Genomic DNA, 132,028 nt, shown 5'->3' with positions numbered 1-132,028 from the left:
GCTCAGTTGTGTCTGATCTTTGTGACTCCATGAACTGTAGGCCCGCCAGGTTCCTCTGTCCATGGAATTTCCCAGGCAAGAACAATGGAATAGATTGCCATTTCCTCCTCCGAAATCTTCCCAACCCAGGGATCGAACCCAAGTCTCCTGCACTGGCAGCCAAATTGTTTACCACTGCACCACCTGGGAATTTTTATTCCTAGCTAATCCCAAAACGGGATTCTCTGGTGGCTCAGACGATAAAGAGTCTGCCTGCAATGCGTGAAACTCGGTTCGATCCCTGGGTTGGGAAGATTCCCTGTACTCTTGCCTGGAAAATTCCATGGACAGAGGAACCTGGTAGGCTACAGTCCATGGGGTCGCAAAGAGTCGGACACGACTGAGCAACTTCGCTTTCGCTTTCGCTAATCCCAAAACATCTCTGACTTTTCAGCTTATTGCACCTGAACGGGTTTGGTGCTCCTGACACCTAGTGGGCAGGGACCAGAAACGCTGCTAAACTTCCAGAAGAGAGAATTATTGGGCCCCAAAATGTTGAGGCTGAGAGTCCCTCTACACCATCAGAGCACCACCATTACATTCAAGGAAATCAACAGCCATCCAGTCACTGGTCTTGAGTGTCCCTTCTAGCATTTTTATTTCACTTCAGGAGGCAAGGTTTACACATTTGGTGGTCAGGTCTCTTTAGTCTCTTTTATTACAGAAGAGTATTCTCTGCCCCACACTTGGCCTTTTTGTCTGATTACTTTTTGTAAGAGTCGTAGCCAGTTTTAGCACTGGATATAGTATTCTGGATTTACCTGATTGCTTCCTCAAGATCAGATTCGTGGTAAACCATGCTGGTAAGAATACTAGTTTGACGATTACTGCATCACATCAGGGGGCTCATAAGATGAGGCTGCTATGCCGTTTATGATACTGAAATTGGATGACGATGTAGCTCACAAGATAGAAGGTACTGCCCTCCACAGCCCACCAAGCACGGTGTCCAGGCAGCCACCCTAGTTGGCTCAACCTTTCTGAAGAGTAGTGATGGCCTGGGGAGGCTGACTCTCACCCAATAGGGAATCCTCAGGCCCTCCTCCCTTCTCCCCTTGACAAGGGGAAGGCCCCAAGAGCCAGCAGTTCCTCTTGCTGACCCCAGGGAGCAGGCCCCAGCTGAGTCACTGAGAGGCCTTAGTTCCCAGGAAGAAGAAAACTGAAGGGCAGGCATGAGCTGGGCCCCTTGAGGCTGGAGGCAGGAAGTTAGGGTATGGCTCAGAGGAGGCCAGGGGGTTGTGAAGCTGGAAACTCCAGGGCTCATTAGCATTCCTGTGATGAACAACTGTGCAAAGGCTATACTGAGGTTACTCTCTACCTTCTTCCTTTCAGGATGCAGAGTTCACATACTCCAACTAAAGATCCCACAACTGCAATGAAGTTCTGTATGCCAGAACTAAGACCTCATGAAGCCAAATAAATAAATAAAATGACCCATTTAAAAAAATAATCGAAAGGCACTGTGTCAACATTCAACTGAAACAAGCCCTATTTCTGGAGTATTCAATTACATAAGCCAATACATTATGTTTACAACTTGAGACAGTTTGAATCAAGCTTTCTGTTCATTACAACTGCTATCATCTCATCGACATCATTTTTTTTACACTGTTAAAAAAAATCCAATGACAACCAGAAAAATACTGCTTTTCTTCACATTCGTATGGAGTTTAGGAAATTATTTTCTTTTCCTCAGGAGAAATAAGCTACAGACAAAATTAGAAGTAGAACCACACTGTAAAATCTGCAAATCCCAGAAGTCTACAACTTGAAGATTTCCCCAGGGACAGGGAAGAAAACAAGTGTCATAAGAGATGAGACAAACACACATAAGGACTAGCCGGGGAAACAGTTTTCAGCACTGACCCAGACACTGCTGCTAAGTCACATCAGTCCAATTGTGTCCAACTCTGTGCAACCCCATAGACAGCAGCCCACCAGGCTCCGCCGTCGCTGGGATTCTCCAGGCAAGAACACTGGAGTGGGTTGCCATTTCCTTCTCCAATGCATGAAGGTAAAAAGTGAAAGTGAAGTCGCTCAGTCGTGTCCGACTCCTAGTGACCCCATGGACTGCAGCCTACCAGGCTCCTCTATCCATGGGATTTTCCAGGCAAGAGTACTGGAGTGGGGTGCCATTGCCTTCTCCAGACCCAGACACTAGGTACCCTTTTTCTCCTGGCACCCACTGCCCCCACCTCCAGGGGGTGATTTCTGGTCTAAGGTGTGAAGAACTCTTCAAACAACACAAGCTGCTTTGAGGAGAGGTGCAATGAGAGAGGTTCAAGTATGAGTAAGAATCATGCCAAAGTCCAAAGTGTGGGAAGAACCCACAGTGAAAAGGAAACCCGTGTGACTACCACCCAGACAGAAAACATTTCCAGCGCTGCAGAAGTCTTCCTAGTTTCCCTCGCTCAGTCCATAATGCCCCAAGTTAATCACTATGGAGCTGTATTACCATCTATTATAGTTTGAATGACTATAAGTAGAATCATACCATATTCACTCTTCTGTGGCTAACATTTTTCATTCAACCTTACGTATGTGAGATTCATCCATGTTGTTGTGTACAGCAGTTCATTCACTTTTATTGCTGTGTAGTTTTCAGATGTATGAATACACCATTATTTACCCATTTTCATGTTGATGGATATTTGGATTGTTCTTTGTTTTTAATCTATTGTGAATAAAGTTGCTAGGAACACTGTATATACGTGTCTTCTAGTAAACATTACACTCATCTCTCTCGGGCTTGTATCGAACAGTAAACTTGCTAGGTGGAAGGTCAGTTGTAGTAAACACCACAAAAAAGTAAACACACCACAGTTTTCTTTTTTCATGTTCTCTGCCCAGCATTAAGTGAAGATAACCTTACGGAGGTAAGGACAGAAATGGTACGGACCGAACAGAGGCAGAATATATTAAGAAGAGGTGGCAAGAATACACAGAAGAGCTATACAAAAAAGTTCTTCATGACCCAGATAACCACGATGGTGTATCACTCACCTAGAGTCACATCCTGGAACGCAAAGTCAAGTGAGCCTTAGGAAGCATCATTACAAACAAAGCTAGTGGAGGTGATGGAATTCCAGTTGAGCTATTTCAAATCCTAAAAGATGATGCTGTGAAAGTGCTGCACTCAATATGCCAGCAAATTTGGAGAACTCAGCAGTGGCCACAGGACTGGAAAAGGTCAGTTTTCATTCCAATCCCAAAGAAAGGCAATGCCAAAGACTGTTCAAACTACTGCACAATTGCACTCATCTCACATGCTAGCAAAGTAATGCTCAAAATTCTCAAAGCCAGGCATCAACAGTATGTGAACTGTGAAATTCCAGATGTTTAAGCTGGATTTAGAAAAGGCAGAGGAATCAGAGATCAAATTGCCAACATCTGTTGGATCTTGAGAAACCAAGAGAATTCCAGAAAAATATCTACTGCTTTATTGACTATACCAAAGCCTTTGACTATATGGATTACAACAAACTGGAAAATTCTTCAAGAGATGGGAATACAAGACCACCTGACCTGCCTCCTGAGAAATCTGTATGCAGGTCAAGAAGCAACTGGACGTGGTTCCAGTTTGGAACTGGACATGGAACAGACTGGTTCCAAATCGGGAAATGAGAACATCAAGGCTGTGTCACTTTGTTTATTTAACTTATATGCAGAGTACATCATGAGAAATGCCAGGCTGGATGAAGCACAAGCTGGAATCAATATTGCCAGGAGAAATATCAGCAACCTCAGATACACAGATGACACCACCCTTACAGCAGAAAGCAAAGAACTAAAGAGCCTCTTGATGAAAGTCAAAGAGGAGAGTGAAAAAGTTGGCTTAAAACTCAACATTCAAAAAACTAAGATCATGGCATCTGGTCCCATCATTTCATGGCAAATAGATGGGGAAACAATGGGCACAGTTCAGTTCAATTCTGTCGCTCAGTTGTGTCCGACTCTTTGCGACCCCATGAATCTCAGCACGCCAAGCCTCCCTGTCCATCACCAACTCCTGGAGTTTACTCAAACTCATGTCCATTGAGTCGGTGATGCCATTCAGCCATCTCATCTTCTGTCGTCCCCTTCTCCTCCTGCCCCCAATCCCTCCCAGCATCAGGGTCTTTTCAAATGAGTCAACTCTTCACATGAGCTGGCCAAAGTATTGGAGTTTCAGCTTCAGCGTCAGTCCTTCCAATGAACACCCAGGACTGATCTCCTTTAGGATGGACTAGTTGGATCTCCCTGCAGTCCAAGGGACTCTCAAGAGTCTCCTCCAACACCACAGTTCAAAAGTATCAGTTCTTCGGTGCTCAGCTTTCTTTATAGTCCAACTCTCACATCCATACATGACCACTGGAAAAACCATAGCCTTGACTAGATGGACCTTTGTTGGCAAAGTAATGCCTCTGCTTTTTTTTTTTTTTTTTTTTTTTTTAGTTGGAGGCTAATTACTTCACAACATTTCAGTGGGTTTTGTCATACATTGACATGAATCAGCCATAGAGTTACACGTATTCTCCATCCCAATCCCCCCTCCCACCTCCCTCTCCACCCGATTCCTCTGGGTCTTCCCAGTGCACCAGGCCCAAGCACTTGTCTCATGCATCCCACCTGGGCTGGTGATTGTTTTGCCCGTAGTCCGAGTCCCCGGTCGGGAAAGAAGACTCCTCGAAACAATGCGACTCGCAATAGGGGAATTTATTAGTGACTCGAGCCAGGGCCTCCCGCCCTCACCAGGTGTGTGAGGACGAAAGGCCCCGAGTCCCAGTTCTCTCGGCTATTTATTAGGTCAAAACAAGCAGCAGGTAGTTGGCGCAATCGGATTGGTTACACAGTGGGTAGTTGGCGTAACCAGATTGGTTACACAGCTGCAAGGTAATTTTTGTTGGCCCTACGTGGGGCTTTTAGCTTTCCCCTTATAGGTTCCCTTTCTTCTGGCTAGGCGTATGTTGATTGGCTGGCTCCAGGTAGCCTGATAATTATGTTACCCCGGGAAACCAGGCCTACTCCTAATCTAGGCTGCCTGCCATGGCGTTAGCCGTGACAGCCTCACATTTTCCCCCTGTCTTTATACTTTTGTAGAGAAATCTTTTTCTTTACCCTGTGAAATTGACTGATATTGCTGTCTCAATACCATAATTTGGATGGTATTTAGGCGCTCTCTAATAAATGAGACCAGACGGTTTAAAATGCATGGACCAAAGGTCAGTAACAATATTAATATTTTGAGTGGACCCAGGAGGGTGGAAATTAAAGTGGTCAACCAAGGGGAGCGCTGAAACCAAGATTTAAACTAGCCTTGTTGGACTTTTTGTTCTCTCTTTTGCTGCGCTAGTCCCTCTCTTACTTTCTGGAGAGACTTTTGTACCACCCCTGAATGGTCGATATAGAAACAGCAATTTTTTCTCAGTGCTGTACATAATCTTTTTTGTTGCAGAAACAACAAATCTAAACCTCTCTTATTTTGTAACACTACTTCAGCCAAGAAGCTCAAGGATTTTTGGAGGTGCGAAATGGACTGTTTTCGTGGTTTTGCAACCCCAAGCGGCGCAATAAAAAGAGTCAATTTTCCCACACTTTTTAATTCGGTTCTGATCCCTTTTTCCCCCGGGGGCAGACATAGACAGGCACCTGTTCGTATTACTGTGGGCCTTTTCGCTCACAGTTACGGGTGAACAGACCGAAAGAGCCGTGGGCAAAGAACTTGGTCAGTTGGTGGGGACCAAACCCATTACTGTCAGCCGCCAGCACGCACAAATCAAAGGTCAGTACTGGCCACCATGTCTCTTTGGGGGCCACGTTGGAGCTCGAATTAAGCACTTTTCCAGTCTCAGGATTGTAGATCACCCAAATCAGGTTAGCTGGCTGATGGGGGTTGTGGCTGGTTGCTCTTGGGCCGATGAAAGTTGTCATCAGCAGGAGAGTTAAGAGGGCTCCCGTCGTTCGAGTTTTAGTTTCAAAGGATTTGACGGGTGAGGTCTTGCCTCCCATTTTGCTTGCACCTTTTCCTGTTCTTCCAGGGTGGCTTGTCGCACGTGATTGCAGTGAACCCAGGGCCCGATCCCGTCGACCTTAACAGCAGTAGGAGTGGTAAGGAGAACAACATAAGGGCCTTTTCATCTAGGTTTTAATGCTTTAGATTGGTGTCGTTTTATTTAAACCCAATCACCCGGGCCAATATTATGTGAGGGGATGGTTTTCTTGCTTGTTCCCTCGTGTATCTCTCGAATTAATTTTTAAACATGGCTATGCACCTTACTTAATGCCATCAGTGTTTGCTGAAATTGTCCCAGGGTAGGGGGCGGTAGGCATTTTTTCTTGAATATAGGACACACAGGAGGGGGTCTTTCATACAGAATCTCAAAAGGGGTAAGCTTTAGCTTATAAGGGGTGTTAAGCGCTCAAAAGAGCTCGAAGGGAAGGAGGGTTACCCAGTCCCCGCCAGTCTCTATTGCCAACTTTGTAAAAGTTTTTTTAGGGTCCGATTTATTTTTTTTAACCTGTCCTGAGCTCTGGGGATTATATTCACAATGTAACTTTCATTTTGTCCCCAGAGCTTGGACCAGCCCTTGTACAATCTGGCTCACAAAGGCAGGTCCGTTATCAGAGCCCATAGTCACTGGCAGCCCGTACCTAGGCACTATCTCTTTTAAGATCTTTTTAGCAACCACTGTGGCTGTCTCTCTCTTAGTGGGGAAGGCTTTTACCCATCCCGAGAAAGTATCTACCAGAACCAACAGATAGCGATACCCGTACTTGCCTGGCCTTACCTCAGTGAAATCTATCTCCCAGTGTTGCCCTGGCTCTTCCCCTCGGTACCTCGTTTCAGTGTGCTGCCTTTTTTCTGTCAAGGGAACCTCAGGCAGGCTGTCTGGAGAAGAGTCAAGGTCTTTTTTTTTTTTTCTCAAGTGTGTAGTTGTGTGCAGGTGTTCACATAGGTGACGACCCAGGATGGCAGGCAATATCAGGTTGTTGTTTTGATCTCGGTACCATCTATCTTTGTCATCCTTCTGGAGGGTGGTATCTTCGATCTGACGACTGCTTTAAAACCCCTTCGATGGCGTTGGGGGTGTAAACCCAGTGTTGCTGTCCATATGTCAACTTGTCAGCGTCGTGGACGAGGAGGGCAGTGGCTGCAATGATGCAGAGGCAAGGGGGCCACCCAGAGGCCACCAGGTCCAATCGCTTTGAAAGGTATGCCACCGGCCGCTTTCATGGTCTCTATTGTTGCGTCAAGACCTCCTTTCCTATTTTTTGCTTTTTATCTATAAATAGCTGGAATTGCTTGTTTGGGTTAGGCAGGGCAAGGGCTGGGGCTTTTAGTAGGGCCCGTCTGAGTGTCTGGAAAGCCTGTTTCATTGCCTCAGTCCAAGTACAGTTTGGGGTCTCTTTACTTTTCTCATACAAGGGCCGGGCCTTCTCAGCAAATCCCATGATCCACAGTCTACAATATCTAACAGTCTCCAAAAACTCTCTCACCTGGCAGGGGGTCTTGGGCTCTGGTATCTGCAATATTGTTTTTTTAATGGCCTGAGTTAGTCACCTTTGCCCCTGCCTGATCTTATACCCCAAATAGGTGACCTCTTGCCGGGATATTTGTGCCTTCTTTGTGCTAGCACGATGTCCCAAGGTGCCTAGAGTCTGTAAGAGGTCACCAGTGGCACGGCTGCATGCCTCCTCTGTGGTTCTAGCCAACATAAGGTCATCTACATATTGCAGCAGGATGACCTCTGGGTGGCGAGTCCAATATTCATAGAGGTCTTCACTCAAAGCCTCATTAAACAAGGTAGGGGGGTTTTTGAACCCTTGTGGGAGGCGGATCTAAGTTAGTTGTACTACCGGTTGGACTTTTCTCTCAGTCCATTCAAAGGCAAATATCTCCTGGCTCTGGGCCGCCAGGGGTAGGCTAAAAAAGCATTTTTCAAGTCCAACACAGTGTACCAAATGTACTCAGGCAGCAGACTGTTCAGGAGGGTATACGGGTTGGGGACAGTAGGGTGTATGTCACTCACCTGCTTGTTGACTTTTCGTAGGTCCTGGACAGGTCTGTAATCCGTACTCCCTGGCTTCTTCACCGGTAGTAAGGGGGTGTTCCAAGGGGATTGGCACCGCTTGAGAATTCCGGCATTTATGAGCCGTCGAATGTGGGGAGTGATCCCCCATCAAGCCTCCTGGCTCATAGGGTATTGCCTCACCCTCACAGGAGTTGCCTCGGCTTTTAGTTCGATGATGACCGGATGTCTCTGTTTAGCCAGTCCCATTTTTGCTGTTTCTGCCCATGCCAACGGGTATTTGTGGACCCACGGTTGTATATCTGGTGCTATAACCTCTGAGGGCTTAGGCACAAAAAGTCTGTATTCATCTCTTAAAGCTAGAGACAAGACATGTATCGGCTGTCCAAGTCTATCTGTGACTGACATTCTTCCAGGGTCAAAATGGATCTGAGCATTAACTTTAGTCAACAAGTCCCATCCAAGTAGAGGGGCTGGGCATTCTGGTATCACCAAAAACAAATGGGACACCTGGTGGGTCTCTAGATTTACTTTCCGTTCTGTGGTCCAACAATATCTTTTTGTCCCCGTGGCTCCCTGCACCAAGCTGGTTTTCTTTAGACATTGGTCTCAGTTTTTCATTTAAAACAGAGTGTTGGGCGCCAGTGTCTACCATGAAGCCAACGGGTTTCTCCTCTACATGTATGGTTACCCAGGACTCGGGGAGGGGTGTCGAGTCTTGACTCCCCTAGTCACTATCTTTTCCGCATATAGAACTCAAGTTTCAGGGGAAATTTTTTCTCTTTAGGTCCCTCTTAGGGCACTCTTTTTCCAGTGCCCCCGTTCTTTGCAGTAAGCACACTGATCTTTCTTTAGGGCCTATCTTTTTGGTCTCTCTCTTTTTTTTTTTCTTGTCTGGGGGCCTCGAGACTCCCTCAATTCTGTTCCGGCCTTTATCCCCGCAAAAAGAATCTTTAGCTCTCTCTGGTTTTTCCGGGTTTTTTTCGCCCTATGTTTCCTATCTTCTTTCCTGATCTTTTCAGCTAGTTCCCTTTCCTCCCGATGAAGTCGTTTTCCCCTTTCTTTTGGGGTCTCCCTATTATTAAATACCTTTTCAGCTGCTTTTAGTAAGTCTTGTATTGTCTGCTCTCCTAACCCCTCTATCTTTTGTAATTTTTTCTTAATATCTGGGGCTGCCTGATTTACAAACGCTAGTAGAACTGCAGCGCATGATTCTTCAGCCTGGGGGTCCATGGGTGTATATTGCCTAAAGGCTTCCATTAGCCTCTCTAGGAAGGCTGACGGACTCTCAGTGGGCTCTTGTCTTACTAAATTTACCTTTGCCAAATTTGTTGGCTTTTTTTAGCTGCGGCCCGCAGGCCAGCCATTAGTCTGGCGGTACACTCGGAGACGCTCTCTACCTTTTACTTGTTTAAAATCCCAGTTAGGCCGCAAAAGAGGAAACCCCTCGTCTACGAGATGAGACTGGGCGGTTGGCTTCCCGTCGACCCCCGGGACCCATTTCCGCGCCTCTGCCAGGATTCGCTCCCGTTCTTCCGTGTTGAAGAGCACCTGCAACAGCTGCTGGCAATCATCCCAGGTGGGGTTATGAGTGAACAAAATGGGAAAAGGGCCAGTATTGATAGGTTCGCTCTCCGTCCGGGTTAGCTGGTCCCACCCGGACGGGGAGTGCCTGTACAGTAGATGAAGGTAACTCTGGGTCCTCATGATCTCGCTCACCCCCATCCCCTCTATTCTCTCTTTGGGGTCGAGACTCCCCCACCCCTTCTGATTTACCGGGGGGGGGGGGCTCTTCCCCCCGGGGGAACCTGCAACGGAGGAGGGGCATATGGCGCGGGCCTAATTTTCGTCTCCAAGTCAATCAGGTTCTGGTCCGAGGATTCTTGCAAGACCGGTTTTGGGCCCTTATTCTTTTTGGCTTCTTCTGGGGGAGTGGGAGTTTCTGTAACCAGGGCCTGTACATTAGGAGAATCAGGGAGCTTGTGAACAAAAGGTTTTAACCATTTGAGCAGATCTTTTACTAGATCTTGCCAGACCATAACATATGGGACTTGGCTCGGGTGGCCCCAGGGATCAGGAGCCATAACTTTTTTTTTCACCGCCCGAATAATAGAAGGTTGAAAAGTTCCTTCTGGAGGCCATCCAGCTTGGAAGGTGGGCCACTCTACAGAGCAAAAGGTTATTAATTTACTCTTTGTAACCAGTAGCAACAGATCATACACTCTAGCCCGGACCTCCGAGAAATGATCAGTCATGAGAGAGAGTGAGGTAGATTTTCTTTGCCTCATAGCGAGAGTCAGAAGAAAGTCACTGAGAATTACCACCAATAAATTCTATCGGGAGTGGTGGCGGCCAGGAGGTTGGGCTTGTGGTATGCTTCGTGGAACTATTTGAGTGCCTTAGTCATTGCACGGAAGTTTTTTTGCTGGGGGCGGGCACCCTAAGGGTTTCTAGCCTGTTCCGTGACCCCCTTATCTTTTCACGGGAGTGTTCTAGTGGCAGGCACCCTATCGGCTCTTAAGTGCCTGTCCCGTGCCCACACAGATGGGTTTCTATTTGGCCAGATTCTCGGTTTAGAATACAAGAAAAAAGAAAGGAGTTTCACCCTCTTGGGTTCCCGTTACTGGGGTGGACCTGTTGGGAAGCCTTTAGAATTCGCCAGGGAGTAGCCCTGGCCGGGACTCGTCAGTTGACCCGACAACTGTCAGCCTGTTTACTGAAACTCCCAGAAACAGAAATGAGGCTCCAAGGCTTTATAGGAAGAAGTAGACAACGACACACCAGAGAACAACAAGACAGGAGACAATGCCGGCAGTTATACAGAAAAACACACAGACAGACACACATCGGCCGATGACACAGATCCTCTGGAACAAGGGTCACCTTACCGTATGGTGTCCACTGTTCCCCAGATTCGGGCTTAGGAGAGGAGGTCTCATTCCCGCAGAACTGGCTGCCTCCCAGCGTGCTCGCTGGCCTCGGCCTCACGCCAGCCGGAACGGCTAGTCCGTTCCCTCATGGAAAGCTTTCCCTAATCTCAGACACCTTCCTGCTTCACAGTAGGACCCCGGATTTACTCTGGACTTTTTCTGCGCCAGACACCTTCCAGCTTCACAGCAGGGCCTCGGCTTTACTCTGGACTTTTTCTGTGCCAGACACCTTCCCGCTTCACAGCGGGGCCTCGGCTTTACTCTGGACTTTTTCTGCGCCAGACACCTTCCCGCTTCACAGCGGGGCCTCGGCTTTACTCTGGACTTTTTCTGCGCCAGACACCTTCCCGCTTCACAGCGGGGCCTCGGCTTTACTCTGGTCTTTTCTAAACCTGCCTGAGCACCGGTGCTATTACCTGTCTTTTTCCCCCTTTGTTCCAAAGAGCATTCTTCCCCGGTCAAGGGATCCCGGACGAGCCCCCAAATGTTCTGCCTGTAGTCCGAGTCCCCGGTCAGGAAAGAAGACTGCTCGAAACAATGCAACTCGCAATAGGGGAATTTATTAGTGACTCGAGCCAGGGCCTCCCGCCCTCACCAGGTGTGTAAGGACGAAAGGCCCTGAGCCCCAGTTCTCTCGGCTATTAGGTCAAAACAAGCAGCAGGTAGTTGGCGCAATCGGATTGGTTACACAGTGGGTAGTTGGCGTAAGCGGATTGGTTACACAGTTGCAAGGTAATTTTTGTTGGCCCTACGTGGGGCTTTTAGCTTTCCCCTTATATGTTCCCTTTCTTCTGGCTAGGCATATGTTGATTGGCTGGCTCCAGGTAGCCTGATAATTATGTTACCCCGGGAAACCAGGCCTACTCCTAATCTAGGCTGCCTGCCATGGCGTTAGCCGTGACAGCCTCACAGTGATCTGTTTCACCATAGATAATATACATGCTGTTCTTTCGAAACATCCCACACTTACCTCCCTGATACAGCCTCATGGAATGCAAACCACACGTGATGGACACAGTACTACCCGGCCTCCACGCATTGGGTCTGACAGCGAAATCAAAGTTAAAAATTATCCCCGGAATTCTCCAGTAGTTAGGACTCTGCGCTGCCAGGGCCCAGGTTCAATGTTCAATCCCTGGTTGGAGAACTGAGAATCCAAAAGCCGCCCAACAGGGCAAGAAACAAAAACCCCAGTAGGTTAAACATAAAAACTCCCACGGTTCCCTTTGGTGCCAGAACAAAGCTTAGCCCCTCTGAGGGCTCCCGAGGGCCTGAGACTCTCCACCAGCGCCTCCCCGGCCTGCCAGACTCCTCCCTGCTCGCATACTACCTGTCCACGCCCCCGATATCCATGCCTGCCACCAGACTATCAGCCCTGTGGGCAGGACAGTGGCGTGGTCGTCTCTCTCTGCCCCTGCCAGTGCAACCAGCTGTGGAGTCCCGGCAAGCACCCAAAGCAGAGTACGACCAGCCTTGCAGGTTGAAAACTGGAAGCCATCATGAGTGGCCCCTGCGCTGGCCGGAAACGCTGGACAGCGAAGCAGGTAGTGCCAGAGCGGAGAGTGGAGGAGGGAGTCACGCCTTTATTCACCAAACCCGCCTCCTGGACAGCCCTTTTCCCCGCCACCTTCTGGCCTCACTAGCCTTCCTCGAGGTAGGTTCAGGCTCTCCCGGAGGCGGCTTCATCCCCGGAAGAACCCTCATCCGCTTCGACTGGGAGAGAGTAACAGCCCGATCTGGGAACGAGCTTCCCAGAGAGGATGGTGTTCTGTGAGGCGCCATGCAGTGAGGAGGGAGAGGAGAGTTGAGAGTGGGGTCGGGACGGTGTAAAGGACGCGACCTCGGACCCTGGGCCGGATGGGGTCAGGGATGGGAGCATGGAACCTGGGCGTGACACGGATAATGACTGGACCCTGGAGCCCGCGTGCGATGGGTGGTTAGATGGTACTAGTGAATTGGCCCTCGAAGGGGCCAGAGATGGGAAACTGGAGCCATGATGGGACAGGACCAGTGGCGGGAGCCTGGGAACTGAGACCTTCGAGGGCAGGGACAGGGCCAAAGAATCTGCACGACTTAAGACCTGAGACGGGTTCTGAGAGTCTGGGACAAATGGGACCGCGCTAGCACGCAACGGGGTCTTGGAGGGAAAAGACTCGGGGTCAGAAGAGGCCGGCGACGGTTCACAAAGTGGCGGGGCCTCGGCGCAGCCAGCCGTGCAGGTCCCGCGTGTCCTCAAGCTCGCGCCGCAGCTGCTCGGCCTGCTCCAGCAACTGGCGCCGCGTGTTCCACGGCACCTGGGCCCGGAGGCGCAGCTGCAGCGACTCCGGCCGCAGGCGACCATTGTCCACTCTGATCGCCTGGGTGTGCTCCAAGAGCGTGCGCGCCGCCTCCCGCTCCACGCGCTGCGTGCGCGCCTCGCGCTCAAATGCTGCGTTGTCCTTCCGCTTCAGGTTGTGGAGCAGCTGCGTGTGCTCCCCACACAGGTGCAGCAGCTCGCACTCCAGAGCCTGGATCCGGGCCAGCTGCTCCAGTTGCAGCTCCTGCGGGCGGGGCACGGGTCAGCACCGGTCAGTGGCGCGCACCCACCTCGCCCGGCCCCCGCCCGACCTGCCCGCGGGCGCGCGCGCACTGACCGTGCAGGCCTGCAGCTCCTGCACCTGCTGCGCCATCTGCGCCCCTCCATCTCCAGCAGCTGCGCGCGCAGCCCGTCCTCACGCGCGCGATAAATCGACGGCAGCTCTGCGCTGCCTGTGGATCTGCGACAGGTCCACGCGATTCTCCTCTTCTCGGTTCTCCTCCCGCAGGCGTGCCGCCTCGCTGATAATCAAGTTACTCTGCTTCACTTGGTCGTCGCGCTGCTTACAGGCGTCCAGTTCCTCGGAGAGCAGCTTGTGCTCGCGCTGCAGGTATTCGCTGCCTTCCGACAAAGGCGGCTCGGTGCCCTCTCCCGCCGCGGCCCCCGGGCGCCAGGCGCCCGGCCCGCTCTTCTTGGGCGCCATGGGTCCCGCAGCCCGGTCCTGCCCCGACCGCAAGCCCGAATGTTCTGGTGCATCTCAGGGTCACGAAGCTATGGAACCTTTAGCAGCAATGGCAACAGCCTCTAATAGAACCTGAATAATACCTGCTCAAACTCGTGGAGAACCTTTTTTTACAAGCATCAAGGTGTCCGAGAATCTCCTGGATTACATGGTGAGAATACTGAGCCTGAATGGAATACATTATAATTTTAAAGTAGTGAACTGCAAACTCATTGGGATCCCATAGCTTGTGATGATCCAAATGAGCAAAAACTGGTCTCACAGCGTTATTCATATTCCCAAAGCTCACCCGGCCCAGCAGTTCTCTGAAACAGTTTTCAGCCAGCACAGCGGGATTCTCTTCTTTGTCTGCTGCTGAAGGAGGAGGAGGAGGGCCTATGCGACTCCTGTCAACCTCTTCTATCTTTTGCATGTTGAACAGCAGGGATGGAACAATTTTATCCATATGCTGAGGCTCCCAAATGGTAGCCCGAAGTTCATCATTTACTGTTTTACGAACCACACCTTGAATACTTCTGATTCCAGCAATTCGGATTTCTGTTCGTGTTTCTGGATCACTATGATAGGAGTGACACATGGCACTGAAGCGAGATACAAAAAAACCGTAACGTCTGTGATACGATGGTGTGTCTTCTTCAATATTTGCAAATTTGACAAAAGAATTTGTTCCGAGAACTTGAAGCTTTGGTTCCCCTGATTCCAGCAGTTTTGCTACCATATGAAGAAAGCTTTCTACAAAAGGCTTGATGCTTTGAGAATGGCAGGCCATAAGAAGTTGGTCCAATGCCTCCACAGCAATTAAAACATACCCAGTACGATGTCTGACAACATCCCTGCTCAACCTTTCTGCCAGGTAAGAACCAATTTGATCCAGTTTCTCTGGAGCAGATACAGCATAAAATGTCCATTTCTCCATATTGGCTTTAACAAGGCCATCTTTTGGATCTTCAGGGAATATGTTGTCCACCAGGCGTTTGTAGTGAGGACGCAGAGCAGAACAGCAGCAACACACTCGGGTAGGCATGGTGACCCCGAGCCACGCTCGCCGCCTCGCCGAGCCTCAGCAGGGCCGCGCCGGGCGCGCCGACTACATCAGGACGGGCCAGCCGCCTGGGCTACGGAGGCCTGGACGAGGGGAAGGGTGAAAGGCCGAGGAAGTCGACGCGGACCTCCGCTACCACGCAGACTGAACGGGCAGCAGCGGGCCCTGCCGGCACTTCCCTGCGCCGGACGACAGCGGGGCGTCCCCACGCCCTCTGCCTCTGCTTTTTAATATGCTATCTAGGTTGGTCATAACTTTCCTTCCAAGGAGTAAGTGTCTTTTAATTTCATGGCTGCAATCACCATCTGCAGTGATTTAGGAGCCCCCCCAAATAAAGTGAGAGACAATTTTGGGGGGCTCCAAAATCACTGTAGATGGTGACTGCAGCCATGAAATTAAAAGACACTTGCTCCTTGGAAGAAAAGCTATGACCAACCTAGATAGCATATTTAAAAGCAGAGGCATTACTTCGCCAACAAAGGTCTGTCTAGTCAAGCTATGGTTTTTCCAGTGGTCATGGATGGATGTGAGAGCTGGACTATAAAGAAAGGTAAGCGCCAAAGAACTGATGCTTTTGAACTGTGGTGTTGGAGGAGACTCTTGAGAGTCCCTTGGACTGCAAGGAGATCCAACCAGTCCACTCTAAAGGAAATCAGTCCTGAATGTTCATTGGAAGGACTGATGCAGAAGCTGAAGCTCCAATACTTTGGTCACTTGATGTGAAGAACTGACTCCTTGGAAAAGATCCTGATGCTGGGCAAAATTGAAGGCAGGAGGAGAAGGGAATGACAGAGGATGAGATGGTTGGATGGCATCACCAACTCGATGGACATGAGTTTGAGTAGGCTTCGGGAGTTGGTGATGGACAGGGATGCCTGGCTTGCTCCAGTTCATGGGGTCACAAAGAGTCAGACACAACTGAGAGACTGAACTGAACTGAACCTTACAGAGAAGAGATTACTGATATTGTGGCTTTCACAACTTTTTCTAAAGGGTGCAGGCAGAAAAGTAATTCACACGAGAACTTACAAATATTAAATCCTATTATGTCAAACAAATGCCATTAAATATGAAACAAAATATTGACTCTATTTCATAATATAGCTTATGGTTAACAAATTTAATATAGAATTTTAAACTACCAATTTAGCTTAATTAAAAGTATAATTTCATCAATCCTGATTAAATAAAAGCGTGTTCAGTATCCTCTCCCTCTGAGATTTTTAAATAGAACATTGAGAAAGTTTGATGTTGGGAGTTATGGTTGCCCAACAGTGATATCGGGGCCTCCCAGGTGGTTCAGTGGTAAAGAATCTGCCTGCCAATGCAAGAGACACGAGAGAGGCAGGTTCAACCCCTGGTTAGGGAAGATCCCCTGGAGGAGGGCATGGCAACCCGCTCCAGTATTCTTGCCTGGAAAGTTCCAAGGACAGAGCAGCCTGGTGGGCTACAGTCCATGGGGTCGCAAAGAGTTGGACACCACTAAGTGCATACACATACACAAAAAACAGTGATTATGCTGATTCCTTTTGAATTAAGTTATTAAGATCACCACTAACCAAACTGCATTAATGGAAAGGTTGTACATACAGTGAATTCTAACGGTATCCTGTAAACATATACATGTACATAGTAGTATTTAACATAGACAAGCAATACTGGCCAGGAGAATTAGTACCCATGCATGGCCCACTAAGCCTTCCCAGTAGCTACCTCCATGGTCAGAAAACTCAAAGTAATAACATATTTGTCAAGAAATCAGTACTTGTCTCAGGAAGTTTATATTCCCACAGGTAGGGAGTAGCTTATAGTAGATTTTTAAAAATTATAGTTGATTTACAATGTTGTATTCGTTTCAGGTGTACAATGTAGTGATTCAATATTTTTATAGATTAGACTCCATTTAAAGTTATTATAAAATATTGGCTATATTCCCTGTGCTATGTGACAGTTTTCTTATTTACCTCTTACCAGTTCTAGTTATTTCATATCTTTACCAATGCTTGGTACTGTCAATCTTTTAAATTTTAGCCAGTCTAGTCAGTATATAGCAGTACCTCATTGTGGTTTTAATTCAGATTTCTCTATGAATTACATTTCTCTAGTGATGTTGAGCACCTTTCCATATGCTTGTCGGCCATTTGGAAATCCTCTATTGTGAAGGGTCGGTTCAAGTCCTTTTTCTTTAATGACTATGGAATTCTTTGAGTCATATTTTGAGTCTATGCATTCATTGTAATGTTCTTTTCCCAGTTTGTGTTTTATTATTTTACTTTCTTAATTATTTTTAATTAATGACCAGACGTTCTTAGTTTTTATGAAATCTAATTTATTAGCTTTTGATGGTTAGTACTCTGTCCTGTTTAAGAAATCTTTGCCTACTCCAAGGTTATGAAGATATTTTATGTTTTTTCTAGAATCATTATTTGTTTTACCTTCACAATTATGTTGATGGTCTATCTCAAATTAATTTTTGTGAAGGCAGGTAAAGGTACAGGTAAAACAGTTACTTGCTCCCACACTGTTTATTGAAAATATCTTTCCCCCACTTAAAGAAGCTTATGTAATTAATTTTCAACCAGTCTTCTTTTCTAGTAAATCTACTTAAATATGTGTTGCTTTAGATGCTTCCCATAAGTTTAGAAAATTTTTAAAAAATATTTCTTTATTTGGCTGTGCCAGGTCTTAGTTGTGGCACGCAGGATCTTTGATCTTTATTTTCAGCATATGGGATCTAGTTCTTTGACCAGGGATCGAACCCAGGTCCCCTGCTTTGGGAGCAGGGAGTCTTAGCTACTGAATCGCCAGGGGAGTCCATTCCCATAAGTTTTGATACACTGTTTTTAATTATCATTCAATTTGAAACATTTCTAGTTTCTTTTGTGATTTCTCCTTTGATCCCTGAGTTACTTAGAAATGTGATCGAGAGTAAAGGACACTCAGCACAGCTCTGGCAGCCAACCTAGCCCACTGGAAAGGCTGGCTTGCTTTCGTCTGTGCACTCCTGGCAGCACTATAGGTGAGTGAAAGTTCCCACAAGCAGGAGGTGTGTGTGGGGAGACACCTTAGGGTTGAGCCTGCCCTGGCATGAGTGCACACACAGAATAACCATGCCTTTTCTCCAGCTCTAAAACATACCCTGGGCCATGAGAGAAAGAAGGGAAAGCAGGCCAGCCCTTCTTTAGCTGAGTAATCAAAGCTAAGTCACTTAAAGCTTTCTGATCTGTAAAACGGGGATGATAATGTTTAGTTCCATGTTCTCCGTGCATGCTAAGTCACTTCAGTAGTGTCCCATTCTTTGTGACCTCAAGGACTGTAGCCTGCCAGGTTCCTCTGTCCATGGGATTCTCCAGGCAAGCATACTGGAGTGGGTTGCCATGCCCTTCTCCAGGGGATCTTCCTAGCCCAGGGATCAAATCTGTGTCTCCTCTGTCTCCTGCATTGGCAGACAGGTTCTTTACCACTAGTGCCGCCTGGGCAGTTCCATGTCCCACTGAGAGTACACGGAACGGGAGTCTTGCTACGGGACACTAGGTAAACCTTAGCAGGTAAACGGATGAGGCCAGGAGGAAAACTTGCCTCTATGACAGGTCTTGACACAGTACCTGCCTTTGGCCAGAGCTGGGAGGAGGACCCCTACCCAGGACTTTGTGGAGACAGTTAATGCAGGGCCTACAGAGGCAAAATTGGGAAGTGGTGACCAGTGGGGCTGCTGGTGGGGGCCACCCTATGAGCTCTTCCCCCCATACCAGGCAAGGGCTTGCTGCCTGGGTGAGATGTGCCCCAGGGGGTCTGGTTTCAGCTGGAAGGTTATCCTTTCCATCCAACACCCCCAGATGACTGCTCCCCAAAAGGACTCAATCCCCTCCCAGCTCCCATACCTACACCTCCTAGACCTTCTTTGTAGCTAGAGGCAGAGGGGATGAGGAGGGGTAACTGCAGAAAGGAGTGAGTCCAGAGAACTCTGGGAGCAGCTGCAGCTCTCTCTGCTTTCTTGAACTGATCTTGGGCTCACTTTGAACCTGTCAAGCCAGGAACCGTCATACCTCTGTGCCCATTACCCTAGGCTGCATCTTTTTGCCTATGTCCAGATTTCCTGTAGCCTCTATTCTTACCTGCAAGGAAATGAGTGGCAGAGGTGAGCAGGTAGGCGGATCCCTGGGTCTTTAGCAGAAAGAGTAGTTGCTAGGTTGAAAATCATTTCCAGACAGTCCAGCGGTTCCTGCTGCGCAATCACCTTTGCTCCCAGGGCTGCAGCTGAGCCACTGAACATGCTTACAGAGTCAGGTTGCTCCATTCTACGGGGGTGAAATAGAAACAATTCAGGAGACATCCCAAGTGCCCCCTCCCTAGTCCAATAGTGCCATGCCTCTGTGGAGGGTTGCTGGGGACTCAGTTTCACTCCCCAGAAACTCTGCTGTACTCAGGGGTCCTCTTATCACTTGGAATGGAACTCCACCACTTTGGTGGATTTCTTGGGAGTGTGGTGGCTGGTGTATTGCTTTGGATATACTGAGGGCAGGGATATACTGAGGGCAGGGATAACCTTCTACTGAGGCTAAGGCAGAGTCCTGCAACATCTCCAGAGACTGATGATTGTACTCAGAAAAGTAAGACCTGGTAGGGAGGAGGAGGGACTGGTTACTTCTCTGGGTGTCTGAAGATTTGGATACTGGGGTTTGCAGATGTCTTCAGAAGGGGCTGAAGCTGGAGTTGAGAATGCCCTTTGCCACCTTGGAGGGGCCCATGTGTCCAAATTGCAAGTCACATGCTACGAGTCATATTGGCTGGTCCTATCTGTCTTCCTTGGACCTTTTCAGAAGTTTCATCTGAGTACTCCATCCACAGCTCAGCTGTTCTGTGGGCCTCCAATTAAGGCCCCACCATCTGCATGGAAGGGGAGGCCTGTGTGGGGAGAGGAAGAGGGAGTTAGAGCAAGGTCTGAGGGGGAATGAGTGTCTCTGGGCCTGAGCCCTCTTACAGTCAGGGGAAAGGGTGTTCCATCCAAAAGCTGGCCCTGCATCATGCCCCACTCTCCCTGGCTTGACCTCAGCCTACACTTTCATGGCAATAGGCAAACCCATGAATTTTGGTTGACCCCAGAATCAGGAGCTTCAGGTCATCACGGTGTCTGACCTAGCCTTTAAGTCTAGACGCCTTGGCACAGTGCTGGTCTTGAAGCACACACTCAAACAGCTCCCAAATGAATGGGAGAATGGCAAGCACTGGTTTTCATGCAACAAACACGACTCTCCCACCGAGGGGCTCCTGATCACAGTGGGATGCCCCTCAGGTGAGGGCTCAAGAGACACCAGCCTGGAATATCTAAATATACATCTCTTCAAAGACATACAGATGGCCAATACACACGTGAAAAGATGCTCAACGCTGCTTATTATAAGAGAAATGCAAATCAAAATTGTTGTGAGGTACCACCTCACATTGATCAGAATGGTCATCTTAAAAGTCTACAAACAGCAAATGCTGGAGAGGGTGGTGGAGAAAAGGGAATCTTCCTACATTGTTGGTGGGAATGTAAATTGATACAACCATTATGGGTAACAGTATGGAAGTTCCTCAAAAAACTAAAAATACAGTTGCTATATGATCCAGCAATCCCATTCCTGGGCATATATCCAGACAAAACTATAATTCAAAAAGATACATGCACCCCTACATCAATACCAGTACTACTCCCAATAACGAAGACATGGAAACAAGCTAAATGTCCACTGAAAAATGAGATAAAGATGTAGTATATATACACAATGGAATATTACTCAGTCGTTAGAAAGAACAAAATAATGCCATTTGCAGCTACATGGATAGACCTAGAGATTATCACACTAAATGAAGTAATCAGAAAGAGAAAAAACCAATACCATATGAACATCACTTAAATGTGGAATCTAAAATATGACACAAATGAACTCATCTACAAAATAGGAGCAGACTCCCAGACATAGAGAACAGACTTGTGGTTGCTGAGTGGGGGGCAGGAGGGGTTAGATTGTGAGTTTGGGACTAGTAAATACAAACTATTATATATAGAATGGATAAACAACAAGGTCCTATTGTATAGCATAGGGAATTACAGTCAATATCCTGTAATGAACCATAATGGAGAAGAATATGAAAAAGAAGATAGGTATGTATAATTGACCCACTTTGCTGTACTCCAGAAACTAACACATTATATCAACTATACTTAGTCAAAAAATTACATATATATATATACACATAGAGAGAGAGAGACAGACAGACAGAGAGGGAGGGAGACAGAAACAGAGAGGGAGGGAAGCCCTACAGATGAGCCATGGGGTTGGGGGGGGGGGGTGGGGGCGGGGGAAGCGTTCCAGTTGGGGATCTGGGTATCAGGATAAAGCTAGATTGGGAGTGCCAGTGGGTACTCTGCTGCTCCCTGCAGGATATTGCAGGAACAGCACCCCTGGGGTGAGGACTAAATTGCTGAAGGAAAAAGAGGCGACACGCAGGGTTCAAGCAACCCTCTTTGTCCCCACACTTGATATCTGGCACAGAGCATTCACATTCTCTCCTTCCTCCTCCTTGAAGCCAGGGTCCCGATGCCTGGGGTCTGTCCCCAGCCTCACGAAGTAGTCTCTGTATCTCCCCAGGTCTCCCAAATCCTCCATCCGGGACATGTCACACATTTCTGAAGCTCCTTCTGCCAAAAAGCCTTGTCTTGGGAACATCAGGCCAGTTCCAGACCTGAAAAATCACTCATGCAGTGTTTGTACTCAGCGGATGGAAAGGGCTCCCAAGGAGCCTTTGTAGACTACTAGGTGTAGGCAATGCTGTTCGTCAGGAAGGAAGACAAATGTAAGGATTAACAAATACTATGAAAATAGAAAATGATAGAAAGGCAGGAACTTAACTGTAACAAAATTTGAAAGATCAAGCCAAAGGCTGATTACTTGTAAAACTTATAAAATTTGATAAGCCAATGGAATATTAACTTTAAATACTGATGCACAAGTCATAGATACACATAGACATAAATAGAGATATAGAGCTGTAACAAGAAACCCATAGATCATGCTTTGGGCCAATTCAGTGTTAGGAACGTGGCTGGGTAAAACTGAGCTGAGGGCAGGAGGAGGATGGGGTGGGAAAGGGCATCAACAAATGTTTATTATGGAAAATTTCAAATATATACAAAAGTAGTAGTATCAGGATAATGAGGCCCATGTACTCATCACCCACCTTAAACAATTACCAACTCCACTAACAATTTTGTTTTATCTATATCACCTCCTGCTATTCCCCCACCTCAGATTATTTTGAAGCAAACCTCATATTTCATATTATTTTATCATTAAATACATTATTTTTCTTTAAAAAAGAACAATGCTTTAAAAAATCATGAGTACAGTATCATCATCACAAGTAAAAAAGTTAACAATTATTCTTTAATATCTTTAAATATCCAAAGTTTATATTTCTCTGGTCATTCTGCTTTTGTATTTTTTTGGGGGGGGCACCATGCTGTGTGGCATGGCTTCCCTGGGGGCTCAGAGGGTAAACCATCTGCCTGGAATGCGGAAGACCTGGGTTCAATCCCTGGGTTGGGAAGACCCCATGGAGAAGGAAATGGCAACCCACTCCAGTTCTCTTGCCTGGAAAACCCCCTGGACAGAGGAACCTGGTAGGCTACAGCCCACGGGGAAGCAAAGAGTTGGACATGACTGAGAAAGAGTCGGACACGACTGAGCCACTTCACTTTCACTTTCATGCTGTGTGGCATGTGGTATCTTAGTTCCCTGACCAGGGATCAAACCCAAGACCCCTGCACTGGGAGCATGGAGTCGTAACCACTGGACCACCAGCTTACGGTCCCTCCACTATGTTTTGATGGTTGTTTTTCTTGATTGTCTTCCCCATCGGACCTAACCAGGGACCTGGGCAGTCCCTGCGACCAACACCCTGTGTCCACATACCCAAGACAGCCACTGAGCTCCAGATGATAACCTATGGTTTCCAACCACTTTCAAGGACTTCCTCAGGCCTCGCCTGGTCAGAATAGCCCATGTGAACCTGGGCTGCAAGTCCCAACAGCCTCTTCATCCTGCTGTCTTCGGTCAGTTCAGGTTGTACATTGAGTCCTGAAAGCTGATTCAGTCTAAATCTCTTTCCCCAACTGGCAAGTGTGTGATAAAGTGCCCTTTGGGGAGGTGGTAGTGAGGGCAGGCTGGGGCAGGAAGTCCTGTGTGTCCCACCATCTCTATGAAAGAGCAGTCCTCACACTTGCCTCGTGCTGATGCGACCAGGCGTGGGCAAAAGACTGACAACACAGGGCGGAAAGGAGCAGCCATTAGCACTAATGAAGCAGGCGGTCTGAAAGCTTTTTACTTTGAAGCTGCTCGCCCACCCGGGGAGGGAACAGTCTGTTCGGTCACCTTGGTTTCCAGGAACCGCAGGCAGAAAATGGTGTGGGGATAGGAGCAGGGGTGGGATCTTGGAGAAGCCTGGAGGAAGGGGGAGCAGAGACAGATCCAGAGAGGGAGGTAGAGGGCCTGCTTTTGGCTGAGTGGTCTTTTGCCCTCCTTACTCCTCTCCAAAACCTAGGGTCTGGGTCTGCACCCCAACCCCACCCAGCATTGGCTACTGGCCCATCACCCCCCTTTCAGCGCTCTTGACCCAAGTTCCTGGAAGCAAAGGAAACATGCCATGCGTAGGGTCTGAATGACCATCTCCGGGGACACAAATTAAATTAAGCGTTCAGGGCTGCCTGCCTTGTTACTGCTAATGACTCCAGCCTACCCATCCCCCAGGTCCCTTTCCTGCAGAAATTTGGGGGCCCAGGGCACCCTATCTTGTTCCCAAATTTTGATGGGCTCCTGGAACCCTCACTCCAAATTGGAGATGGGCACCCCTCTTGTAGAGTCCTGGTTCCAGTGAGAGAGGCCTGAATTGTTCTCCCACCTTCTGGGGAGGGCCCCTCATACCCTGGCTGCAGGAAGCAGTCACGTGTGGGCCCTTCATTAGATCCTGCCATATAAGCCGGGGACACGGAATGGTCAGCAACTCCTGGGGCGAGGATCCAGCAAGCAGAGGTAAGTCCTCAGGTTGGGCTGAGACTTCTACTCTCTAGGGGTCTGGGATGGGGCACCTAGAGGGTGCTCCAGGGATGAAGAGGGGCTAAGTTGTGGGTTTTCGCACTCAGCCAGGCCATGCTGACCGCAGTATTGCTGAATTGTGCCCTGTTGCTGGCAATGCCCACCATGCAGGGGGCCCAAATGGGCTCTGCTCCCCTGGAGGGCATCGGAAGGCCTGACGAAGCCTTATTTCTAGAGCTCCAAGGTCAGTGTGGGCAGTGATGGGGCTGGGTGGGGCCTGGACACCCTCTGGTCACAAATTGTTCTGCCTTGTATTAGTCTCTTTCCCCTTCCCCAAGCCCAGACCTGGGAGGCAGGTGTCTTGTGCATGGAGGGTTTCTGCCCTCACATTACCTGTCTCAGGCCTAAGACTGCAGCCATTGCTGAAGAGGACAACGGAGGAACAGGCCGAAGAGGCGCTGCTGCAGGAGGCAGAGGCCAAGGCCTTAGCAGAGGTAACTGCTCAGGGCAAGGGGTGTGGCCACAGTCTTTAAATGGGGGGCGTCAACCTCTATCTACTTGACCCTCTCACCTGGGGCAACACTGCAGACCAACCCTCCCCAAGCTCCACTCCGCTCCTAACTTGATCAGGGCAGGTCCCTGAACCCGCCTTTGGAGGCCCATGTTCCCAAAACCCTGCAGGTGCTAGATCTGGAAGGACGCAAGCCACGCTCCCCACGTCGCTGCGTAAGGCTGCACGAATCCTGTCTGGGACACCAAGTACCCTGCTGCGACCCATGCGCCACTTGCTACTGCCGTTTCTTCAATGCCTTCTGCTACTGTCGCAAGCTGGGTACCACCACGAACCTCTGCAGCCGCACCTAGCTGGTCGACGTCCGGGTCGGGGCTGGGGGGCACCAATAAAAGGATGGGACCAATCCCAGGGTTGTGGCGTTATTTCGAACGTGACCGTCATAGGAGGCGGGGGAGGTCACAGCAGGGGCGAAGCTTCCTCTAAGCCTAAGCCACGACACCACACACACACACACACACACACCCTTACTCCAGGGCCTGCGTTATCCCATCACGAGTCACTTACATGCGAGCTCTTATAGCGCCAGGCGCCGCTGGGAGAAACAAAGAAGGGACGCGCTCCTGCTCTTGAGAATCTTTGATAACAAATGCGGGGAAGGGGGCACAGGGCGGCAGAGGGGTTGTACCTCCCAGCATGCTAACAAGCCTCAGGCTCCAGGGCCTGCTTGCGGCTAACTCGACGCGTGACCCCTAGCGAAGCCTGGCCCTCACCCGACCTCAGTCCCTCTCAGGGGAAGGATGGCTCAACAGTTTGGAATATTTCCAAGCATAAGAAGGGCCGCCCATTCCCATCTTTACTTCTGGGGCCGCCACAGCACCAGGGTGTACCAGACTCAGGAAATCTAGAGTGAAGGCCCAATCGAATCCCCGCTTCACGGGCGCCACCAACCGGCTGACCTGGAACATTCCAACCCGCTCTCTCCAGGGAGCAGGACGGCCGCCCCCCCCCCCCGCCCTCCCCTCAGCGCGCATGCGCCAGAGGGCAGCGCGCCCCCCCCCCCCCCACCCCAGCCTACACCTGCGCAAGCGTTCTGCGCCGAAACCTTCCGGAAGTGGAGCCCCGCCCCGTCGTGGTCACGTGAGCCGCTTGCGCGTCACCTGACGCACTTGACAGCCCGCTGCGGCCGCCGCGTCAGCTGATCTTAAGAGTTGTGCTGCGTGCCGGCCGGTCTGGGCCCTCCGGTCCAGCCGCCCCGCTGCAGCCATGTCGTTCTTCCCGGAGCTTTACTTCAACGTGGACAATGGCTACTTGGAGGGACTGGTGCGCGGCCTGAAGGCTGGGGTGCTCAGCCAGGCGGACTACCTCAACCTGGTGCAGTGCGAGACGCTCGAGGGTGAGCCGCGGGGGCCGGGCTGCTGGGCCTCGAAAGGCAGGCAAGGAGATCGAGCCGGGCCTGAAGGTTCTGAGGTCCGGGAGGGGAATCTGGAGGTGCTCGAAGGGCCTTAGAGGTCGGGGAGCCGGATCTGGGCCTGAAAGGCCTGCTGGGAATCCGGGGACTGATGGGTGCGCCGGAAGGGAATGTACCTCAAGCTGCGGCTCAGTGAAGGCCCAAACGCAAACGAAGCTTTAATTAAGAACCGCAGTGGTTCGCCTCTGCTGGGGCCACTTCTTCCCCCGTTTTGCCCGACGTGTAGTTTGGAAGAGAGGGCCTCTTGGGAGTGGTTAGTTGCTGCGAGATGTGCTCATACAAGTCTCTTTCCCCTGACGTAGCGAGAGAGCTGTCTCCTGGCAGCGCTTATGGAAGCTAATCGGAAAAAAGTCCCCCTTTCCCTCCCAACACGTACACCAAAGCCTTTGGGATCATTGTGTTTTCCTGCGGAGTGAGCCTTTCGGGAGAATTGCTGGGCCAGCTTAGCTAGAGTTTCCTTCCGTCGCCGATCCACTGACTGAGCAGTCTCCTGAAGGCAGTGTTTGGGAGAGCCCTGAAAATCTGGAAGTTCATACACGTGTATCTGACAATAATTCCCACCCCCTCCATGAGGATGCGTTGAGATAGGGTTGCTTATCTCAGGAGTGGTGAGAAGCGGAGTTTCCCTTCCCAGGACGCACAGCTCCAAAGTGGGATTGACTCCCTGAGGCACAGCATCAGATTTATTGAAGTAACGACTTCCCTGAATCCAGCCTTCTCTTCTTCCTCTCGCTTCCCACCCCTGCCCCCTAGGTGGTAGTGAAGGGCACAGTGGCTGGGCTGTGAGTTCCCATCCCTGACCTCCAGGTGATATGCCTTGAACAGAGGTACTGCTAGCCTTCTGGTTGGTAGCTGGAGCGGGAAGATGGCCGGATGATTCACCTTCAGGAGAAAATTTTCTCATAAATTTACTGAGGTTAAAAGTGAGCTCAATTAAAAAAAAAAAAACAGTTACTATGGACCTTGCAAACTAGGCCAGTGATGTGAAAATAAATCCTTTAAAATTTTAAAACTTACTGAATTTCAGATACAATTGTGGGCATTATGGTTTTAACGTAAATGTGCAAAAAATGTCTTTCACCTCCCTGATGAGAGTGGTTGTGCTGGGTTGTAGGAACTTGCCAGCAACCTCATTGTCCTCACTGTGGCAAACAGAGGAGAAACAGGGAGGCTGCACAGGGCAGGGCTTGGGACACAGTGGTATTTAATGGGAATTTTATGGACTGACTGGGACTGGAGGAACATCTTTGTTTGCTTAAATCTGAATGTGGACAGCATAGATTACCAACTGGCATTTGGTAAATTTGTTTCTTTTTTAGGCTTTCCTCTCTCCTGCTGCTGCCCTCCTGCCCCACCCCTGTAGAGTTTCTGGGGGCACAGAGTTCCCAGAAGATCTTTTATCATCCTCCATAAACACATTAGGCCATTCTTCCTACAGCACTGCTCACACATGGTCCCCTTGTGGATCACCACCCAGTCCTTTAGTGTGACATTCAGGGATTCCCTCACTCTTTCGCACATGTTCCTTTCCCTCATGTAAGCCACTCCTGACTTTTGGTGCACATTTTGTGATGGACTTTGGACTTTCAAATCTGACTGAATCCCAGCCCCACAAATTACTCAATCACCTAATTTAACCAAGTTATTCAACACCTCTAGGCCTTGGATCCTTCATCTGACACATTAACAGTGCCTTTCTCACCAAACCCTTAGATAACAAGTTGTTATGTGTAAAACACTTAGCTCAGCAATAAGCACTGAGATAGATAAATGTTAGCTCCTTTCAGTATTATTTGCGTTAGCCACTTCCTCTGTTCTTTCTTATCCTGGTGAAGCCCAGTGATTCTTACTCTTTAAGGCCCAGACCCTGTACCAATCCATCTTAGAACCCCTTTGTGGCCATGCTAGGCTGGAATTTTGGCCCCCTCCATCCAGTTGCAGCTCTTGTGGTATCTGTGCTGCTTTCCTAGAAATCACTTAACATAGAGTTTGAGATTCTTGGGACTCTGCTGGATATGCTCAGGAATTTCAGGGGCTGGAGATAACCAGAGGCAGGAAGAAGTGCCCAGAAACTCCTCTTGTCCTCTACAAGAAGGCCTGAAGGTCACATCAGAGGCCTGACCTCCAGCCCTTTGTTGCTGAATGCTTTTGCCTCCTTTTCTCCAGGGAAAAGGGAAAGAGTGGGGAGGAAGGTGGGAAGGAGAGACCAAGGAAGCCAGTGGTCCCTGGTGAGATCCGTAGGTGTATCCTGAGGAGAGGAGGCTTCCAATGAACATGTTTAGAAATGGGACAGTTTCCAGAAGGCTTGGGGCATTGGGTGGTGAGTGGGTGTTTGTTCTGCGAGGTAGGGCGGGTACTTCTTGACCCTCCGCCACACCCTAGCCCTCCTTCCTGCATTCCACTTCATCAGAGCATCTGCTACTGACCTCTTTTGCTAGAACTCAGTCTCTTCGGACCTCTGAGGGTCATGTATCCTCCATTGTCCACCTTGCCTGTTTCTTCTCAGAGGTAGGAGAAAGTCCTACCTCTTGGTGAACTGAGGGATGGAGCTGGGTGGTCACAGAAGCTCTTCCCAGCTCTTAAGTATTTCTGCATGTGCTTAATACCTTTTGGAAGCTGGGTCCTGTGCCTAGGGACTTGTGGGGAAGAGGAGGTTGGTCAGAGATAGAGAAAGAGAAATTACATAGTGTTACTTTTTTTTTTTTCCTTTTAACCGCAGTATTACTTTGAATGCTTTCATCCATTCCACATATACTTACAGAGCACCTGTTTTATGCCAGGCACTGTAGTAGGGTTTGAGATACTTTGTGAATAATGTTCTCTTGTTCCCTTATAGTCTGAGGGTGGAGACTAAAAGGGGCCAGGAAAAGACAAGCAATCAGTGTAGCAGAGTGGTTACAAATGTGGGTTTATTACTTCATGGCTCTGTGGCCGTGTAACTGCTCTGTCCTGAGTTTCATCAGCTGCAAAAGGGTAATAATAATAAATAAAATTATATATACATATATATTTACTAATGGAGCGATTGTAAAGGTTAAACAAAATAATTCTTGTAGGCACTTCCCTGGCAGCCCAATGGTTAAGACTCTGCATTCCAATGCAGGGGGCATGGGTTTGATCCCTGATGGGGAGCTAAGATTCCACATACCTCACAGTGTGGCCAAATAAATAAAGAGAACTGTTTAGGAAAAAAAAAAAAAAGATAATCCCTGTAAAACACTTGGCACATGGTAAATAGTCAGTGTGTTAACTGCTATTACTGCTATGGCAAAGCAAAGGAATATTAAGGGTGATGCTTGTGAAAAGGTCAGTGGAGAAGTGATGGAGAATCAGAGGTCAACTCTCTTTAAAGAGACTGGTTAAGGCCTTGCTGAGAAAAGGATTTTCCAGCTGAAGTGTGAACCATGAGGAGCCAGCTGAGCAAGAGCTGGGGTGAGGGTGAGGTGGGGTGCGCCGGGCGGGAGCATTTCAGGCAGAGAGACCAGCATGTTGGGGAGAAATAGTTGGGTCATCAGCGGGACCAAAAGGAGTCCTGGCTGGTGCGGTTTGGGGGATGAGAGCACAAATCTGGGAATTCAGACCCTTGGTTTAAAAAAATTGGGGTGAGGGACTTCCCTGGTAGTCCAGTGGTTAAGAATCTGCCTTGCAGTGCAGGGGACATGGGTTCAATCCCTGGTCAGGGAACTAAGATCCCACGTGCTTTGGAGCAGCTAAGCCCCCGCAGCACAACTATGGAAGCCTGTATGCCTCAACTAAGACCTGTTGCAGCCAATGAATAAAAGAAAAATTTTTTAAAAATTGGGGTGAGCCCAGGAGAGGAAGCCCCTGGCCCCTCAGCACTGGATGTGGGGGCAGAGAGAGTGGTGGCTTGGGGCACCACCTGCAGAGGCTGGCTGAATTCAAGGTGGTTGGATGTGACTAACTGAACGTATTTCAGATCGTGAGGAATATGTGTAGTACTATTTTGATGTTCGCGTCTTCATTTGTTCATTCAAAAACTCACTTCCTGAAGGCTTACTCTGTGCAAGCTTCTGGGCCAAATAAAAGAGCCAAGTAGGTGTTCCAGGTATTAACATAGTTCTGAGCTTGAACTCTCAGCTTTGACCTTGGCTTCAGCCTAAAAACATTGCTATTAATTTGACTGGCTGCTGGGAATACAAGTATGAGTGAGGTCTGGCTGTGCCATCCAAAATCTCCCCTTTCCTTTTAAAAAGTGCTTTTTATTCTCTTTCATTTATTATGGAAATCATTAAACATATATACATTGGAGGGAATAGTATAATGAACCTGTAAGTAATAGACACCTAATTACAAGTTGTTCAGTTCTTGTTACCTTTATCAATCTTGTGTCGGTAATAGCTGCATTTATCACCCCACTCCAATTATTTTGAAGTCAATCCCAGGCAGTGTATCATTTCAGCTATAAATATTTTGGTGTTTCTAAAAAAGATCATGTCTTTTTTTGTTAACATAACCACAACCCTATTATTCCTCCTTTAAAAGAAACATTAGTTTTGGGTGTCATCAAATATCCATTTAGGGTTTAAATTTGTCTGATTGTCTCAAATGATTTTTTTAATGCAATTTGTTTGACTTGGAGTCCAGTTATGATCCATCAATCAAGCAATTGATGCTATCACAAGTCTTTTAGTATATAGGTTTTCTCTCTCACTTTTCCTTCTATTTGTTGAAGGAGCTGGGTCAATTATAGATTTTTAATATTTTATTATAAAATCTATTAATTTATAGATTTTCCTTTTTTTAATTAATGTAATTGGAGGCTAGTTACTTGACAGTATTGTAGTGGTTTTTGCCATGAGTCAGTCACGGGTGTACCTGTGTTCCCCATCCTGAACCCTCCTCCCACCTCTCTATAGATTTTCCTTCATCTCAGTTTTGCTCGTTTTATCTCTGCTGTAACATGTCCTTTGTTAATTGGTAGTTAGATCAAGAAACTTAATTAGAATCTGGTTATTTGTTAAAAGCAATATTTAATAGGTAGTGTTCGTGCTTCTATTGAGAGTTGTTTCTGTTTAGTTGTTTCTCCTTTTTATGACAAAGGAATCATTGATGTTTATTGCCTAAAACCGTGATTTCATTAGGGGTTGCAAAATGGTGATATTTTAATTTTATGTTTGCTTCTGCAGTTGCTAGCAGAGTTCCTTCTAAAGCTGGAAAGTTCTAGTACTTTGAACACTCTAGTACTTGATTACCCTGAAATACCATCTGTATCAGAGAGGCAAGATAAATACTTGATTCTTTCCCTTATTTACTAGCTTCCAAAATAATGAGTTGGTTTTCCAACATCCTCCAAAGATGACTAATGAGGTTTGTTTACTCTTCTTTTTGTTTGGTTAGTATCATAACACACTTAGGCTTTTAATATATTTGTTGTGCTTCAGTCTTTTAACTTTATGGATGCTCAAATTGTCTTTTGGCCAATGGGAGCTGATACAATTATGCTGCCTATTGTATAAGTTTTTTGACATAAGCCTGTAATCTTCCTTACTGCTAAGATGACAGTATATTGTAATGTTGTCTTGTACATTTTTTGATCCAGACCTAGAGTCATCATTTCTCTTAGGCAACCTGGTTCTTTTTATAGGAAAAAAGATATTTAGGGACCATAATCTGAGTCCAGGGGTTTCTCATTGTTGCTGAGTTGGTCATTATTTCCAGGATTTTGCAATGAATTAGCTCTCCTCTTACTCAGAAACTTGGAAAATACTGAAAAAACATGTGACTTGCTGGATTATGCAGCTGTAACTCAGCTGATGGGTACCAGATGTGAGTTCCTAATTTGGAATGGGGGCTCTCCCTGACCCTTGGACCATTCAGCACATCTCCTTCCTGTTGTAAAGAAATATATTAACATTCAGGAGGAGGAGCTCTGTGATTTTCTCAGCTTCCATGTGAGTTTGGTGGTCCCAAGGATAGTTTTCCTCAGCCAATGAATTAGATGCTCAGGGATCATGGTCGAAGAGCTCACATGCTTGATTTGTTGATTGTCTTCCAGTGCACTTTATCCCTCTCTGTCCTGAGTCACTTGCCTTCTGTTTATTACAGCATTTTCTTCTGCATTTCAACATTATTTCACAAGAGGCAGTCTTATATAGGAAGAGGAAAGTGAGACTCCAGGCTGGTCTTGGCCAGTCACTAGTCACTTCAAACTGCAGATGCAAACATAGATGGTGTCTCCAGGAGTGGCACTAATGAGTTATTAGTGGCACAGTTAGGTATTCAGCACTAATTGTGATGTGGCCAGGAATGTGGCTGGAAAGAGTTTATCTTTGTTGTTGCTGCTTTTTAAAAATTTTTGGCTGTACCTTGTGGCATGTGGGATCTTAGTTTCCTGGCAAGGGACTAAACCCACACCCCCTGCAGTGGAAGTGTAAAGTCTTAGCCACTAGCCACCAGGGAAGTCTCAAGAGATTAACTTTGAAGAACTGCAAAAACCACAGGAAGGGCTTTGTCCTGAATGCAGGAGATGGGAGGGTAAGACTACTTGCTTTGTACTGAGGAATGTACCTGCAGTCTGAAAAGTGTGTTTCCAAGGGGTTGGGGCCACACTGGAGGTGGGAAGAACAGTCTGCAGGGTCTTAGAAGTAACCCAGGGCAGAGAAGATGTCTTCAGACGTTGGCAGGGAGCATTGTGGGGGAATTTATAGGGAAGGGAATTAATAGGATATGAGGGTTGGATAAGGAGGCTGAGGAACAATGAAGAGTCAAGGCTGATGTCTCCACCCTGGCTTAGGCACCTATGTAGGTGGCAGGTGAAATGACAGAGGAATGTGGAAGGAACAGTTTGGAGAAAGAGGAAGAAGATGGGATTGAGGGATTTGTGAGCCATTTGGGTGAAGAGGTGGAGGCTATTTTTGCTGCTCAGGTGTGAGCTTGGGGAATGAGGGTAGAAGTGTGGCCACTGACCCCAAGAGGGAATCGAGTAGAACAGTAGACACCCTAGATGGTGAGACCCTTCCCCAGGAAGAGCTTCCTTTAAGCAAGAATGGGGCAAAAGATGGTCCTGCCAGAAAGGCCAAGGGCATCCTCTGAGAGGTGGGTAGGAGAGAAAGAAGGGGGTGGTGACTGACAACAGGTGTCCTGGATATTGAAATAAAGTCAGACAGCTCTCCATTTGGTTTGCTGTTCAGAGGTCGTCGGTGACCTTGATGAGAACAGAGAAGAGCGGGGCTGGAAACTGACGGCCAGGCACAGAGTGGATGGACAGAGACAGTGGATGGAGAGAGCGGAGCTGACAGATAAACTCAGCTCACTGATGAATCTCAGCTCAGCCTCTTACTGGCTTTGTGACCCTGGGCAAGTGGTTTATCCCCAGCTGCACAATGAGAGCATTAACAGAATCACTGTGAGGTGTTAGCGGCATGTAAGTACAGGGCCTGCTGCCAAGTAAGCAATCAGGGAAGCCAGCTGCTCCCACTATGGTCATTCCTTCTCGTCACTTCCGGGAGGCGGGTGCCATGCTGGACCTCAAGTGAGTAATGAAAACATATCAAACAGGCCTTGCTTGGGGGGCACGTACACCTAATGGAGAGACTGGTGGAGATCAAAACAGAATTGAGGGACTTCCCTGGCGGTCCAGTTGTTAAGATTATTTCACCTTCCAACTCATGGGGTGCGGGTTTGATCCCTGTTCGGGAAGCTTAAGATCCCACAGGGCTCATGGCCATAAACAACAGAACATAAACAACAGAAGCAATATTGTAACAAATTCAGTAGAGACTTTTAAAAAGATAGCACTGAATGTCCAGTAGGCATGAGGCATACTTTGGCACAGTGGGAGCATGTGAGGAGTAACATCTTACAGGGCTTCTTTTTGGGGCAATGAAAATGTTGTAAAATTAATTGTGATGGTTGTGCAACTCTGAATATACTAAAAGCCATTGAATTGTACATTTTAAATGGGAAAATTGTATGACATGTGAACTATATCTCAGTAAAACTGTCACACAAAAGAGTACCCAGGTCATGGAAGTGGGAAGAAGGCATTTGCAGTTTCAGAAACATCAAACTGCATAGAAGATCAGGAGAAATTGGGAACTAGGAAGAAAATAGAGCACGTGTCAGGGGTACGCAGGGTTGAGGGTGGATAGTTGCCTCTGGCTGGTTCATCGAAGGCCTCTGATGCCTTGGGAAGATATGTGGCTGAGGAAGGATGAAAGTTGTAATAAAGAGAGTAAGAGGGAGATCCTTCACTTAGGTCAGGGTCAGTGTGTGGGAAATGTCTTGCTCAAGAGTTTCTGTTTATTTTCTTGCCTGGAAACATTTTGTATGTTCCATTTTGTTTGTCAGAGGAGAATATATTGGTTTGATGAAATTGGGTGACCATGGCTTAGACAGCAAGACAAACTTAGCTCAGCCCAGAGTTCCTCAGAGCCAGATGTGATCCAGAGGGAGAGAGGACACAGTTCTGGCAACCTGATGACCACAAGCATGAGAGAGCAGCTCCAGTCGGGGGGCCCTCGGGGGAGGGGTGTACACATGGAGAGCGTTAGCACATGGACCAAAGCCACGGCTACATCGAGTCTCTTGAGCTGGGAGGGCCCCACACACACCTGAAGTTTTCCCCTCAGTGTTTGATGGCCTGTGTTGTCCCCACTGCCCTGGCCAGTGGCGTTGCCGTGTGAAGAGACCCCTTCCCCCCATGCCCAATGACTGATGAGCTGGCACAGATCCGTGGTGGGGACTAGACTGTTCCTCTCCAGCTGACTGCTGCTGTAAGAGGACGAGGCCCCAGGGCAGGGATGGGGGCCAGGGGTGGGCAGGAGGGAGGTCTTGCTACCATGAGCCAGCTTGTACATGGAGGAGGGGAGGACTGTGAGGGGGGGTGAGGGTTGGTGGTGTGATGCGATTAGAAACGGGATATGGGGCCCTGGAAGTTTGGTTTAGAAGGAGCCAGGCTAGAGGATACGCTATCCTAGCTCTCCAGGTGAGAGAATGGGGCTGAACTGGGGCAGGAGTGGCACGTGGGCAGAAGAAGAACGGGGTCAGAGAGCAGCTTAGGCCATGAGACCCGCAAGATTGGGCCAGTTTGCTTTAGGTATAGGGGTGAGAGGGGTCAGAGATCAGGATTTTGATCTCAGATGTCTGGGTGGGTGCTGAAACTGTTTCTGAGACGGGGTCCACCAGGAGAGGGAGAAGGTCTGGGGCATGGACAGGTGGTGGAGGAGGTGTTCTGTCTCAGAAGCGCTCAGTCTGCGTGTCTGAGGGCAGTGGCTGTGTGGATCTGGAGCTCCAGGGAAGCAGCCCTGAAGATTCCAGTCTGGAAGTCATCAGCATGCTGGCCGGTGGCAGCTCGGCCCACGCCATCTGTTGGCCTGCCACCAGGGCAAACTCCCTTAGAAGCCTCGTCCTGCCCACAAGTCCTGCCAGGAGGCTGGAGAGCAGCCTTCACGCCGGGCCAAGGGGACACAAGCTTGCCCTGAGGAGCATACCTGGCATGGAGCCTAATTTGGCAAGCAGAGCACAGAGAGCCACAGCCAGGGCTTCCCCTTCACACCCCTGCCGTGCCTCCTTCCTGCATGACTGGGCAGGGTGGTTTCTTTCTTTTATTGTTATTATTTTTAATGTAGGTGTCTTTAAAAAAAAAAGTGAATTAATTAATTTTGGCCTTGCTACGCAACTAGTGGGATCCTAGTTCCCTGGTCAGGGATCAAACTCGTGCCTCAGTGGAGGCTGAGGGGCTCAACCACTGGACTGCCACGGAAGTCCCTTCTGTTTTTCTTTTTGGATCTTCTTTTTAACTAAACATAATTTTTACTTATTTATTTTTGGCTGTGCCTCATGGCTTGTGGGATCTCAGTTTCTCCTGCTGACCAGAGATTATACCAGTGATGATCATACCAGCATGGGTTCTTAACCATTGTACTGCTGGGGAAGTCCTAAACATAATTTTTTTAAAAAATTCCAAAAGTGGAGTTGGTGGAAGGGTAACTTGGTATAGATCTTTGGGGAACAAGCTTTTACTGCCTTGTTTAAATACTGCACGTGTAGGTACTGTGTGACCCTACACACCCACCTAAAGGGTCACATCCCATAGGGGAGCACAGGATGGCATGTACAGAGGTGTCCACACCAGCCTTGTAGGTAACTAACTGCAACCTGTTAGAACCAGAGCCATTGCTGTTGACGGGATGGTTAAATAAACCATGGTCTGTGCTCACAGTGGAATACTATTCAGGTGCTCAGAAGTGTGATATTCCATGAAGATTGATTTAGAAATATCTTGTTAAGTGAGAAGTTGCAAAGTGTTGGTGTAATATAGTCCCATTTTAGTAGAATACCAGGTAATGTGCATTTGAAACTGTGTTTGGAAGCGTAGACAACCAACCTGGAGTGGCAGCCTCCGTAGAGAAGGATTGGAGGGACTGGGAGGGGAAACATGTCAGTCTTTAATTTTAAGTACTCTTCCATCGTTCAGGTGTGGTGTAGTGAACAAACGTTTTATCATTTAAAACATCTGCTGAAGATATCTAAAATAAGAGAAATTCGAACATATAGGTGAGCAAAGAGAAGGCATTTAACCCATCTGCCATCCAAGCCGAGACCCCTGCTGGTGATGCTAGGGCGTTCTTCCAGGTTTTTGTTCACAGCGTTGTAGGGCTGGTCTGACTCTTAGGGAGCCCCCATCAAGCCCCTTCCCTTCTCTTTACACCAGAAGACTCAGAGTCCAGGGGATTCATGAGGCCCAGGCCCTCATGTCACTCAGAGCAGAGCCCCAGAGCCCCACCCATATTCAGCTCACCTCTCACCTGTCCATTTTTCTCTTTTTCCTGTTGCCTTCCCCCAACCCCCCTCCCCCACTTCTTGTTTTCTCTTCTCTGATTACATCTTCCTGGTGTATACTGTATACTGGTGTATACTGTAGCTTGATTTTATCTGGGAAGCTGTTTATGGTCAAGACAGTCCACACAGGAACTGATAACCCTTGTTTCAGAAGCCCTGCCCTGGGAGTTTATGTCAGAACTTGCTCTGGTGGGTGATAACACTCTTGTCCCTCAGTTTTCTCACTGAATTCTTGGGCCTGGTTTCTGAGGTGGAGCCAGTGTCTGAACCTCAGGGCCTTTTGAAGTGACCGTAGCACAGGCAAATGTCAGCCATTCAGTGCCCTTGAAGATGAGACTTCCTGGGTGACCTGGGTTTTTGGATGTCAGAGAAGGAAAGATCCAGATTTTAAACATTTTGCATAACCCCCTTTTGGAATGTATTAGTCTTGCTTTCTTGCTTTCATAGCAGCTTACGCTGAAGATAACAGAGCTTCTCTTGAATTAGGGCCATTAGATGTGAAATGAAATGGGACCGAGCCACAGTCTCAGAGGGCCCAGGTCTGCATCCAGTGGTTTGCCCCTGGCCACATGTGGTCAGCAGTGTCGACTACAGCACACTAGACATCTTTTCCTACTTGTAGCTTTTCTTGTGCTTTGGGCTCAGCTGTCAGACATGCTCCAGCTTGTTAGGAGGGTTGACATCAAGAATGAAGATGTGCGAGCACATGATGTAATGGTCTCGCTTATAAATCACCTGTGCCTGCTCAGGGTTAGGACCCGAGGGCCTCTCTGGGTCACCAGGGCCTTTCTTAAGTCGTGTGTGAGGTCAGATAGCAGGAGACTGTGGCTCCCTTTCTGCCCTGCCGTGTGACGCTGGCCATTGTGATTTAATGCCTTGAAGCTGGTTTGCTCATCTGTAAAATGAAACGAATCACTTACATGTTCTTAGTTCTCAACAGCACAGTGCCTAGCCAGCGTGAATGCTCAGTAGGTATTTGTGTGATTGAATAAGAGACCAGGGGGTTTTGGTTTTGGCAAGGGGCTAGGATGTGAGGTATGGGGAATGAGTGCACCATGTTGTAGATTGTTCTGCTTTTGTGTTATTAAGCACTTTTTAAAAAAGGATATATTGTTAGGCATTAGAGACAGGGAGCAGAGAACTGAATTAAGGGATTTGGAGGCTTGGGATGGTCTGGGGGAACTAGAGGACAAGAGTGTAGAGGACTGAACATGCCCAGGCTTCCTCTGCAACCTCTTCACTTTACCCCTCAGACGGCCACTTGTTTCATTGATGCAAGACAGACCAGACCCTCATGACCAGATTCAGGCTCCCTTTGTCTCCACTCTGGCTTTCCTGACTCATGTCCACCCCAGTCCTATTCTTGTTCCATTTCTGTATGGCTCTGCAGGTGCCTGCAGCCTCTCCCCCCATTTCACGCAGGGGAAATACAGACCTGGAGTCCAAGGCTGCTACAATCGCAGGGAGCCAGAGCCGAGCCTGGGACTCCTGACAGTGCCATCCTCCCTTTGGCCACAAGGGGGTGCACCAGGACCGTTCCGCCCATCTGAGGGCGGGGGAAGGGGCTGTGGCTGGACCCACTGGTGCATCTCCTCTGCTTCTCTGGGCAGCATCTACCTCAAGCCACTGTCCCTTGGGACTCTGCCCTGGGCCCTACTTCCCTCACCCAAGTTCCCAGTCGGCCTTCCCAGGTTAAATAGAGCTTATGGCTCAGTGTCTCCTGTCCATCTCTTTCCACCCTCACTTCCCTATGCCCCTGCTTCCTGGGTTAGGAAGAGGAAGGCCAGGGAATTCTCCTGGGATGCTATCCACCATAGTGCCCAGTGCAGACTGCTGCAGGCTTGATCTCCCAAGTTGTCTTCATTTACCTCCACCTGGGTCACACTGGCAAGTCCTCAGAGTTGGAGCAATAGTTTCAGCACACTGTGCCAGCTATGAACCAAGGGTCTTGGGGGCACCAGACAGGAGCTTGAGCTTGCCAGGAGTCAAGGCCATGCGCCCCAGACTCCCAGAAGCACCATCCTTCCCTGGGTGGCCTCCACACTGGTTCTGCTACTCTTGTCCCTCCAGGAGATGGAGAATTCATCCTCAGGACAGACTCCTCTCCTCCCAGCCTTCTTCAGCACTTTGGGGGGGCATGTAGGGGTGCATGTAGTACATACAGGGACATGTGTGTAGGGTGACTCTGGGAGAGACCAAATCAGGCACCTCAGGCTCTATAGGATATAGGTACACACAGTCAGGTTATCAGGTAATTGACAACTCTCCACCTTGCACCCCAATTTGGAGTAGTCTTTCCATTGGCCTCCCTGGCATCTGCCTCAGCCAACACCTACTCCTTAGATGATTAAAAAAAAAAATCTACTTTGCATGAGAATAATGGCGTCCCTCCTCTTTTAGAGGCAGGAAAATCAAGGCCCTGAAGGGCCACGTGGGCCGGACCTGGCACCTGCTCTGCCTGTCTGCACCCAGCACCCTGTAGCTCACCCTGCAGCTCGAGGGCCTAGGGTGCAGCTGCCCAACTTCCCCCGACCACCATGTGAGTGTGGGTGGTCCTGGGGGGGCAGAGTTATGGCAGGCAAAGGGATGTGTGGAGAAACAGCCCCCACGGAGGACCAGGCCCAACTTTCCTGGTCAACCCTGGCCTGGCCCAGACCTGTCCCCGCTTTGGCCACTCAGGCAGTGGTTTTTAGGCTTTGACTTCAGCTGAGGCTTCGTGTTTGGCTGATGGATGGGGCTTTCCCCTCCAAGGAGGTGTCTGTGGTATCTTTGCAGCTTCAGCTTGGCCTCTCATGTCTGCCGCTGCTCCACAGCCCTGGGCCCTCCCTTCACCTGTTGTGAGCTCTGGAAGGGCTGATTCAGGGGTAGCCAGGCCACTGGCCTCACCCTGAGCTCTTCTGTGGCCCTCAGGAACTGGAGTTGCAGAGAGTCAGTGAGATCCAGGCTTGATCAGAGTAGAATATCAGAGCTGACTGGGCCCCTGCAAGTAATCTCATCCAGCCCTCGTAGCTTCCCAGGGAAACTGGGTCCAGGTGAGGCGCAAGGCCTTGCTTACGGCCTCCTGACATCTATCTTGGCTCCTCCGGTTCCATCTCTCTAGATTTGTTGATGGTTTCCTTCACTTATTCACTGAAGGCTGCCTGTATTGTGCCTCTTGGTGCTCAGCCTCCAACTTGGGAAGGGGTGGTCAGGTGAAAGAGGCCCTGATTCTGGGGCGCTTTCCATCCCCCCAGGTGTCTTGCCACGTGGTATCCAGTGTGGAAATTAAGGTTTGGGAGCCGAGGAATACAGGTGAGCTGTGACCCATGACCTGACACACAGGGCCCAAGGCTGCCAGTCATGGCTTGTAGCTCACTCATTTCTCCCCACCCTCAGTACTTTAACCTCTAAGCCAGATGCCGCGTGCAAAGGCACAGGTGGCGTGGACCAGCGGACCCAGGAGCCTGTCAGGGGCACAGGCCAGCTTTTGAGAAGCACCCTGCCACAGCTGGCCTTTCCTGGGCTGCCTGGCACCTGGCCACACCGGACCTCTATCCCTCTTCTCATTCAACACCCAGGCAGACTTAGATCTTTGGGAAAGTGCAAAGAAGCTCTTGCCAAGAAGCCCCAGGTCCACTCTAGCCTGCAGGCTCTGTAACTGAGGTGGTGAGCCTGGAAAAGAAAGAACCTGCTCAGGGTCAAAGTACAGGGCAGCAGCAGAGGTGTGGCCCCTGCCTCCCAGGGTGAGGCGGGCTGTCTAATTCTCAGGGGAGGGTGACAGGGGAAGCCGCCCTCCAAGCCCTGTGTGTCTCGGGACATGCCAGTTCCGGGGAGCCCTGGGTGGGGATGTCCTGGTGAGGGGCTGTCCAGGCGGATCTCCACTCAGTCAGCAGAGAGCTTCTTGGAACTTGCCCTGGGTGCAGCCGTAACCAGTTCTGCCCCTCCCTTTGGCACATGGGACCGTCGCCCGCCTGGCACCCTCCTGACTGTCGGATGGGTTGACTTCCTCATGGGTTGTGAGTGATGCTTTCATTCTCCCAGCCGCAGGGACGAGGTGTTCCTGAGAGCATGAGGGTAATTAAATGTGCTCTGCCAGCACCTGCCACCTGTCTCGGAGCAGGGAGAAGGGTGGTGAACCCAAGTCAGACATCCTGCTGCCTCCTAAACCAGGGAGTGACACTCTTGCTTATCAGGCCCCCATATCTGATATATGGGTGGGTGGTGCCACCCACCCCAGTGTCAGCTGGGCCATGGCTACAGATCAGTCCCATCCCCCCTCTGGGAATGCCGCACCTCACTGAAAGGCCTCCACGGATGAGACAAAATGCTAGTCTAGGAACCTGGGAAGGAGAACTCGCTGTCCTTCTCCTGCAGGGTCTCTGCCTTATGCCAGCTGAAACCCAGTAACTTGCATGTGACCGTGCCAACAGTAGTCTCCAGGTTCTTCCCGAGACTGCTGGCCCGCCGGCCCAGGGGCTTCCCATGGAGCAAGAGCTGTCCTTGGCTGCACCAGCTCCCGAGGGCAGCGGGGCAGTAGCTCACCATATTGTCGGAGGCGCAGACCTGGGTCCTAGCCTCTGTCCAGGTGCCTGGGGCTGGGCCGCCCAAAGCTCTGTGTGATCCTGCTCATAGGTGAGGTGGGGCATGGGCTTAGCGACTGGAGTCCCAGATTTTGAGCCCACTCTGTTCATCCTTCCCCTAGAGAGAGCAGAGTGTGGCCTGTGTGCGTGCGTGCCCGCACTACACAAGGGCCCCCGAGGAGAGGAACAACAGAGCCCCCAGGGAAGGTCAGGACCATGGGAAGGAAGGGCAAGGGTATCCTGTGGAATGCCAAGGGGGACAGCTTGAGCAGTGGCCCAGAGTCAGAACACACACCACCTGGTTGGGGCCAGTCCTGTCAGTCGGGGAGCCCTGGGTGAGATCCTCCGCCAGGAGAGAGACAGACTGCTGTGCAGAGCTCGGTTTTCTCTGGGCAACACCATTTCTGTTCAGTGGCCACCCTGGGAAGCTGGCACTGCAGGCCCCTTCACCAGGTGACAGCCAGGAATCTGGGTCCAGAGATTCTACCAGCTGCTCAGGGTCAAGCCGTGGGGCAAGATTTAAACTCAGGTCACTGTGGCCCGAAAGCCTGGGGTCTCTCCCCTTCGTCCCACTAAGGCACCTAAGGAACTATGTCCTGAAACCAGTGACCTGGTGAAGTGAGGCTGTAGCTGTCTATGGACCTTTTCCTGGGCCAGCAAGAGGCCGTGGGCACCTCAGTTTGGGGTGGGAGCAATGCCAAGGCTCTGGATAGGGAATGGCAATTGACATCTGAGGGAGGAGGGGGAAGAGCTGGCCTTTGATAGGAAGAGTTGGAACACAGGGCTGGTCACTTACATGAGGTTGGCAGGGAAGCTGTGATGGGCCCTGGCAGAGTCTGGGGGTAAGAGGATGCTTAGGCTGCGCTGCAGGTAAACCCAGGGTTAATGGTTTGCATGCTCTGGCTCCCACACTGGGAGTTCCAGATGTGGCACTCTGACCCTGCACAGCCAGCCAGCCAGTGCCTACATCTGCTTTGGAGCTGATGCGAAGAAGAGAGGTTCCCCCTTCTTCCCTCCCGCCGCCCCGCCCCCCCAGAGCCTGGAGAGGAGACTTAAACACAGTTCATTTGCCAAGGAGGAGTTATAGCTCTGTTGAGCCACCAGCCTGGCCATCTGTCCGCATCTGTCCGTCTATCTGAGTGTCGCTGCTTTGAGCTCTGGAAGTTGTAGCATTAGTGAGCCCGTAGGGCCAAACGAGCACTGGAGGAAGAGCCCAGAGCCAGTTCCTTCAAAACAGCTGCTTCACCTGGGCTCAGGGAAGTGGTGGAACAGGCTCCAGGGCTCCGCCACTCTCGCAGGGAGTGGCAGGATGGGCACACTGGGCTCTAGGGAGTGTATTTGTACATCTGGTTTCACTCAGCGGGCCTCAATTCCTGAAAACCCCTGAGCTCCCCAGGAGAGCATCGTTGAGTGACCTCTGGAAAAGCAGAAGTGAAGTCTGGGAACACACTGTCCTCTCACACTCGGCTGTGGCCAGCTGGCCAGCAGGGCCCCTCCGTGGGCCATGAGGCCATGGGTGAGTCGAGAGTCGGGGGCTGCCCCGCCTTGCGGACTGTGCCAAGGCCGCCTCTGTGCCTGCCAGGCCTGTGGGGCAGCATGAGACCAACCACTGGCCTGGGCCAAGACCCTCCCTCCCTGCCTCGCTGAGGCTCTTGGGGAGAAGCTGCAGAGGTTAGGGACTGGAGACACCATGTACTGCCCACGCTTGGGAGCCCTGGTGAGGCCAAAAGATGACTTTCAGGGCTGGCAGGATCTAGGAAAGATTTCAGGGAGTGGGTGGGAGGCAGGGCTGCCCTGCTGCCACCTCTCAAGGCCTGACTGGAGCTGGCTGCCAAGCCCATACTTGGTCCTTCAGAGAGAAGAGAGCATTAGACAGGCTAGGGGTCCCCATGCTCTCCTACTAATCAGGGTGACAGTGGTAATCAGAGGTGCTAGCTGAGGCCAGGCTCTGCTCTGAGGGGTCCTGGCATGGAGGACCTGGGTTGGAGTAGGCAGGAAGTGGAGGGACAGGCAGCAGCTGTGGGGCCTCCAGGAGTCTGGCAGGGCCCTGGGAGGAACCGCTACATCAGGTGGGTGTTGGGCTGCAGCCCGCCTGGGTGCCTTCTGAGAGCTTGGCTGATCCTGCTGGAGCAGAGACAGTGGTCTTTGACACAGGCAACCTCGGGGTGGATGGGGAGCCTTGTGGAGCAGGGAGGGCAGGACTCTCACCTCAGCATGCTGGGGGTGTACCCTCCCAACCCAGCCTCTCCCTCTGGGCCTGAGGAAGCGGCCCTGTTTCCTGGACTTCAGGGCTTCTCTCGGGCACCCTGTGCACTTCCCGGGAGCGCTGCCTTAGAGCGGAGCTCACAGGCGGGTCACCCTCTGTGGAGAACAACTCTGGAGGCAGAGGCAGTGCTGGGGCCGCAGCTGTGGGGCCTCACCGGCCGGGGGTCAGACTCGGGGGGCCACAGGGGCTGCTAGCAGAGGTGACAGTGACACGTTGGAGTTAGAAGACTGCCCTCGGGTGATGGTGTGGAGAGTGGACTTGGGAACAGGGAGTGAAGATGTGGAACAGGAGGCCAGCAAGAGAGCCCCACAGCAGTGAGGAGGCCTCAGTGGGCCCTGGAGGCAGAGTTGGGAGAACAGTCACAGAACATGAGGACAGCAACACTGGGAAGCAGAGGAGGTCTGGGGGGTCTTGGGTGGGTTTGAGGGGTCCTGAGGAGCAAGTCCCAGACCCTTAGGGGAGGCTGGAGGCACTGGGAAACTGAGCTGATCAGCATCCTCTGAGGAGGGCTTAAAGTCAGACTTCAGAGAGAACTTCCTGACAGCAGCAGCAGCATCTTCTTGGACATGAGAACTCAGCCTCTGAGGGAGTCTTTTGCTGTGAGAGATCCCAAGCTGGCCAGACATTCCTGGTTCTGGGCCACGGATGGGAGGATTTGGGGTAGACAGCTGGGCTTGTGGGTAGACCAGAGTGGTCCCCCGAGTCTGTGCTAACCAGAACACTGCTCCAGCCTCAGCCCAGGCACGTCTGGGGCTCTCAGGGCCTGTCACCGAGGCTTTCAGGCTGCCGAGCTCAGGGCGCAGAACAGAGTTAGCCCCGGCCTTCCCAGAGCCCCTGGCGTCCTTGTCTGCCCTCAGGGGCCAGGCCATGGCTGGGTGGCCAAGTCTCCCACGAAGCTTCTCAACAAGTTCCAGGCCTCTCCTCCTGTGTTCTGATCCCACCCCCGGTCACACCTCCTCCACATCCCTCAGAGAAAGCAGGAAGCCGGAGGGCTGAGGGGGATGGTTTCTAATGGGCTTGTCTCAGCCCTGAGGACTGAGTAAAGGGCTTGGGGCTGCCAGCCACTAGGCCTGGGTGCCAGGTTTCTCCAACAGGGTCAAAGCTGGTTCAAGAGCCCTGTGTGGTCCGAGCCAAAAGATCAGCTAGCCTGCCAGCCTCCAAGTCGCCGCCTTGGCTGGTGGGCTGTCCCCTCACCCTGGGTCACAGGGGAAAGTGGGGCTTGGCCAGGGAACGTGGTCTGGAGTGGCCCTTTGACAGCGTCACTGGGGGCTTTTAAACATGAGTTTCCTGGTAAGGAAGATTCCTCAGGCCTTGGGCAGGAGTCTCAGTAGAATCTCCCGGGTTTGCTCTCATCTGACAAACGCCAGCAGAAACCACCCGGCCGTCTGCGTTCCAGCAGCCAAGTCCCTAGATGCAGTGTCAGCAGAACGCAGCAGCCAAGGCACAAGGATATTTGCTTTAACGACCATGGGAAGCCCCAGGGGCAGGGGGCATGCAGAGGAGAGCCCACCCATCAGCTTGGCCCTCTTACATGTACCGTCTTCTCTGGGAATGGCCAGCACCACAGGTGATGTCAGAGGGGTTGTCCTTGAGTCATGCCAGTCCAGGGCCTCTGTCAGGTGGGCAGTGAGTGTCCAGGTGGCCTCTGAGGTTCTGCAGGGGTGTGCCCTGGCTCCTCTCACCTCTCTGTCACCTGCCAGCTCTTCTGGAACAAAGGTCTGCCTGAGTGGCTGAGTCCATATCCAAAAGGCCCATCCTGGGCCACTTCCCAGTGGAAAGTGAAGTTGCTCAGTTGTGTGCGACCCTTCGTGTTTCCATGAACTGTAGCCCACCAGGCTCCTCCGTCCATGGAATTTTCCAGGCAGGAGTACTGGAGTGGGTTGCAGAAGGGTCAAAAACGTAAGGGTTGGGGGCCACTAGCTCTTCTGGAACGAAGGTCTGCCTGAGCATCTGGGTCCATATCTGAAAGGCCCATCTGGGCCAAGGGCCATGGTAGAAGGGTGAAAAATGTAAGGGTTGGGGGAGGAATGGGACTGGAGTTGAGGGTGGAGAGAACCCAGCAGGCCTGATCCCAGTCTCCCACCCCACTATACTTGACTGTGGGATTCTGGACACCTGTCATGTTCCCTCTGATTGCCTTTTTCCAAAACAGAGAAATGGGCATGGCTGGGAGGTCCAGCACACAGGTCGCTGCTGGCCTGGGGCTGAGTACTCAGCAGGGCTCCATCTGTTTCCAGATAGGGTCTTGTTTCCCACTTGGGGTTGGGGTACTGCCTCCCACCTGATCAGTGCCAGTCATTAAATGGAGTCGGTGGGAGCTGGAGAGGAGAGAGGGTGCTTGGTGGGGGAGCTGTGGAGTGGGCCTGCCCAGGAAGAGCAGCCCCGCTGAGGTGAACCTGGAGCAGAGAGGTTTCAGGCTGCTGGAGAGCTTGCGCGGCTCTCGTGGAGGGGCAGCGCAGCACATGGGGAAGCCTTCTAGCAGGGGGTGGTGTGGATGGGAGGCCTAGCCCCTGGGTGCTGCGGAGGGTAGGAATCAGGAGACTGGGCTGGGGTCCAGCACCAAAACTCACTGTCCCAGAGAACAGTGGGGTCACTGGCACGAGGGCCCCTAACCCTGGTTTTTGCCCTGTGCATCTGGTCTGACTTCCAAGTCCCAGCTGGGACCTGGAGAGGCAGGAGGCTCAACGCCCGAGAAGGACTTTGCTGGCTACAGTGGCTGGATGGATAAACATGGATAAATGGACAGGTTTGAGCCGCCAGCTGCCGTGCCAGACCGTCTGACCCAGAACACCATATGCTGGACTGGGCTTCCAGCCGCTGTCCGCTCTGTGGCTTCCCCAAGCGGGGATTGGAGCACCTGCTGTGCTCAGGCCAGAACTCCTGCCCACTAGTTTTTTTCAAGTATCACAGTATTTACTGATAGATAAAAGTATATAAAAGCAGGGCACATGACATGTGACTTGATAAGTAGAGTTCATTTCAGTATGAAAATAAGAGGGACCAGTTCATACCATTTGTTTCACAACAAGCAAAACCACTTTGCGAGTATTAACAGGCTCTCAAAACTGACCAATTTTGTGCAAGTAAACCATGTTTCTTTAAAAAAAAATTTTATGCACTCATCCAGAGCCAAGCATATTAAAATCTAACATATAAAACCTATTACTAGAGGTAGAAATACTGACTTTTGCTAATACATTGAAACCCCTCAGTTAAGAGTTTTTCTGTACCAATCGGATGGTTAATGCTCAACAAGTCGAGCATTACTGAGCGAAGCACCTTCTCACCTGTGCCTTGTTCAGGCATAGATGGGCCTTGGCTAGACAGGTGAGGAGCGGGAAGAGTGGGGTCAAGGCGGATGGCCTGGGGCAAGGACAGAGGGGTGTAAGGTCCTTGGGGCAGAGCAGGGTCTGGTGGCTTCTCCCTGCCCCAACTTGTCCTCAGTTCTGCCCTCCTTTTGGGTGGCATGGGAAAAAGGTGTGAATAGTAGAGCAGTGGTAAAAGCAGCAGAGGAAGGCCCCCTGCAGGCGTCCCAAGGTTAAAGTTCACTCTGAGCGCCCAGGAACCACAAAGGAACACGAGTGCTGCGTGCCACCCAGGGGCCACCGAGAGACGCAGGTGTCAAGAGTCCACCCCAGTGCCAAGCACCCCTCCGCCCACCCTCCCTCTTATGCATTTTTCTGTTTCTTCTCTGATACACCTGACTCTGGGCTGGGAGCATTCTTCTCCCAAGTGGGTACAGGCGGAGGGGCACCGAGGGGTTCCCTCAGTCTGTGGAGTGATGATGTGTCCCACTTGCCCTTCCTTTCTGAGCATCCCAGGATAGCATGGCCCTGTAGACCCGCGGACACATGGCAGGGGTGCTTGTGGAAGTGTTCCCAGGTGTGGCCCTTGCTCTCATTCCCCTGGGCAGCCTCCTCAGCAGACAGAAAGCAGGCCGAAGCCAGCCTCTGCTGTCGAGCCGTAATCCACACTCCCCTGCACATGCCCACACAGCTTCCTTCTCAGCCACTGTCCTTGGTGCTGCCATGGCCACCGCAGTGTCCTGCATTTCAGAGTTCAGGAGCAAACCCTCCTGCTGTCTTCACCAGTGCTCTTCCCAGTCTTGGTTTGTTCCACAGTAATTTATTGAACATGAAAATGCACCAAAACAGACTCGGTTCTTGGCTCTAGGATACTGCAGTGACCCAGAGTCCCTGCAGTCATGGTTTGTGTACCCCGTGCCGGGTGGGATGTGATGTGTTAACAAAGAAAAGTGGCACAAGTGAAGGAAGAGCGTGGTAGGCCTTCAGGAGTGGCTTCTGGAGAGGGGCATTGGAGGAGAGCTCATCACTTTCTAGCAGGGGGACAGGGAGAGGCCCTGAGGTAAGGGTGTGCAGATGCAGTGGGGGTTCTGCCTGGTGCTCTCCGAGCGCTCTGGCTGTGGGATGGAGAAGAGACTGAGGGGTGGGAGGCACGAGCAGAAGCTGGGAGCCTGGTCGTTGCCACAATCCCCCTTGGACTCACCTGTCTGCCTCCCCAGGGCCCTTCTGCTCTGTCTTCTCACCTCTGTCCCTGTTACCTCACCTCTGTTCAGAAGAGCTCAGGAGAGCCTGTGGGCTTGGCTGCCTGCCTGCAGCTGCTTCTCGGGCACGGCCAGTCTGTCTTCCCAGCTTGCCTCCTACTCACACCCCTCACTTGCCCTCGGCCACTCCTCGCTCGTGCCATCCTGCAGCTGTTGCCTTTGCATTTTCCTGCCCCTGCATTTTACCTGGCCCAGCCTGGAGTGCTCCCTCATCCTCTGCCCTGCCTTGGTTCCCTCTCCACTTTACCCGTGGCCTGGGGCATGTCCTTAATTTCATATGCGTCATTTCCGCCACAGGGTATGTTGGCTTGCTCCTCTGAGGCTTTGGAGGGTAGGGCCCATGTCTCATTCTGCACTAAATTAGCACCCCTGGAGCCCACCAGGCAGGAGATCCTCAAAGGCTGCGGGTTGTGAATAGCATGTTGGGTTGGGGTTTCCCAGGCCTTCTTGTCGTTTGGAGGAACAATGCTTCTACTTGTGCTTGGGCTCTGGGCCCCAGTGTACTGGCTCAGGGCCCAAGGGTCTGGAGCATCTCAGGGCCTTGGCCTGACTGCCCTGGAGTAGGCTCTGAGCCAACAGGGAGGTGGAGGTGGGGCTGGGGGGTCAGGGTAGCAGCAGGACACAACGGCCGGGGAGGGGCTGGGGCCCAGAGTTGGGGTGGGGACGAGGACTTGGGATCCTGGGTAGGCTCAGCACGGCCAGCTCTCAGCCTCCACCCTTGGGTTTCAGACCTGAAGCTGCACCTGCAGAGCACTGACTATGGCAACTTCCTGGCCAACGAGGCTTCGCCGCTGACGGTGTCTGTCATCGACGACCGGCTCAAGGAGAAGATGGTGGTGGAGTTCCGTCACATGAGGAACCACGCGTATGAGCCGCTTGCCAGCTTTCTGGACTTCATTACGTGAGCATCCTCTAGAATGCCTTTCCTCCTCTGCCTGCAGAGTCCTCCCAGGTTGAGTGGCCAGGCTGGTCATTCAACAGCCCTGGGCCCAGGCCATCACCTATAAAATGGGTCACCAGCTACTTCCTGCTGTCTGGGAGTCAGGTGGCACAAGTGTCCCATGTGGCCATGCTGGGTGAAGCTACCTTCCCTACACCCCTGGTGTCACAGAGGCAAGGGGTGACAGGAGCCATTTCTCATTCACCTTGAGTATTCACAGGTCCTAGCCGCCCCCCCCCCCCCCCCAGGGTGGGGTCAGGGAATGGGCAGAGGTCTGAAGAGTCAGGTTTTGAAGAGGGACCGTTTTGGCCCTGTGGCCCTGTCTGGGCTGCAGCTCATCTGTTGTCTCTGCCCACGGCCCTGGGTCTCGGGGAGCAGGGGGCAGGGTGGGGAGGGTGCTGAGCACCTGGCCGCCTTTCTGAGTTCTGGCCCAGGCCCCTGTCCTGACGACTCTTGGCTGCCAAGATTTCCTGTGGTCTAACCCTTGGGTGCAGGCCTACGTCCACGAAGCTCCTGGAGAAGATGACAGGAAAGGACCCTGGGTCCTCCAGGCTGGGGACGCACTTGGATGAGGCAGCCTCTGCTTGCCAGTTGCGCCTGTGGGTACAGGAAGGTAGAGAGGCCCCTCTGCCAGGGCGACCCAGGAGCCAGGGCCTGGTGGACAAAGAGATGGCCCATGCCAGGTGGTTGCCCAGTGCAGGTGGTGGACAGAGGCGAGGGTGGCTGGCATACAGGAGCGCACTCCACGTTGTTGGAGTGTACGTTTGTGTTGTGGGAAGACTTTCAGGTACTCTTCTATGTACTGTCTAGCTTTAACCATTCCCTGATGGTGGTACCCCCAGACCGTGGATCTGCACACTGCTACACCTACATTTGCAGGAACAGGGCTGGAAGCCTGCCTCCCAGACCCAGCCAGAAGCAGCCGTTTACTCGAGATGCGTTGCTCAAGTAGGGGCTGTAGCCGAAAGAGCCCTGTCCTGGGGTAGGGGGTCACAGCCTGGGACACCCACAGGGCTCAGACTCTCTCCTGGCCCCCGGCCTCCTTCCGGGGGGCCGCCCTGCTGTCCTGGCTGGGTCTGTGATCACACCGCCCTTGCCTCTATCAGTGTACAGCCAGCATGGTCCTATGGGCCGGAGGCCAGAGGAGGGGTGGATCTCGTGCTGCCGCATTGGGGCTTGTACTGCAGTGCCTGTCTGTCAGTCAGCCCCTAGCCTGGGCCTGTGTGGCCTTCACCCCAAGGCCAGGGCCGAAGGACATACCAGGAAGCAGTGCGTTTTATTACCAGAGCCCAGCCTTCGCCTTGTTTGCACAGGGCTCCCTCAGCTTCCTGGTGAAGTTCTGGCCCTGCCAGCTAGGCCGGCCAGAGGAGGCTGACCTCCTGCCAGCGGTCGGAGGGCAGATGTCATCCATCTTGCTGCCGGCTTGGCCCCCTGCCTGTGCCGCCTGGCCTGTCTTGGTGCCCTCGGAGAGTTGATCTCAGCCTGCCAGGCCATGAAACTGGAGACGACTCTGAGCGTGACTGAGGCCTCACGGCCGCCAGCTCTTTGCTGGAGGTTGGCTGCAGGCACCAAGAGTGCTTAAAGCGGCCAAGCGCTGTCCTGGGGCAGACCGTCACTTCCCCGCCCCTTCCATTCATGGGTGATTGTGGCTCACAGTGTCCCATCCCCTCACTCCTGCTTTCTCCCAGGAAGGACTCAGCAGCCACGTGTCAGCCCCTCTGAGCCTGTGGCTGCTCGCTCTATGACCTCGTCATCTCCAGTGACCCACTCCTCTAGTCTCCACTTCAGCCACCCCTGTGATGGCTGCCCAAGACCATGTCACCACCTGGAACCGCTCCACCCCTGAAACCGCTGAGTCAGGCACCCCCTCTCTACCCACGGCCTTCAGGCCCTCCAGCCCACTCTCAGTCCCTCGTGGGACATAGGTTCCGGACTCAGCAGGGTCTGGACCTCGCTTCCTTCCCCACCACCCCTTCTGTCTTGGTTGTCCTCCCTCCGCAGCTGAGGTTCCCTGATCCATCATTCAAGCTCTCTTCTGCCAACATCCGCAGCTCTCTTGGCCGCCCAGCTCATGGTCCCGCCCGGCTGGCAGCTCCCCAGCCCTGGAGAAAGCCCAGCAGCCTCCAGCCTGCAGGCGCCCGCCCCCACCTCCGCTGCCGGGAGCGGAGCCGGGGAAGCCAGTGTTGGTGGATTTTCCCTGCTGCCAGACAGGCACGCTCATCAGTTCAGCTGGCCTGGCCTGTCCCTGCCTAGCTGGCTGCTTGCTTTTCCCACTCAGCACTCTGCAGCTCCCCAAGCTTCCTTCAAGGTGGGGAGACCACCTCCCCATCTTAAACACCATCTATCTCCTGTCTCCAGCCTTCTCTGGGTAGATGGCACACTTCTTCACTTCCACATTCTTCCCAACAGCATCTAAAACAAGCTCAGATCTCTCACACCATTAAAAGCTCATCCCGTGTGGCCTGAATTTTTACATTCACTCTCTGTTCTCTCACCACCTCCATCCTGAGCCTCCAGCCCGCTTCCAGCCATCCCGTCATTCCACCACAAGGCCCTGGCTAAGGTCACTGCTGACTTTGATGTGGCCAAGGTCTCCAGGCTTAATTAGGAGCCACATCCGTCTTACCTCCTTCCAGCAGTCTGCTTCCTCTCGCCGTGTCTCTTTGATTTAACTCCTGCCTCCCTGGCTGCTCCTCCTCCTCCACCTCCTCTTCCTCCTTTCCACCTTCATAACCTCCTCCACCCCGAGTCACCCCAGGAATAAGGAGTGTTGCAGAAAGGGGCGAAGCCTTCCACAGGGGCCTGTCCAGGGGACCTCCCCCACCCTGGGGACTCACCACTGGCTTCTCTGAGGAGATGGCTGTTTGGCTGAGGCAAAGGGCATTTGAAAGAAGAATTGGGGGAAGGCTGAGGGAACCATACATGTCCCGAGCAGCTAGAGCCTGAAGCCCCTGGCTCTGTTACCTTCTGGGAAAGAGAGACCCTAGACATGTCCAGAAAAGGGAGCATCAGCTAGATACCCCATCATGGGTGTAGAGGCTTGTAGGAGCAACACCACTGCTGTCCACAGACAAAGCTGGCCCAGCTAGGGCAGAGGTTGGGCCCTGCACAGAGGTTTATCTTCGCTCCAGCCTTGAGTCTCTTAGTTGCCTTTGGAGCAGCCCCAGGATGGTGGGCAGGCTTCTGCAGGTGAGTTCCTTGTCACTGAGGATGTGCAGGGAGAAGCTGGGCAAGGCTTCTCTGCCCTCCCATGATGAGAGACAGTATCCAGTGCTTCTGTAGACCCCAGCCAGCCTTCAGCCAGCACACATGACCAGTGTGAGCTCTGGGCCAGTGCCAGGAGGGAGGAAGATATATGGATGCAATGAAATGGGTGCTCATGGTGGTGCAGATAGCTTCTGGGGAGGCTTGTGGGCAGCTGCCACGGATGGAACGAAGGGTCACAGGAGGCTTCCTCATTGAGAGGACTCCAGGGTCAGATGGGGTTCGATAGGCCACTCAGAGAGTGGGTGGCCAGAGTGGGGGCAGCTGCCTCATGTTCAGTGGAAAGGCCCTGAGTGAGAGACATCCCACTGAAGTATGCCATCACCAGTCGTGTGGTTTTGAGATGATTCAGCTCAATTTCATGGTGAAAACATGTGATACTGCACCAACAGCTCCTTCCAGGCCCAGCCATTCACTTGCATGTCTGACATGGGACAGAGCCTTTATTAGGGCTTCTTAGCTTTGGAGGGGACCTTAATCTGGACCATGTGATGATGGCTTCCCAGAGGAGAGTAGGCCCCAGAAGGGGAGCTGGGAGAGGGGCTTGTGGGAGGAGTGTTTGGTCTCTGGGGAGTTGCAGGTGGCCTCAAAGTCCTCTGTCCTTAGATAACTGAGTTTCCCTGGAGCGGGCCATCCAGTGGGCAGCACCTGCCTACAGCCCAGGGCACCCACTGGCGGAGCCTGGGTGACCCGCACCATCTGGGGGAGGAGAGGTCTCATAGTCTGGTGTGCCAGGGGCTTCAGTGTCACCAGCTAGGTGAGGGCAGCTGGAAAAAAGTTTTGTCTCAGAACTATGACCTCAAATGCCCAGTGTGCCTGTCAACACACCTGCCACTGTCCCCAAGTCACATTGCTCAAGCCTTGGCTCTGCTGGGTCACAGCAGGCATCAGGTATCCTTAGGTTTCCCAGTTCTGGCCCCCCAGCCTTCACTGTCTGCAGCTACCACCTCTGAATTGATGGCAGGGTCTCTGTAGGCTGGGGTGCCTCGCTCTTGCCCTGAGGGACAAGTAATGACACTGTTCTCCTGAGCCTGATGGAGAGGGCACAAGTGCTCTGTGATGCTCAGAAGGCTCAGGTTGAGTGGGAGGACCCAAATGGACCTCAGGAGAGGGGCAGGATTTTAATAAGGTGAGGGTCAGGGTCTCACCAACTCTGCTGGGGGCTGTATTTCACTCATCCTGATTGCAGAGGGGAAACTAAGGCCTGACAGGTAAGGCCTGTCTTCTTTCCAAGCCCGAAGCCATAGCTTGATATCTCTTCACTTTCCACTGGGGCTGGGCTCAGTAGGACCCAGATGTGATTGAGCACAAGTACGATTACTAGCAGCCTCTGTTCGGAGCTGTAGATGGGCCAACTGGATGAGCTGGCTGGGGTGCGTAGTCATCATGGCCTGCTCACCAGCATCAGACCTGGCCCAGAGGGCCAAGATGATGAGACCGTGGGAGTAAGCCATCATGCTCCAGCAGGTGGCGCCAGAGGGCACAGCAGAGGGACGGGGCTTGGTTGGGGGCTCTGAAGACTTCTTGGAGGAAGTGGCTTTCTGAACTCCATCCCAAGACGTCTGTCAGCCCAAGCTGACTCTTTGAAGGCACAGGGTGAAGGAAGGCCTCTGGGCAGAGGAATACAGACTGCCCCACTCCCACCCCAAGAGGGCCTCTTTGGCCTGGCGGGCGGACGCCTGTCCACTCCCCAGCTGTTTTCCTCTGGAGGGAGACGCTGACCAGCTGGAACCTCACTCTGTCCTATTAAGGCTGAGTAAGGGGAGGGCCGGGGGAGTGACTTTCTGGGGGCAGGGAGGCAGCTGCTGAAGCCAGACTACGACAAGGAGGAGGATTTCCCTGCCTGCTGAAAGCCTTCACCTTGGGGGACAAGCAGACAGCTGGGCCAGCAGCGTCTCTGCCTTGCCCTGCCTCCTTTCATCCCACAAAAGGAGATCCTGGCTCTCATTGGGCAGGGGAGAGGAGCAGGGGCTGCTACCATAGCAACTTTGTCATTGACCTGGGGGAGGGAGCTGCTGGGCCTGGAACAGGGTTGTCCAAGGCTGGCCTAACCTAGATAGAAGGGGGGCCTTGGAAGGAAGTAGGGGGCTTTACTTGGCTTAGCATTTCCCTTGGTGCCCAGCCAGGACTTCTAACAGGAGTCTGCGGGCAGCAGGCGGTGGGCTATCACCAGCCCCCACATCTGCTGTCGGTGAATCATAGCTGGCCTGTTCCACATCACTGGAGGGACGACCACAAAGCCAGACAGTGGAGTCTTCCCACAGGACTCACCTCCGAGCCAGGTCAGGAGGGCCCTGATGCCAGCCCCATGCTCAACATACATGAATACTCAGTGGTACAAGGAGTGGGGAGGTTTAGAGAAAGGAAACTGACTTGTGGAGAGTCCTCTAAGAAGACACGGTAAGTTGGGGAGTGTAGAGTCAGGGCATGGGGACCTGGACATGGGTGGAGGTATGTGGACACTGGCCAAGGGACATCGTGCTCCTCTGCTTCATGGGATGACAGAGCCTGCGGCCTGCAATCTCTGCGCTTTACATCCTCTGACAGAGGGGCTGCTGATGCTGGTGGTGTGGGATCGGTTGAATAGTACAGCTCAAAGCGGTAGTGTTCCCCGCCTGCCTGTCCAAAATCTGGTGAGAGCGTGAAAGAGCATCTTCAGATCATCTTGGCGTGGGATCTCTGTGGCTCTCTTAGGGACTATCAGTGGGGCTGGATGGGCCACAAGTGGAGTGTTGTGGGTCCTGGCGCATGCGATTCTGGAGGCAGCAGGGGCAGGGCAGGATAGGTGTGCTGTGCATGGTAGGGGATGATGCGGGCTGGGACTGGCAACCACGGCACAGAACCCTAGCGGGTTCTCTTCGAAGTCCCTCCATGCTGCCAGCTGGGTCAGGTCAGGGACAGAAGGCTGGTCGTTTGGGCCCCTTGGCTCGTGGCTGCGAATAGCCTCTGTCTGCCACCCCCGGTTTGAGGAGGCAGGCCTGTCTCTTCTCAGCACACATCCTGCAGCTGACCCAGCCGGGTTGGGGGCGGAGAGAGGGCAGCTGCCTGGCCCCAAGCCCAGGAGAGCAGAGGTCATAGCAGGGCGCTGGGCTGGGTGGGAGCTGGGGGAGTGTGTAACAAGCAGGGGGGTGGGGGTCAGGTCGGGACAGGAACTGTGGTTTTCTTCTCCTGCCGCCTTCCTGGCAGGCCCTGTGGGAGCTCCCCCTGTAGCCAGCCCTGAGCTGAGGCCTAGGCCACCACCTTCCTCCTTTTTTTCCCTTGGAATTGGGGGCCATTTCCTACCTTGGACATTCTCAACACTGGGTGTTCAAGGTACTGTTGCGGGACAGCTGGTGGCCCACCTGACAGCTAGGTGGGGTCTGTGCTCAGCGCTCAGGGCAGCAGCCTCCAGGTCAGCTCCCACTCTTCAGTGAGAGTCCCTCTCTGGCCCTAGAGCGGTCCCCCGCATGCCCTGAGCTCATCACTGGTGACAAGCCGTGGGAGTGTTGTGGCTCCTGCAGCCTGACTGGGGCCCTCTGTCCCTCTTCACCCCATTTCTCATGCAGGTGATTACACAGAGCTCTGGGCCACAGCCCCTTTGTGGTCTTGTCCTAATGGGCGGAGGCAGAGCCCCTGGCCGAGTCTGAACCCGGAGGCCCCAGCTCTCTGCTGCCCGTGCACTGTCTGCACTGGCCTTCTGGGCCGGAGGGCGCTGACCTGAGCCCCAGCTCCTTCCGGGTCTCCTCCAGGCCATCCTGGGTGGATGCCTCGCACTGGCCTCAGGCCCTAAAGGAGGAAGCAGCGTCCTGTTCTCACAGTGGGCTGCACAGGACAGCTGTCTGCCTGTTCGTCTCAGCGTGACCTGTGGCCTTACTCTAGAGGGGGCCTCCTACTGGCTCGTCTCTGGTTTTCCCTAGACACGCCTCTTCCTACCCAACTCCTCAACCTTCCCCTCCTCTGGCCATCTCCTCCCGCCACCCCACCCCCATCTCCCCGCAACAGCCAGAGTGACTGTGCTGCTCTTGCTTGTATCCTGCTCGTGGACCTCTCATGCTCCAGATGAAGTCAGGACCCTCAGCTGGACCCATGGGACCTGCCTCCAGGCTCCAGGCTGCTGGCAGCACCGCCCTGGTTCCCCTCCCTCTGCCAGCCCTGACAGAGTTCAGTTCCTCGAATGCGTCTGCCACTCCGCAAATGCCTCCAGGTCTTTGCACACACTGTTCCCTCTTCCTAGAACATGCTTTCATCTCTGAGTTCTTTCATTCCCCAAGCTGGCCTGTGTCTCCCACCTCCGTGCACCCATACTTCCCACGTCCTGCCAAAACACTGGTTAAAACCCTGAGGGTAGTTGGTGACCTGCTTCCCCGTTACTCGCTCACTCATAGGGCATGAAGTACCACACACATCCCTCAGGGAGGGGCCACGTCTGTCCTGTGCTTCTGGTGCAGAAGGAGGGGCACCCTTGGACAGGGAGAGGAGCCGGAGGCGGTGCTTGCAGTTGAGGGTTGAGCCTGCACCGCCTGGGGGATGGGCACGGCACCGTGTCCGGACTTCACGGGCTGTGCTGTTGTGTGCCTCCCTCCCGCAGCTACAGCTACATGATCGACAACGTGATCCTGCTCATCACGGGCACGCTGCACCAGCGCTCTATCGCCGAGCTTGTGCCCAAGTGCCACCCGCTCGGCAGTTTCGAGCAGATGGAGGCCGTGAACATCGCACAGACACCTGCTGAGCTCTACAATGCTATTCTGGTGGACACGCCCCTGGGTGAGCGGCCCTGGCGGAGGAGGGAGAGGCGGGCAGTGGCATCAATCTCAGTGCCTCTGGGTGGGGTTTTTTGGACCCCTGGGGGCAGCCTGGAGCCAGAAAGTAAGGCCCACCCATGGCTGCTTACCTTTTTCTTCCGGTCCGCCTTGCCTCCCATTCTCTTCTCACCCTGCCTTCTGCTCCCTTCCTGCTGCTTTCACTGGGCCAGGCAGACTACCCCCAGGGTCTGACTCAGACGATCTAATTTCGTGAATCTGGCTGCTGATTCCTCAGAATGCAGAGGAAGGCTGAGCTCAGGGGGCCTGGGTCCCTCAGAGTCTTGGGAGCTCTGACAGACTGTGGCCCTAAGCTGGGCTGTAGTGACTTGCTGCCCATGAGGCAGAGGAGGGACGCAAACAGCTTCACTTGCTCCACCAAGCAGGTCCCAGGGGCCAAGTCAGGCAGTGTCCAGCAGGATGCAGAGTTCATGTCAGAAGCCAAGGAAGGAAGGAGAACTGGGAGCTTCCTACAGGGCCCCGCCTAGGCAGCATTGGCTCCTGCCTGCCTTGGAGGGGGGCTGGAGAGGAGGCACTAAGGCTGTCGCCAGCTAGTGTCCTCACAGCCAGCATCCTAGTCCCCAGCACACCACCTCCAGGAAGCTGCCAGGATTGTACAACTGGGCCCAAAACTGCACTTGGTCCTGCACTAAGAGGCATAGATCTTACTTGGTCTTATCTACACAATATCTTATCTCATGATAACTCTGAGCTAGTTCTAGGCTGTTGGTGGCTTCTTCAGGTTCTCCATCTCTAAAGAAGAAAAAGACCAGTGAGTCCATGAACTCCCGGGAGATCAAAGGGCTCTCTTCTGCTTTGGCCTCTAATGCCAGCCCTAAAATGGTTCCCTGGGTCCCTGGTCCCTGCTCACCCAGCTGTCATACTCAGGCCTTGTTCTGAGGAAAAGGAGTTTTCCACATGTGGGCCCCAGGCCCTTCTGGGAGATGCAGAGAAGTGAGCGCCAGGCCTTGAATCCACAGCTGCCCCTGGAGAAGGGAGGATGTCACGGCCTCTTATGCAAGCCTGTCTTTGGCATGATCTGAGCTTGGGTCTGCCCCAGAGGCGATTAGATCATGTTATGGCTGGCCGCCTCCTTATAAATCAATTTTAGTAGCAAGAAGGCAAGAGAAGCTCAGGTCAGTATATATGGCCTGGAGTATGGCTTTGGTCACTTCTAAGGCAATAGTCTAGGCCAGGTTGGTGCCCGCACCCCCACCCCTCACTTCCCAGCCAGATGGGCCTTGTGGCAGGGGTCCTCTGTGCCCTGCAGGGGGAGTTGAACATCAGCAGGATTCTTGCCTAGGCTGAGAGTCTGCTCCCCCACCCCTCATACCATGTCTTTCCTCCCCAGCGGCTTTTTTCCAGGACTGCATCTCAGAGCAGGACCTCGATGAGATGAACATCGAGATCATCCGCAACACGCTCTACAAGGTATTGCCCCTGGGCCCGATGGTGGTGGTGAAGTAGGTTGGTGGGGTCCATGGACATGGTAGGCTGGTGATTTATTGGGGTGCTGGGACAGCACATGGGGCTCCTTTCCCAGGGGCTTATCTGCTCACTTTCTGGCTCCCGTGACTGGCACAAGACTGCATGGAACAGGTTCTCCGTCCCTCGGGCCCAGATAAAATCAGCAGGAATGGCTAGGGCTCCTGGATGGCCACTCCCCTGCATCCAGGAGGGTCACTGGCCACCACCCAGGCCATAACTCTCAGGCTCACCCAACCTGGACTGTTGCCAGCAAGGAGCACCTGAGCATGGTGGGAGAGGGACCCAGCCAGGTGTAGCCAGGTCCCTGTGTCCCCCTCATTTTCCCGGGTCTAGGGCCGGTGCCACATGCCACCATCTTCAACCCTACCCACCTTCTGCTTCCCATCAGGCTATGCACAAGGTGATGACCCCTGAAAATAGAGTGGGCTTGGGATTCCTGGGTCAGCACTGCCCTGGCTCAAAGAGGTTAGGAGCAGGCTTGGGAGCCAGAGAAGGGTGCTGGACAGGGACCAGTGAGGACTGTTTGGGGCAGACTGGTCTCTGGCCATAGTGAGGACCTCTGATGGGTCAGCAGTGGGCAGCCCCTGAAGGGGACCTGAAGATAGATAACACTTGCTGACAGCCCTGTTGACCTAACCCTGAGAACATCTGTCTCTTGGATCTTTACAACGAGGCTCTGCTCCTGCCCTGCTTGGAGCAAGGTGGCCAAGACAGTGGCAGCCTGAGCCCACGCCCTCCAGTCTCGCTGCAGGGGTCTGGGCCAGAGGGCAGGGCGGGTATGCCATGGGTGAAGGGCCCACCTGGAGGTTGTAGTAGTGGAGGCACAGGGCCAGCACATGCAGAAGCCAGTGTGGAACACGAGCCAAGTGGCAAGCAGTTCGCTGTGGAAGTGCCGGTTCTGGCTGGACAGTGGGAGATAGACCTGGAAGGAAAGGATCAAGTCAGGCACAGGATCAGGTCCCCCAGGGCCTTGAATGTCAGGCCAGAAGTTTGACTTTACCCTGTAGGCAGGATCAGCCAGCGAAGATTTTCAGCAGGGCAGAGTATCATCAGAGTTTGGAGGACAGACTAGAGGGGATGAGATGAGAGGTAGGAAGGCTATTGGCTTCTGTACTCCTTGGGGCTGCTCTGGGAGCTAGGTAGGCATCAGTATGCCAGTTGAAAGATGAGATTGAGGGCTCAGAGAAGTGGGGTGGGCTGCCTGAAGCCCCAGCCACTGGCTAGACCTTGGGCAGTACTGTGCTTTGCGCGTGGCTCAGCCTGTCTGCAAAGCAAGTACTCTCGTCTGCTAATAGGGAGATGGGGAGGGTGGGGCCAGGGGCGTGGTGGGGGCAGGCAGTCAGAGCTGGCTGTCGTGTGTTAGTGCTCACAACCCACCCCCCCTGCAGTGCTCCTGGCTCCTTGCCGGGTTCCCTGCCCTGAGACAGGGTGAGGGGTGAGGCTGTCCCCTCGGCCTCACCCATGCCCTCACCAGGCCTGACTGGTTCTAGCTGGAGTCACTGGCGAGGGCCGCCTGGGCACCAGCTTGTAAACACCGACCCAATGCTGTGGGCACCATGCCAGGCCCGCCTGTCAGGCCATGTCCCAGTCCAGTAGCCACAGATGGGAGATTACGCGGACCCCCAGTAGCGGGTGGGAACCATGGGCAGCTGGTGCAGCAGACGTGGGCTGGCAGACGCCAGGGGACAGGGTGGGGGCGGGAAGGTGACCTTGGTACTTGGGCCTTTGGGGTCTTGCCAGTTTCTTCAGCTGCTCAGCTCCAGAAGAAAGTCTGGGCCTATTCCACGAGCCTCCACCACCCTGGGGGCAGTCTTTTCAGGGTCAGCCCAGCTCGGCAGAGGCTGGTGGCTTCCCCCACGGAGAGGAACTGTAGGCCCCTCTGGGACAGGCCTGAGATTTGGACACACCCAAGTTGGCTGGTCATAGGGAAGGAGATGGCTGGGGACGGTCCCAGGGGAGACTAGTGCCACTAATCCATGGTAGGATTGGCAGCTGTTTCTATCACCCAAGTCCTCTGCTGTGCTGGGGTCCACTCTCCCTTCCCAAGCTGCTTACTCCTTGACCCCCTGGGCTCGTGGACCCCTGGGTCTCATCTTACTTCCTCTCTCACACCAGTAGAACCTGTGCCCATATCAGTAGGTGGAATGTTGGAGGGCAGACCTCCACACAGAAAGCTTCCTCTGCTTCCCCAGCTCTCACCCCCAGCTCAGAAGCCTGTGGAGCCAGAGTCCCTATGGCTGGGACCCCAGAGAATCTGAGCAGAGGAAGCTCCCCAGAGGTCATGAGACTATGCCCCCCTTCCTTGACACGAAGAGGTTCAGGGAAGGAAGCCTGGGCCTGGCTGGTCTCAGTAGTTAGTCCTGGGAGGGACCTGAGGCCTGGGCTGACCTGGCTTCTCCTTATGCCCAGCAGATCCAATTTGCCTGGGCAGCAAGTACTTGTTCCCGCTGGCAGCCCGAGTGTCCATCCATCGCACTGCAGGGCTGACGTCCGCGCAGGCAATAACCATCCCTCACCAGGAGCTGGGTTGACAGTCTGGTTCCTGCTCTGTGGCTGCCTAGGGGATGGGAAGAGGAGGAGGTGCTCTTTAAGGTGGGGTGCTGAGCGGGGCTGGGGCACCCAATCCAGGCCATCTCCGTGAGCTCTCAGTAGTCACCATTCTTCACTAGCCCGTCAACATGTGATTTTCTGAGGCTGAGGGGAGATTTGGAGAAAAGGCAGGCAGAGAAGCAGGGGCAAGACAGGGCCCCTGTCTGAGCCTGATCCTCTGTGCGATGAGGGTGTGAGGGGCACTGCACCACGAGGCAGACAGTGGGTCAGAAATTGCTCTGTTGCTGCTGGGTGGGAGAGGCAGCAGGGGCTGATGCACAGTGAAAATCTGTGACTGCTTTGGGGGCTCTGACATGGGGGCTGCCCTGGCCAGTCCACTGGTATGATATTTGGATTAACCATGAAAGGAGCTGGGAAGGGAAGAAAGGAACTATGAGGGGGAAGCCTGGCAGACCCAGCTCGAGTCTCCCTGCCTAGGCTGATTGAGCCCCATGCCCTGCACAGGCCTACCTGGAGTCCTTCTACAAGTTCTGCACCCTGCTGGGCGGGACCACAGCCGACGCCATGTGCCCCATCCTGGAGGTGAGTGCCTGCCCCCTTCCCGCCTGCTGGTGCCCTGGCCCTGGGCGTGGGGAAGCCCTGATAACCGACCGGCTACTGCCTCCCCCCCATTCTGTCTCTCCGGTGCCTGTGCACTGGCCCCACAGTTTGAAGCAGACCGCCGCGCCTTCATCATCACCATTAACTCCTTCGGCACAGAGCTGTCCAAGGAGGACCGTGCCAAGCTCTTCCCACACTGTGGACGGCTCTACCCGGAGGGCCTGGCCCAGCTGGCTCGAGCTGATGACTATGAGCAGGTCAAGAACGTGGCCGACTACTACCCGGTGAGTGCCCTGACTGTGGGACGGGGGGCAGGCCTGTTGGCACCCACATGCCCATCCCACACCCAGCAGCACCCTTGTGCTCATGCCTCCCTTCCCCCTCACCCTGTGCCCCCTCTTTCCCGGGTCAGGAGTACAAGCTGCTTTTTGAAGGTGCGGGCAGCAACCCTGGAGACAAGACCCTGGAGGACCGATTCTTCGAGCACGAGGTGAGTGCTGGGCCTGCTTATCGAAGGGAGGGGTTGTTGGCCCAGCCCCTTGCACACCACTCTTTCCTTTGTCTGCAGGTGAAACTGAACAAGTTGGCCTTTCTGAACCAGTTCCACTTTGGTGTTTTCTACGCCTTTGTGAAGCTCAAGGAGCAGGAGTGTCGCAACATTGTGTGGATTGCCGAGTGCATCGCCCAACGCCACCGCGCCAAGATTGACAACTATATCCCTATCTTCTAGCACCCTGGACCAAGGCTCCCCACAGTGCGTGTGTATATGTGTGTGCTGTGACAAAGCTCACGGCTCATCTACCTGCCCTGGGGGTAGCACACTGTCCTTGTGGCTGCCCCGCTTCCCTGACCCTCTCCGAGACTGCTCTTGGGCCTTCAGGGGGCTGGGCACCTGCTCCCCACACTAAGGATGGACCAAGCCACCACCTCCAGAGCAAGGAGGCCCCCTCAGCCCTGTGTTTACAGCCACTGACGTGTCTGAGAAGCATGTGGTCACTTTTGTGTCCCTCCCTAACCTGAGAACCCTTGGGGGCAGCGTGAACCTTCTCTTCCCTCAGTGGGCCCCCCAGAGCCATGGCCAGGATAAAGTATGTGTGTTCTTGGGAAATAAGGGGGTAGCTCTGCTCTTCCAAGATAATAAAAACTTCTCTAAGCCCAGCAGTCTTCTGTATTCTTTGGGCCCTGGCCCTTCTCCCAGATCCCCAACTTGCCTCAGGCCTCCTGAACCACCCCCCCCCCCCAAGCCTTCTATCTCCCTTCCTCAGGTGGCAGCCCTTGGCTGGCCTTGTCCCTGTGCAGCCAGGCTCCTTGGGGGGGCGGGAGGTCGGTGGCAGATGGCCCCTTTCTCTGCTGGAGGTTCCAACAGGCCCATGGAGTGGGCTTCTGACTCTAGAGGGCCCCCAGGGTTCCCTGTTTGCTTCACTGAGCACCACAACTCCCTGGGCTGGGGTCATTACCTCCATTTCACTCTGAGGAAACCTATGGATATGTGATCTGCCCAAGGTCACTGAAGGGGGTTGGATGTAAACCAGGTCCTGTGCCCAGAGCCTCGGCCCCCATGCTGAGCCCTGGGGGTTGCCCAGGCAGTTCCAGTCTGTTACACGGCCACAGCCTGTCACCTAGGCAAACAGAGCATCTCCCCCATTCTAGGAGATATAAAAATTTGTCTTTATTCAAAAAGTGGCAATCAGGTGAGTATGTAACCTCCCTGTGGCTTGGGGGGCTTGAGGTGGGTGGTCAGGGCCCTAATCCTTGAGCCAGTCAAGAAACAGGATTCACCCTTCAAATCACAGCACTGAGGCACTGGTGCCAAGAAATAATCCTGAGGGGGTACCCAACGTACCTAGTCTCGCCTTAGTTTGCAGAGGCACTGTAGGACCCTGGCTAAGGCTCTAGTTAAGCCTTGAACTAAACTCCCCATCCAGCTGGGTTCTGCAAGCTGCATGGTGGAGCCTTGTGCCCAGGAGGGTCTGTTTGGGCTCATGAAGCAGGAGAGGCCCAGAGATTCACCGGAAAGCCTTCATCTCACCAGGCCTGGCCTGTGGCATCGGCAGTGCATGGGGTTGGAGTCCTTTGGGCCAGGCTCTAGGGCAGACCTGGGTGTCAGAATACCTGGAGGAGGAGCAAGGGCACAAGGAGCCTCCTTTGCTGGAGCTGCTCTACATGCACCCTGCTCACTGGGCAGTGGGAGAGGGGTCTGGTCTAGGGCCTTGGTCCTGGGCTATGTCCCGGGCAGACGTCAGGCCAGGCTGGCCAGCCTGTAGTGCTCTCGGCACAGAGGGACTGATGAAGAAGGACTGTAGGAAACGCTGCCTCAGGCCCTCAGGCAGGTAGTAGTGGATGAAGTATATGAGCCCCAGGCCATGACCTGGGTAATAGCGGCGGCGTGGCTGGGCCGCCAGCAGTGCATCGGTGATGGCATCTACCACCGGGCTGAGGTCTGGCAGAGCCTGGCTCAGAGAGTGCAGGAACTGCCTATTCAAGTGCTCGATGTAGTCCTCACCATAGGCCTGCAGCAGCTCTCGTGGCAGGGTGGCCAGCAGCTGCTGCTTGCGCTCTTCCCACCGGTGCACGTCCTTCACTGACTCTGTGGAAGGAGTGCCAAGGCCAGAGTGGGGTCAGTGAGGGAAGCCAAAGCCAGACCCAGGTCTCTTAACTCACAACCTGAGACCCGCCCCCAGCCAAAGTCACGCCCATTCCTCAGACCCAGTCTCACTCCAGAGAAGACCACATCCCCCTGCCTTCCTCCTCCTCCCCCCACAAGCCCCACCCCCAAACCCCTGAGCCTCACCTGTCCTGAAGCAGGCAGGCTGGATGATGCTGACCTTGACACCCCAGGGCAGAAGTTCACAGCTAAAGTTGCCCATAAGCAACGTCAAGGCTGCTTTGGAGGTCCCATAGGCAGCCAAGCATGGAAACGGCATGTCTCCTGGGGATAGATTGGGAGTGGGGGATGCCTCAGCTTGGGCCAGGGACTCCAGTATCTCTCCCCGCCCAGCAGGGGCATCTTTTCTGCTCCAGTGCAGGAGGACCCTCACCTGCTGGGCTGCTCACGGTCACAATGCGACCACTTGAACGACGCAGCAGTGGCAAGAGGCCTTTGGTCATCTCTAGTGCACCAAAGAAGTTCACCTCCATGCAGGTGCGGAACGTGGCCACTGGACACAGCTCTGCATCCGCCACAAAGATGTTCTGGCCTGCGTTGTTGACCAGGCCCCACAGACCTGAGGGCATGGAGCCAGGAGGGAAGCTGCGGGTCAGTTCTGCAGCACACCTCCAATCCTGGCCCCCTCACATCTGCCCAGCCATGCCTTTTCCCAGCGAAGTTGAGCCTACTGACCAGTGCTGGCGGTGTGCACCTTGGTGAACTCCAGCACACGGCTAATGTCTGCTGGCTTGGTCAGGTCCATCTGCAGCAGCTTCAGACGAGAAGAACAGCAGGCACGTAGCTCTAGGGCACCAGGGCTATTCAGATCCAACACGGTGGCCAACACTGTGAAGCCCATGGCGTCAAGCTTCTTGGCCGTCGCGTTGCCAAAACCAGAGTCACAGCCTGGTCAGGGAAGGAAGGACAGCCAGTGAACTCCACTATGGCCCAGTTCAGCCTGAGACACCCCAGGGTCACCATGGCCTGGATGGGATCCAGGCTTCTGACTCCTGACTTCCCAGCATCGGCAGCCCTCCCCTCCTAGGCCCATCTCTGGGAGGCTTGGACCCTCTGGCTGAGCTCCTGAGGACCAAATCTTTCAAAGCTGTCATCTCCCTGACCCCTCATAGCGACCCTATCAAACGTGGCTTATGATCCCCACTTTACAGATGAGAAAACTGAGACCCAGTAATGCTAAGTTGCTTCCCTCAGAGTCACTCAGCTGGCGCACAGTAAGGTCAGGACTCTGTTGGTAGGTCAGCCAGTCCCAGCTGAGACCCAGCCTCAGCCCTCATGTCCTTCTGTCTGCTTGAGATCAGGCCTCAGCTTGCATGTGCAGATATTACTTCCCAGCCTCGCTTCCTTTCTCATTGTCCTTGCCCAGCATTCTTCCTCTTACCTGGACACTGAAGCAGCCCCCCTTTTTAGTCCTGTCCCCCCTTGTCCCCTTGAATCCATTCTCTGCCTAAGTAGCCCGAGGGATCCTTCCCAAAATGACAACACCCTCTGCTTCTGAAAACCTCTCCAAGGCTCCTCACAGCCCTTAGGATAAAGCCAAAGTGCTCTGTTCCCATCATCTAGGCCCTGTACAACCTGAGCTCCACCTTCCTTTCCAGTTCAGCACCCTCTACTATTGTTCCAGGCTCCAGGCAAGCTGGAGGCCCATATCCATCTTATGCTTGACCCTTGGAATTCCAGTGAATGGCAACATTGGGACATTCTCTGAACTTCAAATAACTTGCCTCCAGGACAGGGTCACAGTGGATGAAGACAAGAACAGACCTGCATTAGAATCCCTTCCCACATCCATCAAATGTGATCTGAGGTCAGTTACCACTCTTGGAGGCTTAATTTCCTGGTTTTGGTATGCAGAGAGATAAACCACGAGGCAGAGCCAGTGTAGGGGTCTAATAAACTCCGGCTCCCTTGATTGTTCCCATTCCAATCCAGCTCCTTGGGTGGTCAATAAGAGGGGGTGTGGGGAGGGGGGTGACCAGTGAGGAAGGAAGCTCTTTAGAGCCTGCCCCCATGGTGGTCCTGCTGATCAGAGGTTGCAAAGTGGTTCTGCACAACCAGCTCCCTTCTCTCTGTGGAGAGAGAAAACAAAGCCAGGGGGCCACAAGCTGGGCTTTGTGTAGCTGGGAGCCCCCTAGCCAGCCCCAGCTGAGGGGTGCTTCCTGGGCAAGTCTGGCTGGAGGAGGGGAGTGAGCACGTGTGTGTGTGTGTGTGTGTATGTGTCCCCACTTGCCTAACCTCCCGTCCAGAGCAGACAAGCTCTTCATGGGGAAACTAAGGCCTCCCAGAACCTCAGCTCTGAGGTCCCAACACAATCACCCACACCTTTCATACCCTCTTGCTCACCTGTACACACTCAGAAACCTACGCTTACCTCCAACCTACCTGCAGAGAGGCATGAACAACAATGGCTCAATCCCATGAGACCCGTACTGCCCAGCAGTGCACACATGTGCACACAGAGCACCCAGTCGCTCGGCCCAAACCCTGACCCCAGGGCTGAGCTCCCCAATAGCCTCGGCTAGGGGTTCTCAGGAGCATTCCCAGGGAGGGGTGGGCGGCAGCTCTGGCAGGCTCAAGGCACAGTGTTCCTAGCAAGTGAGGCAGGGCCTGGTCACCTACTCGTACTGCAGTGAGTAGTGAGTGAAGAAACCCCAGAGTTTAGGGGCATTGGGAAGCTTGGAGGTCAACTCTCCATGTTTAGATGGGGTGGGTTGGGCAGTCCGCTTACCCTCCTCCATCGCGGGACTTTGTAACCAGAACTGAGGGAAGACTCAGTCTCACTTCACTCTCAAGCTCAAGGCTAGGAGATGTAACAGTAGTGGCACAAGGACCTGAGGTGAGATCCCAGGAAAGACTGCCTGGGCCACTAGTATCTGAAGATGACCTGGGTCCTGAGGAGGCTAAACTCACTAATTAGAAGGCAGGAGGGGAGCTGCCCTGTCCTTGGGGGCAGAAGCTCTTTGCTTTCATACCAGGAGGTCTGTCATCTCTCCTTCCTCAAACCACTAAAACTGGGGGTCCCTTGAAACTTCTCACTCTACTCTGAACTCACATCTCTCCCACCCAACCCGAGCCATCCTCTATCTCCACCATCTTTACTGAAGCTCAAACCCTCCTGCTACCTTCACCTCAGCACATTCTGGCTTCTTGCTGGGCATTCAAGGCCCCTTCCAAGATACAAATGCTTGTCCCACCACATCTCAGCAGCCAGACTGCTTCCTGACTGTCCCCCTCCCCCCCCGGGCCACGCTCATTCCTGCCTCAAGCCTCTGTCCCACACCCTTTGTCTGATCCAAAACACCTTCCACACTCTTACCTATCTCCACCTATCTTCTGAGGCCCTGCTCAAGGATGGCCTCCTTTGGGAAGTTTTCCCAGCTTCATCTGATCATGCAGGGCCCCCTACTGGACTGAGGTCTCTGAGGAGCCACTCACCAGTGCAAGAGAGCAGAATCCCGAGCACCTGTCCAAAGCCATGGGAGTTAGGGGACAGACCAGGCTCCCCCTCCCCAATACAGTAGAGCCAGTAGTGTGCTATGCAGTAGTGGCCCCTGACTTTTCGCTCTCTCTCCACTCCTGGGTCTCAGCTCCTCCTTCCCTCTTTCTGGTGATAGATTTATTCCTTGTTCCAGACGAAGAGCTCAACAAGGTGGCCAGAGGCACCTGAGCCCAGCTCTCTAAGACCTCACCTCTTTCCCAGGCACAGAGGACCAGGAGGAATGGTAGTGGCGTAATGAGTGCAGACTCTGGACAACTCCTTCACAGTCTGGGTCTGGGGGGTGGGATCTGAGGGGTGGCTGAATGTCCAGCTGTCCCTCATGATGACCTCAAGCTTTTCTGAACTCCAAGGAGCCCAGCCAATTGGGAGAAGGGGGTCCCAACTCTCCATTTAAGCCTATTCCTCCTGGTCCCAGGGAAGAGACAGGACCTCCCACGTGGGGATGTTAGGCAGAGCTCAAGGCGGTGGAGATTGTCTTCAGTCCCTCCGAGCAGTGTCCTCTGTCGGAAGACTGCTGTGTTGGAGAGGGACATAGCATAAACCCCAAGCTCCAGGAGGCTCCTTTGGCACTCTCTTCTGCGCACCTGCCCACTCCCTGCCTCCTTTTCCCTTCAATCCTCCCCAAAGCCGTAGGTAGTCAACCCGGACTTGGGGAAGTGCCCTGCGCTTCCTACTTGGCTGGCCCCCTGAACCCAGGGGTGAGAGGCTTCCCCACTTCTCGGCTGGGGGTCCCGCGTTGCCTTGGCATGCCCACAGGGAGCCCTCTGGGTGTCCGGTCCCGCCCTCGAACCGGGAGTCGCCGCGCTCCGCGCCCCGCGCACTCACCGGTGATGAGCACCGCGCGAGTCGCCACGGGCAGGCGCTGCGGGCGCGCCAGGCGGGACAACACGATCCAGCCGGTGGCGGCCAACACGACAAGTGCGGCCAGCGGGGGTAGCAGGCGCTGGCACAGCCAGTCGAGCGCGGCCAGCAGCACCAGCGCCGCCAGCAGCGGGCAGCCCAGACGCAGGTCTGAGCGCAGCAGCTGCAGCAGCGCACGGGCCGCCAAGAGCAGCCAGGCGCCGCCCGACGGCCAGGGCCAGCTTTCCATGGCGACCGGGCTGGAGAGCAGGGATTGGGACGCGGGGCTGGGACGCGGGGGTGCAGCAGGACACCAGCCAGGAGCGGGAGGGGATACTGGCTTTCTCTGTTCGCCCTCGGGCCGAGCTTTTAAAGAGCCCCGGGGGCGGGGGCGAGGGCGGAACGGAGGCGGGGAAGGGGCGGGGCTTTCCTTTACTTCTCTGCCAGCACCCTGTGCCGGGCAGGTGCCCCCACCTCTACCTCCCGCCCTCTGCCCCGCCCCCGCGGTCAGATCCTCTTTCGAAGAAGCCAGAACCAAGTCCCAAAGTTGCTGCTCAACTGCTCAGCTTGCCGCTCGCTGGCCGTGCCCAGGAGAAGTGCGGTAGGTCTAGTCCTAGTGGCCGGCATGCGCTCACTCCTGCGCTGGTCCGCTGAGCCACGACTGCCAGATGAGCACATCCACAGCTCACACTTGCTCGGGACACCTGAGGACACACGCAACCTTCATCCTCACATTGACCGCACCTCCGCGGCCAGCCGGGCCTGCCAGAACACCTCGGGGAACCAGCCGCCCTCACCCGGCAGCCTAGGCCAACGCCGGCGCAAACACCACGCCTTGAGCTGCCGCAGGTGCCTAGAACACACGCTCACACCTAAGCTACCCGCGGCCACCGACCGATTTGGGGCTGGGGGCCGGGTGGAGCAGGGTGACAGACCATATTCTTGGGAGTCTCTGCCCCGCCATCCCCCACTTCCTTCCACTTTCCAGCCCTGGGTGTGCAGCAAACCCCCTCCCCACACTCCGCCTCCCCTCCTGCCACATAAGTGTACATGTGTGGGCGTGAGTGTGTGGAGGGGGGTTCTGAGGAAGCATCTAGGCCTCCCATTAACTCCAGCCCACTCTCCAACACCAGGGACCCCAAAAGCCAGGCCAATGGGGACACCCGGGGAGTCAGTGAGGGCAGCCTCTAGGACAGGGTGATCCCTGCCCTGCTCCCAGGATCCCCCAGGGTATAAAGTGAGTGAGTGTGGGTGCATTTCCCTGCCTGTGTGTATGAAAGTCTGTGTCTGTGTGTGGCCCTGTGGGCCCTCACTCTGCCCACCCCGGTGGCTGGCACCCTGTGCTTGGCATCCTTGCCAGGTTCTGCCAGCACAGGCAAGTGGTGCCAGTACCTCACTGCCAGGCCCTGTGCTGAGGTCGGTAGGTCAGCCCATGGTGCAGGGGGTCCCTGCTTCTTCTGAACCCTTGCCCAGTGCCTCATCTATGCCCACACTATGTCCTGGGGGGGGGGGTGTCATGAACCCTTCCCAATTATGTTGCCCATTCTCTATCTTAGATGCTCAGGTTCTGTGCCAGGGCTTCAAGGCAATGCCTCCTCGAAGCCTTCTCTGCCACCCAGGCATGGCCCCCTGGAGAGCCAGGGTTATCTCAGGAGGAGCAGGGAGACAGACTTACTTAAGGGGTCCTTCCCAGAGCCACTCCTGAGCTTCTACTTCTTCCTCCTTCTGCTGTAAGTACGGATGACAAGTTAGCCCTGGCCCTGGGAGGCAGGGCTGGGAAAGATATGTGTGTCTGACCCTGGGTACATGACCTTGTGTACCTGTGTATGCCTATATTTGTGTACACTCTTTCCATGGACTCCATAGCTTGTCCATACACAAATGACATGTCTGTCCCCGTGCCATGAATATGCATGTGTATGCATGTAAGCACATTTGTGTTCGTGTGTTTTTTGGTGACTCCCTTGGTCTGCGTCATTCTTCGGAAACTCAGGGAAACATTAATTTTCCAAAATGTGCTGACTCCTATCGTTCTGAACCTGTGGCCCAGTCTCACAGGTGGAAACAGCAACCTTGACCTGGCATCCCAATTTGAGCTGTAGACTCTGGGTTGTGGGACCAACACCCTCCCAGCTTTAGTCACCCTACTGAGAGTCTGAGTGTGGTTTCTGCAGCTTCAGACCATTAAGTCCCTTGGGACTGTGGAGGGGATGTAGAGGAGAGGATTGGGGGGGGGGTGTCTCAGGCAGCCTTCAAGGTTAAGGCCACACAGGTAGTACCAGAGCTTGCCAGAGTAGGAGTCAAAGGGCAGGGAGTTGGAGAACTTCCCTGGTGGTCCAGTGGTTGAGAATCCATCTGCCAATGTAGGGGATACAGGCTTGATCCCTGGTCTGGAAAGATTTCACATGCTATTGGGCAACTAAGGATGCGTACCGCAATTACTAAGCCTGCGCTCTACAACAAGAGAAACCACCGCAATGAGAAGCCTCCACGACACAACAGAGTAACCCCTGCTCGCCATAACAGAGAAAGCCTGTGCGCAGCGACAAAGACCCAGTGAAGCCTAAATACATAAATTTTTAACAAAAGGGTAGGAAGGTGGAAGCTGGAAAGCAAGGTGAGGAGACTCTGAGAAACAAGATCCTACTCCTGGGAAGGAACCATGAAGGACCCTGACCCACTGGGAAGCCTGGGATGGGGAGAGAGACTTGCTGAGAGAGGAATTCAGGGAATTGTCTTTGGTTGTGGAGTGTAGGATGCTAGGATGGGTGGGGCATGTTTCCAGTTCAGCTTCTGGGACACTGCGCCACCTTAGACAGAAATATTTGTCTTGTGTGGTTTGGGTCTCGTGGATGATCTGCCACATTCGTATTTAACCCCCCTCTCACCCATAAATTCATCCTACTTCCTAGGCCAGGCCTTCCTCCCAGGACCTATACTCCAGCTCACTGTAGCCACCTGAGCACCTGACTCCTTACCTCTCATCAGGTGGAGACATTCTGGAAGTAGAAGGAAGGTGGTTTAGGCAGTCATGGCTGGGAGGGGCTGGCCCAACCCTGTCTGAGGCCTGGTGCCAGGCTGTGTCTGCCCAAGGGCAGAGAACCAGCCTCTGCCAGAACCAGGAGTCCGGGCTGGCAGGGCCCTCCAAGGAGGAGAAGGGGGAGCAGAGGGCAGGAGCCCCAGCAGATAAAGGAGGGTTGGCAGGGGCAGAGAGATGAAGGGCAACCGGAAGGAGCAGAGCCCCTGAACCACCTCACCCCTAGGCCCTCAACCCACAATCTCCCTTGGTCTCACCCCTCCCTCACCACCCATCCCACTCCTTAATCAGAAACTTGGTGAGCCAAACCTTCAGCATGCCCCAGGCTCTGGAGGGCCATGAGGTGGGTTGGGGGCTGGCAGTCTGGCTCGTCTGCTCCAGCTGAGTCCAGCAGCTCACTGGCACCATCTGCTGGCCTTTGGGGGAGGGCATGGCTCTGAAGGGAATAAAGTGAAGGTGACTGTTGGATGTGAGGATGGGAGGAACAGAAATCCAGGATGGGGCCTGCCAAGTGGCAGGCCTAAGAGTTCACTTTCTGTTCTCTTAACACACTGCGTTTCTGGAGCCAAGCGCTCCCTATCACCCCTTTCTTCCTCTGTGGTCAGGTTCAGAGGCAGCAGAATCCCAAGGAGGCCCTGCTCTCTGCTCACCTCTGGCACCCCATCACTCCTCCCTCCTACACAATGGCAGAGAGGAACCTCTTTCTGCCGATGGCCACCCCCTTGCCCAAGTTCCACACCACATCTCTCCCCATCCTCAAAGACAGCAAACTTGTATTGTGTTCCTACTGTGTGCCAGGCCCCGTGCTGGGCACTGTGGCTATAACAACTAACCACTGGGTCCTTTCTGGCAGCAGGCACCCCAGTTTGGCTCTGCCCTCTCTCCCTGGGAACCACCATAAAGAACTTCTCTCACTCAATCCTGTATCCCTTTCCCCAAGCATTGTTCTCATACTCTCCTCCCCACGACACCCGCCCCCTTTCTCGGCTGCTTTTCTCGAAAACCGTCTCCAGTCACCATCTTCACTCTCCTCTCTCCCACTCTAGCTCTGAGTCAGCTCCGGCTCCTGGCCACGCCAGAGGTCACCAGTGAATGACAAGCTAGTCCTCAAATACCAAGGACACATCTCTGCTTTCAGTTAACTCCTCTGTACCCTGGGCCCTTTCTCCCTTCGGCACCTGCAAAGCCACAGCTACTGGGTTCCCTCCTACCTGTCCGGCTCTCCCTTCATAAGCTTCTCTTCCCTGTGGGTGAACCTCTGGCTGTGGAGGGCTCATGCTCGGTCCCTCCCCCACCATGAGCTCATCTTCCTACTCACATGTTGGTGACTCCCACGCTCCTTTCCAGCCAAGACGCTTAATTCCAGGCCCACATGTCCATCTGCCTCTGGATGCCTCCCCTGGACACCCATAGGCCCATTATACTCAGCATGTCCAAAACTGGTCTCATCATCTTCTCTAGTTCTGGGAGCCACACCCTTCCCAGTTCATCTTCAATCTTTATTCCATGCACTGGCCTCCAAACCTCTTGCTCTGCCCCAAGCCTTGGGTTGGGTGCAGAGGCCTCACAAGAGCCCTTTGTAGTGGGTGTCATCATTACTATTTTATATTCAAGGAAAATAAAATATAACTGAGGCTTCCAGAGGCTAAGAAAGTTGTTCAGGGTCTCAAACTCAGGTTCACCTAAGTTTGAATCTTGGACCAGCCCCAAGATCCAAACTCAGGTATACCAGAGCTCGAAGACTGAGAACTGTGTTAACACAGAGCTACCTTTGCCATGCACTTCCCTGGTGGCTCAGTGGTAAAGAATCCACCTGCCAATGCAGGAGATGTAAGGTCAATCTATGAGTCAGAAAGATCCCCTGGAGAAGGAAATGGCAACCCACTCCAGTATTCTTGCCTGAGAAATCCCGTGGACAGCAGAGCCTGGCGGGCTACAGTCTATGTGGTCCCAAAAGAGTTGGACACGACTTAGCTACTAAACAACAGCATTTCACCACCTCTGACTTCATTCTGAGGGCAAAGGAGAGCTGGGAAAAGTCTTGAGCGAATAAGACCCTGTTCTGATTGGCTTGGAAATGGGTTTGGGGAAAAGGCACAAGGGGAGGCTGGGCATCCTGTTGGTGCATCCCTCCGAGGGACAGCAGTCTGTTTTGGACAAACTGAGCCTGAAGTGCTTGTGGACATGCGAGGGTTGAGCCCAGAGACAGCTGGGTGCCTGTGGTCCCCAGCACACCACTCAGGTGGTACAAGAGCCTGGGAGACTGTCAGCTTCCCAGGCATGAACACGTGCCCCGTCCGTCTCCTCTGGCTGTGTACCGGGAAGCCAGACGCTTTGCTTAGTGGGCAGAAGGAATGGGGACATGCGGGAAGCCAGAAGGATCACTTGCATTTTCAAACTCTGTCTGGCACCCTCCCTGAACTTCTTTACTTCCAGGATTGAAGGCAGATATTTGGGGATTAGGGCCCTTGAGCTTGGGAAACACTAAGAGAATTTGCTCTCAAGGGTTTTCTGGACCAGTCCCAGGGGAAAGGCAAGTCCCAGCTGAGAACACTTACTGGGCGAGCTTGGCTGACTCCAGGTGAAACTGGTCATCTTGAGTCCTGCAGTGCAGCTCTGACTTATTCTTAATCCTCTGCCACATTTACTGCGTGCTTGCCAGTCCTTGTGTTCAACTTCCTCATACTTAATTTTATGTACTATCCTCACATCATTCGAATGAAGCAGGTACCACAATTCTATATACAAGAGGTTCAGTGATTACTCAGCCGTCCAGATGCTCTGCTCCCTAGTCATCAGGCAGCACTGTCCCCTGTCAGCCAAGGAGGTTGGCATTATTCAGTGGGCAATACCCAGGCAAAAGGCTATCAACCTTTTAAAATTTGCTTCTGGGAGTTCAGGGATTTTGAGCACGAGCCACCCATTTTCCTTACTTGGCCCTGCAGTAAGCCCTTCTCTGTTCCAAAAAATAAAAAAATAAAAATAAAATTTGCCTCTGGATTAGAAACATGTCTCCCAATGGTAGAATTAAAGCAAGTTGTTAAAAACTAATTCCAAAACTTGCTTCCTTACAGCTTCCATCACCCTGATTCAGGCCTTTTCTTGGCAGAACAACTGCAAAAGATACAAAAATTAGTTGCTGTTGGCTGGCTGGTTTAATTCATTTGCATATACATAATTCAGTCCCACCCCTCGTGGCTAATACCCTACTTGGGGAGCTGTGGCTGTTTTCTGATTGCTGGTAGGAGGCCTATGTGTGTTGTTTTTTTTAATAAACTGAAACCAGATGGAGGAGAGTTTTGTTCACTGCCTTGCCTACAATTTTCTCCAGCAAATTCCTTGAAAAGCCAACCACCTATGAGTGGTGCCTATTCTCTTTGGAGGTCCCTCACCGCTGGTATGCAAATAGCAAGCAGGGCTGGGATTTCTAAAAGTGAAAACAAAAAGGAGAAAGAGTAGCTTCTTGGCCCAAGGGCTCTTGGGTACACAGCGGAGTCATCTCCTCGTGGAGCCCCGATTTTAGGTCTGAACTTACAGTTTGCGTCCTCTCCTTCTCTCTCTCTAGAGTTGGGAACAGAGCTGGGCTTGAATCAGAATCACCTGGACTAACTACTTGGTGAAAATGTGGATTCCAGACCCCCACCCGCTTTGCAGCTCTAACTGCTGGCAGGAGACCCTGACTCTCAGGATGGGTTGATCTTTGAGTCAGTTATCCTCTGGAAGGGGTCCAAACCACTCTTGCTTTCATCTTGGGAAGACTAGCTGCTCAAGATGGTTATAGAAATATTTTTAACCTCCAACCAGGTCTAAGGCTTTGTAATGCCCCTTGAGCACCTTGTCAAGAGATTCCTTGTTCTGAGAAATAAGCAAGTACAACCCCTGGTCAAGGGGTTAAGATTTTTCTTTGGAAGTTGAATTGAGCATTGTCTTGGTGAAGTATGACCCAGTCCCCAAGCAGGGGGAGAACATGTCTTTCCCAGCTCCGACCTTCATTCCTAGCTCAGATCTCTGTTCTTTCGGATTCCAAGGCTTTTTAGATAATTGTGTCAGGTTACATAAGCTTTTGAGATATGAGGGAGCACTCAAAGGAAATTCCTCTGGGAGCAGGCACGAGAGGTTCCACCACATAACTTGCTTTAAAGTATTTGAGGAAAAATTCAGGTGCCTCAGCCTTGCACATTTCTGAAATAAAGTAAGAACAGTCAACAACTTTGTATGTATGCACCATTCCCCCATAGAAATGAGGAAACAAAAAGATACACCAAAGAGCAAAACTGCTCCCAGAGAGTATGTGCAGGGCCAGGTGGCCAGTTGCATAGAGGGCAGCTTTGACTGAGCTGCCATGGAAATCCTTATCAACACAGGATACCTTTCCCCACCTGCCTTTCTGTATATTAGATAACACATGTAGTAAATACAAGCCTTTATTTTTCTAAGAAATATAAAATAAAAACTGAAATACTGCCAAAGAAGCTTTAAAATCATTAGTTCCTAGGACTCTGTGGACACATTCTCCACGCACCATCATTTTCACGTCATTTGCCTCTGAGGGATGGCCCTGCATCAGCTCTGTTGCATAAGGTGCTGCTTCCAAACACCTTGTTCCTGACTGGAGACACAGAATAAGTTTTATCTAGGTCTGCGAGAGTTCTGGAGGGGTGACATGGTGTTCCAAGCTGTACCAGTTAGTGTCAACAGTGAGAAAGCTGCCGGAGTTTTCTTACCAAGGAAGCTGAGAGAATATTGTATACACCAAACAGCGCTCCTTTCTTAAAGCACAAAGTGGTCACAAAAGCTACTCAAGAAGGGAAAGTTAATGGGAGGAAAATGTATTCAAAGTAGCGAAGGAAAAAAAAATCTTTACAAGGGGTGTGGAAATAACAGATTTACTATGATGAAGGGACGGTAGTATAGGAAAGTCCATTTTTACACCAAAAGTAATTCAACAGGTATTATTTACAAAAGGCTTCACAAAAGAATTCCTGTTAAGTAACACTATCCTTTCATTTGTTTGTTCCCGCTTTCATCCATACAACAAACATCTATTGAATGCTTTTGTATTCTTCTGGGACTCCTATGATTCGAATGTTGGGGCGTTTCACATTGTCCCAGAGGTCCCTGAGATTGTCATTTCTTTTGATTCTTTTGTCTTTTTTCCTCTCTGCTTCATTTATTTCCACCATTTTATCTTCTACCTCATTTATCCTATCTTCTGTCTCCATTATTCTATTGTTGGTTCCCTCCAGAGTGTCTTTGATCTCATTTATTGCATTATTCATTTTTAATTGACTCTTTTTTATTTCTTCTATGTCCTTATTAAACATTTCTTGCATCTTCTTAATCTTTGTCTCTAGTCTATTTATCTGTAACTCCATTTTGTTTTCAAGATTTTGGTTCATTTTTATTATCATTATTCTAAATTCTTTTTCAGGTAGATTCCCTATCTCCTCCTCTTTTGTTTGACGTGGTGGGCATTTTTCATGTTCCTTTACCTGTTGGGTATTTCTCTGCCTTTTCATCTTGTTTAGATTGCTGTGTCTGGAGTGGCCTTTCTGTATTCTGGTGGTCTGTGGTTCCTTTTTATTGTGGAGGTTTCTCCCAGTGGATGTGGTTGGATGATCGGCTTGTCAAGGTTTCCTGGTTAGGGAAGCTTGCGACAGTGTTCTGGAACTGGATTTCTTCTCTCTGGAGTGCAATGGAGTGTCCAGTAGTGAGTTTTGAGATGGGTCTATGTGTTAGGTGTGACTTTGGGCAGCCTGTATGTTGACACTCAGGGCTATGTTCCTGCGTTGCTGGGGAATTTGCGTGGTATGTCTTGCTCTGGAACTTATTGGCTCTTGGGTGGTGGTTGGTTTCAGTGTAGGTATGGAGGCTTTTGGATCATCTCTTATTACTTAATGTTCCATGTAGTCAGGAGTTTTCTGGTGTTCTCAGGTTTTGGGCTTAAGTCTCCTGCCTCTGGATTTCAGCCTTATTCTTCCAGTAGCCTCAAGACTTCTCCAACTATACAGCACTGATAATAAAACTTCTAGGTTAATGGTGAAAAGACTCTTCACAGTGAGGGACACCCAGAGAGGTTCACAGAGTTACATGAAGAAGAGGAGAGGGAGGAGGGAGATAGAGATGAGCAGGAGGAGAAAAGGGGGGACTCAAGAGGAGAGAGACAGATCTATGCAGTTCTCTGTTCCCTAAGTGTTCTCTGTAGCCCAGACACCTGCAGAGATTCACAGAATTGGATTGGGAGGAGAAGGGGGACGGAGGAAATAGAGGTCATCTGGGGGAGAAAACAGAGAGTCAAAAGGGGGAGAGAGTAATCAACACACTCCTGAGTAAAAATGGGTAGGGAATATTGGATTCTTAAATGTCCAAAATTGATATAAAATACTGAAAAACAAAGATTAAAAATCTAGAGTAGAGGTTAGACTCTTAAAAATACAATATTAAAAACAAAAACACAAAAAATGTAAGAAATATATATGAAGTTCGGTTTAAAAATAGGGCCTCTTTTTTTCCACAAGGTCATAGTGAAATGAAAATGAAAATTAAGGAGTAATAGAGGACTTTAAAAGAAAATAAGAGAAAAAAAGAAAAAAATTTTAATTAAAAAAAATAGTAAAAAAAAATGTGAAAATGAAAATGAAAGTTAAGGAGTAACAGAGGAGTAATAGGGAATTTTAAAAGAAAATAAAAGAGAAAAAAATAAAAAAAGAAAAGAAAAAAATTTTTAATTAAAAAAAACAAACAAAAAAGTAAAAATATATCCAGGAATTTCTCTGGAGCTGTTGCAGTCAATGTGGGTTCGGTTCAGTTTCAGATAGCTCCTTGTTCTACTTTACACTTCTCGATATCTACAGGCCCCTTCCGGTGTAGTCGGTGTTAACTACAGGGATTTTAATCTGTTGCACCGGTCCCTTCTGAAGCGGTTCCCTTTGTTTATTTGGCTTCTGTTTGCTGGTCTCTTCAGTCTCTAATCTCCGCCCTGACACAAGCGGGCGGAGGTGGTTTCTTGTTTGGGTTCGCTTGTTCAGTCTTGCTGCGGGGAGGGAGGGGGCACTGCAGGCAAATGTCACTGGCGTGTGTGGGGAGCACTCGCGGTGTTCCGGCCACACTGGGTTTGCCCCGCTCACGGCGGGCGTGTGCGCTTTCCCCGTCTACACTGCTCAGGCTCCAGGCTGCTCTATAGGGAGCGGGTCCTGCGTTGCATGCGGTTCCAGTTTTCGGGTTCTCCACAAAAGCGTGGACTCAGTTGGGCCTGCGTTCTGTGTCTTCCCCGCCCGAGCAGCTCAGGCAGCCAGGAGCTCGACGGGTGCACTCTCCCCGGGTGCGGGTGCTGCGCGCCTTCTCCCCTCCGCGGGCCCAGCCTCAGTTTCCGCGCGCCAGTCGGGTGCGCCTTGTGTCTGGTCTCTAGCCGCGACCCTCCCAGAGGATGTCAACCATCCAGAATCTCAGGAAGTCTTCGGTTAGAAACTGGAGGCCTGTTTGCAGTTTGGTAGGGGGTGCCATCTCTGGGGCCGAGTTTGCCTCTTTCCCCTCTCCCCTGCTTCCCGCCTCCGGTGGGGGATGGGTCGGCCCGCAGCTGGCTAGCCCTTCTCTGGGATCACTCACTTCTTCCTTTGTTCTGCGAACGGGCCTGCGGCGTATTCCGGGCTGGTTAATTTTCTCTCTCTCTTGCTATCCCATAGTTTAAGTTGCTATCTCACATTAGCTCCCTCCGACTGCCCTCAGGGCATTTGGGCCCAGTCCTTACCCTAAGTAATGCCTCCCGCTCCTCTCCGTTCCGCCCCTACTTGCTGGTGGCGGATGCGGGTGTCTGGGGTACTTTTCTGCTGGGAGTTGCTTTTAGGCATGTAATCTGTGGGTTTTATTTATTTTTCCTCCTGGTTAGTTTGCCCTCTGAGATTTGAAAACTTCCCCCAGACCCGCCAGTGAGAGGGTTTCCTGGTGTTTGGAAACTTCCTCTATTACGACTCCCTTCCCTGTATGGGTCTCCGTCCCTAACTCTTTTGTCTCTCTTTTTATCTTTTATATTTTGTCTTACCTCCTTTTGAAGATGATGGGCTGCTTTTCTGGGCGCCTGATGTCTTCTGCTAGCGGTCGGAAGTTGTTTTGTGAAGTTTGCTCAGCGTTCAAATGTTCTTTTGATGAATTTGTAGGGGAGAAAGTGGTCTCCCCATCCTATTCCTCCACCATCTTAGCTCCTCCCCCTATTGAATGCATTTGTGTTCCAGGCTCCATGCTCAGAGAATGCCATGGTGAGCTAGATAACTACTCCCACCCTTGTGGTCTCTGCACGTGGCTGGAGGACAGCCCCAAATCAGATCACTACACAATCAAGGAGCCATGACACACAGGAGAAACTAGAAAGCAGAGTCTCATGGCCTCTTCTATTCTGACGGTTGGAGAAAACTTTCTAGGAGGAGTTGATGTTCCAGGTAGCAAGAACATCACATGCAAAGACCCCTAATATAAGAGGGAATCTGGTCCTTTGAGGAGAGGGGAGCCAGGAGGCTGCAGAGGTCAGAGGGAGCCAAGGGGTAAGGGAGGTCTTGGAGGTCATGGTGAATGAGGAGGTTTTTATTCTAACTTCATGGTATACAGAGATGCTGCTTCCTGTGAAGCAGGGAGAGTCACTGAGAGTGGTAGCAAGAAGTAAAATAATCAGTTCACCTTCCTTTCTTCCTTTCTTTTTCTTCCTTCCTTTTCATTTATTTATTTTATTTTTGGCTGTGCTGGGTCTTCACTGCTATGTGTGGGCTTTCTCTAGTTGCAGCAAGCAGGGGCTACTCTAGTTGCAGTGCGTGGGTGTCTCATTGCCGTGACTTCTCTGCAGAGTATGGGCTCTAGAGTGCAGGCTCAATAGTTGTGGTACACAGGCTTTGTTGCTCCACAGTATGTGGGATCTTTCCAGACCAGGTATCGAACCCGTGTCTTCTTAACCACTAGATCACCAGGGCAGGGCCTCTTCCCTCTTTCTTTTCTTTCTTTTCTTTTTTACAGCCCCAAGCTATCAGGAGAATGGACTGATGAGGAGGGGAGCCCACAGTGGAGGTAGAAAGAGCAACAGTCACAAGGCCTCTATGTTTGCCAGGGCAAGAGGTGCTTGTAGCCATGGGGACAAGCCAAGTAAATGGGCTGACTCATCCAAGGCCCATTGGAAAGGGTACTATGATTCAGACAAAACGGATACAGAGAACAAGATCTATGGCTAACCACATCCCACCAGTGAATCTGATAATTAAAATTTAACTCCATTAGTTAATGAAATGGAGAGCATCATTTCCTGATAGAAAGACAAGTAGGGTCTAGATTATATGTACAGTGTCTATTACCAGTGGAACATTCTATGTGCTTCATATGCAGGACCACATTTTCAGGCCTCATCATGGCCCTATCCAGTAAGGAGCTATTGTTACTGCTACTTCACATAGGAGCAAACTGGATTTAGAGAAGTTGGGGAATTTACTCAGCTAGCGACTGGCAAAGCTGGGATTGAAACAGGTAACCATTGATATGCCCTGGGACAAGAAACAAGTCCCAGGAAGCCTGGGGATACATTGACTCTAATTAAGGATGGGCTGTGGGTCTAGCCCAGGTTGGGGTGAACTGCCCCGGGGTCTCTTCTGGCAATTCTAGGAGTCAGGTGAGTGAGCTTGGAGCCTTCTCACACACATGTGTACAAGTTCTTTAAACCACAGTTAGGTCTTTTTGTCTCTCTAGCCTGGGCTGTTCACCATGGGCAGACCTGCCTTGCTAGTCAGGGACAGCCACTCTGGACAAGAACAAGTCCTGCCCTAGGGGATGACTTCTGTCCCAGAAAAATGTGTCTCATGTTTTCATAGAAACCGGCCAGAGTAGGGCAGGAGGAGCTGAGACCAACTACACTTTGAGTAAAGGGAATGCTGTGGGACAGGGCCGGGGGGTGGGAGTGAATGGCTTGGGTCGCAGGAGATGCACTGAGCAGGGGACAGGGATGAGGAGGTGGATAGGAGCTAGCTGAGCTGGGCTTTGGAAGCCAAGCTTTGGCATTTCAGTTGATCCCAAGGGCAAAGAAAGCCCTGGAGGTAACTTAAACAGAAGACTGATGAGGTGGTGTTAGCAAAGTGTGGCCTTCCTCAGTAGGTGATGCCCTGGGCAGTGTCAGGTTCTGGATTGGGGACCACACCACGATGACAGAATCAGGACACCATCAAACTGCCTGTGCCATTAAAACTCAGATTTGGCCAGAGGAAGTCTTCTTTTCAGAGAGCTTGGCCTGGAGTCACTCAGCTATCTGGGCGGTCATTTTTGTTTCAAATGAAACAGCTTTGGGACTTCCCTGGTGGTCCAGTGGCTATGACTCCGTGCTTCCAATGCAGGGGGGTGTGAGTTTGATCCCTGGTAAGAGAACTAGATCCCACATGCCGCAACCAAGTTTGCATGCTACAACTAAAGATCCCGTGTGCCGCCATGAAGATTGAAGATCCTGCATAACACAACTAAGACCTGGTGCCACCAAATAAATAAATATTCTAAAAAAAATGAAACAGCTTTCATTGGTTAAAGATACATGTACTTAATCCTATTTGAAACCCACTGTATTAGTTCCTATTGCTGATACCACAAAGTGCCACTAATTCAGTGGCTTTGTTGTTGTTCAGTCACTAAGCTGTGTCTAACTCTTTGCAACCCCACGGACTGTAGCAACCAGGCACCTCTGTCCATGGGATTTTCCGGGCAAGAATGCTGGAGTGGTTTGCCATTTCCTTCTCCAAGGGATCATCCCAACCCAGGGATCGAACCTACATCTCCTGCATTGGGGGCAGATTGTTTACCCATGGGCCAGCAGGGAAGCCAATTCAGTGGCTTAAAACAACACGGGTGTATTATCTTCCAGTTCTGGCGGTAAGAAGTTTGAAATGGGTGTTGCTGGGCTAAAGTTAAGGTGTCAGCTGATTGGTTCCTTCTGGAGGTTCTAGGGGAGAATGTTTCCTTGCCTTTTCTAGATTCAAGAGGACACCGGCATCTGTTGGCTCATGGCTTCTTTCTCTGTCTTCAAAACCAGAAGTATAGTGTTTTCAAATCTCTCTGACTTCTGTTTTCATCATCACGTCTCCTCCCACTCTGACCATCCCATGCCTCTCTCTTGTAAGGGTCTTTGTGATTACACTGAGCTCACCTCAGTAACCAGGATACTCTCTTTCATCTCAAGACCCTTTCATATCTGCAAAGTACACTTTGCCTTGAGAGGCAGCGTATTCATAGATTTCAGAAATTAGGATATGTACATCTTTGGGAGGCCATTATTCAGGCTACTACCCACTTTAACAAATGATCAGAAAGAATGGAAAGCCTGGCAGCTAAGAGGAGAAGGGACTGGAAGCAGGCAGGCTGATGTTAGGGAGACAGACAGAAGGCTGCTGCAGAGACAGCACAGAGGAAACTGGTGCTGTGGGCTAGAGTGGAGTGGGAAGAATGGACAGAGGACGTATTTCGGAGGGAGGAACTGCCTGGTTGTGGGGACTGTCTGGGTTAGATGCACAAGGACTAGGAGGAGACTGGGTAGGTAGTGGTGCCCTTTGGAGGGCCTAAAGGGAGAAGGAGGTTTGTGTCAAGGACAAAAAGGGCATATAGGGATGTGCTGCATTTAGATACTCATGGGACAGCTAGGGGGTACTTCCCAGGTGGCACTAGGGAAGAACCTGCCTGCCAATGCAGGTAGACATAAGACACCTGGGTTCAACCCCTGGGTTGGGAAGACTCCCCTGGAGAAGGGCATGGCAACCCACTCCAGTATTCTTGCCTGGAGAATCCCATGGACAGAGGAGCCTGGTGGGCTATGGTCCATAGGGTCACAGAGTCAGGCATGACTGAAGTGAATTAACATGCACGCATGCACAGGACATCTAGGAGCAGTGCCTTGGAGGCAGATGGACCCAGGGTTTGGTGGCTTGACTCTCCGGTCCCTCCCTTCCCTGCGGGCATATAATGACTCACCCTCCACCTTGATTTTTGGGTCACCATCTCTCTTCAGCCCTAAGTTCTACAATTCCAGATTAGAGCTGAGTTGTCTTGTACTTTTGAGGCCAGGGTAGCATTGATATTTAGTCCATATAGTTTATCAGTCCTGGAAACAAGCATTTATATGGTAGACAGATAAAGACACATGTATAGGACCCAGAATCAGCACATGACCAAGCAGGAGTTGCTATGTTGCTTTTGTTGCATGTTGTGACTGATAATTTTAGGGATAGGGGTGTTTTCTGTCCAGCCCATGTTGAGCAGGTAGCCAGCCAGCTGCTCACTTTCCTACGGCCTAGAAATATGGACAGGGCAGCTGGTGAAAGACAGAGCCTCTTCCTATCTTTTGAGAAAGCCTGAGCTCATGAGAGGGTCCATTCTGAGTGTCCCCAAGTGGAGGGGAGAGGGCACACTCAGGGAAACCAAGTTCAGCAGGGAGGGAAGAGAGTCTGCAGCCCCTGGAATAGAGAAGGCAGGTGCCTGTCCCCCAGCAGCCCCAGGGCAGCAGGCATGATCCCATGAAGCCCATATCTCAAAGTCCTGTGGGTTGGGTCAATAACTGTGGCCTTAGTACTAGAGAGGACACATGATCAGAGTGCTTCTCACAGTGTTTGCTGCTGCAGAAGATTCTGAATCCTTGGAATAAACTGGGTAAAGAGGAACCTAGTAGAGACCAACACCAAATTTCCCTCCAGCCTGGAATATCGGAAATCCCAGTAGGATTTATGCTTGACTTAAAGGAAATAAAGAAAAGAGAACTTATTCTTCTGGCCACATGGTGCCAAAAGTGAGACCACGAGTCTGTGGGACCTTAGTTCCCTGACGAGGGACTGCAGCCGACCAGGGATTGAACCCAGGCTCTCAACAATGAGCGCACAAAGTTCTAACCACTGGGCCCAGGGAAGTCCCAGAAAGGAGATATTTTGAACTCTTACACTTCACATATTATATTACGGACCACCTTCATATTTATTTGCTTTTAGATATGTATTCCTCTTAGCCTGTTATCTCCCTGAAGGGCAGGGATCTCGTGGGCAATTCCCAGGGTACGTCCAATGCCCAGCACATACTCTCATTAAAATGTGCAAGCTGGCTGAGGGTCTCCCTAAGAGTGATGGGCTCAGGGGAGAAACTGGAGCGGAACGCTTACAGGACAAGTTAGGATTTCGAGAAGACAAGCTGTGGATTGGGGGTAGAGAAAAGTGTGTTTTTGAGGAAGAATGTTGAAAAGGAATGGAGAGTGGGGCGCCAGGGGGTCCGGGTGAGCCCCGCCCAAGCCCGGGTGCCAGCGCGACGTGACGCAGCGCGGTTTGGCCGCTGTGGGGCGCCGTAGCCCACGCCGTTGCCAGGGGAACGGGCCCAGCGCCGGACGAGGCCCAGCCAGCGTCTGCCTGGCCGGGTGGTACAGCCAGCCCGCTCGAGTCGGAGCCGGAGGACTTGCGGGCCTAACCTCCGCCTCGCGTCCCGGGATGGGGCTCCGATTCGGGGCGCACCGCCGCCCGGTCCCAGGGACTGTCTCTACCGCGAGAGTCTGAAGCGCGGCCGCTCTGGGGTGGGTGGATGGCCGGGCGCTGGGGCTGAGCCGCTGAGTGACCTTGGCAGGGCCGATCTGGCTCGGCAGACGACGCGCAGGTGAGGAGCCCCCTGTGCAGTTCTCACCTCGAAGATGAGCCACGGGGGCAGAGCTGCCCCCGCCCGGCCGAGCTTTTCGCCTGGAGCCCGCCCGCGGCCTGGGCTGCACGTCCTGGGCAGGGCGTCCGGCTTCCTTCTAGCATTCATCAGGTTCGCAGATCTGCATTGAGCGTCTGCTATGTGCCAGGCTCTTTGCCAGGCGCGGGGCCACCAAGGGCTCCACAGAGGACGCCGCAGTTCTCCAGAACCGGCAGTGTTAAGAAGGGGTCGGGCGGGGGTTGCGGGGAGCAGGCGCCAGATACACGACTAAGTGATTTCAGGTCAGGTTAAATGGTCTAGTGCTGAAATGGAGGGAGGTCAGGGAGAATCCCCTCACTCATGTGACTTTTAAGCCAAGCTCTAAGGTTGAGAGTCAGCATTGTGATCAGGATAAGGGTGTTTCTGGAAGAGGCAAAAGGAAATGCAAAGATCTGGAGGCAGCAGGTACAGAGGAACAGAAACGGTGAGGGGCACTTTGAAGTATGTGGTGGAGCTTTCAACTTTATCCTAGCAGGAGGAGTAAACCACTGAGGAGTTTTGATGTGTTTTTAAGTTTTGAAAATCTCACTTCACTCTGGCTGCTGTGGGCAATGTGGTTGTGACAGGGGCATACCAGCAAGTCAGTTGAGGGCCATCTTAATTCTGCCAGTGTAGCTGTGCCTCCTGGAACTTATTTAGTCTCTCTGAGCCTCAGTGTCCTCCTCTGTGAAAGGGGCATATTGCTCTGCATGTTGTTTATGAGAGAGAAAGTGAGGGGCTAGCCACATCTCAGACCGATGACTAGAGAGGCCTATGAGAACAGTTTGAAATCATAGGACCTACTTCAGAGAGTTGTAAGGGATAATAAGCAGATTCCATCAGAACACTTAAAGCAGTAGCACAGAATAAGTGCCTTCTAAATGGCTAGTAATGGTTATTGTTGTTGTTGAGACACTATATGGGAACAATGATTGGAACTTGGAATAGAGTGATGGCAGCAGAAATGGTAAGAAGTGGCTTAACTTCCCTTTTTGAAGGAGAGTTGGATTTAGAGATGAGTAAGGGGTGGTCGCTGTTTTTGGAAAACTGGTGATTCACAGCGGGAGACGGGTTTATAAACAGATAATCACCATGAGATTCAATAAAAGCAACATTGGTACTTAATTAGTCAGGTTTTGTTTTGTTTTTCTTACTTTGTTCTGTCACAACTTTGTTCTAAATGACTGTTTCTTGGTGGGTGTTCCTCAAGGCTTGCTTCCACAATCATGGGATTTGATTTCCTGGTTAAAACCAATAACCCTTGCCTCTGCTCACTGGCCTTATTTCAGCTCCGTGTTGCTCCCTTCTTCTTGTCCTCTTTCCTTGGTTTAACTTGAAGCCCAAACAGTTTGCAGTGATTGCTTCAGGAGGAAAATGGCACAGGAAATGTTGCAGACCACGTCAACTCAGAAATGACTGAGGTTTCAAGCTTTTCTTGCGCTAGCATCAGACTTCTGCATGTTGTTGATGTGAGGAGCCCAGCCACATCTGAGACCAGTGACTGAAGAGGTCTATGAGAAAGGCCTGAAGCTCCAATTTATTTTCTGGGAGTTTCTGTGATGTGTGTCTCTTATTCACATAAGCACTTCCCAGAATTTTAAAGCCAGAGACTTCTCTGGCACCTTTGGGGAATTCTGATAAACAAAGTACTTGCCCTTTGAAAGTTTTTTTTAATAAATGACATTTTTTGCTATAAAACAGTGTGACCCATGCAGAATTTTCTTTTCAGCCCCTCCTCTAGGTGGTGAAATTGGGCATTGGTCAGATTTCAGTGAAAATGGGTTTAGAAGTAGATCCTGGGGGACAAAAAAACAAAATGGAAAACTTGTTTCAAAATATCCACAGAAAAGCACACATACGCAACCATAAATCCTCTAGCAAAAGAAGAGATTGTCGGGAGTGAAACCTTCCTGTGGCGTGCACCTTCCCTTTGGGTTCTGGAGTCACGGGAAGCTTAGCTGACCTTCAGCCGAGAACTGGAGCAAGGTCTTGCCCCGCTGCTCTTCTGTGGTGCCGCCTGGTTGTCTGATTCCACCTTGGACAAAACCCCCAACAGCTCATAGGGAGCTCTTCAGCTGAACAACTCAAAACTGCTTTTGAGAATGAGAAAGCATTGAACTACAACTGAGTGCTCTTTTGTTGCATGGTTGTTAGGCAGGATTTCCTTGTTTGTCTGGTGTGATACTAAGCTCTAGATCACACGCGCACATTTGGTCCACATGGAAGCCCACTGGGGCCAGGAGGGTAAGAGATGACACCCTTCAATTATTTATTTGACTTTTTGTTTCAAAAGTAGTACATACACATGGTGGGAAAAAAAATCCAAACAGCACTAAGGGATACATAGTAAAAACAGATCTCTCTCATTCCTAGCCGCTAGATCTCCTTCTCACAGGCTACCTGTGTGTTTGCTTTCTTGCATTTCTTTCCAGAGAGAATCTGTGCATATAGGAACATAGATATCTATCCATCCATCTTGGCTTTCACTTACTGGTACACTTTACAACCATCCCACATCTTGCTTTTCTACTTAGTTCAGTTCAGTCGCTCAGTTGTGTCCACCTCTTTGCGACCCCATCGACCACAGCACGCCAGGCCTCCCTGTCCATCACCAACTCCCGGAGTTTACCCAAACTCATGTCCATTGAGTTGGTGATGCCATCCAACCATCTCACCCTCTGTTGTCCCCTTCTCCTCCTGCCTTCAATCTTTACCAGCATCAGGGTCTTTTCAAATGAGTCAGCTTTTCACATCAGGTGGCCAAAGTATTGGAGTTTCAGCTTCTACTTAACTGTGTATCAAAAGTCATTTCATCCCTTATTTTTGATGTTATGTAGCATTCCATTGTGTGGATGTGCCATATATTTTTTATATTGTTTTTTTTGGTCCTTTCTTGTTACCAACATGACTGCAACGAATCTCTGTGCACTTTATAAGCATCTGTATAAGGTAAATACCTAGAAATGGAATGTCTGGACCCAAGGGTATAAGTGTTCTCAAGTTTGGTGCATGTGTGTGTGTGTGCGTGTATGGTAAGTCTTCAGTTGTGTCTGACTCTTTGCAACCCCATTGACTGTAGCCCACCGGGCTCCTCTGTCCATGGGGATTCTCCAGGCAAGAACACGAGTGGGTTGCCATGCCCTCCTCCAGGGGATCTTCCCAACTCAGGGATTGATCCCAAGTCTCTCATGTCTCCTACATTAGCAGGCAGGTTCTTTACCCCTAGTGACACCTGTGAAGCCCCCTCAAATTTGACAGACATTACCAAATTGCTTTCCAGCTAACCTTTTTGAAAAATAAAGGAATGATCCAAAGTGATGGCTTTGTGAAATTCACCTGCCAGTTTCCTCAATCTGTGGGCATTATGCAAGGACCAGAAGCAGGCTCTGTCTCCAGCCCTAACCCATTTCCCTTGCTCCAACATGTTTCTCCCTGTTGGTATCTCAGTTCTCCAGGCCCTCCAAGACTCTACATTGGCCCTGTCACCTCTCTTCTGATCCCGTCTACCTTTCCAATTCTGTGGCCTCCGCCAACAAATCCTCTTTAGTAATGAAGAAGATTCTTTCCTGAAATTCTCAGACATCTTGCAGAAATGCAGGGATTCCTACAGCCTCTCCAGGGCTAGTACTTTTCAGCTCAGTCTGGTTCTTTTGACAGCACTATTCATGAATCTCAGAACAACATTCCTAAATATTTTTTTTTTTTTGGTGGGAGCAGAGATGGGCAAGAGAGAAGTGAACCAGTCAGGTAACTGTTCTCTAGTTCATAATGAGAACTTGAAATAAGATTTTCCTCACTTAAATTAGGCATATGAGCTAAAGTAGCCTAACATTATTTTGCAAATGCTATTTTAGGTGTAAAAGTGAAGGTTAACATAGATTATTGTCATCCCAGCAATGGCCTTCATCTTTTTGGGACAGGGAGAGACCTGCATAGCCCTTTCAGCCTACCTCAGAAGCCAGGTGAGCCCCGGGCTTACCAGGCCAGTGACTACCTTTGGTTGTTAACATTCCATGGGACCTCTTTGTTCTTGCTTTCTTTCTGTCTCCACCAACTTAACTCTGTGGTTTGTTCTATGGCAGCTGAAGGTACTTGAGAATCTTTTATCAAGGTCCACATACCTGTCAGCCCACCAAAGATGCAGTGGGTCATTGGGCAGGCAGTGGGGAACTTGTGGGCTTCACCCCCACTTCCCGCCCATCTCCTCCCCAAGCACTGGGCTGCTGGGCGATTGCCCTCCCTGGGCCAGTCTGCTGTGGTGTCACTTCCCCCAGATCCATTCTCTTCTTGCTCATACCCTCCTTCCCACTGTGAATAGAAAGCTTTCTATAACACCCATCACCTTTATGTCAATTCCCCTGTTTAAATTTTCTGTGACTCCCCATGGCTCTTTCAGTAGTACCTAAGCTTACTCAGCTGGCCTCCTATCATCACCTTCTTACGGAACTGAAGTTGGATCTGCTTGCCTAACACACAGCAAAACCAATCTGCTGATACCGAGCTGTGGTGAAGGAAAGTACAGCATTTATTGCAGGGAGTGAGAGCCAAGCAAGGGAGTGGGAGATATGCCTCAGGTCCACTTCACCGTGGTCTTTGAATTAGGGTGTTTTTTTTTTTTTTTTTTTTTTTTTTTTTTTTAAGGGAAAGAACAAAGAGGCTGGGATTAATCATCATCTTATGACATTTTTGTGACATGTCTTAATTATAGTTTCTGGAGTATTCTAGTCTCTGGTTTATGATTTTCTATCCAGGTGGTTCATGGCACAGGGATTTGTTAGTTCATCTTGCACTGGAGAGAAAACCAGAGTTTCTGTGTTGATGATGACATCTATAGTAGCCATTTTAGTACATGTTTTCAGTAATTTTAGTCATATGATTCTGTTTAGTTTTCAGTTAGCACAAGATTGAAGTTACGGAGACTCAAAAGGGAACAAAGTTTTAGATAGATTAATCACAATTTCAGTAAGGGAACTTGGTTTTAGGGGGACTTGGTTTCAACCTAGGATCTGACCCTGCAACTTCCCAGGGCTCATCTCTCTCTCTCTCTCTGTGAATTTTGCTCTCTGACCCCAAACCATCCACTCTGTGTTCTGTCATACTAGGCTGCCAAAATACCCATTCACCCACTTCCCTGATATCTGTCTGAGCCTGTCTGGGCCCGCAGAAAGCAATCCTCTGAGGGCAGGAAGCTGGTCTCATAGGTGTTTACATCTTTAGCGCCCAAGGGGGCAGGGCCGAGATATGAGCGCACAAGCTGGCCGTGTCTGGGAGCAGAACGACACGTCTTTTAGTCTGATCTCCTAGGGAAGTGCTAAGAGGGGAAGGACAGCCAGAAAAGTCCCTGGGTCTGATGACAGCGCTTAGTCCCATCCATGCTTAAAGCCCTATCTCCTGTTCTCTCCTACCTCAGAGCCCTTTTAATAAAATTTTTTGGGGGGTCAAAATAATTTGTGGCCACCAACTCCATAAGGGAAAATGTCATCAGTTAAGAGTGGGTTGGCTCAGACTTTCAATGCAGGTGGCATGCCGCCCGGGCAGCTCAGTCTGCTCCAGAGTGCTGCCACTTCTGCAGGGGACTTAGACCCAAGAGCACCACCCCCCATCCACGGGCTCATACAAGTGGTACTCTCTGGGCCAAGGGTATTGGGGTTTGGAATCAGAGCAGTCTTGAAGGCTGTTGGTGGTAGGCCCCTGGCCTCAAATGGTGACTCCTCCTGCCTCAGGCATCAGGGACACAGCAGCACAGGGGGGTGCCTGTGGCCACTGCCAGTCCTCTCCACCAGTGGGGACATGTCAGCCAGCCACGTGCCTCTGCTTCTTTCTTTATAAACTACCTCAAGGTGTAGGGCTATTCAGGAGTGAGGATGGCAAGGAGAAAGTCAGGATTTAGGGACCCCAACTGATGGGTTCCCTTCAAAGAAGTTGCCGTGTTGGATCGCCAGAGAACCTGTGTTGGAACCACAAAGATTTGTCTTCCTGAGCAGAACTGCCCAGCTCAACTGTACTCACTGGATTTGACCTGATGACCTTTGTTTCCAAAAATCAAGGACAAAGATTTGCTACCTCTGGGGACATTCCAAATAAAGTGACCCCAGCTTCTTGATCACCTTTGTCATCTTTGATCAAATCTGAGAAGTTTAGAATGACAACCCAGTGGCTCAGCTCTTATGACAATGTGTTCCTTGGGACTACTGACTTAAGAAAGCAACTTCAATCAACCCCGTCACTTTGGGCACAAACCTCATAAAACCTCATAGGATGTCAGATGTAGTAGCCTCCTCAGTCTGGAGAGATGAGGATACCCCAGAGTATTTAAGGGTAATCATAATGTCTACCCTTTAGGAAGCATTTATGTGTCAATGCGTGTTGCTGATCTGTATATAGCCCTAGGTGGGCATCTCTACCCCTGTTTTTCAGATGAAGAAACTCAAGCCCTTCAGCTAGTAAGCAAAGAATCAGGAGTTGAACCTAGATCTGTTTCCTCCAAAGCTGGGGTTCTTTTCCCACCTTTCATTGCTTTTTACTGAAGACAAAGCAAATGACCAAAGGATTCCAGTTGAGTCCCTGGGAGAAAACTAGGGTCACTCCATTTAGCTTTGGATGAGGCTACGCAGAATCTCCAGGTTTGGTTTGCGGGAGGCCCTGGGCCTTGGGTAGTATGAAGGGCAGAATGGCTGAGTGTGAATGTTTGGCAATTAGGGTGATAGCCATGGGGCGGGGGGGAGATGGGATGGGGGTGTGGGTGCCTGGTGACTATACAGATTGAAGGCAGGGCAGAACAGGGCAGGACGCTTTGAGTGGGTCAGGATTTCACATCATTTACTGTGCCCATATTTCCTTTTATTTCAGATGCTTTCAAGTCAGCAAACATTACTGAGCACCTACTATGTACAAGGTATGTTCTGCATGTTTGGGGGAGGGGATGTGGGAGAACAGAGGTGGATGAATCACAGTACCATTGCTGCCCTTAGGGGAAGCTGGCATAATAGGGGGGCAGACATAGAGATGGCAAAGTGTACCAAATGGCCAAGTGACTTGCCCAATAAAAACTGAGTGCGAAGATCCCCTGACTCACTTGGAACATCAAGAAAAGCTTCCTGGATGAGGTGGTGCTCGCAGTGGACTCTGAAGAACAAGTCACATTTTGTTGAGTTGAGAAGTGAGGAAGGTGTTATAGGCAGATGTGTTGGTGGGGGAAAGGGTCCTGCCATACCCTTTGTCTTAGTCAGACTCCCTGGCAAAAAGGCATGGGCTCCTGAAAGGAGAGTCCAGCTGCCAGGGATTTTGATCTTCCCACCAAGAGCTCCGAGTTGGCTTGTCTACCCAAGTGGGGCACTGCCTGCCCAGGCTCTGGTTTCACCTCAGGTTCAGAAGATCCTGGGGGTTGGGCTCTTTCTCCTGTAATACTAGGCCCACCTGTCTGCTCTGCACATATCCTTTGACAAGCAGGTCAGCTCTTGGGCGGAGGGATGGTGGGATGGGGGTGGAAGAGTGCTGCCACCTGGTGGTTTGGCTCTGGACAATGCTTGTCTTTCCCTGAGCTCCCTCAAGTGAGTCAAAAGGCATCAGCTCACCTTTTTGTTCTCATTGCACTAGGCCCAGGTTTACTTAGAGATACATGGTCATTTCCACTGCTGGAGGGAACCAGTGAGGAATCCTCCCCTCTCTCTTGTGTGCTGTCTTCTCTTCAGCCAAGAAGCCCGGACAGCTTATCTGATGCACAGGGGAGATGGTTCAGGGTCCCCCAGTCCTTGAAGAACGTGTATATGTTTGCTAGGACCAGAGGCCAGATCCCTCCCCTGAGTACTTCCACTCCCTATTTCCCTTAGCAGAGCATACGGGGGCCCTCTCTGACACTTGCATTTGGGCCTCGGGACAGAGGTGACTAATCCTAACAGAATCAGCATGTGTTCTCATCACTCTGGCTCCAGCCTGATATTGTTACCAGATGAGAACATGTCTTATTGGGTTTAATTTTGATGGCTGTGGTAACAGAGCACTTTGAGTAACAGGCAGTCACACTGTGTCCTAAATAAACCCTGGACCCTCCTACCTTGTCCGGGCCAGGGCTGGGGCCAGAGCTCGCTCTGGGGTTTTGAGGCCAGCACTCTGCTGCCCTTCTCCCGTATCAGGCTCCTCATGCTAGGGTCCTAGATTCCCCTGCAGAGTAACTGGGAGAGAGCTTCACATTCCAGTCTGCCCCTCCTCCTGAAACCTGACTGCAGGCATGGGGCTTTGGGCTCCAGCCTGGGCCTCCTCAGGCTAATGCTGTCTCTACTCTTTCTCCCTCTGGAGATGAACATCTGCAACAAGCCCTCTAACAAGACAGCCCCTGAGAAGAATGTGTGGACCGCACCTGCACAGGCCAGCGGACCCTCCCCGGAGCTGCAGGGCCAGCGGTCCCGCCGGAATGGGTGGAGCTGGCCCCCGCACCCACTCCAGATTGTGGCCTGGCTGCTGTACCTCTTCTTTGCTGTGATTGGCTTTGGGGTCCTAGTTCCCCTCCTGCCTCACCACTGGGTGCCTGCTGGCTATGCTGTATCCTTGGGAATGTATGGGACTGGTACATGGGAGAGTGCAGACAGTGGATGGAGGGACACGGGCAAGGCCTGAAGCTGGGTTCCAGAGCCTCAGACAATGCAAATGGGTCCTGTCTCTGCCTCGGGCTCCAGCTGCCTACCTGCTGGCCTCCAACACCCATCTGACCTCTCTGCCTGACTGGATGAGGGAAAAGACCTAATGAACCTTGAAACATTGAAAGCCCCACACAAGTGGGTACCTCATCAACTGAGGTACCACAAGAGCAGTTATAGATGAGAACCTTAAAGTTCTTTTTAAGCTAATTGTGTCCAGAGCGCAACAAAGGATGAAAGAGATGTTCCATTTATGAAATAATTTTTCACTTTTTGGAAAGAATCATGGTAGCCTCCTTTACATATTAAGTTCCTGGTATATTTAAAATATGGTTTTATTTACAGAGATGATTATGCCATACCCAGGACTGTTTAGGAGCTTATTGATTTTTTTTTTTGGGGGGGGGAGCTTATTGATTTTACAAATCAGACTCTTTTAGGGTAAGGAAGGTTGAACTGACAAGAGGAGGGATAAAGATGCCCTGGAAACTCCTGGGAACTGTGACAAACATGCACTTGCCTGAGCTTGATGATGTGACTGTCCCTGCCCTGGCCATAACCCCAGGAACAGAGGGTTAAGGTGCAGCACGTGGCTGTGTGCCCCAGTCCAGAGGGTGCCCCTGAGAATGTGCCCTGGTATGTATGCTTCGTGGAGACGATTCCTTGGGCCTCTGCGAGAAGGTAGCCTAGGGAGAGCTAAAGGAGTTAACAGGGATGAATTTGAAAGTTTCAGGCGTAGACTCAGCACCCTTCAACTCAGCCCTTGCAGGGCTGCACAGGGCTGAACAGCTTCTGCCAACTGCACATCTCAGCCTCCTCTTCTATCTGACAGGAAGGATCCTGCCTGCTTCTCAGGCAGGGGACAGGGAGCACACCAGATGTGTGTGTGAGCACCAGAATGTATGAGCCATGAATGTGAGCATGCTCTCTTGGGAAACCATAGAGCCCTTGGCTGGTAGGTGACAAGGGCAGGTGAGTGGAGAAAGACTCTAGAGAAGGTTGTTGGTCTCAGGTGCCAGCAGTGTCACAGGGGGACTTTCTGGACAACTCTGAAAACTAGGCTTTCTTTGAGGTAACCCACAGGGCTTATTCAGTACTACTAAGTAGAATGCTTCATGCGACATTCCTCCCATGAGCTGGAATGGGTGCGCCACTCACTCAAGACTACCTGGGTTTCTGCCATCAAGGCACCTGATTAATAACCACATGGTTTGGAGTGAGTAGAATTAGAGCAAATAATAGTAAACACAAGTAACTAGAATTTATTGAGCACCTATATGTGCCAGGCACTGTGCCAACCCTGTACGTGGATGATCTCATTCAGTCTTAATAATAATCTGTAAGGAAGGTGTTCCCCTGACTTTAATAAAAAAAAAAAAAGAAAGAAACTGGGGCTTAGAGAGATTAAATGACTTTCTGAGGTCACATAGCTGGTATCCAGTGAGGCCAGAAGGACTGCCCAGGCAGCCTGACTCAGAGGCAAGTGGATGGTTTGAGGGTTTTGTCTTCTCCATATTTACTGCTTTGGGCAATGCTGGAGGCTCCAGAACCACCTGGTTTGGCACTCCCATTTCTTGGCCTGAATGGTTCTGTGTCCTCCCATCAAAGCTACCGTCCTTCTGAAGGCTCCCCTAGGGCCCCTGAAGAATGAAGTAGGGTCATTGTGTGTACCAAGCACTCACCTTGTGCCTAGAACTGGCCTGGGCCCTAGGGTTGCAAGAATGAGAACACAGGGCCCCAGTTCTCGGTGCTCAGCTTCCAATTGGAGGAAAGCCTAGTAGTGTGGAGATCATCACGTGGTAAGTAAGAGGGTAGGGACTCATACAGCAGACTGTGGGTGCAGGAGGAGGGCCATGTAGCCCAGCATCACCGAGGGCCCAAATGCGCTCCTATTGCTCTCAGCTCCTCACCTTCCTTCCTCCTGGCCTGGATAGGTATTCTTGGCTCCACCCTTTCCCTTCATCATGTGTATCCAGTCAGTCATCAGGTCCTGTTGATTTTGCCTCCTAAAAGGTATTGTATTTGCCTTCTTTTCTCCCCACTGCCAGCTGCCTCTCTTACCTAGATGACCATTTTGTCTCCAAACAGGTCTCCCTGCACATGCTATCATTCCAGCCAGTCTGTCTCTATCTCTGCAGCCAAAGTGCCCTTTCAAAAAACAAAAATGACGAAGTTACTCCCCAGCTAATACCCTCTAATGCCTTCTTCCTGCCATAAGGTTCAAGATCCTCAAGGCTCTCCACATTCTTGACTCTGCCCATTTCCCTAGCATCTTCTTATTTTAGTTCCTCTGTTATTCTCTGCTGTGACAACACTGGTCTCTGTGGAAGCCCTTAGCCCCTCCCTTCACCCCAATACCCAGCTAAGTCAGAAGTCAAGAACTAGCAGTCCATGGGCCAGTTGGGCCTATAGATTTTTTTTAATTGAGTGATAATGAACACACTAAATAGACATATCTGAAGGGCTTCTTCAGCAGGTACATTTTAAAAATTACTTATTTCCTTGTCAGCATTTAAAAATTTTAAAAATTAAAAAAATGAGATGCCTCATATATCCAGACACAAATCCAGATTTGTGGTTTTGAAAAGCCAGAATTTGGTGACATAGGCTCTCTTTCTGGCATGGTACCAATGAGTTGAGCTGGAAATACACATCAACCACCCCATTATTTGGGGCTCTGCTTGCTCCCAGCACCCAGCCAGGCCCCCCGTTTCCTCTTTATATTTCTTACTGGTTCCTGTGCCACTCCAAGTATCAGCTGACATAATACTTCCTCAGGGAAGCTTTCCATATCCCTTTTGACCGGATGAGGTCACCCAGTTACAAACTTATATAGTCCCATGAACTTTCTTTATCACAATCAACCTACTCTTCAATTAACATCTGTATTTCCTGTAAGACTGTGGGCTCCTTGGGGATAGGGACCAGGTCTGTTTGTTCCTGCCATATACCTCAGAGCCTGATGTAGAGAAAGACCTCAGTAAATAGTTGAATGAATGAACCAGGGGGTTGGGGGTGGGAGAAGTGTTGAAGCAGGTAGGAAACTAAATGTTTGCCCACATCAGTGTGTCTGAGAAGAGGCTGGAATGGTGAGGAGTAGTGGTTGGTAATACCAAGAGGTTTGAGAGGAGCCAGAATGAAAGGGGCCATGAGTATTGAACCTGAAGAGTAAACTTTAGCTTGAGAGCCATTGAAAGCCACTGCAGGAGTTTAAGCAGTCAAGGCCTTAAGTTTAACTTTTCAGAGCTCACTTCGGGACCAAGTGAAGAGTACACTCAAGGGGACCCAGACAGGAGGAGCAGAGTCTAGAGACTTGCCCAAGCAAGAGGTGAAGGCCTGATCCAGAGCCAGGGCTGTAGGGATAGAGAGGTTGTGGTGGGCCACAGGATTGTCTCTGTCAGCTCTGGTACAGCATGTTAGGGCGGAGCCTGGCTCCTGCAGACGTGTAAGAAAATTTGGCTGCTGGGGGGAGGAAGAAAAAAGGAGGTTGGATAGCTTATGGATGGAGGATAAATGATAGATATCTGACTGGCTAGCAAAAGGACAAATGGATGGATGAATAACTAGATGGAGGGTGGATAGCTGACTGGGTGGAATCTATTTGTAAAGTTTTACACATTCAGTTTGCAGTAAGTTGTCAGCATACTTGTGCCCAGGCTTTGGTCCAGTTGCTGAGTAGATAGATCCTGGAAGATCTATGTTTCAGGAATTGGCCTTGTGCCCACTGGCCAGCCCTTACACATGTCAGGCCATCCCAGACATTCAGCCCCAGGATTCCGAGGACCTGAACTCTAGACTAGGGAGGCAGTGGGTCTATGAGACTCTGTCTGCAAGTGATTCTCCAGCTGGCCTGGCTTCTGGGACGGGATGTTTGCATCCTTCTCAGAAGCAAGATAAATGAGCTTAGAACTTATATTTTGGGTCCTTCAACCTTAGAGAACTATCTCTTTCAGTCGTTTTTCACCATTCAGAATCTGAAAACAGGTCAGATCCTGAGGTAAGACCAGCCAGGGTCTGCACCAGGTTTGGAGCAGTGAGGCCAGGGCCCTGTGGTTGGTCTCCTCAACAGCAGCAGTACTGGTTTGTGAGCTCCGTTACCAGATAGCCCCATCAGTTCTTCCATCTAGGGCACGGGTATGCTAGAGATGTCTGACAAGGAGGCTCTTGGGGACACAGGCAGAGTCTCTGCACTGGGGAACTGCATACAGGTAGAGAACAGTTCTTTGGCCACAGGAAGCAGGGGTGGGCTCTCAGCCAGCAGTGTGGAGTGAGTCTTTAACCTGCTGGGCCAGTGCATGGGCGCCATCTTTGCTGGCCACCTCGTGGTGCACCTGACTGCTGTTTCCATCGATCCAGCAGATGCCAATGTGCGGGACAAGAGCTATGCAGGGCCTCTGCCCATCTTCAACCGCAGCCAACATGCACACGTCATTGAAGACCTACACTGCAACTTGTGCGACGTGGATGTGTGAGTGCGTGTGGACTGGGTGTGTGTGGCTGATGAGTGCACCCGGGGAACTGCCAGTGGGAGCTCAAGGCAGACAGGGGCATGCCCAGGCTTTACCAGGCATGCCCAGGTCCTGAAGCCTCAGGACCCTTGTATTTCACACAGTCAAGAATCTTGGTGGAGTGACAGAGAACTGGGTGAAGGAGAAGGTGAGGAGAAGGTGCCTGGAAGCAGAAGATGAGGAATAGCATTTCCATCAGTTAAAGTAGGAAACATTTGGCACTGCTACAAACATTGCTAATGACTAACTCTGCCAGTAACCCCCTCTTCTCTCACTAGCATCCCCAGGTATGGGCAGGGACGGAAACTAACAGAAGCTAACACCCAAGTACTTATCATGTGCTAAGTGCTTATGAACAACCACCCCGCAGGGTGGGTAACATCTTTCTCACTTCACAGAAGAGGAAGAATCCAGTGCTCCGAAAGGCTGAGGTTGGTCATATGGCTCTTGGGCAGCAGAGCCAGATTCACAACCCAGCCTGCCTGGAGCTGGAGCCAATATACTGTTATCCTTGTTTATGTACAACTCTGAGGCCCAGAGAAGCCAAATGACTTACTCCAGGTCACATTGAGGGGTTAGAATGTACAGAGCCCAAACCCTTTGGCTGGTCCAGACTGCCTCCCTAGGCCCTTCCCTGGAGCATCCCAGTCTCTCAGTCTTAAGAAGGAGATCTGGGATTGGGTATGGTTCAAGGCTAGCTCCCCCCCAGAAACTTTTAATATAAAGATCCAGGCAGTTTATTGAAGGTTCTGTCCACAGGACAGAGAAAGAGCCAGTGGTGTTAAGATGCTGAGGACTTTGGCATCAGACAATCCTTTCCTTCACTAGACACCACTCAGTGTCCTGTTCCTCAGTGGGTGCTCTGGCAGTTGCTCCCTGTTCCAGGGCTCCATTCTGTTCTGCGAAAGGGGATTGAAACTTATCCTTCCACTCTCCTTTGGGCTTTCCTGGTTCCTCCCTGGGGCAGGGAGATTCACTTGCATCCCTAACTTGGCCTCCCCTCATCTTGTCCCCTGTGGTGAACTGCTTGCTGCTCACCCAGATGTCTGCCTGCCCTGCTCCCTTTGGCTTAAACCAGATAGACTGGAGTTTTCTGGAAGAATGCCAGAAAAATTCCCACAGTCTGGCAGAGAAGCAGAGACTAAAAAAAAAAAAAAAAAAAAAAAGGCGATGTCAGGAAGAGCAATGCAAGTCCTGGGTCCAACAGTCTTGCTTTCTTCTGCTACGTGGCCCCATACCTGCATTGTGTCCTGACTGGGCAAAAGGGGTCCTTGCTTGGAAAGGAACTTCCATTTGCATTTCACACCACCATCACCCATATGCATAGTTCCAGAGGGGGACAGTATAACGCTGTCTACTCCTCTCACCCCTGGGTACACCTCCCTTCCCGCCCGCGCCTCCCCACCTCTTCAGAGGCGCTGTCTCCTCTAGGTGTCCCGCCCCACCGTGCCCGACACCAGAGGGCGCGCGCGCTCCCTATAGACGCGCTCTGCTCTCTGCTTAGGCGCGGGTGAGTGACCCGCTCCAGGCACAGAACCGGCAACCCCCAGGCCAGGATGGTCAACAAAGGGTGGGGTAAGCCCGCGATCGCTCTGTGCCCCCTCCCACCGCAGGAGTGCGCGTTCCAAGCACTGCAGCGCCTGCAACAAATGCGTGTGCGGCTTTGACCACCACTGCAAGTGGCTCAACAACTGTGTGGGCGAGAGGAACTACCGGTGAGAGGCAGATCTGGGCCACAGGGTTGCCTGGGGATGCGTGTTGAAGTGTGTGAACCAGGGCCTTTGACCCTTCATATGGGGCCAGGCGAGGATGGGAGGTACTTGGGGGACCTGTGTGCTGGTCTGAGGGTGAGGCTCTCCATGGCTTCCTCCTGACAGGGCTAAGGGTAGGTTTGGAATCTTTCTCCTCCTAGCCCAGGGAAAGGTGGGGAGCCTATTGGGGGTGGCTGCCTGTCTTCACCTTTGCCCGAAGCCTTCGGCTTCCTGAGGAGTTAGGGCTGTGGGGTCAGAGGCCCAGCTCCCCCTCCCAACCTCTGGCCCTTCTGAGCTCTGGGCCCTTGCCCAGTTGGAGCACCTGGGTGCTGACAGCTGCCCGTGGCTGGGCCCAGGCTCTTTCTACACAGTGTGGCATCCGCCTTACTGGGTGTCCTGCTCCTCGTGCTGGTGGCCACTTATGTCTTTGTGGAGTTCTTTGTCAACCCCATGCGGCTGCGTACCAACCGCCACTTTGAAGGTCAGTCTGGGTTCCAGGCCCACTCCCACCCCCTAGCCTGTTCTGGTCACTGGTCACAGCCCTGGCTGAGCACAGTCTGCTCGTGCCTTGCAGTCCTGAAGAATCACACAGATGTGTGGTTCGTGTTCCTGCCTGCCGCCCCTGTGGAGACGCAGGCTCCTGCCATCCTGGCTCTGGCTGCCCTACTCATCCTTCTGGGCCTGCTCTCCACAGCCCTGCTCGGCCACCTTCTCTGCTTCCACATTTATCTCAGTAAGTGCCACCCCGCCTCACATACACACCCACACTTACCTTGCAGGGGATGGGGTCCCTAGGCTGAAGGAAGTTACCCAGTTTGGGCTGTGGAGCCCTGAAACTATGCCCCTTCCTGGTGCTGGCTCTCTAATGGTGACTCGTCTCACTCTGTGGCTTAGTGTATATGGATACAATGGGTTTTAGCCTGTGGCTGGGTACCCTCCCTCACCTTCTTAACCCCAGGGTTCCTCTTCCATTACACTGAGCCCTATCTTCACCCCCTCAGTGTGGCACAAGCTCACCACCTATGAGTACATTGTGCAGCATCGTCCAACACAGGAGGCAAAGGGGGCCCACAGGGAGCTCGAGTCATGTCCCCTGAAGATGCGGCCCATTCAGGTATAGAAGTGTCCCAGAATGCTGAGGGAGTGGGAAAAGGCGGGTGGGAGGGGCGGTGGGCTACACAGCAAGTAGTCAATGACAAGACAGGGCAGAGGGAAGAAGGCCTGGAATAGCAGCTGGGGGAGGGGGTGCTGGAGGCAGCAGGGGTGAGGGCAAGTATGTACTAAGCATGTGCCTGCTTGTTCAAGTGTGGGCACAGACAGAGGGAGCCCTGCATTTCCCTAACCCCAGGGGAAAGGCTCTGAGCATGCGCTGGAGGGTACAGAAAGTGGGAGCCTGGAAATGGGCAGGGTGGGGCTGAAGGAGGAGAGGGATGGACCAAGGACTGGGTCACCAGGATGGAGCCATTAGTTCTCTCCACCTGTGACCCTGAGCCTTTATATCCATTACCCCATTTAAATCTTGAAACAGCCCATGAGGCAGATCATGCTACTATCCCCATGTTGCAGATGAACAAACTGAGGCCAAGAAAGATTTAAAAAGCTGGGTCTAGGAAGAGTTAAGGTCTCCACACTCTGAAGCAGGAATCCTCCAGCCCAGGCTCGGGGCCTGGCCAGCCCAGCTGCTGATCAGCCTATCCCCATTCCCACGCCCCTTGGCTTCCTGAGGTCAACAGCTGGGGGTGGGGTGGTCCTGTCCTTGGAGCCCCCAGGGACTGGGAAGGCAGGGGGCCCAGGCAGGCCTTGTTGGGAAGGCTGAGTTCTGGATCCAAAGTCCTCATGGCAACTGTACACAAACACAGCCTGGTGGGTGGATTGAGGAAGGGTTTGGGACCCCACCTCTCCTCTCCTCATTGCCACGGGGTGGGAAGGCCTGGGGGAGTGATGGCTGTGAGTGGAGAAACCTCCCCCAATTCCTGCCACACTGCAGTGTACCTGCCCTAGTGCTGGGCCCTGAACCCATGTAAGCACAGTGGCAGCCATCCTGGGAGTGGGCATCACCCCACTTCACAGAGGAGGCAAGCTCAGAGAGGTAGGCAGGAGACTTCAAGCTTCACAACCGTGCCCCTTTGGGCTGGTCTTGGGATCCCCAAACTCAAAGGCTCAGGGCCTTGGCTCTGCAGTTACTGCCTGCTTAGGCTTTGAGGCTAGATGTGCCAGCAACCAGGGCACTTAATATCATCTGAAAATGACCTGAGGGAGACCTTTGCAGAGGGAGCAGGGGTGTGCTTGTCCCACTGAACAGAGGAAAGCTGAGGTGGAGAGGTGCCATGTATTGTACCATTCAGGAATGGGCATGTTTTGAAGGTCTCAGGGAGGATTGTAGGGACAGCTGTGAGGAGGGGAGTTTGAATGGGGACACCCTGGTGTGGCACCTTCAAACCTCCCCAACTGGCTAGGGCCTGGCTCCTGTCCCATTATGACCCATCAGGCTTCTGAGACGATCCTCTACAACTGCTGCCCTCAGTCCTCCCCTTCTGGAACCCAGGAGCACCAGGGTAGGCTTTGCCTCCTCTCTCCTGGGCCCTGGAGGGGTGCTAAGTCCACACTGGTGAAGAGGGGAAGGATTACCTTGATGTCCCAGTCCTTGCAACTGGGCTTTGACCCCTTCCCCTTTCCCAACGCTCCTCTTCTCAGGCTGGCACCCCCACACTCCACTCCAAAGGGCCAGCCTGAGCAGATGTTGCACACAGGGCTTGCCTGGGGCCTCCTTCTCCGCATCTGTGTAGCCAACCCATGACTGGCTGGGCTCGTCCCCCAGACCTGCTAGGGCTGTCCTGCAGGCAGCCTCCCCACCCCCACCCTGAGCTGGAATGCGGGAGGGGCCTCACTCAGAAGCCGTTGCCCCCAAACATAGGCTTGTTTTAGAGACGGCGTTGCTGTTATAGTGTCTTCTCTGCATTAGTCAGGACGCCTGGGTCTCCATGGAAACAACTGTCGAGCTAGCGACAGCTGTCCGGTTCCCTGCCCCCAGTCCGGTGGGGGCGGGGCCTCGTACTGGCTCCGCCCTACATCCTTCACTAGGTTCCCATCTCTGGCCGTTTTTCTGGCTTTTGTTTCCTCACCTGCAGTCCCCTTGGGCGCGGCAGGGGCGCATGCTGCGTGCTAGGGTGCAAGCCCAGGCCACTCCTGCTACCTCCTGGCCTCACTTTCAGGCGTTGGATCTGCTGCTCCAACGGTCAGGGCGAGGATCAGCAACTAAACAAGACAGAGAACTCACCTATAAGCCTGGTCCCAGGTGGGATCATGGCGCTGTTTTTTCCACCACATATTGCCTTCCCTTTACCAACAAAAGTTGGGGAGACCACTCATTCCCCCACTTCCCTCCAGCAGCTGAGATTGTGTCTGGTACGCTGAGGACTCAGCTCTCAGGGAGCCATGGATCTCTGCATGTAGCCTTGCAGCCGCGGGTGCACATGCAAGTGTGTGAAGTGCCAGGTCTCCCAACCAGGGAAAAGAGTTGGTTCAGAGATTGAAGAGCTAGAAGGAGCCCGGAGCAGGAGGAGGCCTCTCTCAGTCCTTCTTTGCCCCGCCCCCACTTGGCCAGAGCAGTTCTAAACCAGGTACATTGGACCTATGAGGCTGGAGGCTTCCCGGAGGAGGTGGAATTTGACTGAAGTGAGGAAAACAATGGGGATGGGATAAGGTACAAACGCAGGTGTTTTAAGCCTCATTCTGCATTGGGGTTTTCCCAGCATAACTGGGAAGCCTAGAGAACAGCCCTAGACCTCTTCACCCACACCTCCCAGAGAGAACAGTAAGGGGGTGTGTCCAAGACAGAGTGGGCCTAAGGACCCAGGAGGCCCTGGACCCATACCTGGCCTCCCAGCCTCCCTCACCTCCACCTTCCCCAGGAGATGGAGCTCTACATGCGGACCTTCAGCCATGTGCGCCCAGAGCCCTCTGGCCAGGCCAGGCCTGCCGAAGTGAATGCCAAGTGAGTGCAACTTGGGCAAGGGCCACCTCACATCTCCCACTGGCGTGGCAATGAAGTGGGAGAAAGGAGTTAGGCCAAAGCCAAGGCATGGGTCTTGGTCCAGCCCAATGTGGCCTTGGACAGATCAATACCTCCTTCCAGTTAGGAAGGGAGGCTTATTTTAGAACCTCCAACAGGGTGGTATTTGAAGGAACAACAGCATCCAGCACTTACCCTCGCACTTCCCCTTCAGTCCCTCCCGATTCCTTGCCACCCGCGGCCAAGTGGAGCCTCCACCACCCTCCTCCCCAGAGACTCTCGCTCTGCCCCCCCGGATACGACCCCAGGTAGGGGGTGCTGTGATGGGCTCCTGCCCAGGTGGTAGGGGATGGGAAAGAAGCCTCTATCCCTTTCCACTCCTCCGCGTCTTTCGGCGAGGTGAGGTCTGGGGAAGGGTTATTCAGGCTTCCCCCTGTCTCTGCAGAAAAAGAGGAAGCGGCGCATGTATAAGGTACCGACCTCTGGGACCTTGGACCGAGAGCCCCAGTTGCCCAGGCTGCCGGGTGAGCGCCCCTTTCTGACAGGAATCTGCTCGGGAAGCTCCGAGGGAGGGAAAGGTAGGGCCGTTAGTGAGTGGCAGCTCCTAGTCTTACGTTCTCTTCCAACCGCATAGGGCCCCGGACCCCCGGCCGCCGCTCCAGCTCGTCGTCGGATTCCGCGGACGCCAGCCCTGCAGGAGCCTATCACTCGGCGTCTGCCGAGTCCCTGGACGAGATCCCAGTGGCTCAGACGCGCCTAGGCAGCGCCGCTCTGGCTGCCCCGGTGGGTAGGCCCCGAGAGCCCGGGCTGGCGCTGCAGGCACGTGCGCCCGCTGTTTTCGTGAGCCCGAGCAGCGGCGAGCCCCGCGTGCGGGGCTGCCCCGAGGCTGATCTGGCTTAGCTGGGCGGAGAAGCAGGGATGGCGGAGGAGCGGCGGGACCGACTCTCTATGCAAAACCCCCACCCCCGCCGCACGGAGTGCACTTTAGGGGCCCCTAAAGGCCGGCGGGATCGGCCCCACTCCCCACTCCACTACTCAGCAATACCCGCCCAACCAGCTGTGATGCTCCAATAAACTTTTTTATGCTTTTGCGGACTTGGTGCACACTTTCTTAATGACAGGGGTCACGGGCCCTCCTGGAGCCGCATCATTGCCTGTTGGCCTAGGAGCAGAGGGTGAGGTGGGTCCCCCACATTGGGTGGCCATCCAGATTGTCATATTGAGAAACTCAAGTACCAGCCTCCTGGTTGGGAAAGGCCCTAGAAGCTCCCTAGTGGAGGTTATTTTTCTTGAAGATAGGGTTTGCACTTGGAGAGAGGAGGAAAGCAGCATTTGTGTTAGGAAGGCAGCAGCGGAAGCAGAGATGCCGAGGCTAATACCGGGGTGGGGTCGGAATGAATGAGGACGCGGACCCAGGAGATCTAGGAGCTTTTCCCCGGCCGCAAGACCGACGTCGGTGTAGATCCCGGAGCACTCAGGATTCGTTCACTGTCCCCTCCCGCCCCCAGTGACCCGGAGTTGTGACCTGGAATGCTACACGTTCATTGGAGAGCTGTGGTCTTGAGCCAGCTCTAGACCCCATGTCACTAAGGGAAGGGACCTCCTCACTCCTCTGCACGTCTCCCCCGCCCCGCCATGGCCCGTCCTCCTCCTGCCCCCACCAAAGGCCTTTTTGGTTGCTTCTCTGGAAAGCTGGATCTCCCCTGAAGGTGGGGACCATCTTTGAACTTCGGGCGGAGGCCAGGATGGAGGTCTTCCGAGGACCGCCAGAACTACAAAGGTCTGGCTTCCCCCGCCACAGAGCTGCCCGGGGAGCAGCGGGATGAGACTGTTGCAGCAGCTCCGCCCCCCGCGGAGCGGGGAGAAGGCGGGGTCGGGTAGGTGGAGCCAGTGTGACCTTGGTCACTCTCGAGCCGAGACAGCCCCGAAGGTGGGGCTCGCCGTCTCTATGGAGACCAAGAAACAAGGGATAATACGGCGGAACCGCCCGGGCTGCAGTCCCGCCCCAGAGCCGGCAGGGAGCAGAGCTGCGGAGTCTCCTGCGACCATCGGTTCATTCTGCGTCCTGTCCATCGAACGCGCACTGTAGGAGCAGCCACGAGGTAGAAAACGGTAGGAAATCCCGGCGCCAGCCACTCTAGTTAGTATCCAGCACGATAAGAAGGAGGTGGGGTGGGAGCGGCGTGGGAGCGGTCCCAACCCCGGTCCTGAGCTGAGGACACCAACTGAGCGGCCCTGCCCTGGGCCCAAGTATTCCACCCCACCCCCACCCCCAACTGCTTGCTGATTGATGACTCCAGCTGTCCCAGAGGAGCCTGCAGACCCCTGGGACTAGGGAATGTGACTTGGTGCCACCTGATCAGCCTGCCATTACCAAGAATCCATCTTCCCACAGACAGGAGCGAGAACACGGGTGCAGGGTCCTGCTAAGATCCCTGGGACAAGCATCCCATGGCACTCAAACTCCCTCAGACTTTACCCTTAGTGAACAAAGTGCCGGTCTCCTCCAGGTCCCTGGTGGAAGACTGCAGTGCAGGGACGGGGAAGGGGAGTGCTGTTTGAAGGGGAGCCTGGGCCCACGGAGTCCTGCAATGTAGGAGCTGTGGGTGCTCTCAGTTCCCAAAGCCACAACTTAGGGATGGGTGAGTGGGCTGATCGGGAGAGGGTTTTCAGTGTTAAGGCCAGTGGTAGTGGAAGGGAGCTAGGCAGGCAGGGATCCAGGCTGTGGTCACTGGAGGCTCTAGTATAAAGGGGAGAGGTGGAAGATAGTTGCTGAGGACACAATTGAGGGTGTGGTCAGGAGACTGCAGTGGAGGAGATGGGAGTCTCAACACAGGGGTGTTACAGCATAATACCTGGGAGTCTGGAAACGCAAGTCTGTGGGTGTGTGGACAAGGGGGTTATAGAGGGTGTGGTCAGGGGCTGCAGGTGTATGGAGAGAGGGTGAGTTGTGAGGCTCTGGTTAGGGGTCTCAGTAAGGGCTGTGGGTGTGTGGACGGGGGGACCCAGTTCCAGGGCTTCCAGGGTATGGACAAAGGTGGGCTGCGTTGAGGGTGTGGTCAGGGAGGCTTCTGTACCAGGCTGTGTTGCATGGAGGGAGTTTCAGTGCAGAGCTGAGGGTGTGGTCGGGGAATGCAGTGGGAGCTGTGGGCAAGTGTAGGGAAGACCCTTCAGTGCAGGGCTGAGGGTATTATTGGGGGACCTTGATACAGGGCTATTAGTCTATGTGTGGGGGCTGAATGCTGAGGGAATGGTCCAGGCCCTCAGTCCCGGGGTTGTGGGTGTGGTCAGGGGACTGCAGTGAGGGCTGTGGGGGACACTTCAGTGCAGGGCTGGTGTGGTCAGGGAAGCCTGAGTACCAGGTTAAGGGTGTGGTCAGTGGGGATAAGGCCGAGGGCATGGAGGGCCAGGGCTGAGTGCTCTCAGCTGTGGAGTGTGGAGTAGTGTGGTGGTGCTCAGGGTGTGGCCAGGAAACCTCCATGGAGGGCTGAAGGTGTGAAAGTGTAGACATGCGGGAAGTGTGCTTCAATGCAGAGGGTAGGTGTGAAGATAACAGGACCAGGGCTCATAACAATACAACCCCCACTCAGCTTAACCCCCCACAATCTCCTGCTCCTCCTAAACTCCACAAACTGTGAGGTTATAACCCCAGTGGCTGGCAAGGGACCAGGAAGCCATGGTTGTGCCCCAGGTGCTGGGAGTGCTGGTGTGCCCCACCCGTAAGCCCATTCTCCAACCCAGCCCAGCCCAGCAGCACTGGGAGCTTCTCCCTAAGCCGCCCTGACACCATCCTGCCCTTAGCAACATTCTCCAAGCAGCACCACCCTCCCTTAGCAACTGTCTCCAGGCTTCACAAACTGTGGCCAGGCCAGCCCCAAGTTCCCCCTTCCCTCATGTTTTTGTTTAACAGCAAATAGTAACAAGGTCCCAGCTGGGCCAGCTGCACCCCTGCCTGGGGCATGCACCCCTGACTGTGCTCTGGTTCCCTTCTCAGCCTGGGCTGAGTCCTCATGACCCTGACAGAGACACCGTCCTCACTAAATACCTGCCCAACCAGCAGTCTGGCCAGGGCCTGACCCAGCTTGGCATGAATCTGCCACCCTCACTTCCACCCAAGCAGGCCTTGTGCCAGGGCCAGACAAAGCCATAGCCCCAGCTGCTGCCCTCATAGTTTTTCTGGACAGTGCCACTCTGTTCCCAGCCTGGTGCAAGGATCATGATTTCATCTTCTGAACTCCACTCTGAGCCAAGGCTGGCATTAAGTGACAGGACCTTTCCTCTCAGTGCTCTTCCTCATGGCTCTGGGGCCCAGTCAGACACTGAATACTGGCCCCTCTCAGGCAGCTCCATCTCCAGCTCTGAGAGTGTGTGGCACAGTGCCTGAAACTTCAACCTTGCAGGTTTTGAGCTAGAGGCAGTGATACTCTGAACCTTGGGGGAAGGGGGAAGAACTTGGCCGGGAGGTAACCGAGGTGGGTCCCTACAGGGTGGCATGGCAGCGAGCACAGATGTGGCTGGGCTGGAGGAAAGCTTCCGCAAGTTTGCCATCCATGGTGACCCCAAGGCCAGTGGGCACGAGATGAATGGCAAGAACTGGGCCAAGCTGTGCAAGGACTGCAAGGTGGCTGATGGAAAGGCTGTGACAGGGACCGATGTCGACATCGTCTTCTCCAAAGTCAAGTGAGCCCCAGGCATTTCCTGCTTCTGATGTTACCAGAAGGGGAATTGGGGGGCTGGAACCAGGGAGATTGTGGAGCAGGGGCAAACTCATGGTGTCCACATATCTGGCAGGGCGAAGTCTGCCCGGGTCATCAACTACGAGGAGTTCAAGAAGGCCCTAGAAGAGCTGGCACCCAAGCGATTTAAGGGGAAGAGCAAGGAGGAGGCCTTTGATGCCATCTGCCAGCTGGTGGCAGGCAAGGAACCAGCCAACATAGGCGTTACTGTAAGTGCCCTGATGGTCTTGAGTGACCACTGACGGGTGGTGGGGGCAGGAATCTTGGCTGGGGTTGGAAGGGCTGGGCTCTCTAACCAGGTACCCCTGGGGGGATCTCTGTTCAAACAGAAAGCAAAAACAGGGGGTGCTGTGGAACGGCTGACTGACACCAGCAAGTACACGGGCTCCCACAAGGAACGCTTTGATGAGAGTGGCAAGGGCAAGGGTATTGCTGGGCGGCAGGACATCCTGGATGACAGTGGCTACGTGAGTGCCTACAAGAATGCAGGTACCTATGATGCCAAGGTGAAGAAGTGAGGCCTAGGAAGGCCCTCCCCAGCGCGACTGCCCCTGCCAGAGGCTCAGGCCTGGCTGGCCTAAGGGGCACGTGGAGCAAGAGAGCCCGGTCCCCTCCTTGCTGGATCTGCCACCCAGCGCTTCCTGCCTAGCCCTTCAGGGCCAGCCCACCAGGCCTCTGACCCATACTGCTCTGCGTCCCCTTCCCCCTTTTCTTTTCTCCTCAGCCTCTCTGTCTGAGGAGAGTCTGTACCTATAGCCTCACCAACCCAACCTAGCTCCGGGCATGGCTAACCCCCTGCCTGCTTGCCTCATATTTAAGCTGCTGCTCTGGCCAAGTGCCTAATTCTTTCCCGAACCTCAATAAAGACACCTTTTGTACCAATATGGACTGTTCAGGTATATGACAACAAGGGTAATGACATTCACATCTCGACCTCTCAGTGTCATCAATCCCCTCCATGTCACACACTGCTGATTCTTCCACTGGCAGCCCTGCCCAGAAAGAGACACACACCAGACCCCTTCCATTAGCACCAAGAAAGGCTGCCTGGGGATGCTCCAGAGGGAAATCAAAAGCCTTTACCTCAGCCCTGACCCAGAGCTCTGACAGCATGCCTGCTTTCCCACAGTTAGGGCCTCAGTCTTGGCCTCTCTGCTTTCACAGCAGGGGGAGGGATGAGACAGCAAACTCAGCCTGGGCTAAGCACTGCTGGGGCCCAGTGCCAGGCCTCAGCTCTAAGCTTGCTGACAGGCCTCCACTTCAGGGGGCCACCAAGGCGAGTCACTTTGGGCTGCATCTCAGAAGTTCAGAAAATGCAAGACCAGAAAGACCCTTAGGCAGTAGATGTTCAACACCCAATTTTATAGTGGAAGAAACTCAGGCCCTAAGATTGAAGGAGCTTCTGCAGTATAGAGGCCAGAAGCACGTCTCTGTCTCCCTGGCTAGGCTCTAACACAGCAAGCCCCAACACTGATTTCCAAAAATGACGCTGGAGGCCCAGTGATAGAACTTGGCACTCAACATCAGTCTTTGACAGGCAAGCAGGGTGTCCAACAGTGAAAGGGCCTCTTCTTGCTGATCCCCTCCCATCTGTTAACCACCCCAGGCTGGGTGGGAAGGGGTGTCTTTCTCTGGTCCTGAGAAAGCCTGGGAGCTTCCAGATCAACTTTTTCTCCCCTCTAGGTTCTCAATGTTAGAACAGAGTTACTCCCTAGTCTAAGGCTTTGGGGCAAACTCTCCTTCCTTTCTGCTGACAAGTAGACTCGATGGAACTTAGGGACTGTCCATTTCTAGCAATGGTGCTAGAAAAGGCTTAAAAAGCACACATTCACAAATATTTTCTTTCCTGACTCAGATAACAAAGCAAAGCAGCACAACTATTTATTTCCTCATCCCTTGAGCTGTTCTGGGATGTTTCTCCCCCAGGTGGCCCTGGAGTCCCTTGAGCCCAAAGTCACTTAGAGCAGGGGTTTAGAGGGGTAGTGAAACTTGAAACAGAGACTCTGGGGATTAAGTGAAAATTAGAGAGCAGAGACCATCACCTGATCACAGCAGAGCCTTGCCTAATGGCTGACAGCTGTGGGATCTCCTGACTCAGCTGACCTTGCCTTGCTCAGAGAAGAGTTTCAGAGAGCTCTACCTCTCCCACCAGCAAGTAGTAAAAGGAATGCTTCCTCCAGCCTTGGGGAATTGGTTTAATTTGCAAGTTTACTTAAATGAACCTAACAGGAGTGAAATCCAAATCCTGCAAATTGGCCTGGTCCAGGCTATTAAGCTGCAGGTGAGATGACTGTCTAGTATGTATGGGAGCAGCATGCTGGCCCCTCCTGTGATTGGCAGTGTGGCTTAGGAGAGCCCAGAAAGTGAATTGGCTGAGTCCTGAAATTCCACCTTGTAGGAGTAAAGTCTCCTCTTCTTGAAAAGTGGTTATGGAACCTGGAAGAAATCAAGGCCAACCCAGAGCCAGAAAACCTTTAGTCTAATAGAATCTGGTTCCTGGCAGCAACTGACCAAACAATGCCACTTCAGCCCTTCGGCTATCACTGCTCTACTCCCCACAGCTCCTCATGGTGGACAGGTTTGGATATCCTTGCTAGCAAACTCAGTTGGGCAAGGAAGAAAGGTTAGGATCTGTGGGATGGAGCTGTCAGAACCCACTATGTATAGCTCATAGGAAGTTGAAACCTGTCAGGGGGCCCTGCCTCTCCTTTTGGGCATAGAACTTCCCTGAGGACCTGTTTTCCATGCCAGCCTTGTTTCTGTCTTTCTACCAACAGTCCCAGGTCCAGGGTGAGGAATTCTTCTCCACTTATTTTCTATTTGATACTTGCTTCAGGGGACTTCTCCTGCTTCATGTTGAGCCCACTTAGCCCCATAGGGCAATAACACTTTGGCCCTTCCCTAGATGCCACCAATCTACTGCTGCCCTCTGGACCAAGGCCACACAGGGAAAATCAGAACCATAGTTGACTTTTGCAGGAATGACCAGCAAACCTAGAGAGGAGCCTGGCCTAGCGCAGTAATGGCCATTTTAGGTGATAATAGAAAATAGGATGGAAGGTGATTTAGTCTTGGTCAGGCTCTTTGCTTCCCCTTAGAGGTACTCTGAATAGGCTCCAGGTTGGCATTATCAGATAGGAGAAGGAAGCACATTATCCCTGTCCCCCCCTCCCCTAAACCTTATTGGCCGTCAAGTAAGTTGGCCTGTGCACTGGGTTGGGACCATGAAATAGGACAACACAGGGCCATAAGGCTATTGACTAAGGCTACACTACCCGGGCAAGACTTAGGCTCTTTGGAGGCCTCTCAGTGGAGCCGAGACAGGACCAGCAACGTAGGGTTAGGGGGCTGTCCTTACTGACACTTCCACAGAAAACGAGCTCACTCTTAGCTCCCTGAGTCATGCCGCACAAAGAAACTTATGGCTCCACTGCATATGCTCCTTTTGGGAACCCACATGAAGTCAGAAGGTCTGTAAATTTTAACTTAGAGATGTGTGATCTTAGTTGTGACTTTCATGTCTCATTATTACAGCATAGCTCTCCTTCCCTGCACAGCACCTGGATAAGGGGAGCAAGTAAGTGTCTAATCTTTCCACCTTCCTCTTTCTCTGACATGACCCTGAAGATGAAGAAAAGTACAATATGATGTTAGGTTGACAGTCCTTCACTCTCTAGAGCTCTCTGGCAACATGAGCTACTTGGGCAACTTTGAAGCAGAAAGACAAGAATCACTTTCATTATCCTTTCCCATTGATGCCTAATCAATCAGGATTAAAGAAAAGATTGATCCTCAGCCTGAAATACCAGGTATTCATGTGTAAAGTGGATGCTGAGTTCAGAGCTGTCAGAGGCTGCACCTCTGGTCTGGACTGAGCCAGCCTTCTCTTTCATCTTTCTAGCTCCTCTCTGATCCAGCCCACTCCACATGGCCAGACATCAATCCACTGTTTCTACAGAGAAAGCTTCTCAAACACAAATCTACTACCCCTCTGCCTTCCCAATCTAAAATCCTTAAGGAGCCATGCAACATAGATGGTATGTATCTCTTCTCGGGCCTTCTGTCCCCTGATTGGACTTTCTTACCATTTCATGGCCTTGACTTACACTATTTCTCTCTGCAGCTCTCCCCACTGCCTCTGCCTTCAACCCTATGTTTGCCTGGTGATCTTTCATTCCAATTTTTAAGATTTTGGTTGAAAGATTGTTTCTTTAGGGGACATATTCCTGACATCATACCTCCCTCCAAAGCTAGGAAGTTCCCCTAGTTACATACTTCATGGCACCATGACCTATATTTTCCCTGCCCAGTGATCCCTGGGGGCCCAGACATTTCTACCCTGTACCCTTGGTCTAGGAGGCTCTGCACCCCTCTGTACCTGGTACCATTATACTCATTTTGCATCTTCCACTCAAACAAGTCCTCAGTGACACCTCCAATTCTCCAGAGTAGGAATTACCTACTCTCTGTCTTTCCAGGGTCTCTCTAGGCTTTTATTTAGGCTTGTTTGGTACCAATGGAAGCTTTGAACTCCATCACACAACTAAAACTAAACTGTTGGCTGCTCCAGGGAAAACATAAGACCTTATCACCTTTAACTATGATGGGAGGAAACCCAAAACACATTTGATGAACCGATCAATAGAGATTCTCTGAAATTTCTTCTAACACAAAACATACCTGGCCATGGATATTCTTTTCTAACTTCCTACTACACAGTTTCAACTGACACTTGGGAAAAATATCTAGTGTTTTTTTCCTTTTTGACATTTTCAGTCAAGTGTTCCTATGTGATATGATGCCTAGGACTAAGTGCCAACTATTTATGTGGGCAGAAGGAAAGAATGACTTGATGGGAGGAGATAAAAAGAGAAATAAAAAAAGAAAGACCAATACAGTGTAATTAAGATTTTTTTTCTTAATCTTGTGGGAAAATACCACCATACTAGTGGTAATGACATTGAGAGCCCCCTGGGGCTGAGAGACAAGCTGCAAAAAAGGTGTACAGTGTTAGCTCCATAGACTAGGCTCTGGGACAGAGTCTGAAACAGTCTGTATTAAATACTGACCCATATCATGTGCTACTGGTGAGGAGGAAGACAGCATGCTTTTCCCAAAGGGTGATGATCTCCCCAAATGATGACTCTTCTCTGGAGGCAGGAGTGCTTTCCCAGAATAACCTTTTTGCTCTTTATTCAGCTGCTGCAGCAGATACTCATTAGTTACCACCAGGGATCTGAGACACGGGGGAAAAAGACAGTTGTGAAGTCATAAAAGCAAAGTAGATGTCATTCAGACCTGAAATGTTTGCTAAAGATAAGTGTAAAATGAAGTAATATCTTTAAATAGAAAGAACTATCCGACTTATGAGTGGGTTATTTTAAAAGTGGGCCAACAGTTTCTTTATTACAGTCCTGTTTGATTATGTTCCAGGTTGACTGTAGCAATAACACAGTTCACATTTTACATAGTGACTGTTCTATTCTTTCCAAAGCACTTTTCGTGATGAAATAAGTAGAAACACAAGGAGACCGGCCCCTAACCAGGCCTGCAATTTCTATTCCTATTCCCAGATCTTAATTTCTACTTCTTCTAATCTATACTGCCTCAGCAATTAAACTAATGGTGCTAGTCATAATTGTATTCTTGGACTCTGCATTACCATGTAATGTTAGAAGCTATCAGAGACTTCCCCTCCCTGCCAGAAAAGATGTATGCACAATGCTATTCACTGCAACACTATTTGTAACAGCAAGATACCATCAACCTAAATGTCCATCAGTAGAGGATTAATTGCACACATCAGGGAGTCCTATGTACGTATAAAAAGGAGTGAGAATGTACTCTAAACATCACTATGAAATGATTTCTAAGATAAAATGTTAAAGCAACATTATGCCTCTTTTTATTTAATAGAGAGGGAATATAAATACACACCCACACCTGCAATGGAAGGCTAGTGGGAGGGAAGGAAAGGATAGAGAAGACAGGTAAGGAAGCTAAATTTGTTTGAATTTATCTGATTTTGTAGATCTGACTTTGGGACCATGTAAGTTTAACATAATTGTACTCAGGATTAAATAAAAATAATAAAAATATTCCTTATAGAAAAATGAAACAAATTGAACTTATATATTGAAGTGATGGTTTAACAACACAGAGAAGAATTAATTCAAGTTACTCTAAAATATAGCCATTTGTACATCACTAAAGAGATAAACCTTAATGTTCTCAAAGTGTGGTCCCCAGGCCAGGAGCAACAGCATCACCCGAAAACTTACTAGAAATGCAAATTCTCAGTTCCCAGCCCAGATCTGCAGAATCAGAAACTCTGGGGGTGAGCCCCAGCACTCTGTAGTTCAACAAGTTTTCAGGTGATTCTGTACATACCCAAGTGTGATAAGCATGAATTTATGCTATTCACTAGAAAGCTGAGCGCCGAAAAATTGATGCTTTTGAACTGTGGTATTGGAGAAGACTCTTGAGAGTCCCTTGGACTGCAAGGAGATTCAACCAGTCCATCCTAAAGGAGATCAGTCCTGGGTGTTCATTGGATGGACTGATGTTGAAGCTGAAACCCCAATACTTTGGCCACCTGATGTGAAGAGCTGACTCATTTGAAAAGACCCTGATGCTGGGAGGGATTCGGGGCAGGAGGAGAAGGGGATGACAGAGGATGAGATGGCTGGATTGCATCACCGACTCGATGGACATGGAGGAGGAGGACAGGAGGAGAAGGGGACGACAGAGGATGAGATGGCTGGATGGCATCACCGACTCGATGGGCATGAGTTTGAGTAAACTCCAGGAGTTGGTGATGGACAGGGAGGCCTGGTGTGCTGCGATTCATGGGGTCGCAAAGAGTCGGACACGACTGAGTGACTGAACTGAACTGAACTGACTGATACTCTTGTATGGGCTAACCCTATACAGAGTATAGGGGTATATACTATACTCCTATAGTATAGGGGTATGGGGTGTATACCTATACCCCTATATAGTGGTGGGTCAGATGGCAAAGCATCTGCCTGCAACACGGAAGACCCGGGTTCAATCCATGGGTCGGTCAGGAAGATCCCCTGGAGAAGAGAATAACTCCCCACTCCAGTATTCTTGCCTGGAGAATTCCATGAACAGAGGAGCCTGATGGGCTACAGTTCATGAGGTTGAAACAAGTCGGACATGACTGAGTCACTAACACACACACACACACGCTTCTGTATATGTTTGCAATAATTAGAAAAAAAGTTTTTAAAAAAGTCAGCCAGAATGGATCTGGGTTGAATCCTCCTTATATTAAGCTATTCCAAGGAAAATTAGGAAGTGAAGTTAGGGACTGAAGGCTTGGGGAATAAAGTTCTTCTATTTAAGATTCACTGATGGTCCTAGCAAAGGTGTTTGGCAAATCAAAATTTCAAGGGCTTCTCTAAATATAGCAATAGTCTTGAGGTTTCTTCTGATTTGCCTAGCCTGTAGTCTGGGGAAACTGTTCTTTGAAGAGCCTCATGCTATTGAACTCCTCTGAAGAGAACACATACGTTGGATTCTTTCCCTATCACTCTGAGTGTGCTTGACCTCTCTTCTAGGACCAAGAACAGGTAGACATTTTTCAGAAGAGCAAGATGGCTTGGTTTTAGGGGTACATTGTGACTGAGGAAAGCTAGCTGACCCAAACAAGGGTCCTGTTGGATCTAGTGAGAAACTACTTATCATTGAGGTGATATAACCCAGCAGTGCCAGCAAAGATATTTAGTCCCTGGTGTGTTCTGGAAAGCAGTATTTTGACCCCTGAGCTAACTTGCCTGGATACAGGTTGTTTACATGCAGAATATAGTTAATTTGGAAAGTATATAGATATTAACTTGCCAAGTAAAACAAAGGAGATAAAGGAAAGTAAATATCTGCTTCCAGAAGCCAGCTTGAAGGATCCAATCCTACCTCTGACTTTCGTGGAGAAGAGTCACAGTCTCCTCTAGCTTTTTCAGCTGGGCAAGCTCCTGGTTCAGGCAAGACACCTGCATGTTCAGCTGTTGGTTTTTGCGCAGAAGATCATCTACAAAGGTTACAGTGTATGGGGGTGAGAGGATTCAAGCGGCTAGTCTTTGAGCAGAGTTTGAGTGAACAGGTGGGCATCTTGAAGAATTGGAGGCCCCACTGCACACACCTCCACACTCCATTCACCATTCCTTCTCTTGAAGACAGCAGATATAGTGACAAGAATATACAGTTTAGCAGAAGACATATCTGAATAAAACTTCAACCACTTGATCTTGCAGAAACTGAATTTGTGGCCAAGGTATTCATATTAGCTTTCCAAATATGTTACCAAGTCTTGCAATAATAAGGTAGTGAAAGCACAAGAACTATGGATCTTAAGGAAGTCAGTCTTCTAGAACAGTACTTAAATTTTAATATGCTTACAAATTGCCTGGGGAATCTTATTAAAAAACAGATTCTGATTCAGTAGGTCTGAAGTGAGGCCAAGTATTCTATATATGTAACAAATCCCTGAGTGATGCTAATGTTGCCGATCTCTGGTTCACACTTTGAGTAGCAAGGTTCTGGAAGGTAGAAATCAGGGCTGCAACAGCTCTATTTATCACCAGTAATCCAAAGAGAGTAGTGGACCTCACGGTTGGTTGAAAATAAGCATCTAGTGAATAAACACCTATTTATTTTCAGTGTAGGTAAGTGGAGACTGATGTCTTGATTATTCAGGCTTATAAATATTAGAGAGATGAGATTCATCTCTGGAAATTCAATGCTGATTTACAAATCAAATTTCTCATACAAATATCCAAATACCCATAATGTTTGTTTTGGTGTGCTGAACTAGAAGTTTAAAGTCAAGGGTAGACTTTTATCTACCTAAACTATACTAAGAATAAAGTAGAACAAATCACAAATTCAATAGGATATTATTTTTCACCTGTCATAATGAAGAAAAATATATAATACTCAGTGTTGGCAAGGGTGAAATGAAAAGGCATTCAAATACATACTTGCTGCTGATGTGTGTATAAACTGAAACCACCTTTTTAGGAATGATTTGGCAACGTGTAACAAAAACCTCAAAAATGTCCACCTCCTTGGACCCACTAATTCTACTTCAAGGAATGTCTCCTAGGAAAACTGGTAGAAAGTGTACACAAAGATTTTTTTTAACAAAGATTTATATACACAGATATTAATAGCTGCATTATTTATAACAGCATAAATATTAGGACTCTCAGCTCCATCAGGAGAGAAGATGATCTTAGAGAAGCATTTTCACTCTAGGGTCTTTTCTTCTATTTCAAGTCTTTGAATGTTCGGAAATTCTTTTAATTATTTATAATATAAATAATGACAGCTTTATTTACAATAACATTAAAAACAACTATATAGAGGACTAAATAGATAAATATGGTATATTAATGTGATATTAGAGGAAATGCCTATGCTGTTAAATTAATAACATTAGCTTGTAGAATAACATTAGCTTGTAGACTGCTGAGGGCCAATAGTAGAGGAACCTAAATGCACCAGAGTTGAACTTTTTAGAGTAGAGAAGTGGTCTGTATTTTGATTGGATGGAATTAAATGAGTATACATATACATTGAAACTCATCAAACTTAGAATGTATGCATTTTGTTGTATGTAAATTCATTTTGAAAAATCAAAACACAAATTTTAATTCTGAGTTAAAAATATATGTATAGGGATATAGGTGAAAGAAAATATACCCAAAACACTAATGGTAGTTATTTCTGGGTAGTGAGATTTTATTTTCCTTATATTTTTCAAACTTTCTGTAAGGAACATGATCTGCTATAATCAGGAAAAAAACATGTGTCATTCGCAAAAAATAATGACAATAATAACATTTGTAAATACTTTACACTTATAAAAGAGTAAACTCTCTTCTTCTGGTAACTCAAGTCACCTGCATTACAACTCTGAGGCAAAATGATTGTTTCCATTTAGGAAGCCATATGAGCTCCGAATGACAAAACTTATTAAATGGGTCATCTATAAACAAAATGTCTTGAGATGCACCACACATTGCTTTCCTGGACTTACCATAAGTGTGGGATGGGTGCCCACTGACAATCGAAGTGGTAGCACCTTCCTCCAAACGCTGGATTTTTTCTGACAAAATGAGGTTTTCCTCCAGCACTCTGACTAGTTTTTGCTTCAAACTTTCCTTTAGATTAGAAAACAAAATACAAACACATTAAGAACCTGAAATTCCGGAAAGTGTTTTTAGAAAATTGAAAGAATTTTTGCTCTTTTTAGTGATAAACCAAATGGAGGTCAGCCTCTCTCTTTCTCACTAGAATTTTAATTCATTGGTAAACATAGTTCAAGTGCAGCAAAGAAACTTACCACATGCATTTTACCACATGTGAATTATCCACTACTATTACAAAACAAGTGGTTGTTTTGACAAGTGGCCAGCATTAAAAGTCACCTATTTAAAGTTTCTAGAAAATAAACTTGATGTCTGAAAATCCTCTAATGTTAAGAAAAGGTTGGGGGGAAGTCTAAGAAAATGAATCTCTTCTTTCCCTCCCAGAGTCAGAAGCCTAATGCTCTAGGGAGTGGCCCCTGGTTTAGGGGTCTCCATCAGAAGGGAGGAAAGACAATCCCAGAGACATCTAATTCCCTCATCTGAATCAAATCATAACCTTCAAGAACACAGTCCTAAATGTTTTCACTCTAAGTCTTTTTTTTCCTCATTTCAAGTCTTTCCTTAGAATTTTTGGATTAGGGACTCAACCCTGAAGAACCTCCAAGCTGTCCCTGCAAGTTTTGTGTTCCTGATTTGCACAGACTGACTTTTCTACATTTCAGTTCATAAGCATCTAGGTGTTCAGGTGATGATGGTCTTTATGGCACAGAGCTGTTCTAGCCTTGCTGCTTTTTCCTTTTCTAATAAAGGAAGAGTAGGAAAAGAAGATGAGAGCAGCATACCATGTCATTAGGGACCAGCTGCCCTGTCTCCTTCAGTTCCATCTCTCTCCTGTGGAAGGTTTTTGATGTATCTTCCGGATGCGAGCGACACCACTGCTGAGAAGGTGCAGGGACTACCAAGGTCAGAAGCAGATCTCGGGCAGGACCTGCCAAAAATTCAGGTTGGGCACATGGGCCAGTCTTAAAAGCTAAAGCAGAGAATTCCTAGTCAATAACTACCAGCTCTGTCAGACAAATAGGGTAATCTAATGTCTCCTTTTTACAAGAATTTAGTAACTAACTGTAAGAGATGTTTCATGATGGACATTAAAACACTATATCCCACATCTATGGAGAAACAACAGTAGACTCTCATGAGTGCATGCTCTGTGCTATTCTCTAATCACTGATGAGTGGCTCCTGGGGATAATTTCCTACAAAACAAGAGCAAAGGATCAATGTGGGAAGGAAAGTAAGTGGGCTAAGACCTTTCTTCTGTATGTCACTTTAGATATTAAAAAAAAAAGGCTAAGCCTAAACAACTTTATTTTATTTTATTTTTATGCAATTTGTGACTGTTAACTTTCTTTTTTTTTCCCATTTATTTTTATTAGTTGGAGGATAATTACTTTACAATATTGTAGTGGTTTTTGCCATACACTGACATGAATCAGCCATGGATTTACATGTGTTCCCCATCCCGATCCCCCCTCCCACCTCCCTCCCCACCCCATCCCTCTGGGTCTTCCCAGTGCACCAGCCCCGAGCACTTGTCTCATGCATCCAACCTGGGCTGGTGATCTGTTTCACCCTTGATAGTATACATGTTTCGATGCTGTTCTCTCAAAACATCCCACCCTCGCCTTCTCCCACAGAGTCCAAAAGTCTGTTCTGTACATCTGTGTCTCTTTTTCTGTTTTGCATATAGGGTTATCGTTACCATCTTTCTAAATTCCATATATATGTGTTAGTATACTGTATTGGTCTTTATCTTTCTGTCTTACTTCACTCTGTATAATGGGCTCCAGTTTCATTTATCTCATTAGAACTGATTCAAATGAATTCTTTTTAATGGTTGAGTAATATTCCATGGTGTATATGTACCACAGCTTCCTTATCCATTCGTCTGCTGATGGGCATCTAGGTTGCTTCCATGTCCTGGCTATTATAAACAGTGCTGCGATGAATATTGGGGTGCATGTGTCTCTTTCAGATCGGGCTTCCTCGGTGTGTATGCCCAGGAGTGGAATTGCTGGGTCATATGGCAGTTCTATTTCCAGTTTTTTAAGAAATCTCCACACTGTTTTCCATAGTGGCTGTACTAGTTTGCATTCCCACCAACAGTGTAAGAGGGTTCCCTTTTCTCCACACCCTCTCCAGCATTTATTGCTTGTAGACTTTTGGATAGCAGCCATCCTGACTGGTGTGTAATGGTACCTCATTGTGGTTTTGATTTGCATTTCTCTGATAATGAGTGATGTTGAGCATCTTTTCATGTGTTTGTTAGCCATCTGTATTTCAACTTTAAAGTCATATCTGACTCTTTTATGACCCCATGGACAGCCTGCAGTGCTCTTCTGTCCATGGAGCTCTTCAGGCAAAAATACTGGAGTGGGTTGCCATGTCTTTCTCCAGAGGACCTTCCTGATCCAGGGATCAAACCTGGGTCACCTGCATTGCAGAAAGATTCTTTACTTTCTGAGCCAATAGGGAAGCCCTTAAAGTTCCTAGTTTTTACTTAAACTCTTATCACCACTATTAAGCAACAAATAGGCACATGGGGACAACATTTGCAAAACTGTTTCCCCCCAAGTTCCTAAAAACTAAGTCCTGAAAAAGAGTCCAGGTCATTTAGTCATTAGAGTTTTACAAATCTTAACATTTCCATAGGCATCTCAGACCTCTGAGGATTAAACTCAGTTTCTATTGTATTTATTATTGGCATTTTCCCCAAGGATTGTAAAATCCTTTGGTAATCATTAATATGACCACACTTTATTTTGTACATCATCATTTAAAGACTAACAAAAGAAAAAGTTACAGGAAAACAAGACAACTGGTACAGGAGGGAAGAGTGCTTATGAAAACAGAGAACGGAATTCCCAGAGTGGTTAGGACTTGGTGTTTTCACTGCCGTGGGCCCAGGTTCAATCCCTGGTGAGGGAACTAAGAGCCTGCATAGAGTCGGCAAGCTGCACGGTGCAACCAAAAAAGGAAAAACAGGAAAGATGATTGTAAGAAAAATGCAGATTTGTCAATCACTGTGTGGCTGACAAATTTTGGTAAGTGATCATGAGAACAATTTCCCCTGCAAGTAAAGGGGGCCGAGTGACTTTTATCAGAATGTAGAGCAGAAGCAAGGCTGAGCGCCCTTCTCTGAGAACTGAGAATGAATTCGCTTTACCGAGAAACTTCTTGTTGAGGAGGAGGGAGCCGGAGCCGTTCCAGTGCTTATCCACAAGCTCCAGGAGCTGTCTGAGGACAGTGGCCACATGGGAGGTTCTGGCAGAGACTGGGGGACTGTGGTTTCCTGGCAAACCATGCAAACTGCCCAGGTCACTAGAGAGAGGCTCAAGAGAAAAAAACAAACAAACACCCAACCATTTGTCATTCTTATACAATAAGGGAAGTAAAAACCCAGACATTTAAAAGGTTAACATTAAGCAAAAGAGAAAGTTGACTTCATTTTTCAGTTCAGGTTTGAATAGAATATTATTTATGTCTAAGACAAATACAATAATATATACAAGGATAATTTCAAAGCAAACAGTATCTTCTATCATAATTTTCTATGGAGATTTTCAGAAGAGAACAAAAAATGTTTTAACACCTATGTCTATGGCTCAATGTATTATGTTATGTAATATGCAAAGATTAAACTGCAGAACATTTTTTAAGGTATTACATTATAAAATAAAATGGGGAGTAATTTAATAAAAGTTATAACTCATAAGCTTATATTTAGTATATTAATATATAATAAACTTAATTGTCCTATAACATTTTAAGTGTTACGTTAAATGCTATTGTTGGACCCAGTACTAAAGATACTTTTATTCAGTAAGAATCTTATGTATATAGATGCATAGGTAGAGCTCTCTCTCCAGTGGAACTTCCAATTGTTTTTAATTCATTCAGATATGATGTATATGTCGATATATTTAGTCATGTCTGAATGAATTAAAAAATAACTGGGGACTTCCCTGGTGGTCCAGTGGTTAAGAATCTACCTGCCAATGCAGGAAACATAGGTTCAATCACTGGTCCAGGAAGATCCCACATGCCAAAGGGCAACTAAGCCCACGTGCCATAACTACTGAGCCAGCATGCCCTAGAGCTTGTGCTCTGCAACAAGAGAAGCCACTGCAATGAGAAGCCCAAACACTGCAACAAGCTCATGAGCGGCACCGAAGACCTAGTGCAGCCAGTAAATACAATAAATTAATTAAAGTTTCAAAAATAAAAAAAAATTGTGAATTTTACTGGACAGATCAATCTTTTCTGTGAGTTCTCAAGGGACTTCAAGGAAGCTGTTACATATTAAAAACACCCAAATTATTTCTCAACCTTTGGCTCTTTTGATATTAAAAATATATAAATGATTAATTAGCTTATGCTGTCATATCTGACAACCATGAAACAGAACACCAGACAGTGATATTTATGACTTGAGTCACACATGTGGCCTATGATTAATAAGGGAAAGCATTATAAATGGGATAAACATTTACTAAACAGATCTGTACTGAACCCTGATCATGTGCATTGAGAGTTCTATATAAGGTCTGTGAACATATGAAGTAAAAGATGAAGTCCTTAAGAAGTTAATCTGATTAGGAAGAAAAGTCATAGAAAGACTGGTTACACTACAAGCCACTTTAGAGGATCTTGTGAAAAATGGATATAAATTGTCATTGGTTTTTCATGTATTGGCAATACTGTGTGTGCATTATGAAGCAACTTAGAAACACACATATGCCTTATGTATTTTCTTTCACTTTTCATAATGTGGTGAGAGTGGGATAATTTTTTATGAACTTTGGGATAATTCTGTTACTTTTAATTTTCAGCAAATTATGCCTTATTTTTTAAAATTTAATTTTTATAATTTGTGATTCTAAAGTCAGCTGGTTAAAAATAAATTTTTTAATCAAGAATTCATATTTGATTTAATTTTGTGTTTTTTTAAATATGGGATTACTTTTTAAACAACTTTTAAGCGCTCTTCTGATATATACCTTTCTAGAAATTAAACAGTGTATTTCTTTTATATTTATATTCAAGCAGCTCTTTTATAACTTTTCATATAAAGAAATACAGTATGTAACAGGAAAAAAGAAACGGGAATTTTTAAGACAGTCCAGAAAAGTGCATTGAGATTTTAATTGCTGTTTTAACAATATAACATGAAATAGAGGTGAGAAAATTTCCTAGAACATATCTTATTAATACAGCACCCAAGTATCCTAAATGTTGCTATGGCTTTACCCTAAATACATTAACACTAGTGCTCTTGTCTAGAACAATAGGCATCAGTGACTGAAGATGGAAAACAAAAAAGAACAAAAAAGTCAAAAAAGTATTACAAGACTGCCCCCTTTGGTACATAAAAATTATAACCAATTCCAAAGTTTCAAAAACTGAATAGAAAGTATTTAATAGCTAAAAAAACCCAACCAACCAAACAACAACAAAATCCCTTTATAAGCCCATGTCGATGTGGAAAGATTTCCAGCAACTGAAACAAAAATAACTAGAAATAGTTGTTTTGACCAAATAACCTGCTTTCTCACAAGGCAGTAAGTCATTAAATGACAAAAGATTTGTATGACTAAGACTATGGGTTCAAGGGAAGAGAATGTCCTGAGAGCTGTAGTTCCTTTAACTAATGAGAAGAAGGCTTCATGATGGAATTAAAGCCTGGAGAAAAATTAATATTCAGATAGATGAGAGGGGAGAAGACAGCATTCTCCATGGAGGGATATATACAAAAGCAATGACAAAACTTATTTTAATGAGTAAGAACAATACTATCAAACTATAATTTTATAAAATGAATTAAATAATATATGTGGGAATGGTGTTTGATTTGTTATTCATTCCCTGAGCCAACTCTCAGCTAAAAATCTTTTGGATTATCTAATTCATCATCTTAATCTAATTCATTCTGGGGAAAAACTGGAATAATTTTAATTTCTGGACAGGAAAGCAATGCTTTCAGAAGAAAGGTCCCTAGCAAGTTAAGTCATTTGTAGCCAAAGCAAATGTGTAAACATGGTAAGATTATAAGCCACAATGAAACGGAGATCACTCTTCAACCAACCCTGAGCCCCTGGCGACTTGTGTATTCTTTCCTATTGTAAACTCTGTCCACTTATTGAAGTACTTCGCCCCCATGTTTATGTTCTGGAAGTAGATTAGGGACCATTCTTCCTGTGACAAATGCAGCAGAAGGGAAATGACTTTCCTAAAGGCAAAAGAATCACAGGCTTTGGCCTGGCAGTATTACCCACTGACCTCTGAAAATCTCTTTGAATTTCTATCACTCTTGATCAAAACTACCACCACCAAAACAGAACCTGATTCTAATCTTGGACCTGATGTGTTTTTATACAAGCATAAACAAGTCAACACTTGCCTCACTGCCTGTAGCATCTTTGAAACCATGCTTTGTATTCAGGGTGGCAGGGATATTTTCTTTCCGTCTGAATCCTCTTATTGATGGGCTTAATGACCTCTTGGTCAAATTCTCTCTGTTTTCTGATGTCACAGTAGGCAATAGCAGTGTCCTCAGAGAGTCTCCCAGGACGGAGTTGTTTGGGAAAGAACCACGTGCTTGTGTTAAATCACTGATGCTGGTGGCTAATTGTTGCTCTACATTCACCACCAGAGCAGGATCACTGTTGAAATGGGTTGCAGCATACAGATCTGTGAAGGAAACAGGCCAGGAGATGAACCTGCTCTTCAACTCTTTCATGTCTTACTTCCTTCCTTACCCTGTCTGAAGTCCAAGGATCACAATGGCCTCTCCCTAGTATATACTCTCAACTGTATGGATTCTCCCTTCCTATCCACCTCACAAAACCCCAAATCTGGTTAAATACTCTGTGTACATTCTCCAAACCTACAGCAGAGCAGTGGCAAGTGACTGGAGAACAATATGCATCTCTTTCTACCATCTTCACTTTAAGTTCATAACCACTATCTTAACTGGGCCCAGCTATTTTAATACATTACCCTAATCAATTTACTCTCCTATTCTTTGAGATCACTATTTCACATCTCTTCTCAAACTTCCAACACTTTCTCCTCCCTCTTTGCTCTAAGGTGCTTTATTTCTCTGAGTAAATCAGAGGCAATCAAAGAAAACATTTATGTGATCTCACCACTAAATCTACCAATTCTACCTGTATTTAGGTCTATAAATTATCTGCCTTCCTTCTTATTGTAATATATGAACTGTCTGTGCTTCAATCCAAGGCCAACTCTCCACTGGTAGACTAAATTCCATCTCCTCTAGACCACCCCCCTATTTTGTTTTTTGTAATTGTCCCTTTTCTCTCCTGCATCAACAATTTTCCCTCTACTAGGTCATTTCCACCATGTTCTCTTTGATCCAATCCCCCTTCCAGCTACATTTCCACATCTTTGCTCCCCTTCACTACAAAACGCCTTGAAGGTGTATATATTCGGTAATTCTATTGCTTCTCCTTTGATTCGTTCTTTAATTCACCTCAACAAGCCTTTTATTAATCACACATCTCCTGGAGCTGCTCACTACATGGGTTCAATGCCTGGGTTGGGAAGATCCCCTGGAGAAGGAAATGACAACCTACTCCAGTATTCTTGCCTGTGAAATCCCATGGACAGAGGAATCTGGCAGGGGCTACAGTCCATGGGGTTGCAAGAATCAGACACAACTTAGTGACCAAACCACCACCACCAATGCATTGGCAAATACTGTGATCATTTCTCAGTCCCAGAAGTGTTAAAGGCATCTATTAGAAACATCTGACACTGTATTTATCACTCTTTCCTTCCTGAAACACATTTTTCATGTGACTTCCAGGTTACCACTCCCTCTTTGGCTTTTTTCTTTTCTCTTACTTAGTGGCTGCCACTTTCTTGCTCTCCATGATGGTTTCTCTTCATCAACGAGATTTCTAATTGTTGGAGGACTCAAGTTAGTCCTCAGATATCTTTTCTATCTATATTTACCCCCTTGGGGAGATTATACCCAGTCTGTTTTAAGGCCATCCACACACTTTTAATTCCCAGCCCCACCTTCTTCCCTGAACTCCAGACTAATATATCTAATTATCAAATTGGCATCTCTGAGAAGTTTTAATGGGCACCTCAAACTCAACATGTCTAAGACCAACTCTTGGTGTCTATCCTAAAACCTGTTCCTCATACTCTTTTCCATCTGAGTAAATGGTTAACTCCATCCTTCCATTTATTCAGACTTGAAACCTGAGAGTTATACTTGACTTGCTTTCTCTCATACTTCATCCTCAACCCAGCAGCAAATCATGGAGTGTTATCTTTGGAACATATTCAGAATCTATTTCTTACCACCTATACTGCTTTCTCTCTAGTTCAAGTTACCATCATCTCTCTCTCTCTCTCTCTCTCTTTTTTTTTTTTTTACCATCATCTCTTATCCAGATTCTGATCTACTTTTAGAATTTTAGAAACTTCTGTCCTTGCTCCCCATTGTCTATTCTCAACTAAGCAGCAAGAGTAATTTTTAAGTTAGATGTCACTTCTCTGCTACAAACTCTCCAACAGCTCCTGATCTGACCCAGAATGAATGTCTGATTATCTGACTTTATCTATACACCTCATCTACCTCACTCTGCTGTAGCAGCCCTGCTTCCTCATTGTTCCTTGAACATGCAAAGCATGTTCCAGTTTCAGGAACTTTACACTTAATATTTCCACTGTCTAAAACTTCTCTCCCCCCACCCCCCCGCAAGTTATTCACATGACTCACATGCATTTTATTCAAGCCTGTACTTTTACTTCTCATTGAGAAGCTTTCCCTGATCATTCCATCTAAAGCTTTACCTCCTTCATATTACTCTCTAATAAGTGCTATTGCATGTGTGCATGCTGAGTTGCTTCAGTCGTGTCCAACTCTTTGTGACCTTATGGAATATAGCCCACCAAGCTCCTCTGTCCATGGGATTCTCCAGGTAAGAATACTGGAGTGGGCTGCCATGCCCTCCTCCAGGGGATCTTCCTGACCCAGGGATCAAACCCATGTCTCTTAGTCTCCTACATTGGTAGGAGGGTTCTTTACTGCTGGAGTCACCTGGGAAGCCATTCTTTAATACCCTTAAGTTATTTTTCTTCACAACACTTATCATAAGCTGACTTCTATATTTATATTTTATCATCTGTCTTTCCTCTTTAGAATAGAATTTCCATGAAAGTAGGGACCTTTTTTACTAATGCAAAAATACACATGGAATTCCACTTTTGTTTGCTATGTTATCTACAGAGCTAGAATAGCATCTGGCATATGCTATTATATGGGTATTAGATACTATATAGTAGGTATTTAATACATTTTGTTGAATAAATACACAACTAAAGAGTGGTCTCCAACACTTACTTCCTTAAAACTAGCTTTTTCTGAAAAAGTAACTCTGAATAGAAGTGATTGAGACCAGAGAAGACTAAATGTTACCAGAAATATATCCCAGGATGCTATTTAACTGAAATAACACATAGTTATCAAGTTTGCATTTATACGAATTTTCTCTAATATATCTATCTTGTTAAACTCATACCCTGTAGATTTCTCGAGGCTCTGACTACTGGTCATGATTTATTTATTTACTTTTGGCCACACCATGAAGTTTGCAGGATATTTTAGTTCCCCAGCCAGGAACTGAACCCACACCCTCAGCAGTGAAAGCACAGAATCCTAACCATTGGACTGACAGGGAATTCCCCAATGTAAGAAACATTTATTCCAAAATATGCAGTTAAACTTCGATCTTTACACCTATTAAAGAAAAGAGGCCTACAAACTGATAGGAAGCTATTACCTGAACTAAGTTTCAAAAGCCTTCCAGTGCTGGAGTCAGGGTTTGACAGAGAAGTCAGTAAGTCTCCACAGGAGTGGGATGTGGTGGCTTTCACATTATTTGAAGGCTTTGTGCTATATTCTCGGTAGTTCTTGTTTCTCTGAGGCCTTTTACCAATACTTCCATGAAGGGACAGATTTTGAGAATAATGACTATCATAATTTTCTAGACCAACATCTGAAGGTAACTGATAGGGATGAATCCGGCTAGAATCACCCACATCCAGGCGTTTACCCAATGAGGCATCATGGGTAAGTTGATAAGTATCAGGTTTTGGTGTCAAGTCCTTTTCTGGAGAAGAACCTGAAGACTTGTTGTCCAAAAAAGATATTCGGTACCCTTCTTTAGCCATCTTCTCTGGGGATCGAACTGTCAACTGATGAGGTGAGTAGCGTCTGATTTCTAACCATCACCAAGCGGGGGAAAAAAAAGACAATGAGAATTTTTAGAGTAGCCTTGTTCACTAGATAAACTGTTGTCTACAAAAAAAAAAAAAAAAAAAAAAAACAGTTCTCAGGAAGAGATGGTTTATAATTTTTATAAGTGGTAGCATAAAATTATGGAGGGATTCCTACAACAAAGAACAAAACATGCTGGACATTGTGTAAACAGTAAAGACTATAACATTCTGCAGATAAATTTTACGTCAACCTAATTTCCTAGGAATTTCCTTCAAAAACTGTAGTGTCAGAGTTTTCTATATTTACACTTCCACTATTTTGGTGCACCCCCACATGACAAAAGTTGGGGTCTTATGTATTCAGTCTATGGACAACAGTTGGTAGGTCTCTCATTTCACAGACTCCTCCCAATAAAGCTAAACCCATTCCCACTCCAAATCTCCACCCAGAGGATATAGGTTCACACACTGGGAACTACTGCTGCTGCTGCTGCTAAGTTGTTTCAGTCGTGTCCGACTCTGTGAGACCCCATAGACGGCAGCCCACCAGGCCTCTCCATCCATGGGATTCTCCAGGCAAGAGTACTGGAGTGGGTTGCCATTGCCTTCTCCATGGGAACCACTATCATAAGCCAATTAAATGACAGGAAATGCAAAACCTATGAAAACCCCTAAACCAATTCCAAAACATTTCTCTCAGCCTGCTGTATCAGAATCTGATACAGCTGAAGGCTGAAAAGCTTCAGAGTGGGGCAACTAAAGCATCAGACAAAGAGAGAAGTCTCTGTGTTCTTTGGGGTTTTCAGATATTCATGTTTGAAGGCCTTCCTGAGTTAGTCACATTAACTTAGAACAGTGGAACTTTCTATCTCTATAGAATCTTTAAGAATATCAATGTTTTTACTAAGCACCAGTCCATACAGTGGAAGAAATGTTAAAGAACAATATTTTTTTGTAAGAAAAAGAATCTAAGATCATGTGATGAGATTAAACAATTCAGACTATCCCTCCTGTTGAAGATATCTAAAAAGTGGGATCATATATATATCTTTAAAAACATTAAAGAGCTAACAAGCTAGTGAGGAGTTTCTAGGCCAAAATCTAGAAAACAGCAATAACTCTTTACAGATGAGTCTAGCACTTAAAGTCACTTTTTCTCTAAGGAGATTTAGGGTAGAAGGTATAAAATCCTAGTCCAGGATTCATCCAAGGTAAAGAGTATGAGAAACCACCTCCTCACCACCTACCCAACATTAAGATGGGAACCTAAGCAGGATACAATTTTCAGAATAAAGGTAAACTTGGAATAAACTAGCCCTTATACACTGGTAACCCAGGTTTGTATTATCTGGGTGATCCAGGGAACCTCAAATTTTGAGCATGGATTAATATGATCCCAGATTGATAGTCCCCTAGCTAACTGGCAGAAGCAAATGAAAGTCTATTCTGGAAAAGATACCTTGTAAGACTTTAAACCATTCCTACAAATAGTTTTTAAAATATAATATCCAGCAAGTAGCCAAAGCAAACAAAAAAGGAAATAAGACAAGTGAGAATGAGTAGGAAAAAACAGACAACACAGGCACACAAAAATTGGAATTAATAGATGCAGCTTACACAATGGCTATTTTTACTATGTTTAAAGACATAAAACATCTGGGAAACTTCTGCTTATAAAAAGTGGCCCAGAAGATTTGAAAAAGAACCAAATCAAATTTATAAAATTGAAAATAAAACTAGTGAAATTAAGAATTCAGCAAACAAGCTTAACAGCAGATTAGACACAGCTGAAAAGAATGAATTTAAAGTATGGGTCAGAAGGAATTATCCAAAATGTAGATCAAACAAAAAAGATGAATTATGTGAAAGAATAAGAGGCAAAGAGGACAATGTAAAAGTCTCTGACATATATTCACTTAATCAAGAGTTATAGAGGGACAAGACAGAAAAAATAGGACACATTATTTTTGAAGCACTCTGCAGAAATAATGAGACAGAATGTACCAATTCAAGTGCAATAAATACCAAACAAGATAAATAAAAAGAAATTCACACATCATAGTGAAATCACAAAAAAGTCAAACACAATTGGAAAATCTTAAAAGCAGCCAGAAGAAAAAAACATTATCCTTGCAGGAGTGACAAATTTCTAGCTAATATCTCAAAAGCAACCATAAAAGACAGACTACAGTGGAATACCTTCAATATTTTGAAAGAAATAACTGCCAACATAGAAATTTATACCCAACCAAAATACCCTTTAAGAATTATAGTGAGATAGGGGCATTTTCAGAC

The 132,028-nt window shown here is 50.2% G+C and overlaps 6 protein-coding genes and 1 pseudogene across 13 annotated transcripts in view; 4 read left to right on the top strand and 3 right to left on the bottom strand.

The window, feature by feature from the left end:
• Nucleotides 1-11,538: 11,538 nt before the first annotated feature.
• LOC136161072 (coiled-coil domain-containing protein 166-like) lies at nucleotides 11,539-25,544 on the bottom strand (annotated as a pseudogene).
• AGRP (agouti related neuropeptide) lies at nucleotides 24,250-24,999 on the top strand. Its single transcript, XM_065920529.1, has 3 exons — nucleotides 24,250-24,379; nucleotides 24,538-24,629; nucleotides 24,817-24,999. Exons 1-3 carry the CDS (start codon nucleotides 24,250-24,252, stop codon nucleotides 24,997-24,999), a joined length of 405 nt encoding a protein of 134 aa, XP_065776601.1.
• A 266-nt stretch (nucleotides 25,545-25,810) lies between the features above and the next one.
• Nucleotides 25,811-63,090, top strand: ATP6V0D1 (ATPase H+ transporting V0 subunit d1). The gene is made up of 8 exons (XM_065925545.1): nucleotides 25,811-26,042; nucleotides 49,039-49,210; nucleotides 57,081-57,259; nucleotides 58,646-58,725; nucleotides 61,837-61,914; nucleotides 62,040-62,216; nucleotides 62,345-62,422; nucleotides 62,501-63,090. The coding sequence occupies exons 1-8, from the start codon at nucleotides 25,913-25,915 to the stop codon at nucleotides 62,660-62,662; spliced, it is 1,056 nt and encodes a 351-aa protein (XP_065781617.1). The 5' UTR covers nucleotides 25,811-25,912; the 3' UTR covers nucleotides 62,663-63,090.
• Nucleotides 49,219-69,272, bottom strand: HSD11B2 (hydroxysteroid 11-beta dehydrogenase 2). Of its 3 annotated transcripts, XR_010661681.1 has the most exons (8): nucleotides 68,922-69,272; nucleotides 65,273-65,485; nucleotides 64,971-65,156; nucleotides 64,724-64,861; nucleotides 64,436-64,519; nucleotides 61,171-61,339; nucleotides 59,583-59,704; nucleotides 49,219-49,846 (listed from the first exon to the last, which is right to left on the bottom strand). XR_010661681.1 is itself a non-coding variant. In XM_065925544.1 (7 exons), exons 1-6 carry the CDS (start codon nucleotides 69,184-69,186, stop codon nucleotides 61,182-61,184), a joined length of 1,044 nt encoding a protein of 347 aa, XP_065781616.1. In that variant the 5' UTR covers nucleotides 69,187-69,272; the 3' UTR covers nucleotides 58,740-59,704; nucleotides 61,171-61,181. The 3 variants fall into 3 exon arrangements, 2 of the variants coding, with proteins under 2 accessions (XP_065781616.1, XP_065781615.1); XM_065925544.1 differs by lacking the exon at nucleotides 49,219-49,846 and having other exon boundaries at nucleotides 58,740-59,704; XM_065925543.1 differs by lacking the exons at nucleotides 49,219-49,846; nucleotides 59,583-59,704; nucleotides 61,171-61,339 and having other exon boundaries at nucleotides 63,585-64,519.
• A 16,051-nt stretch (nucleotides 69,273-85,323) lies between these two features.
• On the top strand, nucleotides 85,324-105,651 carry ZDHHC1 (zinc finger DHHC-type containing 1). Of its 5 annotated transcripts, none has more exons than XM_065925539.1 (12): nucleotides 85,324-85,602; nucleotides 92,509-92,554; nucleotides 93,955-94,197; nucleotides 98,585-98,760; nucleotides 100,414-100,515; nucleotides 100,908-101,032; nucleotides 101,126-101,284; nucleotides 101,553-101,665; nucleotides 104,463-104,545; nucleotides 104,778-104,871; nucleotides 105,009-105,087; nucleotides 105,198-105,651. In XM_065925539.1, exons 2-12 carry the CDS (start codon nucleotides 92,546-92,548, stop codon nucleotides 105,461-105,463), a joined length of 1,449 nt encoding a protein of 482 aa, XP_065781611.1. In that variant the 5' UTR covers nucleotides 85,324-85,602; nucleotides 92,509-92,545; the 3' UTR covers nucleotides 105,464-105,651. The 5 variants fall into 5 exon arrangements, with proteins under 5 accessions (XP_065781611.1, XP_065781614.1, XP_065781610.1 ...); XM_065925542.1 differs by having other exon boundaries at nucleotides 104,722-104,871; nucleotides 105,198-105,455; XM_065925538.1 differs by lacking the exon at nucleotides 85,324-85,602 and having other exon boundaries at nucleotides 92,547-92,554; nucleotides 93,921-94,197.
• An 894-nt stretch (nucleotides 105,652-106,545) lies between these two features.
• Nucleotides 106,546-110,183, top strand: TPPP3 (tubulin polymerization promoting protein family member 3). Of its 2 annotated transcripts, none has more exons than XM_065920527.1 (4): nucleotides 106,546-106,675; nucleotides 109,050-109,243; nucleotides 109,355-109,508; nucleotides 109,629-110,183. In XM_065920527.1, exons 2-4 carry the CDS (start codon nucleotides 109,056-109,058, stop codon nucleotides 109,815-109,817), a joined length of 531 nt encoding a protein of 176 aa, XP_065776599.1. In that variant the 5' UTR covers nucleotides 106,546-106,675; nucleotides 109,050-109,055; the 3' UTR covers nucleotides 109,818-110,183. The 2 variants fall into 2 exon arrangements, with proteins under 2 accessions (XP_065776599.1, XP_065776600.1); XM_065920528.1 differs by having other exon boundaries at nucleotides 106,554-106,665.
• A 4,014-nt stretch (nucleotides 110,184-114,197) lies between these two features.
• LRRC36 (leucine rich repeat containing 36) overlaps nucleotides 114,198-132,028 on the bottom strand; it is a 61,276-nt gene continuing 43,445 nt past the window's right edge. The window contains exons 8-14 of the mRNA XM_065920526.1: nucleotides 129,295-129,735; nucleotides 125,874-126,163; nucleotides 122,640-122,805; nucleotides 120,257-120,402; nucleotides 119,363-119,486; nucleotides 117,238-117,352; nucleotides 114,198-114,535 (exon numbers count right to left, since the gene is read on the bottom strand). Coding sequence (XP_065776598.1) covers nucleotides 114,310-114,535; nucleotides 117,238-117,352; nucleotides 119,363-119,486; nucleotides 120,257-120,402; nucleotides 122,640-122,805; nucleotides 125,874-126,163; nucleotides 129,295-129,735 — 1,508 coding nt within the window. The 3' untranslated portion in view covers nucleotides 114,198-114,309. The remainder of the gene's footprint in view (nucleotides 114,536-117,237; nucleotides 117,353-119,362; nucleotides 119,487-120,256; nucleotides 120,403-122,639; nucleotides 122,806-125,873; nucleotides 126,164-129,294; nucleotides 129,736-132,028) is intronic.

The sequence above is a fragment of the Muntiacus reevesi genome, chromosome 2 (genome assembly GCF_963930625.1).
Source record: "Muntiacus reevesi chromosome 2, mMunRee1.1, whole genome shotgun sequence".
NCBI lineage: Eukaryota > Metazoa > Chordata > Mammalia > Artiodactyla > Cervidae > Muntiacus > Muntiacus reevesi.
This window is presented reverse-complemented; position numbering and strand designations above follow the sequence as displayed.

Bases quoted from the DNA above. Each gene is read 5' to 3' on its own strand.
- AGRP (XM_065920529.1), top strand. From the start codon at position 24,250: ATGCTGACCGCAGTATTGCTGAATTGTGCCCTGTTGCTGGCAATGCCC. The intron at 24,380-24,537 runs GTCAGTGTGGGC...TACCTGTCTCAG, and splicing joins CTTATTTCTAGAGCTCCAAG to GCCTAAGACTGCAGCCATTG. The intron at 24,630-24,816 runs GTAACTGCTCAG...AAAACCCTGCAG, and splicing joins AGGCCAAGGCCTTAGCAGAG to GTGCTAGATCTGGAAGGACG.
- ATP6V0D1 (XM_065925545.1), top strand. From the start codon at position 25,913: ATGTCGTTCTTCCCGGAGCTTTACTTCAACGTGGACAATGGCTACTTG. The intron at 26,043-49,038 runs GTGAGCCGCGGG...CTTGGGTTTCAG, and splicing joins GCAGTGCGAGACGCTCGAGG to ACCTGAAGCTGCACCTGCAG. The intron at 62,217-62,344 runs GTGAGTGCCCTG...TTCCCGGGTCAG, and splicing joins ACGTGGCCGACTACTACCCG to GAGTACAAGCTGCTTTTTGA.
- HSD11B2 (XM_065925543.1), bottom strand. From the start codon at position 69,186: ATGGAAAGCTGGCCCTGGCCGTCGGGCGGCGCCTGGCTGCTCTTGGCG. The intron at 65,486-68,921 runs GTGAGTGCGCGG...TTCCCTGACCAG, and splicing joins TCGCGCGGTGCTCATCACCG to GCTGTGACTCTGGTTTTGGC. The intron at 64,862-64,970 runs GTGAGGGTCCTC...ATCTATCCCCAG, and splicing joins GACCGTGAGCAGCCCAGCAG to GAGACATGCCGTTTCCATGC.
- ZDHHC1 (XM_065925538.1), top strand. From the start codon at position 93,925: ATGCTGTCTCTACTCTTTCTCCCTCTGGAGATGAACATCTGCAACAAG. The intron at 101,666-104,462 runs GTATAGAAGTGT...CACCTTCCCCAG, and splicing joins TGAAGATGCGGCCCATTCAG to GAGATGGAGCTCTACATGCG. The intron at 104,872-105,008 runs GTAGGGGGTGCT...CTGTCTCTGCAG, and splicing joins CCCCCCGGATACGACCCCAG to AAAAAGAGGAAGCGGCGCAT.
- TPPP3 (XM_065920527.1), top strand. From the start codon at position 109,056: ATGGCAGCGAGCACAGATGTGGCTGGGCTGGAGGAAAGCTTCCGCAAG. The intron at 109,244-109,354 runs GTGAGCCCCAGG...CATATCTGGCAG, and splicing joins ATCGTCTTCTCCAAAGTCAA to GGCGAAGTCTGCCCGGGTCA. The intron at 109,509-109,628 runs GTAAGTGCCCTG...CTGTTCAAACAG, and splicing joins CAGCCAACATAGGCGTTACT to AAAGCAAAAACAGGGGGTGC.